General features: G+C 38.7%; 2 protein-coding genes and 2 pseudogenes across 3 annotated transcripts in view; 1 reads left to right on the forward strand and 3 right to left on the reverse strand.

Annotated features, from left to right (window-relative positions):
* Positions 1 to 1548: 1548 nt before the first annotated feature.
* Positions 1549 to 66730, reverse strand: TBC1D15 (TBC1 domain family member 15). 2 transcript variants are annotated; one of them, XM_070409716.1, is made up of 18 exons: positions 66644 to 66730; positions 50997 to 51095; positions 50476 to 50550; positions 44049 to 44187; positions 38306 to 38516; positions 31609 to 31711; positions 30218 to 30268; positions 29748 to 29945; positions 27319 to 27447; positions 26693 to 26796; positions 24951 to 25045; positions 21724 to 21840; positions 13139 to 13239; positions 8619 to 8718; positions 7017 to 7114; positions 4948 to 5064; positions 4382 to 4468; positions 1549 to 2889 (listed from the first exon to the last, which is right to left on the reverse strand). In XM_070409716.1, the coding sequence occupies exons 1-18, from the start codon at positions 66671 to 66673 to the stop codon at positions 2668 to 2670; spliced, it is 2076 nt and encodes a 691-aa protein (XP_070265817.1). In that variant the 5' UTR covers positions 66674 to 66730; the 3' UTR covers positions 1549 to 2667. The 2 variants fall into 2 exon arrangements, with proteins under 2 accessions (XP_070265817.1, XP_070265818.1); XM_070409717.1 differs by lacking the exon at positions 30218 to 30268.
* LOC139006899 (small nuclear ribonucleoprotein G pseudogene) lies at positions 25831 to 26686 on the reverse strand (annotated as a pseudogene).
* LOC139005230 (ethylmalonyl-CoA decarboxylase pseudogene) lies at positions 28320 to 29281 on the forward strand (annotated as a pseudogene).
* Positions 66731 to 99596: 32866 nt separating the features above from the next.
* The window catches only part of RAB21 (RAB21, member RAS oncogene family), a 47115-nt gene continuing 19791 nt past the window's right edge, over positions 99597 to 126920 (reverse strand). Inside the window, exons 4-7 of the mRNA XM_070409719.1 lie at positions 125001 to 125064; positions 117905 to 117959; positions 116780 to 116868; positions 99597 to 113451 (exon numbers count right to left, since the gene is read on the reverse strand). Coding sequence (XP_070265820.1) covers positions 113309 to 113451; positions 116780 to 116868; positions 117905 to 117959; positions 125001 to 125064 — 351 coding nt within the window. The 3' untranslated portion in view covers positions 99597 to 113308. The remainder of the gene's footprint in view (positions 113452 to 116779; positions 116869 to 117904; positions 117960 to 125000; positions 125065 to 126920) is intronic.

Below are 126920 nucleotides of genomic sequence, written 5' to 3' on the forward strand. Positions count from 1 at the left end.
TATAACATCTGTCATATTGGCTATTATCTAAAATACAACAAATAATAAATGATGGCAAGAATGTGGAGAAAAGGGAACCCTCATGCACTGTTGGTGGGACTGCAAGTTGGTATAGCCATTATAAAAACCAGTATAGAGGTTCATCAAAAAATTAAAAATAGATCTATCATATGACTCAACAACTCCACTCCTGGGTATCTATCTGAAAATAGTAACACTAATTCAAAAAAGATATATGCACCCCTATGTTCACTTCAGCATTATTTGTAGTAACTACGATATGGAACCAAACTGTCACTGACAAACGAATCAAGATGTGGTATGTATATATATAAAATACACACATATACATATATACACACACAATGGAGTATTCGCCATAAAAAAATAATGAAATCTTTCCATTGTGACAACATGGATGAACCAAGAGGGTATTATGCTAAATGAAATGTCAGACAATGAAGAACAAATACGGTGTGATTTCACTTACATGTGGAATATAAAAAAACAAAAGAAACAAACTCATAGATATAACAAACTTATGTTTGCCAGAAGGGAAGGAGGTGGAGGGAAAGATTAAAAGGGTGAAGGGGAATAAGAGGCACAAACTTCCAGTTATAAAATAAGTCATAGGGATGTAGTGTATAGCATGGAAAATACAGTCTATAAAATCATAACTCTGTACAGTGACAGACGGTTACTAGACTTAGTGAGATCACTTTGTAAGGTATATAAATGTTGAATCACTTTGTACTCCTGAATCTAAAACAATATTGTATGTCAACTATACTTTAATAAAAACTCTATCTAGCACTATACTACATTACTCTTCCGTATAAAAAATGTGCTAGACTATTTAATCAAGTGTTTTAGCAAGTAGTTTTATTTAAAACTAGACAAAAGTTCAACTTACTAAATGTGTTAAGATTTTTATAAACTCTGAAGTAGATATCACATTACGTAGTGGGAACAAATGTCCCCAAAGCCCCCTGTCCAGGAAGGACAAGAAGGACATCAAGATGTTCTAAGCAATTTCCTGAACAGCAGGAAATGAAAGGCTGGAGATGCTGAGTTTTTGATCAGTTTACTTTTTTTTTTTTTTTCTGAATAGGCTTACTCATTATTAACTGATGAAAGATAACACATATGATATTAAAAACTAACATCTAATGGTTCTGTCATGATTGTCAGTTAATGCTCAAGTAGGAAAAAATTTCATTTGCTTCTCTAGTTTTAGGGGGGCGGGGGGAGAACCTATCTATTGGATCATTTTAGAACTGCGTCATTTTACATTAGCATCAATTGTAGAAAGCTGCTTTACTGCGTCACATAATTATATCCTCCATGGCAACACTATGCCCAATTTCATGCTGGTGAAAACTTTTTTGTTATGAAAGAAGTCTTATTTTCTTTATTTCCACAACTCATCCAATTGACTGTTTCGATCACATAAAAATATGACATTTACTGGGTCCATCTTGGATTTATTTTCTCCTAATGAAGAACCAGCAGATTTTTTTCTAGGTGTGATTTAACTGAAAACACTACTTCAACTTCAAATGTATTTTAATGATATGTACAGGCGTTAACAAATTACAATTAAAACAGAACCAGTTATGTTAATTCCACATAACTTAAAATCATGCAACACTGCATGGTAAAAACAACAGCTTTGTTCATATACAAAAGAGTACTATTTTGAGACTTATAATAGTATACTGAAATTTTTTACATAAGCTTTTTGCAAAGAGTATTTTATAAAAATTTAAAGACCAGATTAATTAGTAGTTAATACATTATTAGGAAAGATAATAAAACATTAGGAAAGTGAGGTTACGAGTAATTAATTTCAAAATTATACCAGGTATAGGGTTGAATGTAGCCTCATGAAATAAATGCTTGGTTAAGAAAATAGTTTTGAAAAAGATCTCATATTGATGCTATGTATTAATTTTGTCAAATCAGGGTATATAAATCAATAGTCAAGTTTATTCAGTTAAAGAAAATATGTTATTCCTTTCTTATACTCATAAATAAGTACTTATATAGTCTTTATATACAAGTGAACAAAAGTCCATTGTAAAAAATATACTGCCAATCCTCTTATGCTTGAAGTAGCTCTTTATCTACACATTAAATTGCATTGATGAAAATGTCCAATTTAAATCACATTCGACCAGCATAAATATTTAAGCTGAATATTATTGTAAACAACAGAGAAAAACAAATTCTTTTATTTTGTCACTGGGTAGCAATCTACTTCTCAGCTTAGAATGCTATAGAAAGGCTCAACATTTAATTTCATAAAATCCAAAGCCATTAAATTTAGAGTAAACAAAGTGAATGGTTTCAAAGTGCATAATTTCCAACTCATCCACTTGTAATATTTATTCGATTCCAGTTCATCCACATCCACAAGAAAATAAAATGTACTTAGCTATAAAAATACTAAGGAATGTTATTGAAAAAGAAAGGCTATTTGGTAGAAGTAACTACAAAAATAATTAGTGTAAATCTTTGTAAAGCTTTAATGCAAGAACATCAGTACACTTTCTTTCCATTAATCTTAAAGCATGATCATTACCAAGATTTAAAATTTCCACCTTTCAAAAACTTGAAAAGAAGTTGCAACAAAGTGTCTCTTCAAAAAGTAAGCAACAAGAAGGATCATGCAGGTGTTAATCTGCTAACATCTGGGGACACTGATATCTGTGTGGAGCTGTCATCTCTGGCTCCGCTGGCAGCAAGTACAGGCAAGGAGTTACTCTGAAACGCAGGTGCAGAACAAGCAGTCAAGCCAACATGTTCATCTTCACCCGTGTCTGAATCTGGTGTTGTGACTTCACTGTCCTGAAGCCCCAAAATCTCACAAACTGCTTGTGGCAATTCCTGAATATGAAAAACAAAACCATCATTCACCAAAGAGGAAAATTAACCACAAAGTAACACTTCTAATTAAGACTACACTGATTCCAGAATTTGAACATTTGTTCTAAGATTATAATTGTTATGTTCCCTCTCAAACCTTCCTTCTTCACTCCAAAATGAAATCCTAACCACTATTTTCATTAACTGGTTCCCTGATCTATTCTGAATTAGTCGCTCTTCACCCCACTCTATCACACCCACAAACATAGTTACTAATATTTTATTTATCTTTATTATTGAAAGTTACTAATATTTAGCATTTGTTTCATTCTCCTTGTTTTTCTACTATTTTATTCATACTTTTCCCCTCAATATACAAAGGTTCCTTTAAATGTAAGAAGGTATCACTGATATTTTTTGAACAGAATACCTACCAAATAAGTGTTTAAACTGAACCAAAATAAGCATTTGGAACCATGAACGAATGACACAAAGACCAAATAAGAATTCTCATAAAAATGCAAAAGCCAAAATACATCAATGATTTGAATTCAGATAATCAAATTTGCCTTGTTATCAAACAAATTAAGAGCATGATACACAAATGTAATGGCATGGACTAATCCTTTCTGATTAGCATCTGTCTTTATTTGGAGACACTGCATATTTAATATGAGGTCCTATTCTGTATTCACTAATTCGACTGGAGAATACATACCAATGCTTAAATTCTACAGCCTCGCCTGGCCGGCGAGGCTCAGTGGTGGAGCGTCGACCTATGAACCAGGAGGTCATGATTTGATTCCCGGTCAGGCACATGTCCAGGTTGCTAGCTCGATTCCCATGAGGGGGCATGCAGGAGGCAGCCAATGATTCTCTCTCATCATTGATGTTTCTATCTCTCTTTCCCTCTCCCTTCCTCTCTGAAATCAATCAAAATATATTTTTAAAAAATTCTACAGCCTCGATGGTTGTCACAGAAATGTTTTCATTACTTTTGCCATTTTGCCCTATTATATGATTTTCATCTAGCATGGTTAACCAACTGTTTTCAATTACATGTTGTAAATCTATAATGGTAAACAAAATGCTAGCCAATGCTTTGCGTGTGCCTTCAACTTGCTGAAACAGCCATTTATATTATTTCTAAGAAGAAAAATTTGTTCTTGAGCTCAACCCACCAAAAACATTAACAAAAAATCTTGTCATTATTTAAAATTCTGTATACCTTGAGCCCTGGCTAGATAGCTCAAATGATTAGAGCATCATCCCGTACACCAAAAGGTTGTGGGTTCAACCTCTGGTTGGTGTGTGCACTGGAGGCAACCGATCAATGTTTCCCTCTCACATCAATGTTTCCCTCTCACATCAATGTCTCTCCTCTCTCTCCTCTCTCCTCTCTCTCTTTCTCTCTCCCCTCGCCCCCGCCCCCCCCTCTTCCCTCTCAGTAAACATATCCTTGATGAGGATTAAAAAAAAACAACAACTATATATATATATATATATAGTATACCTTGCATTTTACCATCTGTAGAGAAATTGCTTCCGCCTTGCACAGTACATCTTCTACATCAATTTTCATGGACAATTCATTAATATGCTAAAATGAATCAATAAAATAAAATGACAATCAAAATTGGAAGCACTGTATGTTCTACTATATAAATAATTACCACTTACATTTTACTACAGATAAAATCCTTAAAATAAAAATATCCACACACTACAAACAAACAGAACATTTAATACATCTTTTCTTAGATCATTTCCCGTTTTAAAGCTGAAAAATAACTAATAAGCTTATGGAACATTAAATCTAACAGCTGTCTCAAATCTACTATCTTAAAGTTATAAGCAAAATAACAATATTCTTTTAGAAAACTAACTATAAAAAAAGTGTACGTTGAATTTTCCTTCTATCCTAATTACTGGCCAATATGTAATTGGTGAACTGTCATTCCCAGAGTCACTGACAGTTTAAATTACTCGAGGGATTCCATAAATCTCCAAGAAAATGTTTTGTGTATCAAAAGAGGGAAAAAAACAAAATATTAAAATCTAAATTAAAGAAATAACTACCTTAAGTATTTCATTAAAACCATAATGCTTTTCCATTATTTGCTGCTTTTCTGATTCCAGAATAGCACAACAGAGGAGAAGATGGAAATTTTTACATGGTAGTTCAGTCCACATTACCTATAAAACAAAACAACTATTTATTAAATTATAATAATTCTAAAACATTTTCCTCATATATACAATGTTGAACTCTAAATGCCTTCTATGCAAAGCAGAAGTTGCCTAGATGAGGTAGCCCACCAGTTTTCTAGTTAGGAAATGAGGGGTAGAGAAGGAAAGTCTTACCTTTACCTACAAAGTAATTAACATTTTGTGAACACAATGAATTCCAAATGTGGCTCTTTAGGTAACTACAATAAGCAAATCATCGAGTCTAACCAATATGATGAATGGTATTAATTAAGGAACCACAGCTATGAGGTTAAGTTTAAGGTATAAGGGTTAGAGGCATTTTCAATATTTTCCTGAACTTTCAATTACATGCTGTTTCTCACTTTTAAATCACCTTCTGTCTCTAGAAAACTAAATCCTGTAAATAAAAAAGATTCAGTTACACAATGCATGGAATCAAAAATACCCACAGACAACTCTACATTTTAAACATCATATTATATGTCACATATTGTGACAAAAACTGAATCAAATACCCCAAATTTATACCCAAATGCATAAAATATTTGATCAATAGCTGCACTTCTTCTTAAATATTTACTTATGCCCTCAAATTTAAGGCCTTAATTTCCCCCTGTTTAATGTACCTAATAATATCTTATCTGGAAACATAAAAAGACCCATATAACCATACTATTAAAGCATACTTAACATGTTTTCATTTTTTTTACCAGGCGTAAATCAAGGTGAATAATTTTCAGACTAACCCAATTTTTTAAAGTTTAAATGAAATTCAATTAACCTCCAAGGGTTTCCACTTAACATCCCAATATATTTGGTAAACACAGATTAGGAAGTTATTCTAACGGTGTGGTAATAATATTCTCAATCCATCCTTTTAAAAAAGTTGAGTACTAAATAACAAAATTGACTACCTTTAAAAATATGATTCCAGGTCAAGAACATGCAAGTTTTGCCTGGCCAGTGTAATCCAGTGGTTGGGCATCGACCTATGAACCAAGAGGTCACCAGTTTGTTTCCCAGTCAGGGCACATGCCCAGGTTGCGGACTCAATCCCCAGTATGGGGCCTGTAGGAGGCAGCTGATCAATGTTTCTCTCTCATTGATGTTTCCATCTCTCTATCCCTCTCCCTTCCTCTCTAAAAATTCAATAAAAACGTATATTTTTTTAAAATATATTTTATTGATTTTTTACAGAGAGGAAGGGAGAGAGATAGAGAGTTAGAAACATCGATGAGAGAGAAACATCGATCAGCTGCCTCCTGCACATCTCCTACTGGGGATGTGCCCGCAACCCAGGTACATGCCCTTGACCGGAATCGAACCTGGGACCTTCCAGTCCGCAGGCCGACGCTCTATCCACCGAGCCAAACCGGTTTCGGCTAATAAAAACGTATTTTTAAAAAAGAAAAGAATATGTGAGTTTTTCTTGAAACTCTGGTTTCCTCATCTGTTAAATACAGATAATAGGATGTGTTATGTTATTATTCATACTTTGCTCTAACTTAAGTTTCAGTTACAAAGCAAAATATAAGTCTGCTCCCTCCCAATATCTCAAACTATAAATACCGTGCCATCTCAACTGATTGGCCGGCTAAAAAGTCCTTGAACTCTACAACCTATACCAGAATATGGCAGAGCCTCACACAGTCAAGTCGCCCCAGCAGAGAACACAGACACAAATGGTCTAGAGAACTGGATCTGGGAAATCAACTAGCCCCAAATCTCATAAGGATTATAATTTATAGAAAAAGGCTCCAAAGATCAGGTATTCAGCTCAAGATCATTAATTTTAAGGAGAGACAACAAACAATCAGAATTTTGAAACATACTTGCTTTAGAAATTTCAGGTAGACTGGTATAATCCATTTATATTCTATAGAATAAATTGTTGCTTTCCATAACAAATAATGCATTTGTATAATTTAAGAACTTACCTCCCATAATCGAAGAATATCTAGAAAACTAAATTCCCTTTTGAATCTGATTAAAAGCCATCTGAAGCAAAAGTAAAGGTATCCAGAGTCCTGAGATTCTATACAGAAGGGGAAAAAAAATATATGGCTTACTCTCATGCTATTTATCTCAGAACACAGTGACCTATTTCAAACTCAAATTTCTCTATGCATGTTAGGCTATTGAAAGTCCTATAAATTTGTCTTCTACTAATTAAAGGAAACAATTCAAAGTTTGCAGGCTAACTTCTTTAACCCTTTGCACTCCGCTGTCCCCTCTCAGGGGACATCGGAATTCTAGCATATCACTCGGATGTCCCCTCTCAGGGGACATTGCAGTTTATTAGTGATTACGGGGAATTGAGTTATTTCAACGAAACTTTTTGAGACATGCATGTTTCCCTGAAGTTTTATCTTGAAATGGCACAAGAAATTCAATCAAAATATCGTAAAATTACTAAGATATATACAAGAAATGTCAGCTGGTTTTGTGTCGGATTAAACAATAAACTACATATTCCCGATGTGGGACAAAGAAAATGGGACTGCATTGTGTGTTCTAACAGGAAAACACCTGGTGGCAGGCGTCAAACCACTTATTACTGTCAAACATGCACTAATCAGCCTGCAATGCATATTGGGGAGTGTTACAAAACGTATCATACTGTACAAAATTATAAACAATAAAATATTGGTTTTTTTGCAAATATACATTCTTCGATGTCACCCAATTCATATAAGTCCAATATCATTGTAATACGTTACTTGGTTCCAAAATTATACTAAATAATACGAGGGTCTGTAAATGCACGTTTCCGCCGCAAAGTAGCGTCGAGTAGCTGGTAGCCAATGTCCAGAATGGTTCGGAGTGCAAAGGGTTAAAAGAAAACAACCAAATAACAACAAATAACTCATTTTAAAAATAAACTGTTTTAAGACACAGACCGGCCAATGTGGCTCAGTTGGTTGAGCATTGTCTCATGCACCAAGAGGTCGCCAGTTGAATTCCTGGTTAGGGCACTTGGCCCGGGTTGTGGGCTTGATCCCCCACAAGGGACATGCAGGAGGCAGCCGATCAATGTTTCTATCTCTCTCCCTCTCTTTTCCTCTCTCTGAAATCAATAAAAGCATATTAATAAAAAAAATATAAAAAAGAACAATAACTATCTTTTTTAAAAAATATTTTTAAGCCCTAATCAGTTTGGCTCAGTGGATAGAGCATCGGCCTGCAGACTCAAGGGTCCCAGGTTCGATTCCGGTCAAGGGCATGTACCTTGGTTGTGGGCTCATCCCCAGTGGGGAGTGTGCAGGAGGCAGCTGACTGATGTCTCTCACTCATCGATGTTTCTAACTCTCTATCCCTCTCCCTTCCTCTCTGTAAAAAATCAATAAAATATATTTAAAAATAAAATAAAAAATATTTTTAAGACATAAGCATGCCAAGACAGTTTGGTCCCACACTTTTATTCCTCAGAGGAATCCTGGCAACAGCAATAGAGCATATATGTCTTTAAAAGAGTCATTTTTTTCTCCCCATGAATTACCCTACAATTTGCTGGGTATAGTTCTGATTCACTATCTTACCTAAGTAACTGCAAAATCCACTGTCCAACAATCGAAGTAAGGTACTTAGTTGAATTAGCTGGGTCTTCATGCCTTGCATTTGTTCTTCAAAATTCTGGTGCTTTAGAGAAGGAAACACATGTTACCATATAAGTAATATTTAGTAAATATTTTATAGAATAATTAACTAATAACTAAATCATGAGTTTAAAAACAAATGTTAGACTCATACCATCTATACTAATAAAAGGGTAATATGCGAATTAGACAGGACGTCTTCCAGACAAAGCTGCAGTGGCTGCTGCTGCAAGAGCTGGGCCATGGCGGCAAGCAGTGGCAGCAGCAGCAGCGTGATGGGGACAGTGCCTTCCCATGATCGGCCAGTCACCTCCCACAGAGGGAGGCCAAACTGCGGCTCCCCACGGGGAGTGGGCCTAAGTAGTCAATAGGACATCCCCTGAGGGTTCCCAGACTGTGAGGGGGGCAGGTTGGATTGAGGAACCCTCCCTCCCAGTGCACAAATTTTCGTGCACCAGGCCTCTAGTACTGATTATATTTTTTTAAATCACAACAAATTAAAAGGCTAGAGCAACATTAAAAAAGAGGGAAAGAGAATCCTTGGTCTCAAACTAGGGATTATTTTCCCCTCTATTCCTTTGATTTAGATAAAAAAGAATGTGGAAACAATTAACTATAGACTGATTGACATACTAATTTCTGACATGGAATAAGAGATTTAGTGAAAGGAAACACATTTGGGAAATAAACTTTCATCAAATCACTTCCATTTTAAAATACTTCTTCAAATTATTATATGAAAAATCTATTTTAGTTTTAATGTGTTTCATTTTAAAGAATTAACTATTTCTTAGATTTGATGACATTAGGGAAATCTGCAATGTCAAAACTATCTTCATGACAATACTAGAAGATTATCTGCATCTTGCACTTTAAAATCTCTCACAAGATGGGAAACATCTGTAATAATGTCAACGATTTTTTTTTTAATCTCCCAAAGTATAAAGGTTATATAATGTGTGATAATGCAAAAGACTCAATCCAGAATCAAGTAGGACTAAACTAGACATTAAAGAAAATGGAAATGTAGAACAATCCCTCTTCTCAGCAAATCTGTTTTTATTTTGGAAAACTAACTTTCCATTTTAAAATGTTATACATGTTAAAGTGTAGTATGTTTACTGTTACTTTAAAATGAGTAAGTATAAATTTCTCAGTACTAATTTTCATTCAATAAACATCAGTAGATATAACCCACATAAACAAATGCTCTTGGGGTACTCAATAAGATTTAAGAGTGTAACGGGGTCCTAAGATCACAAAGTTTGAGAACTGCTGTGGTTTACATGCTTCCAAAAATCTTCTAAGTTAAGTAAATTCCCTATCAACACATCAAAGATGGAGAAGAGGAACCAAAATAAATAAAAGGCTTCTTAGATTATTCTGTTCCCCATAAAATGTGCGTCAACCCCTCTTTGGTGACCTACTACCCTGCCCCTTGTGAAAAGCCTAAGAAGAACAGCCCCTCCCTCACACTTGAAATCACCCATTCTTGGTAGAAGAGAAAAAAAAAGGTTACTGATTCTCAATAAACTGGTTTCTCTTTAATGATTTAAAGAACAGTTTAACAGACTAACATAAAGGTTTAAGATGATTCTCTCTCATCATTGTTTCTCTTTCCTTCCCTCTCTGAAATCAATAAAAATATATATACATCTTTCAAAAAGATACAGTTTCGCCCTAGCTGGTTTGGCTCAGTGGATAGAGCATCGGCCTGCAGACTGAAGGGTCCCGGGTTCAATTTCGGTCAAGGGCACATGCCTGGGTTGTGGGCTCGATCCCCAGTAGGGGGTGTGCAGGAGGCAGCCGATCAATGATTCTCTCTCATCATTGATATTTCTATCTCTCTTGCCCCTCTCCCTTCCTCTCTGAAATCAACAAGATATATATATATATATATAAAAAAAAAGATATAGTTTCTTCACATTTACCACCTGGTCATGTAGGGCAAAGGCAGAATTAACTCTCTGGTAAATAGCATCATTTTTGTTATAACACGGTTTGGGAGTACCAACATGGCATCCTCACTGCTACCCACTCAGCTATAAAAAGAAGCACTCCCAAAATGACAGAAGCCAACTTTGAAAAAGAAGTTATTCCTGGAGAAAAAATAACATCCATATGATTATACAAAGGGCTTCAACTGTATCTATATCTATAAATAAATGTGTGCACACATATGCATACATATATTATATATATGCATATTACATATAATGTATACATACATATACATATGCATATACATTTTATGGAGGTGTGAGGTGAGAAGGGAGGGACTAAACTTTATGGCAAAATGAATGGTGAGTATAAGAAAGTTCATTAGATCGTTTTGCAAATGTTTCCATAATATTTCCATAACAAAGTCTATGCCTAGACCTACATTAGATGTGAGTAAATATCAACAAAAGTAAATCTACAGATATTAGGTCAGCCATCACATAAGAAATAATAGGTTATATGAAATAAAGCTGTAACACAAAATGGAATCAAACAACTGCAGCACTGATTTAAGGGCACCAAAACAATAGCAATGCAGTGAAAAATAACTGTGTAGATTTTTAAATTGCAACATATTGACCTTTCATTCAAATATTATGGGATGTTAGTAGACAATATATTAAGAGATCTTTTTAGAATAAAGACTAGAAAAGTCCCCCCAGACTATCCTCAATGAAAAAGGCAAACAGAGAGCATTTACTGTGAAAAGACAGAACTTAAACCTTCATATACAAAAAATAACAGATTACAAGTGTATATTACAGGTGGTCAGAAAGTAATCTTTACATTTGAGACCTAAATACATGCACATATACAAGTGCATTTGGTATCATAAGCCATTATATTGGAACATGTCAATATTTCCTCAGTTTTATGAAAACCATTATTGTAATAAACTAAATGCAGTATGTTCATGTTAACTCTTGGAGTACCTACTATAAGTTGAGGTCTAAACTAAGCACTGGGGAAATATTCATGTGTTTATTCTACAAAAATCTGTTGAACAACAATCTCATTATCAGGCATTGGGAAAATTCTGGAAGCATACCAGAGAACTAAACTAGTTAAGCAAAGACATGAACCCTTTATCAAGGAACATACTAGCTCTAGTGAAAAGGAGATAAACAGAAACCCAAGGAAGGCAGACAAGAGTTTTTATACAATTGGTATCAGTTGTACAGACCTTTGTAACAAATGCCTCAGGTTTCTAGAGCACTTAGGAGTAATTGGAACGAAGAAGGCAGGTAAAATCAATCAATCAAAAAGGTAAGGAAGACAAACTATGATATTACTACATTACTGCAATTAATAATCTTTCCAAATAATCCAAAAACATTAGTGTATAGTAAAGAACTACATAATTTGTATATTTATCAATTTAAAAGCAAAAGATATTTTAAAATCATCAAATTTCATTATGCATGTGGAAAAGGAGGAGAAGTGAGGATGAGTTGAATCCATGGATGACACTTGAGTAAACAGACAAAAGTGAGAAAAATTGCAGGGGAAAGAATTGGTAAGCAACAGGGGAAGAATAGAATGAATAGAAGGAATCGAATCAAAGATGGTACCACTTCCAAATTCCATATTTGTATCCCAGAAACTCTAAGTTAAACCCTACATTGCTAGGAAACATTTTAAATGACTTCATATTCAAAATCTTTATCCCACTGCAAGCAAGCCATTTCAATATCCGACTTCAAGGCCCACCATGAAGTATATTAATCTTATTCTGAAATTGTAAAGTGACCTATGTATTGATCAAGTCTTTGAATTTCATATGCCTTTATCTACTCTTAGACCCTCTGTTTTTTTTCTTTCTAAAAGATAACGTGAAAAGACTGTTCTATTTTATTTCCGTAACACTCTCTCTGTACTACTGTCCTAGAACTCCACTGCCAAGATAGAACAATGATGATAAAATGTTCTTTGTAATAATATGTATATATAGACATAGTTCAGCTCTGATAACCACATGTTTCTGAGAAAAATAACAGTGAATTACTAAGAAAGTGTCAGTGTTACAAATAGTTCAAACACATCTGGAGAAAAATCAGTGACAAAATCCAAAATGTTCACAAAAGGTAAGGATATTACTTGGTATGACTAAGCTTTATCTCTGAAACAGATGATATGAAAGTTCAACTACTTCACAAGAATTGCATTCATCTATTTCATCAATATTCTGTAATGACTCATGGCTCTTCTGCAGAATATAAGCATTAACTGATATTAAAACCTGATTATTCCTGTACTACAGGCACTTTCTATTTTTTGTATTAAAAACAATGATGGCATTTCCAAGCCTCTTGAAAAGGCTATTTAAAAAACAAACAAACAAACAACATGAAGCAAGTTTCTAAAGTCCCATAACTGACTAAATATAATTCATTCTTATATAATAACATTATAGAACTAAAAATTCAAATTAGTTTGATTAAAAGGAGGAACCCCGTTCTTACCATTTGGTCCATGTAGGAGGCAAAGCACCAAAAGGCATCCACCTCATTTTCCATCACATATAAAAGAGGGGAAAGTAAGTCACTCATTCCTTGCACATATCCTAAGAGGAAGAAAAAAATCATGTCTCTGAAAACCTAAGCTTTATGTATCCTTCTGTGCATATCACCACCATTCACTTAAAACTTCATCTTTTCTTTGGTAAATATGATGTTCACCAAGAAAAGAACAGAAACAAGGAGGAAGGAAGAAGTCTAGCAATGAGGTGAGAAAGATGCATTGTTTTCAATTGAGATGTCAAGCATACACAGTGGGGCCTTGACTTACGAGTGTCCCGACTAACGAGTTTTTTTGAGATAAGAGCTGTCTCTCGGTCGATTTTTTGCTTTGAGTTGCAAGCTCAAAAGAATTCCGGTTACGAGCCAGCTTCAGATACCCCACCGCTAGTTGGCGCAGCGAACGTCACAGTGATTTGACATACGAGTAATTTGAGTTATGAGCTCCGTCACGGAACAAATTAAGCTCGTAAGTCAAGGCCCCACTGTATTTATCTTCCAGTAGGTGTCTTAGTGTAGACATCATTATCAAGAGTGGGTAATATTATTAAAAAACAGTGTGCAAGCCCTGGCCTGGTAGTTCAGTTGGTTGGATCATCGTCCCATACACTAAAAAAGTTGCGGGTTTGATCCCCAGTTGGGATACATATAAGAGCCAACCAACTGATGTCTATGTCTTGTTCTTTCTCTCGCTCTAAAAATCAATAAACATATTCTCAGGTGAGGATAAAAAATAAAAATATAAAAAATGTGCAGCCCTAGCCAGATTGGCTCAGTAGATAGAGCATCAGCCTGCGAACTGAAAGGTCCCAGGTTTGATTCCAATCAAGGGCACGTGCCCAGTTTGTGGGCTCGATCCCCAGTGGGGGACTTGCAGGAGGCAGCCAATCAGTAGTTCTCTCTCATCATGGATGTTTTTCTCTCATTGATGTTTCTAACTCTCTATCCCTCTCCCCTCCTCTCTGTAAAAAAATCAATATATTAAAAAAAAAAAAAAAAAGAGTACATACTCAAAAGAAATTGAATAGTCAAAGGAAAAAAATATCAAGGGAGAAGATTTTTGTAAGTCAAGGGGAAGAACGTTGCCAGGCCAGAATAGGAGTCAACAGTACCAAGCTGCCCTGAATAAGCCAAGTAAAATACACACTAAACAGGATCCAACTGCTTTAGCAAGCAGATCATTGGTAATCTAAATAAAAGTAGTCACAACAAAATTATCTACCTCTTTTAAATAGACAAATCTATGTCTTCTTTCTTTTCCTGTTACTCTATTCCCAAGCAATGCTAGCAATTGGGTTTAATCCAATCAATATGTTGTGCCTAAAACTGCCACTTTAAATACCTTTCTCTTTATGCTGTTAAAATTTTTCAGTTATAACACTAATTACAGCCTTTGCTTAAAAGAAAAATTGCAAAGTTAAAGAATCAGGCTCCCTATTTAAAAATGAACAAAAAGTCTTAGTTCTACTTTTCACTTAAATATGTCAAGCTTCTTATTTTTTAGTTCCAACTTATAAAACCCTCAATTTTCTTAAGTGTTTTACAATTAAATTTCAGATAAGACATAGATACTTAAACCAACAAAGGGACAAGAACGCATTCTAAGCCTTTTCCCATACATATGTATTATCATTTAACTTTGGTTAAGTTCATACAAAGAAATTTTTTCCCCAATGGCAGCTTGGGAAGTCTGTGGAAACAGATCCAAAGCTTAAATTTTTAACATTCATAAAAATCTATGTGTACTGAAGCCATCTGAAGAGTATATATTTTAAAAGGGAAGATGGTATTTCTGCTAGAAATGATATACAACTCTGCATCACTCTTATTTTTAAGAAAATGTTTTTTAAAATGACCCAGGAAGCATATAAGCCACTCTAAAAAACAAACAAAAAACCCTCAGATTAAATGTGTAACAAAGAGGCACTCAGGTCACTTCAGGATCTCCAAAAAATAAACATTTAGCTCCATCTGCTCAGAGCCTCTGTCCTATCATCTACTACTGTAGCTAGTCTTTATCAACCTATGTATACACTATGCCCTGTGGGAAAATATGACTCTACTCACTTTAGCACAAAAGAACACATGGGTTCCCATGGCAGGCATCCAATGGAGTTACCAAGACATTCACAGAAGTCCCAGAGAAAAGGCATGTGACATGATATCGAAATGTAAACATTTCTACATATTTATTGCAGATGCTTTTTTAAAGTAACAAACACTTGCAATGATTAATTTTATATCAACCTGAGTGGGCCACAGGATGCCCAGATGTCTGGTTAAACATTATTTCTGGGAATGTCTGTGAAGGTGTTTCTAGAAGAGATTAGCGTTTGAATTGGAGAAATGATTAAAGCAGATGGCCCTCCCCAATGTGGGTGGGCGTAATCAAATCCATTGAGAGAGCCTGAATAGAATCCTATATAATAAAGAGATAATATGCAGATTAACCCTCATGCCCTAACAAGATGGCTGCCTACGACCAGGCCTGCAGGGGGGTTAGTGAGGGATGACCAAACAACTGAACAGCAGGCTGCGTGGGGCAACCAGGCCGGCAGGCGGGCCGTGAGAGGCAACCAGGCCGTCGGGGGGGGGAGTTGGGGGCAACCAGACTGGCAGGGGGGCAGTTGGGGGCTACCAGGCCAGCAGAGGGGGCAGTAAGGGGTGATTAGGCTGGCAGGGGAGGCAGTGAGGGGCAACTAGGCCAGTGGGGGAGGGGGGGTAGTTGGGAGCAACCAGGCCAGTGTGTGTGGGGGGGCAGTTAGGGGCGACCAGGCCGGCAGGAAGGGGGCAGTTTGGGGCGACCTGGCCGGCAGGATGGGGTAGTTAGGGGCGACCAGGCCAGCACACAGAGGCAGTGAGGGGAGATCAGGCTGACGGGGGGGGGGGGCGCAGTTAGGGACGACCAGGCAGGCAGGCGAGCGATTAGGAGCCAGCAGTCCAGGATTGTGAGAGGGATGTCCGACTGCCGGTGTACAAGCAGGCTGCATGGGACGACCAGACCAGCAAGGGGGGGAAAGGGGGGTTAGTGAGAAACGACAGCAGTCGGACATCCCCCCAAGGGGTCCCGGATTGGAGAGGGTGCAGGCTGGGCTGAGGGGACCCCCCGGGGACCCCCCCCCCCACCCCCGTGCACAAATTTCGTGCAACAGGCCTCTAGTAAAAAGATAAAGGAAGGTTGAATTTGCTCTGCCTGGTTGCTTGAGCTGGGACATCCAATCTTATCCTGCCCTGTGTTCCTGGGTCTCATGCCTTCAGGCATCTACACCACTGCTCCACAGCTCTCAGCCCTTCAAACTTGATCTCTAGCTTGCAGACAGCAAATTGTGGGATTTCTTTTTTGCTTTTTCTGGTTTGTGTGTGTGTGTGTGTGTTGCGGGGGTGGGGGGAGCAGTGAAGGAGCGGGGCAAACACATCTAATCTTAATGGTTGTTTTTCTGACAAACTCTGACTAATACAGCACTTCTAAAAAAAAAAAAAAGAGTAAGTAGGTTGAAAGGAAGATTAAATTGTTATCACCAAAATTTTCCTACATGGCACTGACATAGTGAAAGCAATGTCAAATATAAAGGTTAAACGAATTAAAGCATGAAAGAAATTTGATCTGAATTCAACAAAGTGCAAAAGAGTACTTACTTTACTGGGTCTTACTGACTGCATGTGGTCTATAATAAAATATTTCAAAGTGTACTATCCAAAAGATTTATAAAGCACCCTTACACTGGAGGGGGGGAGGTAATGCTTTATTATAAAGGTATAATAAAAATTTTTTAAAAGCCAATTTAATCCTTTAAATCTTCAGCTTTCGTAAGGCATCACTACCATATTTCTTCTGTAAGTCTTAGCTGAAGCAAGTTAATCTTTGTGTTCTAGTTGCTTGTAATCTATTTCATTTTATACATGATGTTAGTTGGGATATGCCATGAGTTGCGGGGGTGGAATTAATTTACAAATTCCTTTTAATTAAAGAAAGACTAAGGCTGTTTAAATTAGCATTCAGAAACACTCAGAGCCTTCACTAGTGCTGACTGATGCACATCTTAATCAGCACTACTACAATTTCTAAAGTAGTTCCCTGAAATTATTTACATAGCAACTGTTTCAGTGAAGAGGTGTGAGAAATGATATCCTTACTACCCTAGCGTATACTCTCACACTGATAACATTTCATCTACATCTACCTTAATTTTCCAGGTCAACTGAACTTTAACCCTTATAGCAGCGGTTCTCAACCTGTGGGTCGCGACCCCTTTGGGGGTCGAACGACCCTTTCACAGGGATCACCTAAGACCATCAGAAAACACATATATAATTACATATTGTTTTTGTGATTAATCACTATGCTTTAATTATGTTCAATTTGTAACAATGAAAATACATCCTGCATATCAGATATTTACATTACGATTCATAACAGTAGGAAAATTACAGTTATGAAGTAGCAACGAAAATAATTTTATGGTTGGGGGTCACCACAACATGAGGAACTGTATTAAAGGGTCGCCGCATTAGGAAGGTTGAGAACCGCTGCCTTTGAGTATCGAATTTTAAATAATCTTAGGAGTTGGAAATCATTTTTTTAAATTAGACACTCCCTGATTTCTTATATACAGCATAATTTCACTTATTGGTTATTCAGGATCATAATTATGAACATACTCTATAAAACAGATACCTGATATGCCCTAGGTGTGGGGTCTTTGAACTAAAATTCAGTCCTCCTTGAGTTTTTCTAACTGCTTTTGTAATGTTTGTCTTCTGTCTGCTTTTGATCATTTTTGTCTCCTTCCTTACTATTAATCCTATCTAATAAAGAGGGAATATGCTAATTGACCCTCATGCCATCGCAAAGATGGTGGCACCCACAGCCTATAAGAAAGGAATATGCTAATTGACTGTCACACCCTCAAAGATGGCGGCACCCAAAGCCACAAGATGGCCAGCAGGGGAGGGCAGTTGGGGGCGATTGGGCAGGCAGGGGAGCAGTTAGGTGTCGATCAGGCTGGCAGGGGAGTGGTTAGGGGGTGATCAGGCAGGCAGGCAGGCGAGCGGCTGGCAGCCAGCAGTCCCAGATTGGAGAGGGTGCAGGCTGGGCTGAGGCAACCCCCCCCCCCCCCACCCCACCCCCAGTGCCTCTACTAAGATTATATTCAACACAAATAAACTTTATACCTACCTCGTCTATGGGCTAATAAGTTAAATTAACTAAATATGACAGAATCACCTATAAGAACATGCAGCCCAAGTTCCTTTGCTATGAGTAAAAGGCAAGAAATTTGGCCCACTGCTTTATGAAAACTACCTTGGCTTCTCACAAGGCCAGAGTTCTTCATGGAAAGCTTGCTTATGTTTCAGATAACTTAAGTATTTGACTAGAAAGAATGTGGGGTTAATACAAACAAACTAAAAGAGCAATTTATGCAGTTAGCTGGTCTGGGCCTATGCCCTGAAAACAATCTGAGCATTCAGGAATTCTTTCTGAGAATATGAATAAATTCCTACCTCAAAATTCCTACCTGAGAGTTTGAGGCAATGCCTCTTACTCCCTAGGAATATGGTCCTATTCCCTTCCCTACAGTGGTAACAGAAACCAAGCTGGCAAAGGGCCAGGGTGCTGAATGTATACTGGCAAGAAATCCAGCCTGAAAGATCTGAGTTTCCACCCCCACCAGTCCAATATTTACTACTTGTGCAAACTTGAATCACTCTCCAAACCACTATAACCTTATGCCTAAAGTAGGCATTACTTTCCCACTTCTTCAAAAGGCTGCTATTAGAATCCAAATCTATATCTAAATCAAGTATGACAGCACTCTATAACCTGAAAAGCACTCTACTGATATTTCTTCAATGATCCAAGCTGAGACACATTATAAGTGTGACAGACTGGTGAAAATTTAAAGAGAAATCTGTGATTTTCAACTTATTGTCACCAAATGGGCCAATGCCTCAAAGATCCATAAAGTGTTTATATCTTTCCCTAATCCTATATAATAAAGAGGTAATATGCAAATTAACCCTCATGCCCTAACAAGATGGCTGCCTACGACCAGGCCTGCAGGGGGGTTAGTGAGGGACGACCAAACGACTGAACAAGCAGGCGGCGTGGGACGACCAGACCAGCAGGGGGTGGTTAGTGAGGGACTGAACAGCAGGCTGTGTGGGGCAACCAGGCCGGCAGGCGGGCCGTGAGGAGCAACCAGGCCGTCGGGGGGTGGAGGGGAGTTGGGGGCAACCAGACTGGCAGGGGGGCAGTTAGGGGCGACCAGGCCAGCAGAGGGGGGCAGTTGGGGGCTACCAGGCCAGTAGAGGGGGCAGTAAGGGGTGATTAGGCTGGCAGGGGAGGCAGTGAGGGGCAACTAGGCCAGTGGGGGGGGGGGGGTTAGTTGGGAGCAACCAGGCCAGTGTGTGGGGGGGGGCAGTTAGGGGCGACCAGGCCGGCAGGAAGGGGGCAGTTTGGGGTGACTTGGCCGGCAGGATTGGGTAGTTAGGGGCAACCAGGCCGGCACACAGAGGCAGTGAGGGGAGATCAGGCCAGCGGGGGGTGGGGGCAGTTAGGAGCGACCAGGCAGGCAGGCAGGTGAGCAATTAGGAGCCAGTGGTCCAGGATTGGGAGAGGGATGTCCGAATGGCAGTTTAGGCCCGATCCCTAGGATCGGGCCTAAACCATCAGCTGGACATCACCCAAGAGGTCCCAGATTAGAGAGGGTGCAGGCTGGGCTGAGGGGACCCCCCACCCATGCACAAATTTCGTGCACCGGGCCTCTAGTATACATATAAGAAGCCAGGAGGAATTCACATAGATACAAATGGTGAATAAAATGTACCCATAATTCAAGGTTCATTTGGGTTTAACATGCCAAATATCCAATTACCTTCTCCAAAAGATGTTTCTAGCTATATTAAAGTAATCTGGAAAATATCTATTTCTACTATTCTCTACTTGGAATCCCTCTCTTGGTAGGTATACTCAGAAATTTCCCATTGCTTAAACTTATTTAAAGGTTGATGCTTAGGGAATTTGTTGGTCTTTTAAGAAATAGCTCAAGTTCACTTGCCCCTTAATATATTCGTTTCTTAGGTTATCTATTCCTTAGCATCTCTTCCCCATGCAATCCCCAACTCTGACCTACAGTACCAGTGTTTTCAACCCATTTTTGAAACTGTATTAGACAAGCAGTGCTGATAACTCTATAGGGCATGCAGTCCCTTACCAAGAAAAGAAAGTAAAGTTCTACATGCCCCTACAGAGTTATCAGCACTGCCTGTCTATCAAATTAATACATTCCTTAATAAGGGAGAAAGCATATCAAACAAAGGTTCCAAAACTTTCTCACTTCACAGAACCCTTAATATCTCAGTAAATTTTTCCAAGGTACCCCATGGCTCAAAGAAACAACTAACATTTCCATTTATTAAGTAGTTAGATCCAAACAACCTAAGTATTTATGCCCTATGACCTTAGCATCTGTTGGGCATTACACCACTTCTCAAACCTTGAAATCCAATTGGATACCGCCAACCTCATTCCTGTTCCTAATCTATTTTCACCAGTACTGCTTATCACAGCCAAGGCCAAAAACACGGCTTAACAAAGATATAACTTCAGCCCTGGCTGGTGTGGCTCAGTTGGGCATCGTCATATGCACGGAAAGGCTGCTGGTTCAATTCCCAGTCAAGAGTACATGCCTGGGTTACAGGCTCCATCCCCTGTAGGGGACATGCAGGAGGCAGCTGATTGATGTTTCCCTCTCACAGTGATGTTTCTCTCCCTCTCCCTTCTTCTCTCTAAAAATCAATTTTAAAAAATCTTTATATATATATATATATATATATATATACATACACACACACACACACACACACACACACACACACACATATATGTAACTCATCAGAAGTAATGTGGTGATCTAATTTGAAACCCTGTTTCAGCTAGTAGTTAAGCTGTGGCCTATAGATGTCACTATATTTCCCTGAAAAGTTTAAAATATCCCACGTTGTCCCCATGAATTTGCTAAGACAACACAGTGCTCCTCAGTGCACAATTTGGGAGCCATAGCCTTGTAAGTTTCCAGTGCCTGTAGAACAATCCCTATAAAAATTAGGCCACAGAACTATTAGATACATATATCTAACAGGTTAGTAAATTGAAATTCTATTTTCTTTAAATATTTTCTTATTGATTTCAGAAAGGGAGGAGATAGATAGAAACAACAATGAGAGAGTGTCATTGATCAACCACCCCCCGCATGCCCCATACTAGAGATCGAGCCCACAACCCAGGCACATGCCCTGACCAGGAATGAAACCCTCATCTCCTGGTTCATAGGTTGATGCTAAACCACTGAGCAATGCCAGTATTAAAAATGCTCAAATCAATACTTGTGAAGAAATGGGAAAGTTATTATACAATAGGGTAGAATCTAACAATAGAAGATGACCAGTTTAGGTTCTGTAAGAACATTTTTTAAATGTATTAGATCAATATTCTAAATCTTTTTAAATTAGAATATTAGAGTAGAACTTACCTAAATCAAAATCATACATACAGTAGGTCATCAAAATGTCATGAAGCAAAATCAACCCTGGATTATCTTGGCCTTCATAAAATTTGTTTGTTCGATCTGTTCTGTTAACATCTTTTTCTGAGGAGGAAAATCACATATATGAAAACATTTCGAAAAACAGATTTTTATAAAGCTCACATCTTATAAGTACAGGATTATTTTTATTGCTATTAACTTTACTCTCTTGCCAAGACTTTACTTAATGAAAATAAGTAATCAAATTCCATTTCAGATATGCAATAAAGTAGCATTTTGGAATCATTTTCAAAAATCAGTTTACCTATCCATGAGTATGTTTTTAAATATTTTTATCTAAACACAGAAATCTTTTAATTGAATAATAGACAATATTTCCCATTAATTAAAAGCAACACTAGGTAGTAATTCACATTAGTTAGCAATAAAAATGCCAGTCATGATGCTTGTAATTAGGCAGTATTATTTGAAAATAGTAATGAAAAAAGCTACTATGCAATCAAGTGTAATCAAAGAGATTTGTTTCATTCATATCTGCTTCATTAATTATGAGAAGTAGTATCAATTTCTTCACCATGTTCCATAATCATCTTCAGGACAAATTACTTCCTTATTCTCATATGTACATTATTCAGTCTATATGTTAGTATAAGCAATTTATTTTAATTTTGAAAAAATGAAAATCCACATTTTACTGGAAATGATTTCATAACATTCAAAACAGATTTGGAAACATCACCACAAGAGTATCCCAAGTTATACTGACAATTCAATTCACGAACCTATTAAACGCATCTTGGGAAAGACTTTACAACTAAAAAGAGCATTTCTCGCCGAAACCGGTTTGGCTCAGTGGATAGAGCGTCGGCCTGCGAACTGAAAGGTCCCAGGTTCGATTCCGGTCAAGGGCATGTACGTTGGTTGCGGGCACACCCCCGGTAGGGGATGTGCAGGAGGCAGCTGGTCGATGTTTCTCTCTCATCGATGTTTCTAACTCTCTATCCCTCTCTCTTCCTCTCTGTAAAAAATCAATAAAATATATTTTTAAAAAAATAAAAAAATAAAAAAAAATAAAAAGAGCATTTCTCTAACCTAAATCCCTCAGTAAATTGGAAATTTTTAAAACTCAAAATGATAAATGTACTTTATAACCAATTCTGTTTAAAAGTTGTGGAGAAATGGGAGCATATTATATAACAGAGTAGAATCTAACAATAGAAGATGACCAGTTTAGGTTCTGAAAGAACATTTTTAGAAAGTATTAGATCAATATTCTAACTTTCTGTTATACTACATGAGATTTAATAAGGAAGTATATATCTATAGAATTGTGAAATAAGAAATAGCAATACAAAAAATGCTATAAATGTAAAATTTCATTTAAAATGTCAAAATATTTCAGTCTCATATTACAGTTGATAAAGTGGTACATAATGAGTTTTTTATTAACTTAAGCACAATTTACATAGTCATAATGCCAATACAGATTATCTGACTTAACAGGTGTTTCAAACACAGTAAAGTTATTTGTACTTTTTCCTCTTGTATATTTCTGCCAAGCAGAATACTAAAAAAAATAAATTAAAAAAATTCTATTTCATAAGGAAAGTATTTCTAGAAACTATTTCTAGAAAGACAATGAGTACTTAAGTTAAAAATAAATCCAACTCTCCGTCCAACTTGATGTAGCTAAAAATTTAAGACTGAAGAACACAACCATGCCGACTAATCCCATTTTACATTCACCATCACTAACCTTTCTTACCATTCATCCTCTTCGTATTCATGTAACTACTGTACAACTTCTCCTCTCTTCTCAAGCATCCAACACGTTATCTTCTACCACATCCATCATTTCTTCTCTGACCTCATCAGTTTCTATACTCTACCCAACTCACTCCAGCCACCCTCACCTCTCCACTGTACTTCAAACATCAAGACCCTGGGATGGAAACAAGTCTAACACATGCTTCTTCCTGCTTGGACTGCCCTTCACCTAGGTACCTACATAGTTCACCAATCCCCTTTTTCAAGTTTCCACTCAAATATCACCTTTTCAAGAAGAGCCGCCTCTGATCACCCAAGTTAAAATAACACAACACATAAAATTCCTAACCATCTTTCCTGCCTTTTTTTCTATTTTAGCACTTATCACTAACATACCACATATGTTACTTCTTATCTTACTTACTGTCTGTTCTTCCCCACAGGAACAAAAGCTACTTAAAGAATTTTATTTTGTTCCCTGATTTATCCCCAATGCCTAGGAGAACCTACTACATAATAGGCACTAAGTAAATATTGAATGAATATGGGAATGTTTAAAATATCATGATTATCAAAAAAATTCTTGTACAGCTATAGCTATGCATTCCTTCAATAACGTTTCCAACCTGGCCTTTATCATAAGAGTCACACAACCCAGTATTCACTATTTAAAAATAAATCTAATTCTCTTAATATAAAATTCTATCATTCATCTCCTTTTTAGGTTAATAGTTATTCAATTTGCAAAAATTGACCAAAATTTTCTATCTATCTGGAGTCATTTAATGAAAAATTAAATATATTCATATTTAGAGGAGATCTGGAGGGATATAAACCAAAGCCTATTTAAACAGTTATCTCTGGATGACAGGAACAAACTAATTTTAATTTTTTCTTTGTTCATCTACAGTTCCTAATTTTTCATAATAAACAAACTTTTTAAAATAAGACAATAATTTTAACTCAACAAGCAAGTAAAGTTAAATACTGTTTTTACTAATTCACATTTTGAAATTAAAATATAAAATACATCAGTATTTATAAATATACTAACTTCATATAGCTATTTGAAAAGGAAAAACCAATAGTAAACACTGCCGGGCTGGCGTGGCTCAGTAGTTGAGTGTTGATCTATGAACCAGGAGGTCGCGGTTTGATTCCTGGTCTGCCAACTCAATCCCAGTGGGGGGTGTGCATGAGGCAACCAATCAATGATTCTCTCTCATCACTGATGTTTCTATAGCTCTCTCCCTCTCCCTTCCTTTATTGAAATCAATAAAATATATATATTTTTAAAAAGAATAGTAAACACATTCTAATGTATTCTTGAATTCTGATTTCTCTTTTGAGTCCCAATTCTATAACATAAATATTCATTTCTTAAATCTTATCAAGATTTTAATGTAAACCTTTCTCGTGCACTTCCAAAATTAAGAAAAAATTACCAATAAGACTTCTATAATCTCTTAACCTCGAATTTCTCTTCTCTTGTTCCTCGCTGACAGATTTCCACTGTAGTTTCATCCTGAAGTATTCATCACTATAGAAAACAATTTTACACCAAAAACAGCTTACTTTGAACATTTTATTTAAAAATTTTAATTGAGCTTTTCTACAAACATTTTATCAAAGCATTTATAATGCTAGTGAGATGCAAGTTTATAAATGGTACTGAAATGTTTAAAGTTATGAAAACAAAGGAAAAATAAAACAACCTTATACATGTCATAAATTTTGCTTAAACTACTAGAATAATTTAGGTATGATTGTAAGGAAACATTTATCTTAATCCCTAATATCATACCTAAAATTATTCCAGTCATTAAGTATTTAACCATGAAAGTTTCTGAGTAATTACAAATACAAATCTACAGACTTTTTAAAATGTGACAAGTTTACTACATAAGCTTGTTAATGTAAAAATGTCTTACGAAAACTGGCAAAAAAGTTGAAAAGAATTGTTTGAGAGTTTGAATATGCACATAATGATTAGGAGTGAGCTTTAAATTAAAGGCTAGACTGATGAACTAATAATAAGAGTGTACCTAGAAAGTTGTTCTGTGTTTCTTTTCAAATCTGGGAGATTATTTAAAAATAGAAACACTCTTCCAAAAAAAAATGAAAGACCAGTTTATGTTACATTACAAGAGCACAGAAAAATTAATTAAAAGTAATTAACCTAAATAGCAAATACACTTTTTATGAGCTATTTTATAATCTCATAATAAATAACAAAAATAAATCTAGATAAACGAGGAATTTTAAAATCCAAATCTAATTAGTTATTTTTCAAGTATTCAAAATATTTGTACATAACAAGGTCTAATAAATGTTTCTGGTTTGAAATAACTATGGCATTCATAATATATTTTTTTACTACCACAAAGTTTATAATAAAAGTTCACTATGAAAATGCATACAACCCAATTTTTATATTATAGTAAAACAGGTGCTGTGGAGAGGGGACATGTAGAAGCAACTGATTTCTCTGCTGAACACAGCCATTCTTTATACTCTCCAAGGCTTTTAACATGATGATACTATTTCCTCGTATTACCATGTTCCAATATTGTTCTGTTGCCCACTAGTTGCCATCTCCACACATTCATCTATCACAAGATTCATAAAGGGATCAAATCCCTGCAATATTCCTTGGATATATCTGCCTTCATTTAATTTCAATGATAATTTCTTGTCCATAGTTTGTTTGTTTTTTACTCAAGAGAGTAAATTTTGCTCATGGTGTCTACTCAGTGAGCTCAAAGATACCTCCAAACACAATCTGTGGACTCCCTCATACTCCTGCACTGGTGGGCATAATTTTTAAATTAAAAAGATAAAAATAAAATGACTTTCCCATATCCTAGTCTACATATCCTAAATAGTCATCTAAAAACCCTTTACTGCCCAGCCAGAGTGGCTCAGTGGTTGAGCATCAATCTATGAACCAGGTCACGGATCAGTCAGGCACATGCCCAAGTCACAGGCTGGATCCCCAGTAGGGGGCATGCAGGAGGCAGCTGATCAATGATTCTCATAATTGATGTTTCTATCTCTCTCTCCCTCTTCCTCTCTGAAATCAATAAAAATATTTTAAAATAATAATAATAAATAAAAACCCTTTATTAATTTCTATGGGTGAGTTACCTGAATTTCTTTGATGAACATACAAAAGACAATTACTTACGTTTTTTGTTTTTGTAATTGAGTTCTTTCCTCCTTGGTACTGTCCCAAGGAAAGTAACCCAGAAGAAATTTCCATACTTGCTTTCTCAGTGCATGACTGAGTCCCTGAAGAAAACATGCATATTAAACACATTTGTAAAAAAAGAATGCAGTACTTTAAGTTCACAAAGCTTGCATTTAAATAAACAGAAAGACTAATATTTGAGTTTTATACATAAAAATAGCTCAATTCAGTAAATACAATCTTGTTTTTGACTTCTGGATTCTCAAGATATAAACAGCTGCCAGAAAGCTTAAATAATGCAGAGTATATACAACAGACTGCATAGCAGACAGTGGGGCTGTTTAGTCTTTCAAAACTAAATCATTACTGGATAACACAACTACCACTGGGGCATATACATGTCTTCTTCACATAACCCATCACATCTGAAGTAAGGAAAAATATCTTTCCCTAGGCATACTGGTATACCACCTGACATCAGGAACATCACAAGCATCTAACTCTGTCCTACAACACTTTTAAAGCATCATTCATCAAAAAGGAATTCATTCCCTTCCCCTCCCCGAAAAAAGAAAATCTTGAACACCAGCAGTTTAAAATACAATCCATATTAAAGTATTTACCCCTCGAAATATCATCTGCTTCATATTATCTACATTTAAAATTCTTCCTTCGGAATCAATGTTCTTAGTCCATTCTTCCAGTGATACTGGCTCTCTCCTTTGAACAACAGGTCGTTCTCCCAAATCAATCTAAAATAAGATAACCAATAAAAAGTATACCTTTAACCAGTGAAATGAAATCATGGTAATAGAAACTTAATCTAAAATATGATTACTCAGAAATGTCCTAACATTTTTAATATCTTCCCTTGTTTTCCAATATTTAGTTTATGAACTAAATAGTTAACATTCCATACATTTTTCCTCCTACTAAACATACAAATAATTGGGTTATAAATTCAGGATGGAAAAACATTTGCTATTTTGGGTTTCAATTATGTAAGTGCAGAACAGTTAACATGTAAATTCCTATAACAGACCCTTCACACTAAATGGTATGCTATATTATTAAAAAACAGTATTATTCCATTAATCATATTCTAAAATTAGTTTTTCTTCCAAACTAAAATTTGTAGCTCTCAGAACTGATTCATTAGCTCCACTTGGTATTTTCTACAGTTTTTAATTCAATTAACGGATGTTGGTAATTTAAAAATGCCATTTACAATATAAGCCCTTTAATTAAGTACCACAATTTAGATATTTATAATGTTCTAACTATGTGCAGCCTAGCACTGTAGCAAATTCAAAAGTGTTGTTGCGCAGATATGTAAAGATTGGCCATAATTCAGGTCCAAAGTCCATATTATTTTAAAAAGAAAAGATTCCCATGAGAATAAAAACCTTATAGTAGTAGTGTCTTGACTGGTGCCTCTGGAACAGAACTAGAAGCAATACCCTAGGGCCGTGGTCGGCAAACTGCAGCTCGCAAGCCGCAGTTTGCCTACCACTGCCTAGGGTCACTATTCACTGCTGTCCACTCAATGAAACAAGCAATCTGTTCATTATTATTAAAAGGTAATCAGATCATTCCAGTAAGAGAAAGCAGCTTGCAAAGAGGAATGGAGTCCAAACAGGAAATGGCAAGAATTCTTTTGTAAACATCATCTATTCTCTAAGGACAAAATTGCTACATCAAATGGGTTTGTCACTTTATAGTACATCTTGTGGCTTCCATGTGGAAGAAATAAAAAGAAAACTTCCACTGTTTCCTGGGGGAATCTAGTGACCTTCAGAAGGAAGACAATGGCATTGGCTTTTCTCCCTATGAACAATCCAAGTACAAAGAATGACTTCTTGGGTGTTAACTTTCTCCTCAGGATCTGATCTGAAAGCAATAAAAGTACTAGGAACCCCAGAGGATGGAGTGGCCTTATGTATGTTCATGGAAAACACCTTAGTAAGATTTAAGAAACTTTCTTTAAAAAGTATCCCACTGTATGAAGATTGGGCTTTGGTTGGAGGAGCAGAATTTATTACAGCATGTGATTTCAGATTAATGACTAGAAAGAGTTAGATCAAATTTGTTCACAAGGAGATGGGTATAATAAATACTAAGCTGAGGCAGAGCTGCCCGGCTGGCTGAAATTACCCACAGTAGATAAGCTCTCAAAGTGTTAAGTGGGGCCCTCAAACTGGATTCAAAACAAGCTTTCAACTTAGGAATGGTCAAAGGGTCTTGCAGTGTTCAGATGAAACTGAATATACAAAAGGGGCACAAGTGGCTAAAGCAGTTTATGAAAAGGTCACCAGAAGTAACTAGAGCTTTGAAAAAAATCTGCTTCTTCAGGCAAAGAAGTTTTATTTCCAGGAGGCATTATAGACCGAAAGAGATCTTTTAGGAACACTCTGGGGTGGACCCATAAATTTAGAGGCTATTGCTAGGAAAGGAAAATTTTGTAGTTACAACTCTAATGACTCATATGTAGAAAAGTTAAATGATATTAAACATGAATTGTCAGAATTACTTTGCAGGGTACTACTAGTATTTGGGTTTGTTTTTAAAAATATTTTGAATACCTAAACTCACTGGCATAGTTTTCAGTATATAATATTCCCTCCCTTTTCTGTAGGGGATAGTTTCCATGTGGTGGATGCCTGAAATCGTGGATAGTACTGAACCCTATATATACTGTTTTTCCCTTTACTTACATACCAATGATAAAGTTCAATTTCTAAATTAGGTGCAGTTAAGAGATTAACAACAATAACTAATAACACAATTATAACAGTAAAGAAAGGTAACCAAAAAAAAAAAAGAGATCCAACATTAATGAACAGAAAGAATATGTAGTAATCGATGAAGAACAATTTGGTGGCAAGACAAGTGTCAGTTCTTAAATATGTTAGCAGAAAGTTACAAGAAAGGATTATGAGAAAGAGGCAGATAAAACTAAAATTGAGTTTCTATTTATATAGCATTCATACATGTTTAAAAACATTCCTCTGGTCAAAATATAAGAGCTATATTAATATAAATCTCCACTCACTCTTGTGATGACTTCAAATCCCGGTTCTTCTTGTTGATTTATTTTTAAACCTGGAATAGCATCACTAAGAAAATCTGCCATTTCTGAAGGTGGTCGCTGATGTGTAGAGGGATCGCTGCCTCTCAAACTATCAAAAATGTAGTTTGTGACTTTGGAAAATCCTACCATAGTTGCTGTATAAGGATCCTTTTTAATTTTCTATGTAGTAGAAAGAAAAATATTAGCATTAATTCAAATGAAAAATATAAATACCTCATGATGGGAAATCAGCACTAAAACAGAGTAGTCTAAGATTATCTTAAAATACTATTTTTTTCCGAGGAGAAAAAATTTAATTTTCTAAGCCAATCTTTTCATTTGGTTAATATAGTATATTAAATGGGAAATTAATGCTACTGATTGAATTACAGGCAAAAAATGATTTGCAGGCTTCATTCAATCTGCACATCAGAAACATATGCAGTGCTTACTTTCCATTGGTGAGTGGCCCACAACAGCTTTCTTCTGTCTAGCAGTCCTGCCTTCACAAAAGAACATTATGTATTTCTGAAGCGTGCAGTACCACACTAGCCTAACACAAAATATTTGGTAGCTAAGTTTAAAAGCTCACAATACTTACATATTAGCTGATATTTTAATCTAATTATATGACTAGTAAATCATGCCAAGAAAAATAATTCGTTCTGGGCAGTGCTGTGCCTAAAAAAACAGCAAAAGGTTTTTCTACTGCTAGGGTTACTTCTAAATCCCAAAATGCCTGATTACTCATAGTTAGCAAAAATTGTTACTTCTTTAAAGTCAATCTTTATTGATTATTTAATCACAGTAAGAAAATCTGTTCCCTCACTTTTCTTTAATCCTCACATGAGGATACGTTTTAGTTGATTTTTAGAGAGGGTAGGGGAGAGAAAAAGAGAAACATTGATGTGAGAAACATTGGTTGGTTGACTCCCTGTACCCACCCCAACCAGACATCAAACCCACAGCCTAGGTATATGCCCTGAAAATCGAACCTGCAACCTTTTGGTGTATGGGACAATGCTCCAATCAACTAAGCCACCCAGCCAGGGCCCTCACTTTTTATTTTAATCAGTGGTTAGCTCTCTTGTCTTCCTTACTTATCTTGTTTAACTTCAAACCAAGAAGAGCCCTGACCCGATAGCTTAGTTGGTTAGAGCATCTTCCCTACACGCCAAGGTTGTAGATTTGATCCCCGGCCAGGGAACATACAAAAATCAACCGATAAATGCATAATAAGTGTAACAACTAATTGATGTTGCATGTTCTCTCTCCTTTCCTCTCTCTCTAAAATCAATAAAAATTTAAATTAAAAAAAAAAAAAGAACCAAGAGAATATCCAGGACAGAGTAAGCACTCAAACATTTGTTGAGTGAATAAGTGAGTAAATGAATGGACAAACAACCATTTCATTAGATTACATACAAATCTGAGTGAAAAATAAACTAACTTTATTGTGTCAAGTGCACATTTTTAGCCAAATGCAAGAATATACTCAAATATTTTAAGAGGAATTAGAACCTACTAATTCAAACCAGATCTTTGCCTAATTTTCTCATTAATGAATTCAAAATAGCTTACACAATGATATTTCACCTAATCAATGAAAGCTATTTCAGTATTATAAAGGGAAAAAAATGCTTTGAGAGTAACTAAGAACCAAGGAAGCTTCTAACAATATAAAACATACTATTATTTCTATAAAATTACAGCGAACAGTTTTATAAAGTTTACAAAGAGACATTTGCCTCATTCTGTGTAACTAAGAAAGTTGAGAGGTACAGGGTATATAAAATAATGAAGATAGATTAACAGATTAATAATACAGATTTAAGAAACATACTTGTATTAAACCATATGCTGGTTCATCAAGAAGATTTTCAAAAGACTGTGAAAGACTCTTATTCGGACAATTCACAAGAAGTATTCTTTTATCCTGTGGAGCTCTGTAATAAAAAGAAGGGATGTACTGAAAATGCTAGCATAATGCATCAATTACTAGCTGAATAACTCTAGTGCAGTTACTTTTCCTTAACAACAACGAAAAACTTAAATGTCTAGTTTTTGAATTGTTTCCCATTAATATAATATTAACAAGTACTTAGAACTACCTTGAGTTCCAAAACTACATGAAATATTAAATTTACTAATATAAAAGGGTTGAAGTATATTTTTCTTCTAAGTAAAACCAAGAGGACTACATTGTAATGAACCCAAATTCCTGTCTAGAATTGTAGCAAAAAACCTTAAGAATATATCTTTCTTTATATCATCAAAACTAAAGTAAGACAAAACACACTCTAGGATTCATCAGTATATATACTATATATACTCTAGGAAAATGTCCCATTTTGAAATGGTTTCCAATTTCATTCCACAGCTTGGTAGTATTGCATATAAGATGTTAAAAACTTAAGATACAGCCCGGCTGGTGTGGCTAAGTAGTTGAGCATCGACCAATGAACCAGGTTCAATTCCCAGTCAGGGCACATGCCTGACTTGCAGGCTCGATCCCCAGTAGGGGCCGATCAATGATTCCCATCACTCTCTCTCCCTCTCCTTTCCTCTCTCTGAAATCAGTAAAACCTATTAAAAAATATAAATGATAGATGAATTATCAGTTAAAGATCATTAATTATGCTAACCATAATTATTAGCACACACAAACATATTTTTTTTTAAATATGTTTTATTGATTTTTTACAGAGAGGAAGGGAGAGAGACAGAGAGCCAGAAACATCGATGAGAGAGAGACATCGATCAGCCGCCTCCTGCACATCCCCCACCGGGGACGTGCCTGCAACCCAGGTACATGCCCTTGACCAGAATCGAACCCGGGACCTTTCAGTCCGCAGGCGGACGCTCCATCCACTGAGCCAAACCGGTTTCGGCCACACACAAACATATTTAACAAGGTTATATAATGTACAGTTCAGGTAATAATATTTTTTAGTTCTTGCTTATTAAGCTCTGGACACAAGTTTTTCTTTATATTTCTTCAGAGCTACAGAACAAATAAAATACATTCCAAGTAGACATCTGTCTAATTTCAGGTAATCAGATGAATTACCCACTTTTTTTATTCAAATAAGTTTGATAACTCAGTAAGTCAACTGTAATGAATCCACAACTTTTGTGTTTAAAAATTGAATGTGTTATTTTGCTACTATCTATTTCTAGTTTATCATAAATGTTTGAGATAAGAACTTTAATAACAGTTATCTCTTCTCCATTCTAACATAACAGAATGCAACAGCAATGCTAAGGGGACTATGAAATCCAAAACAGGATCTTATTCTTACATATTCAGAAACAGTACTCAATCTTCAGAGACAATAGGAGCTTAATAAGCCCATTGGCTTTTTAAAGTAGCTGAGGTTGAATCATTTGCAGTAGAAAAAAAAATTTTTTTTTAATGTTCAATTTTCATTAAATACCATCTTTCTGAGCACCTTTTGGGGTCATGTTTAATATGAAGACCTAGAGTACAGGTTCTCGCATAGTATTTTTAAATAACAGATCAACTTTTAAATGTAGCACCAGAACAAGAAACTAATATAAAAACATACTTTTTTCTACCACAGTGCTGCTGTTGCATAGGTTATTATTTTGTTTCTAACAATAACTAAGTCAAATTATTTCTTTAAAATCCAAATAAAAATTGGTCATTAAAGTCAAAACTCTGGCTATGCATATAGAAGGGGAACAAAAATACAACCTTCAACTATCTGGACTCAGATCATTACGGCTACAGATCTAAAACTGTAGTCAGTAAACTGTAGATGGGAAGAAGAAATGATTGCCCAATGAATAAGCAACCACAGATACTTTGTAAAAAGGAAGGATTTCATTTTTTATAGCCAATATTCTGTGATGAGGGGCTGGGGAGAGCTCTAGGAGGAAAGACATAAGAAATTTAGGACTTAGTTGCCCCTAAAAAAAATCAACACAACATTTTTAAAGTATATCAGCCAAAAGACAAGTAGTATATTGTTAGGCAATTACAGAGTATTGGCATTCCAGAATATTGCTACATTTCCACAATAGTACAAACTCCATGAAGGCAGGGGTCATATCTTTTTTGATTATTGCTCTTTTCAGCTCTTGATCCAGTTCCTCAAAAAAAAAAATTTAAAAAATTAGTTGTTAAATAAAAAAATAGAGGGAGAAAGAACAACACCATTCCCCCGGTTTCATGTTTCCAAATTGAAATATGCACTTGTTCTAAAGAAATTCTCCTTCACAGGGACACATTTGATTGCTAAAATCAGGAAAAAACAAGGTGCATGTCTGGCATAATCCCATCCCGGCTCTCTCCTGTTCCTGGATCTGCCTGCAAACAGAGAAAGCAGTTTCTAGTCTGCTCTCATTCACATCGTAAGTGATCTGTCCTCTTGAGGGAGACCTGCAGTTGTCTGAAAATGACAAACACTTCAAAACTAATTTGGGGTGAATTATTATGATGCTGCATATCTAAGCTTCACCGATAATGGTGATATTTTTATCAGCAACTGTCTGATTCTTATATTTACTACTCAGTAATTTACAAATACAGGAAAGAAAACAACAGTTCACTTAAAGCCCTCATTAAAATATGACCAGCACACGTTCAAGCTACACATGCCCTTATAATGTGACTAGAGGCCCCGTGCACAAAATTTATGCACAAGGGGAACGGGGGCGCACGGCGGCGGTCCCTTAGCCCAGGACCACCGGCACCTAACTGCCCGCCTGCCTGCCTGCCTGATCGCCCCAAACCGCTCGCCTGCCTGCCTGATCGCCCCTAACCCCTCTGCCTGACTGCCTGCCTGCCTGATCGCCCCTAATTACTCGCCTGCCTGCCTGATCGCCCCTAACCACTCGCCTGCCTGCCTGATCGCCCCTAACCACTCGCCTGCCTGCCTGATCACCTCTAACTGCCTCTGCTTCGGCCATCGTCACCGTGGCTTTGTCCGGAATGACATCCAGAAGTTCGTTCAGCTGTTTGGTCTAATTAGCATATTACGTTATTATTATTATAGATTGCTGAGTATATCGGTTTCCCATCCAGGATAGAAAACTCTACATCTTAAGCTAAAATCTGTTTCATTTTCTCTTTGGAGTCATACAAAACAAATGTACAATTTATTTCTTTTAACATCCCTTTCAATATTACTTACAGAATTAAAAGTACCATACCATTTATTCATTCAATTAAGATTGATTGTACATATATGTGCTATGCACTGTGGCTAGGAACTCAGGAGACAATGCAAACAAGATAAAAGCAATCCCTGCTTGTATGGGCTTACATTCTAGAGCAGAACATTTAAAAAATAGACAAAATGATTTTATTCTGTTAAGGGCCATGAAGGAAGCAAATAAGAGACTGAGACAGTGAAAAGGAATGGACGTGGGAACCTACATTATATGGGAGACAGTGGCATCCACAGAAGCTCTTCTGAGGAAGTGCCATTAAACTATTATCTTGAGGATCAAAAAGTAAAAAATATATCCCACGCAAAAGAAATAGCATACATAAGGAGACCCTAAGACAAGAAAGCACTTAGGGTGTTTTAGGAACTGAAAGAAAATCATGTGGCTAGACTACAGAAAAGAATAGTGTGAGATAAGGTTAAAGAGATAAAAAGAGCTAAGATAGGACAGGTCCTCGTTGACCATAAGAAGAAGTCTGGATTTTATTTAATGTTACACCAAAATTCTTCTTCTTCAAGTTAAAGTTTTTCATGATACCATTCTTATCCCTTTTATTACACATCATCTTTTTCATGTAGACTAGTTAGTCTAACATAGTGGTCGGGAAACTGCGGCTCGCAAGCCACATGAGGCTCTTTGGCCCCTTGAGTGTGGCTCTTCCTAAGCCTTAGGAGTACCCTAATTAAGTTAATAACAATTTACCTACCTATATAGTTTAAGCTTAAAAAATTTGGCTCTCAAAAGAAATTTCAATCGTTGTACTGTTGATATTTGGCTCTGTTGACTAATGAGTTTGCCGACCACTAGTCTAACACATTTAAAATTAAGCCCAGTTCTCCAAAGTATGAACTCACCAGTAGAGTAGAGAGGTTCTACCACTTCATCCTTAGTACTATGCTTTAATCAAGTCCCAGATTGAATGAGCTATTTTGTGAGTGTTACATCAAAACACTGATGAATGAGCCAACACTGGTTAATGAGCTTGCTTGCTCAAAAGTAAAACCCAAGTCTTTAACACCTGCTATTCAGAGGGCCAAATCTTCTGTCCCAATCATGACAATGCCTCACCTGAAATCTACTTACTAGTAATCTCCTGTATGGTAGCCTAGTCACAGCTTTTCACTTGAAGATCCAGACCCAAATACTACCAACCAGGCCTGACTTTCTTATGGTTACTGGTACTGATCAGCATATCTAATGTCAGCCAGGAATGGTCAACATGGTAGGGGAGAAAATGTCATTCCAGAAAATACATAGTATCTTCCAACAATTGGATCACTCTTAGCTTTATATAATCTAAATTTAGACATGATAAAATAAGGACATTTTTCTATTTCCTATTATAAAGTGAGGACATTATTCATGAAGTTAACAATCATCCCTACAGTTCCTCAAGCTGAAAATCTCAACTTCTACCTCTCACCTCCATATATCCAATCAATCACCAACTCTAATACAGTGGGGCCTTGACTTACGAGTGTCCAGACTAACGAGTTTTTTGAGATACCAGGTGTCTCTCAGCTGATTTTTTGCATTGAGTTGATAGAGTACTTTGAGTTAACGAGCTCCTTAACGAGCTTGGTCTCAGAACGAATTAAACTCATAAATCAAGGCCCCACTGTACTTGTATCTTCCCTGTCACTCTCCCATTTCATGCCACTATAATTTCATCTAGATGACTAGAACAACCTGCTAACATGATTTACAAGATCCTTCATGCTTTGGCCTTTACCCAGCTCTTTGGCCTCATCTTTATATTTAGTAACCTCCCTTCTCTCACTATGCAGACCTGTGATATTGAATTACTGTTTTGTGATTACATCATGTTTTACATCCTTTCTCTATCTAAAACATCTCTTTTTAAATATCTCCTTCCCCTTCATGCTAATGTTCACTTATTTGTCAGGTTTCAACTTAGATGTCGCTTCCTCAGAAAGTATTCCTGAGTCCTACCCAACCTGCAGTCTGAATGAGGTACCCTTTCCTCTCTTCCTGGGAGCTCCCAAAGCACCTTGTACATCCTTCATCTTAGTTCTTGATTTTATCGCCACTTATTGGTCAGCATCCTTCACAAGACCATAAACTCTCAGATATCAAGAAATGTGCCTGTTTTATTCACTACTAAATATCAAGCAACTAGCACAGTGTTCAGAACATAATTGATATCCAAAATATATTTGATGAGAGTAACAGCAAGAAAGAATATGTGTATACAAAGGTACATAGGTGAATAAATGTAAGATACAAGATTTTTAAAAATCCTATATAATAAAAGCCTACTATGCTGAGTCTGGTCTTCCAGTCAACCAATCAAAGCGCAATACGCTAATGATATCCTAAGGCCACTCAACTACTCGCTATGACATGCACTGACCACCAGGGGGCAGACAGTCGAATGGTCGACCCATCGCTATGACGTGCACTGACCACCAGGGGGCAGACGTTTGGACTGGTAGGTTAGCTTGCTGCGGGGGTCCAGCCGATCAGGGTGGGCCGAACACACCTTGGAGCCCTTTCACAGTCCCTCCCCAGCTGGCCAACCTTTCACATCCCTCCCCAACCCCGATCGTACACTAGTGGTGTCCCTCGGCCTGGCCTACGCCCTCTAGCAATCCAGGAACCCTCGAGGGATGTCAGAGAGGTGGTTTTGGCCTGATCCTGCTCAACGCAGGAGATTCCCCCTGGTGGTCAGTGCGCTCCCACTGGAAGAGCGCCGCTCAGCCAGACGCCGGGCTCATGGCTGGCAAGCACAGAGGCGGTGGCGGGAGCCTCTCCCACCTCCATGGCAGCGCTAAGGACCCCTCGGGGGGATGTCCGCCTGCCAGTGGGGAGCGAGCCTAAGCCCGCAGGCAGACATCCTCCGAGGGGTCCTGGACTGTGAGAGGGCGCAGGCTGGGCTGAGGGAGAACACCACCACACCCTCCCCCCCAGTGCACGAATTTCATGAATGGGGCCTTTAGTAATTTTATAATTAACTTAAATTTGCCTAACTTAAATTTGCAATATTACAAATAAAAGTCTGTATACCTAATAAAAACTACATAATAAAAGGTTAATTTGGTAAATATAATAATCCGTAAGTTACTGATGCATCTTCATTTAAATGTGTATAAAAATATCAGACCACTTTTCTTTAAAACAGTGCTATGATAACAGGTTGCAGATCCAAAATATTACAATGGCAAGATGTTATTCAAAATAGTTGATATCCCAGAAAAATAAAAAGTTGCTTGTGCCCTGGTATGCACATAGGTCGCTGATACCCATTGACAAGTAAAAAGAGTTTGCCTGGAGTCCAATACAACAATCCAATTTCAATAAGTAGAAAATAATTTGATACTTACTCACACAATACCACATATTTTTCAAGAGAGTCAATCAGTAGTTTGCTATCGCCTTGATGAAAGTGCAGAGCAGGGAGAACGACATCATCCTTTAGACAGAATACCAAATACGACCAGCCCATACCCTCTTTGTTTTGCTTGATTGATTTCAGGTCTGTCAAACTGAACAGGAATGACCATTTGCTTTTCCCATTTCTTTGACTTGGAGTATCTTAAAAACAAGAAAGTGGGGCAAAATATTTTTGTTCACCTTTTTAAAAGGTACTGACAGTGCTCTTCATGATGGCCTAACAGAAATTTGTTGACCCTAGGGAATGACTATGCCATTCATATCACTATGGCTCCCACCTGTATTAAAAATGGCAACATATATTTTCTTTATTTTTTTACATTATTTTTTTATTGTTTAAATAAAGTGTTACAAATAGTAGTACATGTCTCCTTTTTTTTTTTTTCCAATTGACCTTCCCCCAGCCTTTCCTACTCCCCGACATATTCCCTCACCTCCCTCCCAGTGTCTTGTGTCCATTGGTTATGCTTATTTTCTTTAAAAAATAATTTTTAAAATAATTATCCTGTTGCACACAAACTAAAAAGATTATCCCCATTTAAATATAAGCTTTGCCCAAAATGAACATGACTCTGGAAGCAGGCTGGCTGGATTCAAATTACAATACCACAATCTTACTAAGCGAATGATTTGGAGCAAATAACTGAATCTTTCTGAGTCTCAGTTTCATCATCTGTAAAATGGAGAGAATTATACTTACCTCACAATGTTATTCTAAGAATTAAAAGATATAATACTTGTCAACTAACTAGGTACAGTGCAAAGTATGCAGCGAATACTCAATAAATGTTAATACTTTCCACTCCCCCAAATATGGATGATGATGCTCTTAGACAATCATTTAAAACAAAAACAAACTTTTATTTCCATCACTTCCATTGCAATTATTTTTACTAGACTACATTGAGTGAAGATAAGTATACCAGTATAAAAATATATATATATTGGGGTGAATAGCCAGACTTTTTTTTTTTTTTTTTGGCAAAAACCCAAAGAACAGTGGGGAATTAAGGGTGAAATATAACTAAGTTATAAATGCTTCAAAGAGAATGAACACATTTAACCTTCCTGCTAAATCAATCTTATACTAAATTAAGACCTCATTTCAAATCAAACTATAGTTACGTAAAATAAAGCATTTTCTGAGTTTGTGGGCTGTTTATAGAAGCTTTAAATCCTAGGTTTGTGAACAATATCATAATTGATAACAAGGAACTTAAAGATTATCCATTTAAATAAAAATTTAAAAAACAAAGAAAAATGTTTCTTCTCATTAATGTACAAAATTAGTTTCTAATCTAGTTATGATTTCAAATCATTTTATTTTAACATTTTAACTCAGACATAAGCATGTCATGTTCCTAAAATTTTAAAAAACATTGTACCTAATGTTGTTTCCTAAGAAGTGTCATACTGTTATTCAAGCTCTTCTTTGGTGTTGACCTGCATGTATATCAATCACCCTTCTTATACAGTCAGGAACACTATAACTCCATCAACTCCAAAAAGACCTCCTACACTGACAAAAAGAAATCTACAGCTTACAGAAATTGCTACCTTCAAGGAATGCAGGCACCATTCCTAGTTCATGGACACTTTAGCAAGTATCATTTCAAAGGAAGCACAAAAAGGCTTAAGTAACACACCAGCTGGAATGGTGAACTCATATCTAAGGCTGGCACTAGATTAAGTGACATGTGCCCACTTGGCTGCTATATAACATGTTTTACTGGAATTTATATTATAGAGCTTATAACATTACTACAAGCTAATATCAAAGTGAGAACAATACTACTACTACAATTCCAATATCTTCATGAATCATTTAAGTGTGAATATACACTTAGACTACCTATTACTATATTATCTGCAAAGAACAAAAATATTTTCACAGCAAAAGAGCAATGGAAAACTAGACATAAACAATTATTTAAATGAAATTCTTAAGTTACACAAAAAAGTACTGAACCGAAATTAATGTAAGAAAATCATGTGGAGAACATTAAATAATATATGCAGATTATATGAATCATCAGGAGTTTGTGCATATCCAAAACTAAAAATTTTACAGATTTTTTCATTAAAGGAAGAGACACACATTACATATTAAGTAAAACAGAATATGCCTCACACATTTCCTCAGTTAAAATGCGGACAGCCGAACCGGTTTGGTTCAGTGGATAGAGCGTCGGCCTGCGGACTGAGGGGTCCCGGGTTCGATTCCGGTCAAGGGCATGTACCTTGGTTGCGGGCACATCCCCAGTAGGGGGCGTGCAGGAGGCAGCTGATCAATCTCTCTCATCAATGTTTCTAACTTTCTATCCCTCTCCCTTCTCTGTAAAAAATCAATAAAATATATTAGAAAAAAATATCAATGAAAAAATGACAAGAAAAATATTTTTTTAAAAATGCTGACAAATGATGTGATAAACATTACAAGTCAATTCTAGAAGTCCCTTTTACTAGAACATAGCTTCATGACAATAGGAATTTTATTTTGTCACAGCTATATCCCCAGCTCCTAGAAGAGTGACTACCACGTAATAGGTACTCAAAGATGTGTTGATAAATGAATAACTAAGACAAGTCAACAATTTAATCTATCATCAATAACTAACCAGAAACAGATGGTTACAAAGAAACAGAACCCAAGAGTTAGCTCAAAATTTCCTTCGTTTTCCTTACAGAAAGGTAATAAAACTAATTGGTACTGATGAACTTACTATGTTACCAAATATATATAAAAACATCCCCAAAACACTGACATGAGAAAACTGGCCATAACGCAGAAGAGTAAAACAAAGAGCTCAGTAAGTATCCATGTCTTAAATAAAATTAACAGCAAGGACATGACATTTTAGATGGGTTTGTAGAACATCATGTCAGTCTGTTGTTCTGGGAATATATATTTTCAAAATATTTATCTAGTACATAAAAGCAAATATTTAGCAGTAGAAACTCTTAAGAAATATAAAGTTAAGTAAATCTTCAATAGTCAATTTTTTAAAGGTTTGTCCCAAGTTTCCTTTGTGAATCACCAACAAGGGTAAAAATATTTGAAAAAAATGCTTTTTAAAAATATAAAAATAACCCTAGCCAGTTGTTCAGTGGTTAGAGCACCGGCCCTCAGATGGAAGGGTCTCGGATTCAATTCCTAGTCAAGGCATGTACCTCCGTTGCAGGTTCAAAACCCGGCCCCAGTCAGGGCACGTGCAGGAGGCAACCAATTGATGTGTCTCTCTTATATCAATGTTTCTCTCTCTCTTCTTCTCTCTCTGTCTCTGTCTCTCTGTCTCTCTCTCTCTCTCTCTCTCTCTTTCCCCCCCTCCTTCCTCTCTTTCACTCTCTCTAAAAGATCAATGTAAAAAATATCCTTGGTTGAGGATTAAAAATGTAAATATATATGTAGTTTCATAATGGCACAATTTTGAATTGTGGGTCTGGGGGACTCTGAAGGCGCCAAAATACCGACTTCTGCGCATGGGCCACGAAATTTCAATCGCACTGTATGTGTGCGCCCACACGTGGTATTTTGTGGAAGAGCCACACTCAAGGGGCCAAAGAGCCGCATGTGGCTCACAAGCCGCAGTTTGCCGACCACTGCACTAGGAGATTTTGAAAAGTATAGATGTCCAGTCTCTATCTCCAGAGTATGATTTAATTTGCTGAATGAAAGCCAGGCATTAGTATTTTTTTAAAAGCCTAATCTTCCCAAATAATTTCAATGCGCAAAGTTGAAAACCATTATTCTAAAAAAGATCTTTAGCCCTGGCCAGTGGCTCAATTGGTTGAATCGTCGTCCTGTTTTACACCAAAAGGTTGTGGATTCAATTCCCAGTCCTGGCACATACCTAGGTTGTGGGTTAGATCCCAGGTCGGGGCAAGCAGGGGAGGCAACTGATCGATGTTTCTGTTTCACATCATGTTTCTCTCTCCCCCTTTCCTCTCTCTCTAAAAAAACAAATAAATAAAATAAAAATATCTTTATTGTCAGATTATACTTTTCTCATCCACATAATGCTTCTTTCTTCTATGGAATTCTGAAAACTAATTTTGCTCATTCCTGCAGTCTGACTTTTTCATTTTCAAGGATTTAACAGTATTAGGCAACAACGAACAAAAAAATAGCAATTCACATAACCAATCCTAAAGATCTAGTCTAGAGAAGTTGAAATCCCTCACCTGCCAAATATACTAAAATCCTGTGGTTTTACTTTTCCTTAACACTTTGCATTGCTCTGGTTCTCTTTTGATAGAAAGAGAATTCCAATAAGTTAGTTAGTTAGTAAGTAAATAAGTAAGTAAGTAAATAAATAAATAAATAGGAGAGGAACACACATGCATAAACTGATTGTCAATATCTTGTGAATTAATATTTATCTTAATTGCCAGTTTCCAAGAAATGATACAGTTCAAAATCTAACTACTATTTATAATAATAAAAGCGTAATATGCTAATTAGACCAGATGTCCTTCAATAAAGCCAGGGCTGCCAGGGAAGCCTGGGTCCTGGGTGCCAGAGGGAAGCCAGTGCCAGCAGCTGGGAGAAGGCAGGCCTACTCTTGCATGAATTTCATGCATCAGGCCTCTAGTATATGAGAATAATTCCCCAGGCCATATATGAAAATCAATTTTACTTAGTAACAATGCTATATAAATGTAGCAAGAGATATTCTAATAAATTTTGATACACATGGATAAATTCCTACATTCAAACCAAAATCATTAAGAGATAAAATATACTTTTAGTTATAAAACATAGAGGAATCAATAGGAAAAAACCATATACAAGTGTTTAATATTTTTAAAAGCGATCAATCACAAATAACCTGGCCATATCACAGATACACTATACCATATTTGGAATAATATATGTGTTCTATCAGGCTGTTAGCTTGGCTCTTTTTTGTTATCTACATTTAGATAATTACATATGGCAAACACAGATTTAAATATATATATAAAACAGAATAATCACTGAACATGTATAAAGGGGAGACTGCAATGAGCTGTTAAATTCCCAGTAAACACTGAAATTAGAATAGGATATTTAGCAGTATACTCCATCTCCCCCTGGTGCTTTGGGATGAAATAACTTTCTTTTTTAAAAATTCTACTAGATTAAGAAAAATATGCATGAGAGACAACCAAAGCAATTTTCTAACATGTTTCTATTTTTTGCCATTAATAACTACAAAACAGAAAAAGGATTTTTTTAAAGCCTTTTTTATGAAGTCACAACCAACAACACCAAACAAAGCAAAAAAGTGATGAAAAGGGAATATAACTAAAATGTAAGAGTTACTGTATCAAAGCACCAAAGCATCCTTCTTCTCTGAGGAACATAAAGAACTTTCTTTGCACTTTTGTTTAAATAATATTGCAGCAGCCCTGACCGGTTTGGCTCTGTGGATAGAGCATCGACCTGCGGACTAAAGGGTCCCAGGTTCGATTCCAGTCAAGGGCATGTACCTTGGTTGCGGGCACATCCCCAGCGGGGTTGGGGGGGAGGGGGGGGGGTGTGTGTGTGTGCAGGAGGCAGCTGATCAGTGTTTCTCTCTCATCAATGATTCTCTCCCTTCCTCTCTGTAAAAAATCAATAAAATATATATATTTTTTAAAATAATAATATTGCAGCAAATCAGTTTAAGATTTCAACGATTTAATTCATACCTCCATTGGTATGTGGCTTCTTTTTAAATGAAACTGTATTAACCATGTCCCACTCTGCTTCGTAACTGTTCACATGTTCTGGTCCTCGATGAGCTCTTTCTTTTGGGGCCTGAGTCCATTCTACAACTGAACTGGAATCCTAAAATGATTATAACATATAAAATATTTAGAGACTAGAAGCAGAATTTCATTTCAATCAATAATGTCATCTCAGCATCTACATAAATTAAATTTATACATTATGGCAGGCATCACTGGTGAGAAAACAGGGACACTATTTCCTGTCATTTTCTCCCTTGCCCAATCTTTACCATCGGGAGTACACCTGCACCTTTCCCATCCCCCTTCCCTTCCCCCCCAGTCATGTTACACCTTTGCCTTTCCCTCTCCTAAGCTCCAAGGGCCCTTCTTTTGCTTCTATTGCTTGTTTCCTGAGCCTACACAGCCCAACTAGCTCACTTCTTCTATCTTTGTAACTTTCTAAATAAATGTTCTCTTACAATTAGGAAAAAAAAAGAAAAAGAAACGGAAGGAAAGGGGAGGGGAAGATAAGCTTACCCAGATGCCTTGCAGTTAGGGTTGCCAATCCTATCTAATAAAGAGGAAATATGCTAATTGACCCTCACGCTGCCGCAAAGATGGCGGTGCCCACAGCCAATAAGGAGGGAATATGCAAATCAAGTGCCACGCCCTCAAAGATGGCGGCACCCAGTCCCCTCAGCCCCACCGGGGCGGCAGGCACATGGCACCTCCAGAGTCCCCCAGACCCCTCAACCCCTCAGACACCCAGAGCCGGCCCACAGGGCAGGCAAGGCTCAGATGGTGGCTGCCCAGCCGCCCAGGGCCAGCCCGAGGCACAGGCAAGCCTTGGATGGCAGCTACCCAGTCGACGCCCGAGGCGCAGGCAAGCCTTGGATGGCGGCTGCCCAGGCCCCCAGGGCCGCCCAAGGCTCAGGTAACCAGGGCCAGCCGAGGCTTGCACTGCCGGCAGTGGCAGGAGCAGAGGTGTGATGCGGCGTCGCCTTCCCCTGATCGCCAGGTCGCCTCCCGCCTCTGAGGGCTCCCAGACTGTGAGAGGGGGCAGGCCGGGCTGAGGGACTCCCCCTCCAGTGCATGAATTTTCATGCACCAGGCCTCTAGTTAAGTAATAAGAATAGATACAGACTGAAAATTGGGGGGTGACTGAATGAATGAAATTATAAAGTGGAGTGTTTCTTCTTTCAGGTCCTTCCTAGGGAACCCCCACCCATGGTTGCCCAATTTAAAAAATGCAGCCCTACCCTAGCCAGTTTGGCTCAGTGGATAGAGCATAGGCACTCGGACTGAAGTGTCTCAGTTTGATTCCAGGCAATGGCACACACCTTGGTTTCAGGCTCCATTCATGGCCCTGGTCTGGGCACATGAGGGAGGCAACCAATGGATGTGTCTCTCTCACTTCAATGTTTCTCTCTCACTGTCTCTCCCCATCCCTTCCACTATTTCTAAATATCTAAATATTAACGGAAAAATATCCTTGGGATAGCATTAACAACAAAAACGAGAAATAAATAAAATAATAAAAGTAGTGTGTGTGGGTGGGGGGAGACGGGGGGGGGGGGGGGGAATGCAGTCCTTACCACCATCATTACCAACTCTACTATCTCTAGTGGGGAAAGCTAAGAAGCATCTACAGAACCCCACCTCACACAAAGGCTTGGAACAGGTACATCAAGTACTTTTGGAAATCAGTATAAAGGTCAAACTAAAAAAAGGACTACTAACAAAAGTCCAGAGGCTAGAGGTTTACTCATTAAAAAAGCTAACAGTTTATCTCTAGATTAGGAGAAACCAAGCACAGTCAGCAAAGGGATAATACACTAAAAACAGGAGAATTACCTAAAAGTCCATCTCTACAATGAGTTGGCAAGGTTCCTAGCTCTCTTTCTCGCAGTTCCCATAACACTGGAATCCAGGCTTACCCTTTCCAGCCGGGAATCTGCAGACTGTTCTCTGAAGAATGAGTAACCCAAGAGAAAGACCTAAATTTCAACACCAAGGATTCTCACATAAGCGGAGTAGCCAGATCATCCTGAGCCCCAACTATTACCAAACCTACTCAAACCTAGAGAGAGTATAGTCACTTTTCTGTGTGTGCTATTAAATATGAGCACTACAAAGATCACCAAACTTCAGGCAAATGTCTACACAGAAGACAAAGTCCAAATGAAACAAGAAAAAAAGTCAATTAGAGGAAGTAGACTATATACAGAAATGAAAGCATCTAAAAAAAACTATCCTTAGAAATAAGGAAGGATATTACATCCACTAAGAACAGGATGCTGGGGAGGGGTCGACCAAGATGGCGGCGTAGGTAAACACCGGAGACCGCTGCCGCAAACAACCATTTCAAAAATACAACTAAAAGACTGAACGGACATCACCCAGAACCACAGGAAGGCTGGCTGAAGAGAGACTCTACAACTAGAAGGAAAGAGAACAGCAAATCGAGGCTCAGAGGCGGCGCAGTGTGGAAAATACAAAGGTACCGAGGTGCGCGCGAAAGCGGGCTGGTGGCTGAGGGCGCGGTTGTCGTTTTCTGTCGGGAGTGAGTCTCAGACTCTGGGCTCCAGATCCGGGCGAATCTCTAGGGACCCAGACTCAAACGGGAGAAGCGGGATTACCCGGCATCAGTTGGAACCTGAGGGCAGCTTTCTCTCCGAGGTTTGCAGCGGCTGCCGGGGTTCTGAGAAGCAGAGCCTCTGGGAACGGGACTGAGCGCGGCCATAACTGCTCCCTCCGCCCGCCCTGTTGAGCCCGCCCCGCCCAAAGCCTGCGCACAGCCATTTGCCGATCGCCTCAGGCAAAGGCTGGATTAGCGCCTCCCCAGAAGACAGACGTTTTCCGCACAGCTGATTCCTATAGCCAGTCGGCCTGAGGGTCAAATCCCTCTAGTGTTAACTACAACAATTAAGGCTTGGCTAGAACAAGACTGCGCACAGAGACCACAAGGGGGTGCACCAAGAAAGCATAAAAGATGCGGAGACAAAAAAACATGACAGAAATGGAGGATATGGAGCTAAGAATCGCAATTTTGAGGGCTTGCCATAAATTTGTGCAGAACCTCACGAAAACTAATGAGACCCTCGATGCTACGATAAAGAAATTAGAAAGTAAGCATACACGGACTGAAATAAAGAATATTATACCCAATAGCAGACCAGAGGAGTACAATAATCAAACCAAAGATTCGACAAAAAACACCCAATTGGAAAAGCAAAATGAAAAAAGAATCCGAAAGTGTGAAGATAGTGTAAGGAGCCTCTGGGACAGCTTTAAGCGGTCTAATATCAGAGTCATTGGAGTGCCAGAAGATGAGAGACAGCAAGATATTGAAAACCTATTTCAAGAAATAATGGCAGAAAACTTCCCCCACCTGGTGAAAGAAATGGACTTACAGGTCCAAGAAGCACAGAGAACCCCAAACAAAAGGAATCCAAAGAGGACCACACCAAGACACATCATCATTAAAATGCCAAGGGCAAAAGACAAAGAGAAAATCTTAAAAGCAGCAAGAGAAAGAGGCTCAATTACCTACAAGGGAATACCCATAAGACTGTCAGCTGATTTCTCAACAGAAACTTTGCAGGCCAGAAGGGAATGGCAAGAAATATTCAAAGTGCTGAATACCAAGAACCTACAACCAAGATTACTTTATCCAGCAAAGCTATCATTCAGAATTGAAGGTCAGATAAAGAGCTTCACAGATAAGGAAAAGCTAAAGGAGTTCATCACCGCCAAACCAGTATTATATGAAATGCTGAAAGGTATCCTTTAAGAAGAGGAAGAAGAAGAAAAAGGTAAAGATACAAATTATGAACAACAAACATGCATCTATCAACAAATGAATCTAAGAATCAAGTGAATAAATAACCTGATGTACAGAATGAACTGGTGATTATAATAGAATCAGGGGCATAGAAAGGGAATGGACTGACTATTCTTGGGGGAAAAAGGGGTGTGGGAGATGCGGGAAGTGACTGGACAAAAATCATGCACCTATGGATGAACACAGTGGGTGGGGAGTGAGGGTGGAGGGTGGGGTGGGAGCTGGAAGGAGGGGAGTTATGGGGGGAAAAAAGAGGAACAAATGTAATAATCTGAACAATAAAGATTTAATTTAAAAAAAAAAAAAAAAAAGAACAGGATGCTGGGTTTAAAAACAGGGTAAGGCAAGCCAGTGAGCCAGGATAACTGGAACAGGGAAACTGAGACAGATAGCTGAACAACCTGGAAGAGCAATTTTTAGCAGATACAGAAGGTCACCTCCCTAGAAATAACATCTAAGCCCCAGTCGTATTTCAGCTCCAGTCCCAGAAAAGTAGCAAAACCAAGTGGGCAACACCAGGACTAGTTGCAATGTCTAATGACCCCTGCCCTGACACTGACCAATCAGTGAAGACTATGACCCTGAAGGAGCACATCTAGAAAACTGATGAATATTCTGCTAAAAACAAGATCCCCCCAAGATCTCCCCTAAGATTCCTGGCAGCAAGAAAAGGATTCAGCTTTTCCTCTGGGGAGGAGCCCCCACCATTTCCTTGCCCCTCTTCCTCCACCACAGGAAGGCATCTCCTAAACTCCAAGGGACGCCACAAGATTTACAACCAGAGGAGCAATGGGCAGTGGAAACTTGTCCTAAGCTAACCCCTGAACCTGTATCCAAGGCCCCCTTTAGCTTACTTCCCAGAGGGGGAAATTAAAACTATAATAGCATGGCCTGTGTGGCTCAGTAGCTGAGCATCAACCTATGAACCAGGATGTCACAGTTCAATTTCTGTTGAGGGCATATGCTTGGGTTGTGGGCTTGATCCCAGTAGAGGACGTGCAGAAGGTGCCATTCAATGATTCTCTCTCATCACTGATGTTTCTATCTCTCTTCCCCTCCCTTCCTCTCTGAAATCAATAAAAACATATTTTTAAAAATATTTTTTAAAAATATAACAAAAATGAAAATGGCAATAACTAAAAGATAAAATTGAAGAAATTTGCCAGAATATAGTATACATATATACACAAAGAATTAGAAAATAGGAAAGAAAGTATTAAAAATAATTACAGGACCAGTCCAGAGGGTCTAAAGAGTTTTTCCTAAGGAAAGAAAAGGAAAAATGGAGAGGAAATAACTCAAAAATATTTCCTAAGAAATAAAAGACACAAGTTTCCATATTAAATAGGCCCAACAAGTACTCATCACAAAGAATAAAAACGACTACAAAGGCTCATTACCAGGACATCCTAAAAAAGATTCTAAAGAGGAAAAATACATACAAAGGATAGGGGATTAGAATGCATTCAACCAAACATCAATTAAGAAAATTAGACAAACCTGGGATAACTTTCAAAAACATGTGGGAAAAGTTCTATGCCAGCCAAGCTATCCAATCCAGAATAAGAATAAAAAAAAAATTTTTTTTTTGTTCCCATGCACCTTTTTTTCCCCTCAGGAAGCACTGGAACTTAGGAGTAAACCCAAAACAAGGCAGTAAACCAAAATAGGTAGATAACAGCATAGGATTTTTTTAAAAGGGGGGAGGGAATAAAATATGGGAAAGAGGCTAAAAGAATCCCCAGGATAACTGCTGCACAGAAAACCCAGAGGGCAACCAGTACAAAATGAAGCATGTGAGACTCTGGAAGAAATGTCTTTATGAAGATGAAATTAGAAGATCATGTATATGATTAAATACTTTGAGAAGAAATGTGGACAGCTGGGCCAGAGTTTCAAGGTGAAGGTGAAATAGAGGTAAGACAGAGCTAAATCTCTACCTACCATAGTGAGAAGTCAACACATGATACAAATGTTAAAGACAAATTATCATATAAACCCAATGATTCTACACTTAGGTTTTCAAGAGAAAATATATGCTCACACAAAAACTTGTACATAAATGTTCATAGCAGCATTATTTATATTAGTCTAAAAGTTAAAAAAAAATGTCCATCAAATAATGAAAAAACAAAATGTGGTATATCCATAAATGCAGTATTATTCGGGGGGGGGGGGAGAAAATATCAGTAGATACTATATTATACATAAACCTTGAAACATTATGCTAAGCCAAAGAAGCCAGTCACAAAAGACCACACATTATATGGAAATGTCCACAACAGGCAAATTCAGAGACAAAGTAGATTAGTGGTTGCCGGGGACTGGAAGAAGAGGGAATTAAGGAGTGACCAATAAAAGGTTGTTTCTTTTTCGGGAGTGATGAAATGTTCTAAAATTAAATATTGGCAATGATTGCACAAAACTGTAAATTTACTAAAACCACTGAATTTTACACTTTAAAAGAGTGAGTTTTATGGTATATGAATTATATCTCAATAAAGCTGTGTTTTTTTTTAAATGGCCTAACTTTCCTGAGCCATTTATTTTTTTCTTAAATACCTTTCCAGCATAGAGAATACTCGAAGAATCTAAAGCATCATCCAATGGTCTCCAATCCACTATAACTTCAGCATCCTAGAGAAGAAAATTATGAACTACATTTACTATTCAGCAATATCTTACATTCTTAGTCATTATTACATTCTTACATTATTTTTAATTCCATGAACCCAAAATAAAATTTTAACCTCTTAAATATTAGCACTTTAAATATGCAATATCATATATAAACTACTATCGGACAACCAATATAATGTAGATTTTAAAACTCTGCTCATATTTTATTATAAGAAATGTATTACTGCAACTTCTACATAATAAGTTTTTAAGTATTCCATGCCATTTTACTGACTTTCTAAAGTATTTTATTTCTAATATCATTTAATGTTAAATTTACAACTATTGTTTGAGTACATAACTTTATCTTACACATGGAATCCAAACTTGCTGATAATGCCCCAAAGATTAGCCACTACCATGAACAATTAATTATTAAATAAAATCATTTACTGGAAACATACCTTCTCCAAAACACGTAATATTCCTGAAATCAAGCTGTCTTGGTCATTGCTCTTTCCACTAGATGAGTGAATATAGACACCTTCCTGTTCATATATAACCTAGAATAGCAAAAGTAAGATTAATCACACTATTTTTATTCAATACTATTTCAACATCAGTTTAAAAAAACTAAAGAGATGTTTTCCTATAATGTCTGAACCAAGTTTCTGGTTATTTCATACATAAATGTATTATCAGGAACAGACTGTGATGAGAGAACCAAGATGGAGGTGTAGGTAAACACCAGTGCTTGTTGCTTCCTACAACCACATCAAAATTACAACAAAATACAGAACCCACCATCATTCAGAACTGACTGAAAGCTGGCTGAAAGGAAGTTCTACCACCACAGAAATAAAGAAGAAAGCACACTGAGTCTAGTAGGAAGGGCAGAGGCATAAAATGGGCTGGTCCGACACCCATGTGTGACATTTTTTTAATCGGGAGGGATATCTCCAATACCTCCCCTGAGAAGCAGGGGGTCGCAGCCCCACACGAGACTCCCAGCCCAGGGTTCCAGAGCTTGGAAAAGAAGTCCCTGTAACTTCACGCTGTAAAAACCAGCAAGGATTGTGGCTGAGTGACATGGAAGCTGCTGAAGTCCCAGGTGTTCCACAAACTTATAAGGTCCTGCTTCCTCTGAGCTCCAGCGCCAGGCAGCAGGTTTAGGGGAATCCAGGGACATACAAGGAGAAACTGGACTGTCTGGCATTGGGCAGAAACTCATGGGCAGCTTTCTCCCAGACAGGGATGCTGGCTGGGGTCATTGTTCCTGTGCTGGGACCTCCCCCATCACAGAGCTGACTGGCAGCCATATGTGAGTTTCTATAAGCATGGCCCATATTGTTTGTTCCCTGGTGATTCCCTGAGAACCCACCCCTGGCTTTTTCATATGAATGGCCTGTCCTGGCCCAGGCTTCAGATTTCCTAAAATCTCTCAAACAAGCAGCAGCTGGCATCAAACCTATCAATAAAAGGCCCAAGACCCTACACTAGCACCTGTCTGCCTTGCTTCTACAGGGTGGCCTCACCTGGGCACTTCCTAGCCCAATACAAGTAGCAGTCATCTGTATATCTCACTGTAATTCATGCCAGGTGGCCCCAGGCAGTGGCTGAGTTTGCACCTCCTCAGAGGCCCCAGAGCCAGTGCACCCAGTGGAGAGCTTCAGACCATAGCATATTACACCTCTACACATCCACAGCAACACACTCAAGGGGCAGTCTCAGTGAGCACCACTTAAGCAAGTCCTGCTGCATAGGGGTGTCACCTACATAGCAACTCTTCCATTGTAGACACAGCTGGTCCTCACAGCCAACTGGCCTGGAAGTCAATTCCTCCCAGTGATGCCAGCAGCAATCAAGGCTCAAGTACAAGACTGTGCACACAGGCCACAAAGGGGCACACCTAGAGCGCCCAGATCAGGTGACCGGGGAGGTTGAGCCACTGGGCCCTACAGGACACCTACTACACAAGACGACTCTACCAATTCTAGGAGACATAACATCGACCCATGAACCAGGAGGTCTCGGTTCGATTCCCAGTCAAGGCACATGGCCGGGTTGCGGGCTCAATCCCCAGTGTGGGATGTGCAGGGAGCAACTGATCAATGATTCTCTCTTATCATTGATGTTTCTGTCCTTCCCTCTCTCTTCCTCTGTGAAATCAATAAAAATATTTTTTAAAAAGACACTAAAAAAATAAACAATTTAGACTAATAAATTTGACAACTTAGACAAAACAGTTAAGAGCCACAGCTACCCAAGCCTGCTCAAGATAAAAAAAGAAAACCTTAGTGGCCCATTATCAATTAAGGAAATTGAATTTGTCATTAAAACCTTTCCACAAAGAAAATTCCCAGCAGATAGTTCTACTGATGAGTTTTGTCACATATTTAAGAAAGAAGTAATAACAATCCAACATAAACTCTCCCAGAAAACTGAAGAGAAAGAATATTTCCCAATTTATTCTATGAAGTCAACATTATCCTAAGACCAAACTCAGACAAAAATATTGTAAGAAAATAAAACTATAGACCAATATCTCATGAACTTAGACACTAAAAATTTAAACAAAAATTTAATAAGATGAATCCAATATGTAAACAGAAAAATACTTCATGACCAAAGGGGGCTTACCCTACTTGGGGTTGGTTTAATATTCAAAAATCAATCACTGTAATTCATCATTGTGAAAAGAAACTTAAAAACAAAAAAATGTGATCATCTTAAAGGACACAGAAAAAGCATTCGACAAAATCTAACATCCATTTCTGACAAAAACTCTCAGTAAATTAAGAATCGGAGAAAATGTCTTCAGCCATATAAAAAAGCATCTATGAAACACTACAGCTGACATCATATACTTAAAAGACTGAATGCTTTCTCCTAAGATGAGGAACAAGATAAGTATGTTCACTCTTACCACTTCTATTCAATACTATACTACTTGGTTTTCGATACTGCAATAAAGAAAAATAAGTAAGTAAAAGGCATCTAGATTGGAGAGGAGGAAGTAAAACAACTTATTAGCAGATGACATGATTGCCTATGTAGAAAAATTCAATGAAATCAACATAAAACTACTATAACTGACTTTAGCTAGCATCCAAGACTCAGGATCAACATACAACAATCAATTACTATATTTTTATAAATACCAATGAACAATCAAAGTGGGATTTTCAAATATAGCATTTAAATAACATCAAAAATATGAAATACTCAGGTATAATAAATCTGACAGATGTTCAAGACTTCTAAACTGAAAATTTTAAAACACCTGAGAAAAATGAAAGACAAACCTAAATTAAATAAGAAATTTAAATAAGAGAAAACCAGCCCTAACTGATTTGGCTCAGTGAAGAGAGTATCATTGGCCTCCCAACTGAAGGGTCCCAGTTTCCATTCCGGTCAAGGGCAAATGCCTGGGTTGCCGGCTCAATCGCCAGTGGGGGGCATGCAGGAGGCAGTTGATCAATGATTCTCATAATTGATATTTCTATCTTTCTCTCCCTCTTCCTTCCTTTCTGAAATCAATAAAAATTAAAAATAAAAAACCGTGAATTTAGTTTTAAAAAAAGAAATATACCATGTTCATGGCTCAGACAAATTGATATGGTTAAGATGTCCATTCTATCCAAATTAATCTCTAGATTAACTGCAATGTCAATCAAAATCCCAGAGAGCTCTTTTGAAGACAATAACGAAAGCTGATTCTAAAACTGGTATGAATATTCAAATGACCTAGAATAACCAAATCAGCCTTGAAAAAGAGTAACAGTGGAGCACTAACATACCTGACTATAAGACTCAGTACAAGTCTATATAGAATTCAAGAAAGTGTGCCGTTGAAGAGAAACAAATGGATTGATAGTACAGAACAGATTTCAGAAACAAATTTTATAGACATATAAAGTTTCTTTTAGACAAAGGTACAAAAGCAATTCTGCAAACAGAGGATAGTCTTTTTGACAAATAGTGCTTAAACTTTAAAATGGGTATTTCTGGCCTTGGATTCAGAAAACTTTTAGAAATGACACCAAAAGCATAAAAGATTGATAAATCACCAAAATTGAATACGTTTGATCTTCAAAAGACACTTAAGCAAATGAAAAGCCCCGGCTCAGGCAGGGAAAATATATTTGCAAATCACATCCTATCTAATAATAGACAAACATGGTAATTGACCATACCTTCGCTACACTTCCCATTGGCTAATCACAGCGATATGCAAATTAACTGCCAACAAAGATGGGGGTTCACCACCAACTAAGATGGCGGTTAATTTGCATATGCAGGCGCAATGCTGGGAGTCGAAAGGGGAAGGACGGAAGAAGCCACCTGCCGCTGACGGTGATCGGAAACCCAGGTGGCAGGCAAGAGCCGGGTGGCAGGGCAAAGGCGGCCCCCCAGCCGTGATCAGAGAGCCGGGGCCGCCTTGGCCCCACCCCCCAGCTGTGATCAGAGAACCCAGCCGCCATTGCCCCGCCCCCCCAGCCGTGATCAGAGAAGCCATGCGGGGCAGGGAAGAGGCAGTGCCAGTGGCCACCTCTTCCCTGCCCCTGCCACCAATGATCAGAGAAGCCAGGAGGGGCAGGGAAGAGGCAGCCCTGACCCCTACATAGATCGGGAGCACCTTTCAAACTGCTCGGGTAAAACCCCATGAGACCAGGTCTTGACTGCTAGGTAGATCGGGAGCACCTTTCAAACTGCACGGTTAAAACCCCCTGAGACCGGGTCCTGGCCGCCACGTAGATCGCGAGCACCTTTCAAACTGCAAACCCCATGAGACTGGGTCCTGGCCGCCACATAGATCGAGAGCACCTTTCAAACTGCAAACCCCATGAGACTGGGTCCTGGCCACCACATAGATCGAGAGCACCTTTCAAACTGCATGGGTAAAACCCGTGAGACCGGGTCCTGGCCTCTACGTGCTGCCACGTAGATCTCGGGCGGCCAGCAGCCACCTCTTCCCTGCCCCACCCCAACCCCCACCAGCAGGTGATCAGAGAAGTACCTGTATTTTTTTTTTCCAAAGTACCTGTATTTTTAATAATTTCTTGACATGGTAAAAGAATTTTACATTACAATCCAAGGGTGGTGGGGTGAGGAGAAGGAGCAGCAGAACAATCCAACAAACAAAAAGGGAAACAGAAATGCATGGTGGAAGGGATTTGAAGGGTGGGTAGGGGCATTGCCCAACTAAAATGCAATTGGTTTGTTACTGAGTACTATTCATGGGAAGACAGCATCCTGACTCCTTCTCTGTACAGCATATTGGGAGTAAGTATGATGCATCCAGGTGGAAATATAATTAGGGGTTGGAAGACAGACAGGGAAAGAAGAAGTCAGAAAGACACTGAGAGAGTTACTGGCTGGCTGGCTGCAAATACTGACTCTCCAATAGTGATAGAATAAAAAAGTGGGGGATATCTCTGGAAGATTCAAGAGATAGGGGGCAACTCTTCTATGGTTTTGACTTGCCCAGCAGATTTCCACATACACACGTGTACACGCCTATGTTTGCATGCACACACATATACACATAACTGACTGCCCTCCCTGGAAGCACAGAAGAAGAAGCCGCCGCCCACCTTTGGTCTAGACGCCAGCGCCTGTGGCTGGCTGCAGCCCAGGAGACGGACAAGCCACCTGCCTGAGGTCCCAGGCTGCAGCCACCCGGAGAAGCTGCTAGCCCTGTGGTCCAGGGTGCCAGCGCCTATGGCCAGGGAAATAGGTTCCCTCTTCTCCTACTGCAGTCATTACTTCAATATTCCCCTTCTGAATTTCTCTCCTGTGCTGCAACCCAACTCCACTTTTCATCGGAAGGATACGGAACAGAGAGAGCAGTGTTAAAAGCTTACATTTTTAAGCCGGTAAGGTTGGTACTTAAACATATAAATGGAAAACTAGAGTCCTTAAGGTAACAAACGCTACAAAAGACAGGGACAGCGCATGACCTATTATATCCAGCAATCCATATGGAGACTGAAAACTTTGCAATGACGACAATTAGTGAAGACATGAATCAACTAAAATAGTTGACAGGGACAATTCTTCCATCTTTGAAAATATCTACATCAAATCTGTTTAAATAGATTTTCATCTGCATAATATAACACATTCTGACAAGACCACCACCACCACCAATGTGGTCAGTGTTGTGCCGATAAATGTTTAATAACTGAGGGACCTCCCCCCACCCCCGAGTGCACAAATTTTTGCGCACCAGGCTACTACTCTATATTCTATATATATAAAAGGCTAAGTGTCCGTCCAACTGGTAGCTATGATGCACACTGACCACCAGGGGGCAGACAGTCAACGCAGGATCTGCCATGATGCACACTGGCCATTTACAGACCTGGCACTGACAAACCAACACTCAGCTTCCCCCAAGTGGGACACAGGCCCTGCCACCACCCCAGATTCACCCCACCAAATCGCAGCCAAGACCCCATGGCACAAAATGCAGCCCACAGCCCAGCCCAAAACAGCTGCTGTGGCGCCAGATGACATCACATAGCAACGCCCAGCTTCCTCTCCCTAGCGACTAGCCTCCTTGGAGTTTCTTCAGCCCAGGAATACAACTTGCTTTATAACAGTGGTTCTCAACCTTCCTAATGCCTCAACCCTTTAATACAGTTCCTCATGTTGTGGTGACTCCCAACCATAAAATTATTTTCATTGCTACTTCGTAACTGTAATTTTGCTACTGTTATGAATCGTAATGTAAATATCTGATATGCAGGATGTATTTTCATTGTTACAAATTGAACATAATTAAAGCATAGTGATTAATTACAAAAACAATATGTAATTATATATGTGTTTTCCGATGGTCTTAGGCGACCCCTGTGAAAGGGTCGTTCGACCACCAAAGGGGTCGTGACCCACAGGTTGAGAACCACTGCTTTATAGCCAGGTGGAAATATTTTACACTTTAACCAAATGTTTGTGAAATGTTTTCAAGTGCCTCATCTCATTTGATTCTCACAGAAGTCCTGGAGTACGTAGACAGGAAACTCGGTAGAATCCTATTTTCTTTTCATTAGGCAGAAAACAGAGATTCAGAAAGTTTAGAAACTGACCTGACTGAAAAGAAGTAAGAAATGGTGGACCTTGAAAATGACTTCAGGTTTTCTCACTGCGCAGAATATAGTCAAACACTGCTGCAGTTAAACATTTTACCCTTTGTTCTCCCTGTGTGATCTACAATAATAATCTGCTTCATGTTGATATTTACTGGTGTGTTGCTAACAATTACCTGAAAGAGAAGTTGGGGTGCTTCACTGGGCTGGAAAAAGTTTATCTAAATCAGAAAGCAGGTCTAATTAAGCGAGTTTATTCTATATATATAAAAGGCTAAGTTGACTCGCACATGCGCAATATATATATAAAGCTCTTGCTGGTGCCAATCGAACACATCAATCTGTCATTGTCGATTATGAATTTGGTTGACACTTCTATTATAGAGAACTGGTGAATAGTGATATTAAAATATTTCTTCTAATTAATTTCCTTTCAATGTGCATGAATGCATGCACCGGGCCACTAGTATCTAATAAAGGGCTTGTATCCAAAACATAAATAAGAACTCTCAAAAATCATTAACAAGCAAATGAACAACAGTTTAAAATAAAATGGGCAATAGAACAGACACTCTACCCAAGATAGAGGAACGGCATATAGTAATCACATGAAAAGAGGCTAAACATTATTAGTTATTAGGGAAATGCAAATTGAAACCCTATGCGTCTTACCTGACATTCCCCACCCAATATATACAAACTTCCTGCCTTGGCCCACTCTGAACTCACCTCTTCCCTCAAAGCCTTGTGCCTTTTCGGTGTGCACTGTGTTCGGTGTACCTAGAACACCCTTTTACAATTTGTTTCTTAAAATAACTTTTACTAAATCCTGCAAAAGAGCACAAACAATCGCCTCTCCAAATTCTTCCAGCAACCCCCATTCCACCTAATCTGATTTAGAAGTTTCTTCATTCATACACTCAAGTTTACTGAGATCCAACTAGTTGCTAGGAAATAAAAGGTGTTGGTGGAAAACACACACACACTGAAAAAAGTGTCTGACTAAACTGGTAATGTCATATAAACCAGTAACTCTATGGTCATAGCAGAATGTCAATTTCAGTTATTTCTTTGATAAATATTTAGCGTATACCTACAATATGCCCGGCATAAAGTAAGCTTAGAAAGTATAAATAAGATTCAGTCATTGCCTTCATAGCACTTACAATCTAATTAGAGATTAGGACAAGAAAACAAGTAATCACAGCATATAAGAGAAGTATAAATAGGCTACCACAAATAAATGATAAATAACCTAGACTTAGGAGGCTCAGGCAGGATAAGAAATAAGGAAGACTTAACCAGAGTGACATATAAGCTGAGACCTGAAGAATGGCAACTTTAACTAGAAGAGGATATATGTTCTATACAAATAGCAGAAATTCAGAGCATGGCTATAACCCAGATCAGATAGTAGAAGCTAGTGTTGAGAGACAAGAGTAGAGATCAGATCATAAAGGGTTTTATAAGCCATTCTCAAGAATTAGGGAGTTTGTAATTTATCCAGAAGATAATCTTTGCCACTAAAGAGTCATTAGACTCTTGGGAATGCCATAGTCAGACTTGCCTTTTTCTAACACTCTGGCTGCAAAACCAAGAATAAACAGCTGCAGTAATCCAGGGAGGGAGAGACTCATGGTGGCTTGAACTAAGGCAGCAGCAGTGGGGATGAGGAAAGGCAGATGACCTAGAAAGTTATTTAAAAAGGTAAAATGTTAGGACTACATGACTGATCAGATGTGGGAGGTGAAGGGGAAAAGAGTCAAGAACAAAACTGAGTAGATGAGGTTACTCATTGAGATAAGTAGGGTATACAGAAGTAAATGATGAGTGTTCTTTAGGACATGTTAATCAGTAATGACTTTGGAACTGAAGAAATGTAGAACATAAGATGATTCTAAAGGTAACAAACCACAGAAATTCTGAGTGAGATATTGAGGACGGTACAATTTTCAATGAAGGGCAGGGTGCAGAACTAGTATTGCTTTTTAAGGACATTAGCGTGCCAAACAATATCAAACAGGAGGGCAGATAATTTAGCAGTCTGGAGAGCTATAACAAGCACTAAGTGAATAACTTATCTTATACCAACAACTCTACATACATTACTAGGGGCCCAGTGCATGAATTCATACACCTTGAAAGGAACTGTGGGCCACAAGACTGTGGTGAGCACAGGGGTGGGTCTCAGCCCATCCTCCGCACCCCCACCTGGCCCTTCCCACCGCGGCCCCTGGTCCCATCTGCCAGCAGCCCCGCTCCCATCACTGCCACTGCTCCAGGTACTGATGGCACCGGCCTCGTTCACACCGGCTGATGGCGCCAAGCAATCAGGACCAGCAGTGGGTGCAAGTGGCAGCTCTGGAGCCAGTAGTAGGTGCGAGTGGGGCCAGCAGCAGGTGCGAGCACCTGGCAGGACTGCGGCACACGGGAGCAAAGAATTTTCAGTAACCACCAGAGGCTTGCCCCAATGACAGCAACTGGCGCCTGCCTTGGTCTGGCACCCTGCTCATCTGCTCCACCATCCTGCTGCAGCCGACGCCCACCATGTTCTGTGCTCTGCCACCTGCTGCCAACACATGCCATGTTCCACGTGCTCCCCCTGGTGGTCAGTGCACGTCATAGCGACCAGTTGTTCAGTTGTTCCGCTGTTCGGTCTATTTGCATATTAGGATTTTATATATATAGACTAGAGGCCCGGTGCACAAAAATTTGTGCACTCGGGGGTAGGGGGTCCCTCACCCCGGCCTGTGCCCTTTCACAGTCTGGGACCCCTCGGGGGTGACCACTTGCTGGCTTAGGCCTGCTCCCCAGGGGATTGGGCCAGGATGGCAATCAGACATCCCTCTGGCAGTCCGGCAGCCCTCAGGGGATGTCCACTTGCCAGCGGGAAGCAGACCTAAGCTGCAGTCAGACATCCTTAGTGCTGCTGAGGCATGAGAGGCTCCCACCACCACTGCTGTACTGGCAGCCATCAGCCTGGCTTGTGGCAGAGCAGAGTTCCCCATGTAAGAGCGCCCTGACCACCAGTGGGCAGCTTCTGCATTGAGCATCTGCCCCCTGGTGGTCAGTGTGTGTCACAGTGGCCAGTCATTCCCAGTCCTTCTGCTGTTAGGGTCAGTGTGCATATTACCCTTTTACTATATAGGATAGAGGCCTGGTGCACGGGTGGGGGCCGGCTGGTTTGCCCTGAAGGGTGTCCCAGATCAGGGTGGGGGTCCCGCTTGGGTGCCTGGCCAGGCTGGATGAGGGGATGATGGATGGCTGTTTGCAGCTGGTCACACCCCCTTCAGGGTGGGGGTCCCCACTGGGGTGCCTGGCCAGTCTGGGTGAGGGGCTGAGGGCCCTTTTCAGGCTGGCGGGTGACTGAAGCTCCCAACCTCTCCTTTTTTTCTTTTTCCTTTTTTTATTCTGGGATTTATTTACCTTCTATGGCTGTCACTGGAACTGACAGCTGGCTTTAGCTCTGAGGCCCGGCTCCAGCTCTGAGGCTGCGGCTGGCTGAAAGCAGGTATCTGGGTTTGTTTAGATTCTATAATTGAAACATTGTTTCCATCACTGCCGCACTAAGCTCTGAGGCCGAAGCTGGCTGAAAGCAGGTATCTGGAGCTTGTTTAGCTTCTATAATTGCAACTTTGTTGCTTAGAGTGTAGCTTAGAGCAGGGCGAGGCAGGCGGGGAACGTTGGTTTCCTCCGTCACTGGAGCAAGCAAGCCTCCTGTTCACTTCAGCTGCCTGGCTGCCGGCCACCATCTTGGTTGGCAGTTAATTTGCATATCGCCCTGATTAGCCAATGGGAAGGGTATCGAGGTTACGGTTAATTACCATGTTTCTCTATTATTAGATAGGATAGTATTGCACAATACGAGATTTGTTAATAGATTTCATAAGAATTTCCTTCCACAAAAAAGTGAAAATGAAAAGGTTGCATTATAATTTTGCATTTAGTCCCAGCAGCTATGTCCATTCAAAGGAAAGCCTTGACATTTGAACTCTTTGTCAAAAAGCCATGTTTTTTATTAATTCATATATTGAAGTAACTTGTTAAAATTGCAAACCACTGTACTGTCAAGAATGAGAATCTGTGTTTAGCCATTCTTGTATCCAAAGAACTCAACACACAAAGGTACTCAAATGTTTGTTAAACTAAAGAATGCCCCCGCCCCCCCCCCAAAAAAGTCATACTCATATTGTATCCTATACCAGCAAGGTACTACCATGTTACAAGATCTATTCTATGAAAAGAAATAATCTCTGGGAAAACCTACTAAGTACCAAGAATATCCTTTATCTTTCTTAAACACAAGGGTTTCACACACTATAAGCATATCTAAAAGAAATTGGAAGGGGCCAAATTTAAGCTACAAAATAAATTCTTACTCAGTATGCCACCAAAACAAATTCTAAGAAAAAATAACTATTGATTTCCCATTTGTTTCAAGTTATTTTCAATAGAAACAAATTCTAACACAAACCACAGTAAAAAAACACAGACTAGAGTGAAATGTAAGGGTATAAAAATATAGGACTTTTTAACTTCAAGACGAGTGCTATCATTAGTGAACCCATCTCTCACTCTAGTTCTCCCTCATTTTCTCTACCTTCTTGTAGGTTCCTCTTCACTGACTACCTATGTGCCAGAATCTATGAAATACTGCAGGCCCTGCCCTCAAGATGTCTACAGGTCGTCAGATCACAAAAATTCACAATACAAATATTCAGTCTACAGGCCTTCAGAATACAAATATTCACTAAAAACACAGCAACTTCAAGGACTTTAAAATCAAATTACATTTCTTATTTAGACATGGTAAAGGGTGGTTTTTAGCTAATGTGTTACTTCTGAAGAACTGAAGTGTATAAGCTCCAAGGTAAAGGGCTATTTGATGTATCCCCAATGCCTAATATAGTGACTGGAACAAATTGGTGCTTAATAAATATTTGTTTAAAAATGAAAGTAAACTGTAACCATCAAAGGCATTGGGCTTAAGGACAAAATCTGTTTTAAGCTATCTCCTTTCTCCTACCTTCTCTGTAAATTCAACTCATTCCACTAATTCAACTCTGTTCACCTGTAAGAACAGAAGCAGAATGGCCTTTACAGACCTGTCCCCATATCTTCCCTCATTATTAACAGGATGTCACTCCTTCCATTTGGTTAACAGAAAATATATGGCTCTGCACATACATAGCAACAAATAGCTGAACTCCAAAAATCAGGGTTTATTATCAAACTCAAACCCACTTTCAAAAGCTCAGCTAAGAAAAACAATATATAAAACAATCCATACACTCATGATGCCAAAAAAAAAAAAACCTACCCTTGAATATAGTCAAATCATCCGAGAATTGAAAACATCAAACTAGTACCCTGTATTCACTGAGCTACTGAACTACCCATCAGCAAAAAACCAACAGCATACTAAGGGACAATACAGGGACTGAAGTGTCCGGGTTCAATTCTGATCAAGGGCATATGCCTGGGTTACGGGCTCAGTCCCCAGTGGAGGGCATGCAGGAAGCAGCCAGTCAATGATTCTCTCTCATCATTGATGTTTCTCTCTCTCTCTCTCTCTCTCTCTCTCTCTCTCTCTATCTCTCCCTCCCTCCCTCTCCCTCTCCCTCTCCCTTTTCCTTCCTCTCTAAAATCAATAAAAATATATTAGAAAAAGAATGAAATTCAGACATACTAAAACCATATTCTTAATCTTTAAAATTCCACCATATCTAACCAATGACTTGCAGGGAAATTAAGATGATAAATAACACCTACACAGCATTTACTATGTGCCAGGCTGTCTAGTATATCTTCTTATTAATGCTAACAATCCCATAAAGTAGGTACTATTGTCATCCCCATATTACAGGTGAGGAGACTGAAGCACAGATGTTAAGTAATTTGACTGAAGTCACTAGTAAGTGTGAAAACAGTTTTTGAAACTAGCTTGGCTCTAAAGTCAAGCTCTTACCTGTTATCTTACACTGCTTCTCCATATGACACAGATTAACTTCCTGCATCCATCACTTCCTACATTCAAAGTTCAAAGCAAGCAAAGTACTATACTCATTAGAAAAGTTACTCTACATCCCAGAGCTCAACACTGAGAGATTCTTTTTCAGTAGAGTGGGGTTGTGGCCCAGTATCTGTACTTTTTTTTAAATATGTTTTTATTGATTTTAGGAAGAGAGAAACATCAATAGGCTGCCTCCTGCATGCCCCCTACTGGAGATCAAACCTACAATCTGGGGGCTTGTGCCCTGAACAGGAATCAAACCAGTGACCTCTTGGTTCACAGGTTGATTGATACTCAACCACTGAGCCACACCAGCTGGGCAGCATCTGTATTTTTTAAAGGTACCACATGTGATTCTTGTGAACATTGGTTAACATCCCCTGCCCTAGGTTTCTAAAATAGACAGGGCTTAGCTGAACATTTTTATAGGGAGGGATGGTTGGAGGAGGTAAATAGAGACACACACACTCTCTGTCATGTATATGTATATACTAGACGCCCGGTGCATAAATTCCTGCATGGGTGGGGTCTGGCTGACCTGTCCCAATCGGGGCAGCTGGGGGAGGGGCCGGTTGGGGGGAGGGGCCGCAGGCGGTTGGCCGGCCAGCCCCTCCTCCTGGTTGAATTCTTGGTTGAACTCCTGGTGGAAGGGACAATTTGCATATTAGACTTTTATTATATAGGATATTTTTCCCCCAAGTCCCCTTTCCAGAAAGGTAATGTGGGTTTTTATGCCTTGAGTACTATTTTAATGGTGACAGTAACAAAACAAAAAAAAGATATTTTGTTTGTTTCTTAAAGCAAGATTGGATCACATTTGTGCATTAGAAAAATAACTCGTGGTGGTGTGGAGAGGTGACTGTGGGCAAAGAGACTGCAGACAAGGAGAAAAAAAAATTAGCTAAGAACTCATTCAGGCAAACGAAAGGCCTGAATGAACTAAACACTGAAAATGAAGAGGATGCAACAAATTTAAGGAACATCATTACGGTTAAGTGGCTAGGACGTGGTTATTGATTAAACACTGTTATAGAAATGGACATCTCCAAGTTTGTTTTACATGCACCCAGGTGAGTGATGCTGCCATAAAACTAAATCTAAACTGAGAGAATAAGTTAATGTTGTGGATCATGATAGTATTATTTGGAAGAGGGGCAGCTTTTGGCATGAAAATATAGTTTATAGAAGTGATGGGAATGGGTGTGAATATGCAATGAGAACAAATGAGGTGATAGAGTTATGAAATAAAAGACTAATTTTAAGAAGTCAGATTAGGAAAGATGAGTGGCTAGGGAGGCAGTTCGATTAATAGTCGTACTTCAGTTTCATCTACCTTCCCTACCTTCATTTACTTTCCTTTTGCCATTTTCCCTCTAGTTTATTTTACATAACTATATTAATTTTATATTTGTGAATAGCCTGGGAGGCAGGGTGAAAAAGGTCTTACATTTCACAGCTGTTTCATCATCTCAAGGGTTCTTTCAAAATCAATCCACACCTGAAAGAGGAAATTCTCCCTCTTGAAAAGTCTTAGACTGAATCAGTCCAGATGGAAAATCAAATGGGATAACCTTCATATACAGGGCTTTACAGTTGTGAAGAATAAGTGAAACAGCTTATTCTTGTATTTTTACTTATTAATTATATTATTTTCCAAATGAACAACTATAAAACTACTTTTGCCCCATTCTGTATGTAGTGAGTCAAGTAGATCAGCACTCACCCTGAAGACAAAAACTGACAATGACAAGACAACCAAAGAGCGTGAATAATCCCAAATTGATGACCAACCTATCGTTTAAAAAGCCAGTATGCAGAATATGTCATTTTTAATGCTTTTGTTATTTCATGTAATCCTAACGACTCCAACACAAAAAAACAATGATTGACATCACCTCCACTTTAGAGATAAACAATATGAAGGACAGAGAAGTCATGCTTGCCCAATTCCGCAAGGTCACATTTCAGATTATCAGTAAAACCACGACCACAGATTATTATTCCGCCACGTAGTCTAGTAATCCGTACACCAAACCACACATTCTGCCAAATCATTCAAAATGGGGTGGGGAGGGCACAGCATAGGGGAAATGAGTGAAACTCGAAGAACAGAGGAAGCTGTCTACAGGTAAACAGTCCTTAGGGTGGGATGAGTCATCACCAGACCCAACTGCTTACAAAATACTCGCGCCACGCGAAACGCCGCCAGGGCTCGGTCGTGACAGCCCTAAACAACAAGCTCACTTGAAGAAGCCGGGCGTGCTTTCCCAGCGTCAACGGGCACTACAGAATGAATCTCGGCACCCAATCCTCCTTCCTAACGAACTAGGCGGCGATCACTGACCGCCCCCTTAGGAAAGCACCAAAGATACTTCCAGAGTGTCAGCAGCAAGGAGACGTCTAGGGAACAAAAACCTTACCGCACAACTTCGCAGGCGAGCGTGGGACGGAAGCACGCCCTTTCGCTCCCAAGCACCGACCAGCTAAGCAGTCGGGTAAAACGGATCTAATACACTCTCTTCTTCTGTGCGCGACGGCGGCGCGGCACCTGTTTCTGGCTCCTCTCTAAGGGCCTTCGCCGAGAGGGAAGCTGAGGAAGGCAGGGGCAAACGCGATGAAGGCCTCCAAGAGAGGAAGCCGCAGGAGTCAAAAGAGCAAACATGGAGAGCTAAAAAAGGGAGCCAGAAAAAATAAAGGAACTGGGCAACCAACTGTCCCTAAGCGAAAGTAATACAAAGATCAGGCCCCCCGCCCCGGGGCGGAACAGACCGCCGCAGTGCCGAGGCCTAGCTGGCCTCGGAGCGGGAACCAGGCGTTTCATTCCCCGACTGAGCCGGCATTCTCGAGAAAATAGCTGACACCGCCAAGTCCTCTCCTCCCACACCCGCCACGGGCTGTTCCTGGTCCAGACAAGCCCCCGCTTCCCTCCCCGGCCGGCCTCCAAGCACCAAAGGCGTCCCCCGTTACAGAAAAGGGCGAGGCGTTTCCCGTGGCCGTTACTTACCTTCCCGCTCACTACGCCCGCCACCGCCATGTTTCCTGCGCGGGCCTGTGATGACGTAGCAGCGCCCCACGTGTCTCTCGGCCTCACAACAACATCCGGCAAAACTAGGCTGATTTCCGGGAGGGGAAGGGGCGGGAAGTAGAAGGAACGGCGCGGCGTGAAGGGGCGGGGCGGGAGGACCGTCTGACGCATGCGCGGTGAGTGGGGCGCGGAGGCAGCTAGGGTGGAGTCTCTGGTGCACACTGCGCATGTGCCTGTGTCTTTTTCGAAGAGGGAACTGAGTAGACGTGGTTTTGCCTCGGGGTTTGCGGAGGAGTGAGACTCCGCCAATCGCCTGCCAATTCAGTTCGGTGAGAACACCACTTTGGGAGCCAGCAAACTAGTCCTGGCTTTGTGGCTAGACTCGCAGGGGTGGGCAAACTTTTTGACTCGAGGGCCACAATGGGTTCTTAAACTGGACTGGAGGGCCGGAACAAAAGCATGGATGGAGTGTTTGTGTGAACTAATATAAGTTCAAAGTAGACATCATTGCCCTAACCGGTTTGGCTCAGTGGACAGAGCGTCAGCCTGCGGACTGAAAGGTCCCAGGTTCGATTCCAGTCAAGGGCATGTACGTTGGTTGCAGGCAACATCCCCAGTAGGGGGTGTGCAGGAGGCAGCTGATCAATGTTTCTCTCTCTCTCATCAATGTTTCTAACTCTCTATCCTTCTCCCTTCCCCTCTGTAGAAAAATCAATAAAACATATTTTTTTAAAAAAAAGTAGACATCATTACATAAAAGGGTACAGTTTTTTTTTTTAGTTTTATTCATTTCAAACGGGCCGGATTCAGCCCGCGGGCCGTAGTGTGCCCACGGCCTAGAGGCAAGTCACTTCCTTCTTCCACTTCAGCCTCAGTTTTTCATCTGTAACACTGAGATGCTAGAGCTGTGTGAAGATTAAAGGAATCCTAGCCCTCTATCTGAGGCGCACACACAGTGTCTTTCCCCTCTGTAAGTGAAGTGTCTGAATTTCAGTTTGGTCACTGCCGCTCACACTTGACATTGAGCAGGTGTTTTGCTAAGAACTACAGTAACAGCCCTGACCGGTTTGGCTCACTGAATAGAGTTCGGCCTGAGGACTGAAGGGTCCCAGGTTCGATATGTACCTTGGTTGCGGGCACATCCCCAGTAGGGGGTGTGCAGGAGGCTACTGATTGATGTTTCTCTCTCATCGATGTTTCTAACTCTCTATCCCTCTGCCTTCCTCTCTGTAAAAAATCAATAAAATGTGTGTTTTTTTAAAAAGAACTTCAGCCGAAACCGGTTTGGCTCAGTGGATAGAGCGTCGGCCTGCGGACTGAAAGGTCCCAGGTTTGATTCCGGTCAAGGGCATGTACCTGGGTTGCGGGCACATCCCCAGTAGGAGATGTGCAGGAGGCAGCTGGTCGATGTTTCTCTCTCATCGATGTTTCTAACTCTCTATCTCTCTCCCTTCCTCTCTGTAAAAAATCAATAAAATATATTAAAAAAATAATAATAAAAAAATAAAAAAAAATAAAAAATAAAAAAAAATAAAAAGAACTTCAGTAACATACCACACCCTCACTGTTCTAGAGTCCAACGTTCATAGCTCATAGATTCTACATGGTTACTTAATAACTGTGACTTGAAACCAGTTTCTGAATTCAACCAAGCTTCAGTATGTAAAATGAGAATGACCCATGGAGTGGTTGTAGGAATCTCCTGGGACAATGCATGTGTGGTAAGATGGTTTTTCAAGATAGTAAGATTTTAGTTTTCTTCTCCGTGCTATAAAAGAATGCTAGGGAATGATTGGACGCTCCCCTGATGGCTCTGGCACAAGATGTGGGACTTCCCTTGCCCCAGAGCATAGTAAAAGGGCCTTTTGTACCAAAACACCTGTGTTCATTGAGATACTTCTCTCTTCACACAATGGAGAAAGGTTAGAGGCTTTTTGAGGTTGGTTGGGTAAGTGGCAACCAATGGGAATAACAGAAAAGGTGGGTTTCAGGTTCTGTGCCTATGGGGAACCTAATGGGTGAGGGAGTGGCAAGACCTTACATGAGAATGGATGTGTAGCACCATTAGGGAGGCTGCACAGTGGGCCTCAGAGATTCTATTCATGGCCAACACCCAGGCCCAAGCTTGGCACTGACTGAATCAGCAAAGCAGCTCATCTGTAAGGGATAAGTGAGCTGGAAAATGAGCATATTAATAGTAACCAACATCGAGTGAAGACTTGAGGACCTTCCCCAAATGTACTCGATTAAGACCCCTTGACCTTCATACAATCCTGGGTGTGGTTTTAGACCTCTTATAGTGATCCAGATAAAATTTTCCACCAGCTCAGAGTAATGGGGTATGATTAGAGGAAAAAACAATTTTTTAAAATATATTTTTATCGACTTCAAAGAGAAAGGGAGAGGGATACAGAGATAGAAACATCAGTGATGAGAGAGACTCATTGATTGGCTGCCTTCTGCACGCCCCACACTGGGGATTGAGCCTGCAACCCAGGTATGTGCAACCAGAATCAAACCGTGACCACCTTAGGGGCAAAAATAGAATATTGGGAACTAGCTATGGTTATGGGAAATATTAATCATGCTCTGTTAACCATGATTTCCTTGTGTTGGTTAAAGAAAGAACATTCTGACCTAGGAGTCAACCACAGAATGTGGTCCATTCTCATTTAAGAACTGCACATTATCATGGAAAGATTAACAACCTTGTTGTCTAAACAGTGGAGTCTACCTGAGCCTGCATTGCCCACTTTCCCATGCCTGTAATCCCTACTTCCCTATGTAATCTTTGTCCTACCCTATATAAGCAGCTGGCTTATGGAGGGCTGCAGAGCAGATTTTTGTGGATGACCTGTTGCTCTCCCATACTGCTCGCATTATTGGAATAAATGCTCATATATTTTTCAACCCTGTCTCTGTTTAATTGGCTCAAGTAGTAACAGGCAGCACAGATCCATTGATTGCCCGGTTACCATCTCCTAGTTCAACCATGATCCACACCAGTTGGGCAAGAAAAATTTTAATACAACATTTCTTATATCTTTGTTTTGGATAAAAGTTGAGTGCCAGGAATAGAATACTTACCATGGTACCTATTATTTACATAACTAAGGGCCTGGTGCATGAAATCCATGCGGGGGGGGGGGGGGGGGCGGGGGACGCGGGGCGGGGGGGGGCGTCCCCTCAGTCCAGCCTGCACCCTCTCCAATCTAGGACCCCTCGGAGGATGTCCGATTTCTGGTTTAGGCCCGATCTCCAGGCAGTCGGACATCCCTCTCACAATCCAGGACTACTGGCTCCTAACTGCTCACCTGCCTGCCTGATCACCCCCAACTGCCCCCCGCCAGCCTGGTCACCCCACACAGCCCACTGCTCAGTCGTTTGGTCAGCCCTCACTAACCCCCTGCTGGCCTGGTCGCCCCACGCAGCCTGTTCGGTCGTCCATTCGGTTGTGACTGTTGCTTAGGCTTTTATATATATAGATAAGTTTGGGAATTAAAGGCTTCTTATTGAAAATTTGGCACCCTAGATTTATCTGCTACTTCTTCATATTCTTAACCCTCATCCAACAACTTTCCTTTAAATGCTGGTGCAACCCATGAGCTATCCTTGCATTTCTTTTACTTTTTTCCCAAACACTATCCTTGGGCCATTATCTTCACATTCCAGTATCACCACCACCTATGTGCTGATGACTCCCAAATACCTGGAGCCCAAGGCACTTTCCTAAAGTCTAGAACCTACACTGACTGCCTTGTGGACGAAAGGGGCCACATGCAAACCTGACAATCTCAGGGAAGGCCTGCATGGCAGTCTTGCAAACTCAGACTTAAAGTAACCACAAAGGGTGGTCTGAAATTAAACTTTAACTAAAAGCAGTTATGGGTAACAGTCAGTGCAGGTTCTAGACTTTAGGAAAGTGCCTTGGGCTCCAGGTATTTGGGAGTCATCAGCACATAGGTGGTGGTGATACTGGAATGTGAAGATAATGGCCCAAGGTAGTCACCTCCTAGGCTGGTATCTTCACCTTTACCTTAACTGAGCCTATCTGTCTTTTTGCACCTATGATAATATATCCTTGAAATGTCTGGGTAACTTGTAACTTCCCTTTTTCCGGACTCCTTGGGGCACAACCTAATGTTCCTGGGCGCCAGGACAGATACCACAAATTCCTTCATTATCATCATGTTCATTGTTCCTGCACCCACCTAAGGTATGTGTCTATCATTTTGCTTTTTATCCAATCCCAGGGGTTTCCCTGCTTTGCTTTCTCCCACCTCTCTAGTCTATCACCAATGGATTTCATGTAACTGACTTCATGAAAACAAGAAATTCTCATTTTGTCAGATTTTCTATATACTTAAACAGTTCCCGTTACAATTGTTTGAAATGTAGCGAGTAAAAATAGTCTATTATTGCTTGCAGGTGTTAGAAATAAGGCGAGCCCCCAAGTTAGGGGTCCTGGTGGAATATAAAACATACTCGGGAGCCAGGCAGCAAGGCAAACATCTTTACCTCCTTTTAGAAGGGTGTGCACACATGGTCTGGAAGCAGCAGGCACACATCGAGCAGGTGGGCTGCTCGGGATTTACACCCCCCCTCACGTGACCTGTGCCTTGCTCCTGATTGGGGCTCAGGCGCACAGTCTTTTGTGATTGGCTAATTCAAAGGCAGGGGTTGGCCTTTGCTGTTTCAAGATGGCGACTCTGAGTCACGCAGCCCAAAATGGCGGCTGTCTACACTGTTCTTTGACAGAAAAGATGACTTGTTTATTCTCACAATTCCCCCCTTTTCTTTATTTAAACTCTTTTCTTCAAACTCAGCTGACATCCATTGACTCTCCTGCTCTGCAGTGTCTAGGAGAAGACTAATTTGCTGTTTGGTCAATGCGGTTTCGATTGACCCTTGGCTAAGACATGGGATGATGTGACATCCCATCACTGTAGCTCCTAATCAAAGGGGTGGGCAAACCTTTTGACTCGAGGGCCACAATGGGTTCTTAAACTGGACCGGAGGGCCGGAACAAAAGCATGGATGGAGTGTTTGTGTGAACTAATATAAATTCAAAGTAAACATCATTACATAAAAGGGTACGGTCTTTTTTTTTTTTTTAGTTTTATTCATTTCAAACGGGCCGGATCCGGCCCACGGCTATCCTAATCAAAGGGGTAAAGTGGACACCATTGCTCTAGTGCAGTGGTTCTCAACCTTCCTAATGCCGCGACCTTTTAACACAGTTCCTCATGTTGTGGTGACCCCCAACCATAAAATTATTTTCGTTGCTACTTCATAACTGTAATTTTGCTACTGTTATGAATCATAATGTAAATATCTAATTATGTTACAAATTGAACATAATTAAAGTATAGTGATTAATCACAAAAACAATATGTAATTATATATGTGTTTTCCGATGGTCTTAGGTGACCCCTGTGAAAGGGTCGTTTGACCCCAAAGGGTCGCGACCCACAGGTTGAGAACCGCTGCTCTAGTGCATCAGAGAAAGGACCCTCGGTCCAGGCTCCAGCTCACTTGTCACTAAAGCTGCCGATGCCTTAGGCTCAGTGACAGTCCGTGCACTGTGTTGTCAAGGACGGATGTGCAGTACTGACCCCAACATTACACATCTTCCTCCTTTTTTGTCAGAATTGTATCCAAGGCCAACCTCTCCCAGGTCATCCTGCTGCTGGCATCTAGTTGTTCACTATCCCTTTAGCTACGTCTCGAGCGTAGTTAACAAGCCTTTGATGGTTCTAGAAAATATAATTAATCCACCACATTCTTGTTCACAATGGGCCACCAGCACAGGACAGGCTCAAACCCTGCGGCAATCTGATTTCTAGCCTTAAACTCCTTGGCACTCCTCCTGGAACCCCAATGGGATCTGTGTGTATATGGGGATCAAAGGAGCCCCCCAGACTCTCTCTCCTCTTCCTAGTCTGTCCATTGAAAAAGGTTTACGACATGCAGCGTGAAAGGGATAGCCAATTGTATCAGAGCGCAAGGTCCACTCCATTTGCTGGGCAAAGCCATAGTCAGGGTCCCCATGACACCACCAGACATCAGCACGGGGTAGCAACAGTGCAGCATGATGGGCTTCTGAGAATACTCAGCCATTTATGCATCTGGATACATTTATCATAAACTCCAAGCACTGTTGCCCTCCTTGAGAGGCAGGAGGTGAGAAGGCTAATGTAACCCTGATATTTGCGAGGGCTAACAATCTGAATCTGTGCCAGCATTCTAATGTACATTCTTGATAACCTATAATTAAGTCATTGCCCCTTTCTCCACAAACTGGTCTTGCAAGACCTGTTACCTAAATGCTCACATTTCACAGAGGCCATAAACCATGACACAGCCACCGGAGGAGGGTTATCAGCGCTGGCGCCAGGCCAGGCCCTTAGATATGATCTCAAGACCCCCATCCCAACCCATGGGGCTTTTTACAAGGCCCACAAAAGGTCCGGAAGTATAATCCATATTTGGGGGACAAAGATACCAAAAGGGGATAAAAGAGGGGCTTCCACCATATTGGTTTGCTCAGATTTTGTAGGTGACTCGGCTAAGACTGCCAGCATAATAAAGCTGTGTAACACCATCTCTCTAAGCGTCACTTAGGTTTCTGGAGTCTTCTACAACAAAGGTATAGTGTACATTGAAGAATGGGCTGGATCGTTTTTTGTTGTTGTTGTGTTTGTTTGTTTGTGTGGGTTTTTTTTTGGGGGGGGGGGGGTGTCTTAGCTCTTTACCTCTGTTGGATGGGAACAACAGGGCAAGAGTCTTACAGGAAACGTTTCCCCAGACGGTTTCCTCCTGGTATAAGGCAAGCACACATTCCATCCCGTTACTGTCTGAGGTCCATCCAAATGGGAATGGGACCACTTGAGCCTTCCTGCCACACAAGCGTAACAGTTGCTTTTATTCAGGGCGTGTACAGAATATTTAATCCATTCCACCCAGACATTCGTTCCCTTATATCCTACTTCTATTTGCATGGTGGTGACAGTGGCCTAGGGGATCTTGTCCTGCGACATCTACTTCTAAATCTAGTCCTAGCCAATCTTTTGACCTAACGGCTGAAATATCCAAGTCATTCAAGTTATCTATAACCAATAACTTAACTGGGTAAGCATGATCCAGATTGTACACATTTCTCCAGCCCACATTGTAAGCCCCTGCAATTTGCCAGATTCCTAAAGCAAATAGAACCCAGTACATGATGGTTTTTAAGACAGCTCACAGTTTTTAGCATCAGTTTCAAGGGGATATGTCTGGTATGGCTGTTCAAGTTGAGACATGTCTGCCCTTAACCCGTGTGTGATGGGTCCAACCTCGCTCTGCAGTCTGAACAGCAGTCTCTGTGGTAAGCAAGACAGATAAGGTCCTTCTCAGGAGGGTTCCAACTTGCTTCCCTTCCAAATCTTGATTAGAACAAACATAGTCTTCTGGTCGATGGTGATAAACTGGAAACTCAAGAGGGCCTTGGGTCAGGAGGCCTTCTAACCTGAGAGAGATTAAAGTAGAAGAGATACTCAGTACACAGTTCTTAAGAAATTGGTCCCTCATTTCCATTGTAGGAAGATCATGAGGCATTCCAGGGCCTTTTGGAATCACCTACAGCCAAATCTAGGTAAAAAAACAAAAACTTTTCTTAAAATTCAAACCTTGATTTTACCAAAAGATTATATATTAAAGTGTATTAGACAGGAACATAGGCCAACAAACTTCAGTTCCTATGATTAAAAGATGGTGCTTTTATTAAATACCTGATTAATCTATATATATAAAAGCCTAAGCGACCGAACAACTGAATGGTCTAATGACTGGTCGATTGGTCGCTATGACACACACTGACCACCAGGTAGAAGACACTCAATGCAGGAGCTGACCTCCCCACCCCCGTTGGTCAGTACGCTCCCACAGAGGGAGTACCACTCAGCTGACCAACGGGTGCCAGATGCCAGGCTCACAGCTGGCAAGCACAGCTGCTGCTGCACAAGCCTCTCCCACCACTACCAAGCAGAGGTGGCAGCAGGTGCAGCGGGGCCAGGATGAGCGGGAGTGGCGTGGTGCCCGGCCTGGGCTCGGGCTCCTCCCCGGCTGCCTGCCGCTTCACACACTACTATACCTCTCAGGGTATGTTGGACTGCCAATTTCGGCCCAATACCCAGGGATCAGGCCAAAACCTGCAGTCCAACATCCTCTGAGGGGTCCCAGATTGCAAGAGGGCGCAGGCCAGGCTGAGGGACCCCACCAGTGCATGAATCTGTGCACTGGGCCTCTAGTATAACATAATTATTTTACTAGAAAAGAATTGACCAAAATAAAGCTTATTTTCTAACTTCATTTGTCCTTGGGTGTGGACAGCAAATCACACTAATTAGATTTCTCCCATCAGTCTTCCTGAGAACTTTGGTATAAGCTATTTACCCTCTGTTTAAGGAGGCAAAATACAAATCATTGACTTTTAAGTATCCTTGGTTTAGGGAAGACAGAGTTTTCTAGATGGTTGAAAAATGCTGTTTAAATATCTCAGTTTCCCTGCTCTGCTTGTCCTGGCTTACTGGCCTGTATCATTTAATTAATTTCCTTTTAACATTTCTCTTCATAAACTTCACAGACAGTTTTACAACGTTCAAAAACATTTTTACAATTTCCAGAAATAACCACCTTTAGAAACCACCTTCCTTTTCCTTCAAAATGCATAACCATGCCTTAGCCCTTCCATTAAGTATTTCTACTCTAATATTCTTTCTTTCTGTCATACCATCAGCAACTTGTAAACCTTAATTTTTCAATGATAACTGTTATGCCCAGATTTCAAGATTCCCAAGAAACCACATCAGGGAGCCATCCAATCCGATGCAAAAGCATAAGAATCTGTATTTCAAGCTAGCTTGAGCTCTCCATCCACCAGACTCACCAACACATCGGCTAGCCAAGTGGCCAAGAGACCGAACCCCGCCCAGAGACGGGTTTTAAAGGGGGGGTTGGAGTAAGGGGAGGAGAAAGGACTGTGCTCTGCCGATAGGCCAGGCGCAAGTCGATGTCTTGTTCCTGGGTGTGGCTAGCAGAGTCTTAGACTTCCGGGAAGAACCTTCTTGCCAAGCACGTGGCCAAGGTCATAGCCCTTACCCTGGGGCAAGGTGGAGGGTGTAGCCCTCGCCCTTTCAATAACCAAAAAGTAAACAGCCAGCATTTCTTAGATTGACATTTATGAACACACTTTAAATGCACTTTTACTTTCAAGAAAGTATACCTTCAACAAAGTACAAGAGATCTTCTGTAATAAAAACTAAGAGTAGACAAATCAAAACATGTACCATTATGTTAGTTTTCTGTTTTTGCCTTTCTTATTTTTATGTACATAGACATTCTGAGCCTCTTTTAACAGCTTTTCTATACTTCTCTCCTTCCAGTTCTCTACCTTTGCAGTTTTCTTGAGATGGCAGGCCAACTATTGGTGACAAAATGTAATTTTTAATATTTCTTGGCCCAACAGGTCCTCAGGGTCTGGCCCAGAGTACTTTCTCATTTGATCTTTTAGTCTTTGGTAAAATCTGGAAGGCCCTTCTTCTTTGCCCTGCTGAATATTGAAGACTTTATTTAGGTTTGAGACCGGGCAACTGCTCCCCTAATCCCTTTAATTATTAGTTCCCTGAGAGATCTCTCGTGTATCTTCTATAGGCCTTGTTGTTAAGGTCCCACTGGGGCTCCCGGGTTTGGAAATCTTACATCTGCTGGAAGCACAGCCAGGTGCTCCCTTTCCCAGATAGCCATAGCCGACTTTCAAATCACCCCCGCTTCTTTTAGTCTAGCTCTAGCTAGTCAGCTACGTCTTCCAGCAGAAGTTTTAACTCTTTATTTTTTTTTTTTTTTACTGCTCCAACTTCTTTCGCAGCCTAGAAAAGCTGGTTTCTGATGGCTCAGTGACCTCACGGCGGTTGGATCCTTATCAAGATAGCTCTCCTCCCGAGGGGGAAGGCTGGGATTGTAAATCTCCATGTTGGCTGTCCCCTCAGATTGTCCCTGGGTCGCATAGGGAGGGGAAGGCAGGACAAGGGTCTCCTTCCTGTCTTTGCCCTTGTTCTCTTTTAGATTTTTACTGAAAAGGTTTATCTAAATTCTTCATTTTAGTTACATCTATTTATTATATCTTAACTTTGAGATTTTTAAAGCCAATTATTACCTAAAGCATTTTCTTGACTACTTTTGTAATGGATAACTCAATGTGAAAGTACCATTGTATTTTAATTATGCTATTAACCGTGATTGCCCTTTCTGTTCAAAGGAAGGACACGCTAATCTGGCTGGGAGTGCCTCCAGGACCACTCTTGGAATGCGGTAGATCCTCATTTAAGAACTGCCCATTCTCTTGCTGCCATGCCCCCAAGGTCAGCCTTAGTTCTGCCTTGGCTGGCCTGCGCAGGTTTGTGACGTCACAAGCAGGCAAGGGCCACCCGCTTCCTGTCCCAGTCCAAGTCCATTCCGGTCCCATCCTGGTTAATACCAATGCTGACAGCTGGATGTTTAATGGACGTGATGCTGGGCGGAGTTTTGCAAATTTCTATGCCCTGCCAGAGTTCTGCAAGCACTCAAATACCACCTCCCATTCTGCTGCTTTGGAAACCTCAGGCTTCTTTTTTTTTTTTTTCCTTTCCCCTCCTGCTTTGCCTCAGGTGGGGAAGATAATGGTTCGTTAACCACAAGCAGTCTTGGAACTGGCTGGCCTTTGTTTTAAACTCCCCTGGATTGCAACCTTTACAAATTTTACACTTTTAAATTAATCTTAGAATCTTAAAATTTTTAACCCAGCACAAAAAATCATAAATCAGGGAAGAGCAAATTAAAATCCCTACTTTATAGACATAAAGACAGAAATCTTACTAGCTAAGAGTTTCTGGTGGGCCAACACCTTGCCAGGTAGAGCAGGATGAATCCCCAAGAATAAGGATTCTTGGAAGCTGCTGGGATGTTCCTACAATCTCTGTCATGGATTCAGGCCCACCACACACAACTGGGCTTCCCCCAAGGTGGGACTTGCCCCATCTTTAAACAAAGTAAACCAAAAATATCAAAAAACAAAAAACAGACATAAAACATCAACACACACTCTCATACAGGCGCGCGCAACAGCAACACTAAAAGTTTATACCAAGAGCAATATCTCTGTCCCTGGTTTGGGAACTTGCTTCCCCAGAATCTCAGCATTCTCCCAATGGACTATTTCAGGGGGAATGTATTCCCTAGGCCTAGAATTTGTGTTTCCCATCCTTGGCAGGTCCCTTGTGACTGTGTACTCATACTGGAGGTTTCTCATACTCCCCGAGATCTGCTTCGTCCCTCTCTGGCCACTTCCCTCGCAGGAGAACGGAACCACAGATCAGAACTCTGCACTTGCTTTATGTCCAAGACACATCCCAGTCATTTATGCCTGACCTCCGAGGATACCCAATCAACAAAGTAGTACTCAGTCCAATTTCCCACCGGGGCTCATGCATGAGGTTACCTGATTGGGTCTTGCTTGGGCCCTTCCTGCGTTGCTGGCTGACTCTCGGTCCCAAGCTTGTAGCCCAAGGGGTAATGGCTGTCCCTCCTCACCGAGGCCGCGGAAACCTGGCAGTGGGGTGCACCTCCTCAGGAGAGGGGTCCAATTTCCCTGTGGCAACAGATGGTATCCCAGGCGAGCCCCCAAATTGTTAGAAATAAGGCGAGCCCCCCAAGTCAGGGGTCCTGGTAGAACACAAAACATACTCGGCAGCCAGGCAGCAAGGCAAACATCTTTACTTCTACGTAGAAGGGTGCGCACACATGGTCTGGAAGCCCATGAACACCAGCAGGTGATCTGCTCAGAATTTATAACCCCTGATGCATGTGACCCATCCCTTGCTCTTGATTGGAGCCCAGGCACACAGTTTTTCGTGATTGGCTAATTCAAAGGGAGGGGTTGGCCTTTGCTGTTTCAAGATGGGGGCCCCCAAGTCACGCAGCCCAAAATAGCAGCTGTCTACACTGTTCTTTGACAGAAACGATGACTTGTTTATTCTCACACAGGTAATCCTGGAAATTCACTTATATGGAAATCCACTTATAATTCTCCAACTACTCAAATAACAATAGGCTCCAGTTTTCAGAACAAAATGTCAAACTTCCAGTCAAATACTTGGATCTAATGTGGATGAACTTTCCACAATTGCTGTTTCTAACTAGAAATCATCAACATATATAAATAAAAATCTGATTTTAAAATACCTTACTTATCATATTGAAAGCTAGTTTAAGGTATAGATTCCACAAAGACTTTCTATGTTTTATCTCTTATCATATGTGGTATGTATTATTATGACTCCCTACACGTCCCTTCCTTTGATTGCAATGTATAAATATAGATGTAACCCACCATTCTCCGGAGCATTACCTCAGTCTGTTGAGATTCTGCTTCCCGGCAATTGTCAACAATTTGGCTCAAATAAACTCACAAAAATTCTTTACAGGTTTGAATGTTTTTATGTTAACAGTCTGCTGGACCTTTTTATTTGAATGAACCACTGACGCCTCAAAAAAGTCCTAAGTTTTTGCTGTTCGAAGTATAGTCTGCAATCAGCAAGCACCAGTATCACTTGGCAGCTTGTTAGAAATGCAGGATCTCAGGTCCCACCCTGAATCAAAATCTACATCTTAACAAGATCCTACAGGAATTTGTGTTCACTTTAAGCTTTGAGAAACACAGTGTTAAACTAACTTATATTTTGCTTTTGTTTTCTGAAAATTACTACCATTTGCTGAACTAGAAATGCAGTCGGAACACAATTTCTCCAGGAGAGTCTTGCAATCATGTTTCCCTTTTCTGATGTTTTTCTCTGGAGAGGTCCTGGGAAACACCCCCACAATGTCTCTCTTTCCTGCCCCCACTCCCACATTCAGGTCTCTCATTACTCCTGGATTGGATGATTACTGTGGCATCTTAATTCTCCCCTTGCTTTCTACTTCATCTTCTTCCTAACCCATAATTAATATCCCCATCAGATTAATTCTTCTAAAACATAAATGTGATCATGTGAACTCCATGCTTAAAATCCCTTAATAGCTGCCGAAACCGGTTGGGCTCAGTGGATAGAGCGTCGGCCTGCGGACTGAAGGGGTCCCGGGTTCGATTCAGGTCAGGGGCATGTACTTGGGTTGCGGGCACGTCCCCAGTGGGAGATGTGCAGGAAGCAGCTGATCGATGTTTCTCTCTCATCGATGTTTCTAACTCTCTATCTCTCTCCCTTCCTCTCTGTAAAAAAATCAATAAAATATATATTTTTTAAAAAAATCCCTTAATAGCTGTGCCATCTCTTCAGGAAAGAGTTCAAATTCTCCAGCATAGCATACAAGGTCCTTCATAATTGTTCCTGCCCACCATTTTAGCTTTATCTCCCATCTTTCCCCACTCAGATCCAATTCTCCAACCATAACCTAATATCTGAATGTTCCCTGAATGCACCATGCTGCGTCCCTAGATTGCTTCTGACTGTAGCAGATTGGCTTGGCTTGGCTTGGCTCGTGGGATCATCCCTGAGGCAATCTCTGTGGCCCAAAGTCTATGATGTTCTGGTCAGCCTGATTTGCCCATAGCTTCAGTCAAAGTACATGAAATGGGAGGGAGGGTAATTCCCAAAGAAAAATTTAGGAACCATTCCAGAAGAAAGGGGGTGGCTGCTGGGTAAGCCAAAGCAGACATCAGTTACCGAGGTTCCATTTCTACATTCCCATGGTCTCAGCCTACAAAATACTTGGTTACTTACTGAATTGCTTTCCTTTTCCTTAATAGGCTATGAACCATTGGAAGGCAGGGAGTATGTATACTTTTCACATCGTGACCACCACATCTGACATAAATGCCTAACCCATAGTAGACGCTAACTAAGGGTTCATTTAACAAATAATTTAAATCAATTTCCATTTAGAAATGGCATAGTTAGACTTTACTTTCAAGAAGAAAGAGACCATTTTCCTTCTTCAATGATACCCTCTGTATGCAAAAATCAAGGTTGGGATTTCAATATAGTGTGTTTCATGTTTTAGTTTTTTTACTATATTAGAAGGAAAATAATCATAGTACACTTAACAATAATCATAGTACATGTGACAAGTGGACAGCTGTTTTAAAGCAGCATGCACATGAGTTTAAAGTTTAAAAAAAGTCATTGAGTTCCTTATAACTTAAAATAATTACTGTTTTCATGGGAGTGAGTAATTTTATAGTTCTTAAGTTCACTCCCATGAACTATAGAGTCATTTACTAATTACAACATCACTCAAAAAGTCATATGATATAAAAGAATCTTAATAAGTACCTTAAAGAAACTTTAGATCTAGGCAGGACTTCAGAGATAGTCTCCCCAGATTTTTCAGTTGAAAAAATTGAGTCTCTTAGAGATCAATGATTTACCAAAGTCACGAGCTGCTTTTATGACTGAATAGAGACTCATTATAGATACATGTCTTAGTTAGCTGTGCTACACTGAAGTGATCACTCCTCTCTGTAAACTGCAGCATCTAATTACCTATTCAATTTGATGCTCTTTCAACTCAGTTGCTGACTAACCTATTTGACTTTGAGAGCTTATCCCATCACCTAATGAGATTTTCCCCAAATTTGTCACTTCTCATTGATCTTTATCTTTCCTGAACTCTTACACCAGTCAGACTAAAATTTTTAGTGCTCAACCATACAAGATAGTACTATGAAAGAGCACAGACTTTGCTCATAGCCAAGAGATTACAGGATTTCTCTCTAGGTAAATTAACCAGCTGAGGAAATCAGACTTATGGATACTGCAGCTGGGGGTCTTCATTGAAATGACCCAACCACCTTTTTCTACAGTGTAGAACAAGAACCAACAACCCCTACATATATACCTAAAAATTCCACTCAGTTTTGTTTCTGGACCCTAAGCTATAAACAGATAATTGTGGATCATTCCACATTTGAAGAAAACATTTAAGCTGGAAGGCAGAGACCAAAATGAACAAACCAGCAAAAAGTAATTCGAGACAACAGAGAACAGAAAAAAAAAATTTTAATTATAATAAGTACCTTTTGAGAGATAAGAGAAGATTTTGCATTCATGAAACAAAAATAAAGGGCCTTGTAAAGAAATATTCAGGAAAGCAAAATGAACGTTAGAAGTTAAAAAAATGATAAGATAAATTTTTAAAAACCTATAACTGGATTGGAAAATATGCTGAGGAAATATCCCAGAAATTAAAACAAAAAGGCAAAGCCCTGGAAGAGAGAAAAGCTAAGAAAGTAGTGGATTACAACAAGTTATACAATATCCAAATGAGAGAGAGAGAGCAGAGAATATGGAGAAAAGAAAATGATCAAACAAATATTTTTTAAAATTTCCCATAAATGGGGGAGTACCAGTCAAGATAGTGGCATACGTAAACATGGTATGCAGAACCTCCCACAACCACATTAAAATTACAACTCAGTTAAAGAACAACATTCATTCAGAATGCCCAAAACTAGTTGAACAGAAGTCTTGTAACCAAGAAGATAAGGAAAACGCCGCATGAGACCTGTAGAAGGGGCAGAGGCCTGAAAAGGGCTGACACCACACCCATGTGTGGTGGAAATCTGGGCTGCAGAGGTACCTAAGGAGAGAGGAGTTCCAGCCCACATCTGGCTCCCCAGCCCGGGTTTCCAGTGCCAGGAAGACAAGTCTCCATGACTTTTGGCTATAAAAACCAGCGGGTACAGATTCTGGAGACACAGGCATTCCTCTTAAAGGACCCATGCACTAACTTGTACTCACTTGCTCTGAGCTCCAGCATTGGGGCAGCATCTCAAAAAGTTACATCAGGGACATATGGGGAGGAACTGAATTATCTGGCTTCAGGATGAGGGCAGGTGAGGCAGCTTTGGGAAGGCGGGGGGGGGGGGGGGTGGTGGTGAGAGATCAACCAAAGGACTTGTACGCATGCATATAAGCATAACCCATGGACACAGACAGTAGGGGGGTGAGGGCATGTGCTGGGGGTGGGGGGTGGGAATGACCAGTGAGAGGTCAGTGGGTGTTGGGGGAGAAGGAGACATATGTAATACTTTAAACAATAAAGAATTTTTTTAAAAAAAGTGCTGGCAGAGGCCATTGTTCCACAGAGCCAGCAGGTGGCACCATATCTGAGTCTCCATCAACCTAGTGAACACTGTTCACCCAGCCCTGGTGATTCCCAGAGATCCCACCACACCCAACTTGTAGGCCTAACCAGTTTCCAGTGTTTCCATACAAATGGCCTGTGTTGGCTCATACTGCAGACTTTCCTAAAATCTCTCAAACAAGCAACATTTGGACTATGCATATCCTGTACCTCTTGCATTTAACCCCAGTCTCGGTTTGCAGCTTGGCTTCTTCTGGGCATATCCAAGCCCAGCATAAGTAGCAGTCATCTGCAGATGCTCTGTAGCTCATGCTGGGAGCCCCAGGCAGGGCACAAGTGGTGGATGACCTTTCATTTCCTGGGAGGTCACAGAGCCAGCACACCCAGTGGACAGCTTCATACCACAATGGATTACAACCCAACCACATCCATGAGTGACAGACTCCAGGGGTGGACTCATCGGGCACCAAAGATATAATGAAGCAAGTCCTGCTCCTTGGGGTCTGCCCCTGCACAGCAGCTCATTTGCTGTAGTCACAGCCAGTCCTCAAAGACATCATAAATTAAATGCAAAAGGTTAAAGACAAAGAGAGAGTCTTAAACCAGCAAAAAAGAAAGTGATTATCTACCTACAAAGGAGCTCCCATAAGACTGTCAGATGATTTCTCAACAGAAACTTTCTAGACCAAAGTAATTGGCATGAACTACCCAAAGTGATAAAACACAAGGACCTACAACAAAGATTATCCAGCAAAGCTATCATTTAGAATTGCAGGGCAGATAAAGAACTTCTCAGTATTAACGAAATGTTAAAGGGTCCTCTTTAAGAAGAAGAAGGAAGCCCTAGCTGGTTTGCTTAGTGGTTAGAACATTGGCCCATGGACTGATTGGTCTCGGGTTCAGTTCTGGTCAGAAGTGCATACCTCCCTTTCAAGCTCAAAACCAGCACGGTCAGGCCGTGCAGGAAGCAACCAGTCGATGTGTCTCTCTCACATCAATGTTTCTCTCTTTCTGTCTCTCCTCCTCCCTTCCATTCTCTGTTTTTTTTAAAAAAATCAATGGGAAAATATCCTTGAGAGAGGATTAACAACAACAACAAAAGAAAAAGGAGGAAGAGGAGAAAAAGATAAAAAATATAAATAATAAAATGGCAATACATATATATATATATCAATAATTACTTTAAATTCAAATGGATTAAATGTTCCAATCAAAAGATATATGGTGACTGAATGGATAACAAAACAAGACTCTCACATATGCTGTCTACAAGAGACTCACTTCAGATCAAAAGACACGCACAGACTGAAAGTAAAAAGGTGGAAAAATGTATTTCATGAAAATGAAAACAAAACATAACAAAAAAGCTGGAGTATCAGTTCTTATACCAGACAAAATAGACTTTAAAATAAAGGCTACAATAAGAAACAAAGAAGGATCCAGCAACTCCACTTCTGGGTATTAATCCAAAGAATCCCAAAACACTAAATCAAAAAGACATATACATCCATATGTTCATTGCAGCATTATTTTCAACAGCCAAGATATGGGAGAAACCTAAGTGTCCATCAGTAGATTAATGGATAAAGAAAAGTTGTGCATATATGCATATATACAAAGGAATATGACTCATAAAAAAGAAAGAAATCTTGCTGTCTACAATAGCATGGTGGACCTAGAAGATATTGTGCTGAGTGAAATAAGTAAGTCACAGAAAGACAAATGCCAGATAATTTCACTTATATGTAAAATTCTAAAAAACAAAATAAACAAACAGAAGAGAAACAGACATAGGTACAGATAACATTTTGACAGTTGCCAGATGGGAGAGAGATTGGGGAAATGGGTTAAAAAAGTGAAGGGGCCCAACCAGTGGGGCTCAGTGGTTGAGCATTAACCTAAGAACCAGAAGGTCATGGTTTGATTCTGGATTAGGGCACATGCTTGGGTTTTGGGCTCCATACACCAGTGTGGGCAGGAGGCAGCCGGTCAATGATTCTCAGCATTGATGTTTCTATCTCTCTCTTTCTCTCTGAAATAAATAAAAATATAAATTTAAAATAAGAATTTAAAGGTGGAAGGTCTTAGAAGTACAAATTGGTAGTTACAGAATAGTCATGGGAATGTAAAAGTACAACATAAAACATATAGTCAATAATATTGTAATAACTATATATGGTGTCAGATGGGTACTAGATTTATTAAGGTGATCACTTCATAAGTTATATAAATGTCTAATCACATGTTTGTACACCTGAAACTATAATATTGTACACCAACTGTAATTTTAAATAAATTATGAAAACATTTTTTAAAAGAAAAAAATTCCCCAGAAATGTCAGGCATGAATTTTCAAATTCAATCAGCCCACCAAGTGCCCAGCAGAATGGATTTAAAAGACCAACAACAAAGGACATAATTGTGAAATTTCAGAAGAATCAGAATCAAAAAAAGATAATAAAAACTTTGATGAAGGGCAAAAAGAAAATAGGTTACATGAAAAGGATGAGAATAAAGATTTCTTTGACTTTGCTAGTAGGAATCCTGGAAGCTGTAACTCAATGAAGGAAAGCCTTTGAAAATATATTTTACCTAGAATGAAATACCCAACCACATAATCAAGTGTGAGAGTAAAACAATGCATTTTCAGACATGCAAGTAAAAACAAAAATTGTATCTCTTATGCACCCTTTCTCAGGAAGCAACCGATAGCTGTGTGACACCAAAACAAGGCAGTTAATTATGAGAGAGCAACATACAGAATCTAGAAAATGGGAAACAGACACAAGGGGTATGATACAAAAGAGAATGTTCAGAATATTCCTGATGTGAAATGGTGCAGCCACTGTGGAAAACAGTATGGCAGTTCCTAAAAATAAAGCAGAATTTTCATATGATCCAGCAGTTTTACTTCTAGATCTGTATCCAAAATAATTGAAAGTAGAGATAGGTATTTGCACACCAATATTCTTAGGAGCATTATTCACAAGAGAGGAAAGGTTGAAACCCCAAAATCCATCAACAAGTGAATTGATAAGCAAAAGGTGATATACACATACAATGAAATATTATTCAGCCTTAAAAAGGAATACAATTCTAATACATGCTACAACATGAATGAAATTTGAAAGCATTATGGTAAGGGAAATAAACCAGACACAAAATGGCAAATATTATATGATTCTTTTTATATGAGGTACCTAGAACAACTGTATTCCTAGCGACAGTAGAATAGTGATCCAGAGGCAGGAGGGAGGACAGGGAGAATCAGAGTCAATGTTTAATGAGTACAGAGTTTCAGTCTGAGATGATGAAAAATTCTGAAGATGGAGAGCAGTGATGATTGCACAAAAATGTGAAAGTACTTAATGCCACTGATGTATACACTTAAAAATGGCTAAAATCGTAAATTTTGTTACATTTTTGCCACAATTTTAAACATAATTAGAAAAAAATAGGAGAAAATTAGAACTTGACATCAAAATCATGATCCGTAAAGAAAGTTGATAAATTGGACTTTATGAAAGTTAAAAACCTTTGCTTTTCAAAAGTCTTCATGAACAGGATGAAAAAGCAAACTACAGACTAGGGTAAAACATGTGCAAACTACATATCCAGCAAAGAACTAATAACTAGAATATGTAGAGAAATCTCAAAGCTCAACATTAAAGAAACACTTAATCCAATTAAAAATGGGTAAATAGTACTGCATTACTAGTAATTTTATCGTTCTGCCACCACAAACTTAGTTGTGGGGAAACACACACATTTTTCTTTTCTTACCATCATATGTCAAAAACAGGTCTCACTGGCCTAGTTAAGGATCAAACTGTCAGCAGGGCTGTTTTCTTTTCTGGAGGCATTTAGAAGAGAGTTTATTTCTTGCTTTTCCAGTGGTCATCTGCATTCATTCATTGGCTCATGGCCCCTATCTTCATCTTCAATCTAGCAATATTCCACCTCTCTGAAGTATCTGCATCTTTTTTAAAAAATATATTTTATTGATTCCTTACAGAGAGGAAGGGAGAGGGATAGAGAGTTAGAAACATCGATGAGAGAGAAACATCGATCAGCCGCCTCCTGCACATCTCCTACTGGGGATGTGCCCACAACCCAGGTACATGCCCTTGACTGGAATCGAACCTGGGACCCCTCAGTCCGCAGGCTGATGCTCTATCCACTGAGCCAAACCGGTTAGGGCAATATCTGCATCTTTGATCCTTCTTTGTCAGTCACATCTTTTCCTGAGAGGTTCCCCACTTAAGGACTCATACAATTAGATTGGGTTTACCTGGATAATTCACAACAATCTCCTCATCTCAAGGTCCATACCCTTAATTCCTTCAGCAAAGTACTTTTGCTGTGTAAGGTAACATATTCTAAGGTTCTGGATTTTGATGTTATACTACCCTATCTAATAAAAGGATAATATGCAAATTAACTATCACTCCGTCACAAACGATGGCAGTGCCCATAGCCACAAGATGGCAGCACCCAGTCCTCTCAGTCCCACCAGAGTCCCCCAGTCCTGGGGGGCAGGGAGGAGGCCGCTGAGAGTGGGCAGCATGAGCAGCTTGGCGGAATGCCTGCTTTGTCACCCTGGTGACGAGGCAAGCATTCCACGCCCAGCCGCGGATGGGCCTCTGGGCCTCGGAGAGCCTCTTGGCAGCAGGCAAGGAGCGGCCAGGCCCCACAGAGAGCTACTGGCGCACGGATTCATGCGCAGGGCTACTAGTTATTATATAAGATGTTACCACAGGGAAAAAAGGTGTGAAAATGTATGGGTCCTCCCTGTACATTTTGGGGGGCAACTTTCCACAGTTCATATGTGTATAGGATATTTTTCAATTCAGTTACATATTTTCACATAAGTACCAGTTAAGATGCCTTTGGCTGTAAGTAGCAGACAATCCAAATAAAAATGTATTAAATAAGTAGATTTTGATTTGCCTCAACAAAAATTCAAGAAATAGGGCAGTTTTGGGGTTAATTAATTCACCACCTCAACATGGTCATTGAATACGCCACTTCTTGAAATAATTCTGTTCTTTCATTTCCAGGATGTTTTTGTCCTAAAATAGTCCCCATGCTCTCAAAATGACTGCAGCAGTCCCATCAATCCCATCCTCCTACAAAAATGTGCAAAGGCTGGAAGAGAAGAAGTTCCTTACATGGGTTCCTTTTTTTTTCCAATTACAGTTGACATTCAATATTATTTTATATTAGTTTCAGGTGTACAGCGTAGACATTCTTAAAATTTACAAAGTGATCCCACCAATAAGTCCAGTACCCACCTGACACCATACATAGTTACTACGATATTATTGACTATGTCCCTATGCTGTGCTGTACATCCCCGTGACTATTTTGTAACTGCCAATTTCTATTTCTAAATCCTTTCACCTTTTTCACCTCCCCACTCCTCCCCCGCTCCAATTCCCCTTCCATCTGGCAATCATCAATTTATTCTCTGTATCTATGAGTCTGTTTCTGTTTTATTTATTTTGTTTAGGTTCCACACATAAGTGAAATCACATGGTATTTCTCTGTCTGACTTACTTCACTTAGCATAATACCTGCTAGGTTCATTCATGTTGTCCCAAATGGTACGATTTTATTCTTTTTTATGGCTGAGTAATATTCCACTGTGTGTGTGTGTGTATGTGCGCGCACAAGCATATGTACCACATCTTTATCCAATCATCTATCAATGAACACTCAGATTATTTCCATATCTTGTCTATTGTAAATAATGCTGCAATGAATATAAGGTGCATATCACTTTTCATATTCGTGTTTTGGATTTATTTGGATAAATACCTAGAAGTGGAACTGCTGGGTCATAAGGTAGTTCTATTTTTTTAAATGTTTTCAAGAGCCTCCATATTGTTTTTCATAGTGGCTGCACCAATATGCAATCCCAACAACAGTACACAAGGGTTCTTTTTTCTCCATATCATCACCAATACTTGTTGTTTGTTGATTTATTGATAATAGTCATTCTAACAGGTGTGAAAAGATATCTCATTGTGGTTGTAATTTACATTTCTCTCATGAATAGTGATGTTTTCTAACTTTTCATATGTCTTGGCCATCTGTATGTCCTCTTTAGAGAAGTGTCTATTCAGGTCATTTGCCCATTTTTTTCATTGGATTGTTTGCTTTTTTGGTGGTAAGTTGTATGGGTTCTTTATAAATTGTGGATATTGCCCCTTTATCAGGTGTATCATTGATGAATATCTTCTCCATGTGTTTCTCTTTCACGACTAATGAAAAGCCATCAGGAGTCTTTCAAATCTTCTTGGCCAGAATTCATCTCATTCTTATTCCTAAATTAGTATGGCTCAGAATGTAGTAGAACCCTCAAGTTTATGGCTCTCAGTACCAAAGACCAAAGAGCAGTAACTACTAAAGAAGAAAGAGAAAATGGCTATTGGGTTGACAGCCTATATGTTTGCAATACCATATGTGCAACCGGGATTGAAAAATTTGTTTAACCCTTAATGCAATTAAAGAGCTCTCAAGTTATCCATTATCTCCCTATGCAAGACGACAGCAACTTCCTGTACTCCCTGCCTAAAATATTGTTGCTTTCTAAACCTTTCTCAACAATGAAGCAGTGACCTTTTTTTTCTGTTTTCAGTAATAATAACATTAACCTCCTAAAATTATTCACTAATTTTTAATCAATACTGACAGTATGACATTCAGGCTCCTTTCTTGACTTAATCCTTCAGCTTCTTTTCTGCCATTCTCTGCAAACTGTTTGTGGTTCTCTGAACTCCATGCGATTTCTTCCTTCACTTATTAGGTCCCTTCAGCCTGGCATCCCCTTGCTTTCCGTTCCCAAACCTACCTGTTTCAACTAGGAGATGGCTTCTCAGCCGGGACATCAACTCTTTCTCCTGGAAAGCTTCTCCACAGTTCTTCATCCTGGTAGTGATAGGCAAAAGAGTCTCAACTACTAGAATTGTAGGAGCTGGAAAGACAATGAAGAGCTATTGAAAAACAAATAAAAACTTCACACCCGAGGCATGGTTATATGCAGGGAGTTTTTGAATGTCAATTGTTTATATCTCAGTGACAGCCTTTACATGTTTTTTTTTCCCTCTATTGCTACGATGTTTTGGAAATGAAAGACCTGTTGGGCAAATAATAAAAAATAGCTTCCCAAACTACTGATTATTCATGAAATGTTTCCATTTATCTCTGAATCATAACATAGCTAACTATTGAGAAATGGAGTTATTGGTGAGCCTGAGGAGGTATTCTTGTTTTCTTCTATTAAGGCACATATTACCTCATATCAAATGTTTCCTTCTCAGCTTCATTGCTTATCCACTCACATTTTTCTCTCCTTTAATATGTCATGAAGCTTTATGTTAAATGCTTTTTCCCCACTGTTTATAAAATGAAGAAAGAAAACGGGAAATTTATAAGCTATTAGGTAAGAAAAAGGAATATCAATGTAATAATCATTTAAAATTATATTGGCACAAATCTACAGCATTATTTCTCTCTCGTACTCTGATGAAACTAATGGAAAACAAAACTAGCAAATTCAAATAGTTGCATAAATTGAACACTTGAAAATACCAGTTGTTGCAGTCTAAACATTCCATCTAAAGTTTGAGGGGGACACCCTAGCTGGTTTGGATAGAGCGTTGGCCTGTGGACTGAAGGGTCCTGGGTTCGATTCCAGTCAAGAGCCCAGGTTTCAGGCTTGATCCCCAGTGGGGGCATCTCATCATTGATGTCTCTTTCTCTCTCCCTCTCCCTTCCTCTCTGAAATCAATTAAAATATATTTTAAAAAAATAAAGTTTGAGGGCGTATGTTTCTCTACAACAGTTATTTAAGGATTTTATGTGAACACTCCCTGCATAACAGCATGTACACCCATAATCAGTATACTTTCCCTTACTTCATACCCACAGCTTCGAATCAATATTAGGCCATAAGAAAAGATATACTAGTATAGTATACATGGAACCTGTTATTGGGATTTAAGAATGTGTTGGAGCCAACTATTTAAGTGAACTATTTGATTTCCTCACCTGTTATGGGCATAAAGGATAAAATGGCGGGGGGGTGGGGGGGGGGGATGGGAAGCCTTAAGGATCTACAGTGTAGATTCTACACCAAACACCAAACTCTTAGGACTGTAAGCGGATTTAACATTCTGAAATTTGTTCCCACAGCTTCTCAGTAGTTTAATCTTCAAGTATGATGGTACATGAGCTCCTAAACTTGTTTTTCTTTGAATTAGAAGTCTGGTAGCTTAATTGAGATGGGACCACCACAGATGCCCCACAAACTAGTTGGAAGACCAAACTAGAAATATAGATGAATTACTGGAGTCCGTACATGGGACAACTCCAGAGTGAAGCTCCTGGAAGCTGTAGCGATGGGGGTGGGGACGGTATTCCTACCTTCCTACTGACTTTTCCTCTGGGAATCCCTCTAGGCTCCCATATGATCAGAGGATGCAGAGAACCCAGATAAAGATCCCCCTCACCATGACACTGACTCTGCATTACTTTCAGAATCGTCAAATAAGCACAACATTTTAAAGACTTTACGCCTGGTGATTCTGTTTGTATATTCATTTATGAGGAGAATTGAGGGATTCAAGCCCCAAATCCTCACTCCATTTATTCTATTCAAATAAATGTACTATTTTACTTGAAGACTGGGATAGCAGAGTAAGAATTTCTAAGTAATTGATTTAGTTCTCCCCCTTTAAAATGTAGATATTCACTACTCCTGTATTTTCTTAGTACCTACTATGTGCTAGGAACTATTGGAATCAAGAATCCCTGAGAGCCCTAGCCAGTTTGGCTCAGTGGAAAAAATGTCAGCCTGCGGACTGAAGGGTCTCAGGTTTGATTCTGGTCAAGGGCACATGCTCGGGTTGTGGCCTTAATCCCCAGTAGGGAGCATGCAGAAGGCAGCCAATCAATGATTCTCTCTCACCATTGATGTTTCTCTCTCTCTCTCTCTCTCCCTCTCTCTCTCTTCCCTCTCCTTTCCTCTCTGCAATCAATAAAAGTATATTTTTAAAAAAGAGAAAAACTTACAGCTAACATCATACTCAATGGAAAAACAACTGAAAAATTAAAAATAAAACTATCACATGATCCAGAAATTCCACTCTTGGTACTTATCTAAAGAATTTCAGTCAGGATCTTGAATAGATATTAGCATTCCTATGTTCATTGCAGCACTATTTACAATAGCCAAGACATAAAAACAACTTAAATATCCATTGATAGTCATACATACAATACTATTCAGCCTTCAAAAAGAAGAAAATTTGAAATATGTGACAAGTGGATGGACCTTGAGAACAGTATGATAAGTGAAACAAGCCAGTCACAGAAAAATAAATACTGCATGATTCTGCTTACATGAGGTATCTAAACTAATCAAATTTATAGAATCAAAGAGTGAAACTGGTTGCCGCGAGTTGGGGTGGGGCAGCAATTGGGAAGTTACTAATAAGTTTCAGTTAGATAAGGTGAATAAGCTCTAGAGCAGTGGTTCTCAACCTTCCTAATGCTGCGACCCTTTAATACAGTTCCTCATGTTGTGGTGACCCCCAATTTCATTGTTACAAATTGAACATAATTAAAGCATAGTGATTAATCACAAAAACAATATGTAATTGTATATGTGTTTTCCGATAGTCTTAGGCGACCCCTGTGAAAGGGTCATTCGACCTCCAAAGGGGTTGCGACCCACAGCTTGAGAACCGCTGCTCTAGAGATTTGCTTGCACAACACTGTAGTTATAGTCAACAATGTATACTTAAAAATTTGTCCTGAGGGCAAATCTCATGTTAAGTGTTCTTACATAGATTTAATTTTTAAAAGCTAAGATACAGGCTATGCATATTCTGCAAGTTAGAAATCCCACTTCTAAGCATATTCCCTAGTGCTGTGGTCGGCAAAATGCGTCTCGCAAGCCACATGCGGCTCTTTGGTCCCTTGAGTGTGGCTCTTCTTAAGCCTTAGAAGTACCCTAATTAAGTTAATAACAATTTACCTACCTATATAGTTTAAGTTTAAAAAATTTGGCTCTCAAAAGAAATTTCAATTGTTGTACTGTTGATATTTGGCTCTGTTGACTAATGAGTTTGCCGACCACTGCCCTAGTGAATCTTCCACATGTATGAAGTGTCATGTACAAAATATTTACTACAGCATTATTTGTAACTAGAGGCCCGGTACACAAAAATTTGTGCACTCGGAGGGGGGCGGGTCCCTCAGCCTGACCTGTGCCCTCTCGTAGGCTGGGACCCCTCAGGGGATGTCCATCTGCTGGCTTAGGCCTGCTCCTCGGGGGATCAGGCCTAAGCTGGCAGTCAGACATCCCTCTGGCAGCCCAGGAGCCCTCAGGGGATGTCCACTTGCCAGTGGGGAGCCGGCCTAAGCTGCAGTTGGACATCCATAGCGCTACTGAGGAGCCTCCTGCCACCACTGCTGTGCTGGCAGCCATCAGCCTGGCTTGTGGCTGAGCAGAACTCCCCATGTAAGAGCGCCCTGACCACCAGCGGGCAGCTCCTGCATTGAGCGTCTGCCCCCTGGTGGTCAGTGTGTGTCACAGTGACCAGTCATTCCCAGTTGTTCTGCTGTTAGGGTCAATTTGCATATTACCCTTTTATTATATAGGATAGAGGCCTGGTCCACGGGCAGGGGCCGGCTGGTTTGCCCTGAAGGGTGTCCCGGATCAGGGTGGGGGTCCCGCTGGGGTGCCTGGCCAGCCTGGGTGAGGGGCTGATGGTTGTTTGCAGGCTGGCCAAGCCCCCAGCGGGGACCCTCACCCCATGGGGGTGTGCCAGCCTGGGTGAGGGGCTGATGGCCGTTTTCAGGCTGGCCACACCTCCCGGCGACCCAAGCTCCCAGCCTCTCCTTTTTTCTTTTTCTTTCTTATTTTTCTGGGATTTATTTATCTTCTATAATTGAAACTTTGTAGCCTTGAGCGGAGCAGAGGGCCGGCCAGGGCAGGTGGGAAGCTTGGCCTCCTCCATTGCCGGGGGCAACCCAAGCCTCCTGCTCGCTCCAGCTCTGTGGCCGCCGCCATCTTAGTTGGGTTAATTTTCATACACGCTCCTGATTGGCTGATGGGTTTGGCTGGTGGGTGTGGCTTTAGCATAGCGGAGGGATGGTTAATTTGCATGTTTCTCTTTTATTATATAGGCTAGTAAAAACTTATTAAAAACCTGAATGATCACCACAGAATTTCCAATAAACTGTGGAATACTACATGCAATCTGAACAAATAAAGTAAAGCAATCTATATTAGTATGCCTAGATTTCAAAAACAATGTTAACTTAAAAATATTTCTGTAATGTTTTGTTTAAAAATGTTTTTTAAAATTCTATGCCTAATTTATCTTTATGCACTGCTAGAAAATTGAAGTCTTTTTCATCCTTACGTGAATTCTCTTTACTGTCTTACTATCGCCTTCTCTTTTCATTTGTTAAGAAATAATTTTCTTGCTGTTATAATAGGAAGAACAATACTTGTTTCCTGGCTTGTTACAAGATTGTATTTCCATTCACAAATTCGTCATGGTATATTAAAACACAAATGAGTTAGCTATAATCAATGGCAGTGGATCTCTAAAATACAATTACAGTGCTTCACAATTTGACTGGAAATGACAGATTGTAATTTGGATTACAGCGTATTACAATTAATTCTAAATTGCCAATAGCAAATACATTTAACCCCCCTTCACACTTGTAATCAGTCAAGCATGAGATAAAGCATATCAGGGAACACAAATCATTACAAAATAAAAAGTACAGGCACTTGTGGAAGAAATAATGCAATATCCATTTCTGTTAAAGTCAACTTTCATTTTAATGCTTTTGTTTTGGAATTTAAAAGGCAATTCTTGTGGTGAACCATTTCATTAAATTTACTCACAAAAAAACAGTTAATTTGAAGGGAAAAACTTTCAATATATCTTATGAAAATAGCTTACTCTTTAGAAATAACTGAATTAAAACATGCCCTTCTTTACATGGAGAGTTTTTCTGTTATTGAAATGTATTTTCATAAAGGGAATAATAACCAAACATAGAGAGCTCTGACCAAAATGATGTAACCTTTGACCATACTTATCTGCTAATGAGTCTAACGTGGTTAAGTTGTTAGCATGCCTCATGTAGTGCCAGTAGCATATATTGAATTCAAGAATATTGGAAATTTCCCTTAGGAATACTAATAATACACCAGGAAACTCATATACTCTCTTTCCAAGATACTAAATTTCACTTTATGAATTTGAAATTGCATTCCAAAACAATTTTTTTTCCTTATTGGATTGTGCCTGTTATAAAGGTTATCATTCTACATGCATTTATCAAGAATTGCTCAATATGCAAGCTTGAAACAAGGATTAAGTTAACCTCTTTGTGGTGAAAAATGAACAACAGGGTACCATTTAATAAGAAGAATTAATCTACACTAGTACTACAATCTCCTAATAGAATTCATGCTCCTCTTTCTAATTCACTCTCAGAAAGTAATTTAAGGGTTGAAAGAACTGGTTGATAATTAACCTTTAGAAGCTTCAAGGAAGAAGGATTTTTTTTTTAGTTGTTATTAGTGTCCCATAAAGTAACAATTAAGAACTTGGTCTGCTCTCTTGTCCCCTCAAGTGTTTGGATCCAATTACTAGTCATGACTACAAACAACAACAAAACCATAACAGGGACTGTCTATGACCCAGTATTATTAAAGAGGACCGTAAGCAGCCATTGGAGACATTTGCCTCTCTCAGCAGTCTAACTTTCATCTTCCCTAGTAGCCTGCCCCATTTGCCAAGGCTTATTTATTCCAGTGGTTCAGAATAATCCAAAAAATTTTTTAAAATATGTTTATGCTCAGTCCTTGACCTTACCAATACTTCTGGGGTTGAGGTCCAGGTATCAGTACAGAAACTCCCCTAGTGATTCAAATGTGCACTCAAAGTTGAGAACTTTATCTTCTGTTCTTTTCTCTGAACTTCTTTCCTTCCTGCCTTTGGTTTAAATTTACTTGAGCAGCAGAAGTATTTTCAAAAAAATCCTAATAAATAACAAATTATAGGGATAAACAATGTGATGGTTAATTTTTTTAAATTTTGTTTTATTGCTAAGAGTATTACATATGTCTCCTTTTTTTTCCCTTGACATTCCCCCAGCCTCCCCTACCCCCCAGTGTCTTGTGTCCATTGGTTATGCTTATATGCATGCATACAAGTCCTTCGGTTGATCTCTTACCCTCCCTCCCCCACCCCCCAACCCTCCCCGGCCTTCCAGCTGTAGTTTGACAGTCTGTTCGATGCTGCTCTGCCTCTGTATCTATTTTTGTTCTTCAGTTTATAATGGTCTTTATTATCCATAAATGAGTGAGATCATGTGGTATTTTTCTTTCATTGACTGGCTTATTTCACTTAGCATAATGCTCTCCAGTTCCATCCATACCATTGCAAATGGTAAGAATTCCTTCTTTTTTACAGCAGCATAGTATTCCATTGTGTAGATGTACCACAGTTTTCTAATCCATTCATCTGCTGATGGGCACTTAGGCTGTTTCCAAATCTTAGTTATGGTGAATTGTGCTGCTATGAACATAGGGATGCATATATCCTTTCTGATTGGTGTTTCTGGTTTCTTGGGATATATTCCTAGAAGTGGGATCACAGGGTCAAATGGGAGTTCCATTTCCAATTTTTTGAGGAAACTCCATACTGTCCTCCATAGTGGCTGCACCAGTCTGCATTCCCACCAGCAGTGCACGAGTGTTTCCTTTTCTCTGCATCCTCTCCAGCACTTGTCATTTGTTGATTTGTTGATGATAGCCATTCTGACAGGTGTGAGATGATACCTCATTGTTGTTTTGATTTGCATTTCTCGGATGATTAGTGACTGAGCATGTTTTCATATGTCTCTTAGCTTTCTGAATATCCTCTTGAAAAGTGTCTATTTAGGTCCTTTGCCAGTGATGGTTAATTTTATGTATCAACTTGAGTGGCCACAAGGTACCCAAATAAAACATCATTTCTGAGTGTGGGGGGGGGGGGGAGGGGGGGGGCGGGGAGGCGGGTGAGGGTGTTTCTAGAGGAGATCAGTATTTGAATTAATGGACTCAGTAAGTTGCCCTCCCCAATGTGTTTGGGCATCATCCAATCTATTAGTGGCCTAAATAGAACAAAAGTTGAGAAAGGAAGAATTTATCCCTTTATTCTTGTCTCATTGCTTGAACTGGGACTTCTCATCCCCTCTTCTTTGCCCTGAGACTGGGAATTACTTCTTCAGCTCCCCTGTTCTCAGGGCTTCAGACGTGGATTGAATTATATCACTAGTTTCTCTGGGTCTCCAACTTGCAGACAGCGGGTTGTGGGTCTTCTCAGCCTCCATAATTGAATGAGCCAATTCCTCATAATAAGTCTCCAGATAAACAGGTGATAGATGACAGATGATAGATAGATAGATAGGTAGATAGATAGATAGGTAGATAATGATAGGTAGACAGATAATCTCTGGTTAGTTCTGTGTCTCTGGAGAACACTGATAGTGTCTTTAGGCAACTTAAATCTCCATTGTTTGCAAAATTCTAGTATCAATTCATTGGAGATCTAGGGTTCCAGTGTAGAATTTAAAAACTACTTTCTCAGGCCTTGGAATACCCAGAAGCATTTACCCAAATTGGGTAAATGGTACCATAGTGACTCCCCATGCACTCCTCATGCATTCACTCATGGATCAGTCTCTGAGCTAACGTGGCAAATAAAGAGATAAGAACAATACTTCCAGTCTTCAAAGTGGCTCTTGGTCTAATGTAGAAGACATGAAAATAATCACAATTCAGTGTTCATTCATTCAACACAAATTGAGTTCTTACGATGTTCCAGCTCGACTCTATGTTCTAGGAATGCAGAGAAAATCCTTATACTCCCTGATTTTACCATCTAACCAGGGAAAAAAAGACATAAAAAAAGTAAAAATTATACTATATTATAAGGGATAGGAAGTGTTGAAGAAGTTATAATTTTAATGTGGATGGGAAGTCATGGGACACAAGGGAAAATACAGAAGAGACGCCTTGAAAATAGTTATACTTGACCTTGGTAAAAACAATTTTGTGGAGTGATGGGGTCAGGTGGAAAATTGCAGTAGTTTGAAGAATGAAGGGAAAATAGAAAAACACAGATAGAGGTACCAATGTGGACTTTCAATAAATTTTATTATAAATTAGCAAAGAAGAGGAGATGCTCATAATTAAGGATGGACTTTGTTTAAAATGGGAGGTTCTTTTTAAATATGTTTTTATTGATTTTTAGAGAGGGAGAGGGATAGAGAGATAGAAACATGATGAGAGAAACACATCATCAAGTGGCTGCCTCCCGCACATCCCCTGCTGGGGATCGAGCCTGCAACCCAGGCATGTGCCCTGACCGAGAATCAAACCAGTGACCTCTTGATTCGTGGGTTGATGCTCAATCACTAAGCCACACCCACCGGGCATAAAATGTGAGGTTCTTGACCATGTTTCTAATTCTAGGAAAAGGGCCAGTAGAGAGAATGCTGTTCAATATGCTGTGGGAAAAAATGAGATCATCTATAAAAATACCGCTAGATGGGAGATGTATTATAAAATTGTTCAACTGAACCCTATATAATAATTTTATTAACTAATGTCACCCTAATAAATTCAACTTTAAAATTTCAAGCAAAGATGAATGCATGGGAGAAAAATCTTTATGACCATGAGCTAAGCAAAGAGTTTTTAGAAACAGCACCAAAGCACACTCGATAAAGGAAAAGATTGCTAGACTTCATTAGAATTTAAAACTTCTGCTCTTTGAAAGACATGAAGAGAATGAAAAGATAAACTGAACAAAATGTTTGTAAATCATGTATCTGTTAAAGGACTTATATTCAAAATATATAAAGAGCCCTCGCCGGTTTGGCTCAGTGAATAGAGTGTGTGTCCGCGGACTGAAGGGTCCCAGGTTTGATTCTAGCCAAGGGCCCACACCTCGGTTGCAGGTTCCCCAGCCCTGGTCGGGGTGTGTATAGGAGGCAACCAATCGATGTGTCTCTCTCACATCGATGTTTCTCTGTCTCTCTCTTCCTTCCACTCTAAAAATCAATAGAAAAATACCCTCGGGTGAGGATAAACAAAACACACAAACAAAAACTAAAAAACCCTCCCCAAATATATAAATAACTCTCAAACTAAATAATTTTTAAAAAAACACAATAAAATATGGGCAAAAGATTTGAACAGACATGTCACCAAGAAGATACACAGAGCCCTGGCTGGTGTAGCTCATTTGGTTGCTGGCTTGATTCTGGGTCAGGGCTCAATCACTGGGGTGGGATAGGGATCATGCAGGAGGCAGCCAATGTTTCTCTCTCTCTCCTTCACCCTTCCGCCCTCTCCCAAACTTAATAAAAATATTTTTTTAAAAAAAGAAGATATACAGAAGTCAACTAAGCAAATGAAAAAACGTTCAACGTTATTTGTCAGTAGGGAAATGCAAATTGAAACCACAATAATATACATACCTATTAGAATGGTTCTAATTTAAAAGCCTGGCCATATCCAGTGTTGGCAAGGATGTGGGGGAACTGAAACTTTCATACTGCTGCTGGTGGGAACGTAAAGTGGTACAACTACTTTGGAAAATACTTTGGCAGTTTCTTAAAAAGTTAAACATTCACCTACCAAATAAACCAGCCATTTTACTCCTAGGTAGTTATTCTGCACACAAATGTTTACAGAAGCTTTATTTGTATAACCACAAATGGAAAACCACCCAAATGTCCATCAACAGGTGAATGAATAAACAAAAAAGCAGTATATCCATACAAAGGCATATTACTGAGCAATAAAAGGGAATGAACTATCAGTAAACACTATAACATGGATGAATCTTAACTTAATTATGCAGTGAAAGAAGCCAGACTCATAAGTGTACATACTGTATGATCCATTTATATAAAATTCTAGAAAATTCAGGCTAATCTATTGTAAAGGAAAGCAGGGGTGGGGGAGAAGGATAAAGCATAAGGAAACTTTTGGGCTTGATGGTTATGTTCATTATCTTCATTGTGATGATAGTTTCACAGGTCAAACTTGTCAAATTGCACACTTTATATGTACTTTATTTTATATCTATTATTCTTCAACAAAGCTAATTAAAAAAAATTTAAAGCAGCATACACAGTTCTGCCTCCTGTTGTGTTTTTTTTAAAGAAACTTAACATATCTTGTTGATTATATCTTTTAAGTACACAAAACACCCCCATTCTTTTTTATAGCTACTTAGGATTATACTATACACATGCATTATAATTTGATTTTACAATTTTCCTACTGATGTCAATTTACAAACAATGCACTGAAAAACTTGTACAAACTTGTTTCTGTCATATACAGGCATATTTACAGGATATACTTCTAGAAGCAAAAGTGTTAGGTCAAAAAGAAATACATTTACAATTCTGATTGCTATTGCCAAATTGAACAGTTTTCAATACAGGAAACAGAACCATTCTAGGCATTTTAAACAGGAAGGCACTTGTAGGGAATTTGATGCTTCCAAAGTCATTGGGAGGGTTGAAGGAATAGGATGTAGGGATCTAGGTTGAGCCTCCCGGAATGAATCCTGCCATGATACAGAACTGATTCACTAGGGGAGCTCTTACTTCTGGGGTCATCACTGAGCCATGCTGGAAGCCAGAGGCCACCACCACAACCTCTCACACCTGGGAAACTGGGAAAGAGCTCATAACCACAATTCAGGAATATGTCAGATTATGAAGCTATTGCCACCACCACCACTACTCCATATCCTGGAAGTCGGAGGATGGACACTTGACCGCTGCTGCATGGAAACAGGTTTCTCACAACATTGCAACATTCAAGAACCTCAAGAAGATGGCCTGTGCCTCACTTCGCAATGCATGTGGAAAACATATAATTGAGAAAATCTAATTAGTTTCCAGAACCCTAGCTACACAAAAAGGTCTGGTAAATGTATTTATTTCTGACCTCTCTAGGAAGGTAAATTGACGATTGACAAAATACAGAATACGTAGTTCACCATCCTTAGTGGTTGTTCCACTATATGCCTCTACAAGTAAAAACACTTGCTTCCTAATTCTTACCAATAATATCTAGAACATAACACGATGGTTTATGAAATTAAAAAAATCTTCCTCAGGTGCGGCTCAGTTGGTTGGAGCATTGTCCCATGCACTGGGAAGTCATGGGTCAGATTCCTGGTCAGGGCACATACCTAAGTTTCGGTTCGGTCCCGGTTGGGGCGCCAAAGGGAGGCAGCCAATCAATGTATTTCTCTCATATTGATGTTTCTCTTTCTCCTCCCAACCCCGGCCTTCCTCCTTCTTTAAAATCAATTTTTAAAAAATCTTTCTTGATCAAATAGGTTTAAAAACTAGTGTCTCAGTGTAGTTTTATTTTGTACTTCTCTTAACAGTGAAGTGAATTTTTCCCCAGCTTGAGTCATTAGTATTCATTTCTGTAAAAACTCTCTAGCTTTGGATCTTTTTCCTTCTGTACTATTGATCTTTCTCTTATTGAATTATAGTTTTTTATATATTAAGCAATGCGTAATATAATTTGCAAATTATTTTTTCCAAATTTGTCATTTTTCTTTATTTTGTTTATGGTGGTTTTTGCCATGAAGAACTTAACACAGTGATATAATTTCTCATTATAATTTTATAGTGAAAATCTTTTTTTGTTTCTGGATTTTATATTGAATTTAGAAAAGCCTTCACACCACACTAAAATCTTTTACGATTCTCCCATGATTTCTTCAAATACTTTAAACATTTCAGTTTTCACACTTAAAACTGGATTTTATTTTGGTATAAGATATGCATCCAACTTTATTTTTTTCCTGGAAAAAGCTACCTAGGTATCCTAACACCTTTCAATGAGTAAGCCATATTTCCCCCCACTGAACTGAAATGTCATCTTTATCTTGTACTAAATTCCCATATCTGGGTCTATTTTTGACCTTTTAATTTAGTTATAATGATCTGTTTAGCCATATTCTAGGACAAAACTGTTTTAATTACTAGAGTTCTCTATTTTAATATTTCTTAAGACTAGTCTACCCTCATTGCTTTTTCAGAGCTTTCCTGGTCAGTCTTGCTTCTCAAGGAACTTTGGAATCAGCTTTCTAGTTTTAAAAAAGCCTGATATTTTTATTGGGGTCACATTACATTTATAGATTATTTTACATTAATTTCCTCCATTTCTAATGTCTCTAAATACTCTAATTCTCCCCCTTGGTCTTAAAGGTCCTTGAGGACATGAACTTGTACTAGTATATTTTGTGTACCTTTCAGAGCACCAGTAAAATGCTCTGCATTGAATGGCTCGTGATTAAGCCCTACCATGAAAATAGAAACACAGTGCCTGCTAAGTTCTGAATCTGCCCAGTTCATTTATTCACCACTTTGTCAGGTCCCACTAATCTTCTTCTAAAGAGACTATTCAATTCTGCCCATTCATAGCATCTAATTCTTTTCTCCTCTCACAGTGAAATCTTTTAAAGTGTCACTCATATATTTTACAAAGTAGGCATTTTAGTTTATAAATTTTTTTGTTAGTTTTATATATGAGATTGCAGGGAAAATTAAAATGTTTTAGTCTCAGGTTTGCTTAAACATTCTTGGTGATACTCATACATTGTTCATAGCAGTTTTCCTAAATCTAAGTATGATTTTATTTAAAAAATACACACATTAAGTATAATGTGAGGAGAAATCAAACTAAACATGTTTACATGTGTGAAACATTACATTCTATAAACTATATAAGAAAATTAGTCTTCTTACATTAGGATATTATGTTAAAATATTTCCCAACCACACCAGTTAAATCAGAAGTTTCATATGATAAAACATATTTCTTCCTCAGACCTTTTACAAGCATGGTAAAAATTCTAACTTCTAAGTTAAACTTTCTAAAGTGAAGTTAAGTTAGTAACAATTGTGTGCTAGAAGTGAAGTAAGATGAAAATTCAGGAAAGTACAAACAAAAAGCAGCTCTTCAACCTACCCAGCAAAATGGTCAAATATTTATAGAATTTCCTCACAGGACCAGGAGACACTATCCCCCAGCCTAACTCCAGCACTAGTCTCAAATCTCATAAGGCTCTTTCACTGCTTCAGTAACTAATTCTTCCTTGTGCCTTATAATAATGCACCTTATACCCCCTGGGTCTTACATTGACTGTGTACATACCACACTCCCAACTCTCAAAAAATGAGGCATAAACTTTCAAATGTGCTAATATTTTAAAATTACTATCAAAGACCAACAAAGGCAGATAACTGAGATTTAAAGGTCTAACCAATGAGTTCATAACAATAGGATGTGAATCCTGACCACAATACTCAAATTAAAAGTGCAATTACTTTTTATTATTAATTTGGATTAACAGATTCATCAGTGTTAAGTGACAACTGGAGATTATGAGTTAAGATTATGTTTTGCCTCTTTTCCTGTCCATTTGCTGTTTCCCATTTGAGGTGCCCCATCAGGCACCTGCAGAAGTTCCTTTTAGCATTTCTTGGTATATATGTTAAAATGGCATAAAAATTCATTTGAGTTAATCTAAATGTAATGATTTGCTTTTAATATCCCATTAAGTATATTGCAAAGCAACCAAAAATCAAAAACAAAATAGCGAAATTATCTTGAAAAACTGAAGGAACTAAAAACATATACATTTTTTTAAAAATTTTTGTCCAAGATTAAGAATTTTAAGACACTAACTTCTACCCAGTTTTCAATACTGGACAAAAATGGCGAACTTTCAGCTCAAGTTTTCTACCTCAAGTGTTTCCAAAAGATAACAGGCAGTGCTTAATCATCTTAAAAAAAAACAACAACAACAAAAAAAAGAGAGAGAGAGAGCGAGCGCGAGAGCGAGCAAAGATGGTAAGGGAATTCAGGACAGCATTAGCAAAAATTGTACATATGGAAAATTTGGGATTTATTATACAAATGCCAGGTAGCTGGAAGCGTCTGCATAATTTATTGATGAAAGAGAAAGGCAAATGAAGGAGAGGGGAGGGCTGAGTCTGAAAAAGATATTAGTTACCCTTGGTAAGTAAAGGTCATAGAACCTATCTCAACCTTCCCTAATGATGTTAAAACTGACTTTAAAATAATGTCAACATAAGACATTATTAGGCTAAGGATATCCCCAAACTTCCTTATTATTAAATACAAGCTTTTTTAAAAAAGCAGTGCTTGGCTTAGAGCTGTGTTTTGTTTTGTTTTTTTTTCATTTAGTACCACTACATTTAGTACCACTACTATGATCCTTTGACATATTTTCTAATGGCTATTTCTGGATTCTTGGCTTTTAATATTCTGAATCACAAATCAATTTTTCTTTAACTATACCCATCCATATTCCCAGGATTCACTATCAATAAAAAAGGACAAATAGAAGTTACTTATCAGATTGAACAAAGTTCTCCATCAACACTGTACCCTTAAGCTTTAACTCTTAGTTCTGCATTTAAGGACCACCCTCCCACTTTTATGAATCATATCCCTGGCAAACAGTCCACAGATTGTTTGCTTTTATGAGAACTGCTTTTATGGCACATAGTGATAACTTTACAAATAATTCATGTTAGTAACTCTTTAAATTTTTTTATCAGAAAAGGCATCAGCACTCCTACTATAGTCTGGCAAAGCAGTGAACCAAATGCTGAGAAATCAGGACTATTAAATGTCAACCTCAAGGCAACATATCAAATAGAAGTACTCAGTAAATTAAATGCCATATCTGACCATCTTCATTCAAGTTCAACCAAAATTATGTCCTTCATAAATGATTTTCTTGTGCCACTACTGTTGGCCATTTTTAAAAATCTTTGAAGGGAGGAACTACTCATGCCAGCCACTTCTTCAGTTAAAGAACATTTTCAGGTTTAAAAACATCAATACAGGATTCATGGGGGAGGGGAGCTTATATTGCATATAGTTTTGGTACAAAAGTAGTAATTCTGTCACCCTGGAGACAGCCAAAAAATTTCAAAGTGTCTTGCTTTTGCTGTTTAGTATTTCCCTTACAGGCTTTTACCTTTTGAAGAACTGTCACTAGATCATTGACATTATTCACCTTTTATGAATTTGTGCAGATGAATTAATTCAGATAAATAGAAGTTATTTCTTTTCTTTTTTTAAAAAAATATATGTTATTGATTTTTTACAGAGAGGAAGGAAGAGGGATAGAGAGTTTGAGAGAAACATCGATCAGCTGCCTCCTGCACTCCCCACTGGGGATGTGCCTGCAACCACGGCACATGCCCTTGACCGGAATCGAACCCGGGACCCTTGAGTCCGCAGGCCGACGCTCTATCCACTGAGCCAAACCGATTAGGGCTAGAAGTTATTTCTTGATAACTGACTCATGGAATCATTTTTAAAAACTGATGATGTCATTCATTTTCTCCCCAAAATGGTCAAGAAGGGATCTGGATGTTACCTTTGATAATATACTATAGCCCTGGCTGGTTTGGCTCAGTGGATGGAGCATCGGCCTGCGGACTGAAGGGTCCCAGGTTCGATTCCGGCCAAGGGCACATGCCTGGGTTGTGGCCTTGATCCCCGGTAGGGGATGTGCAGGAGGCAGCCAACCGATGATTCTCTCTCATCATTGATGTTTCTATCTCTCGCTCCCTCTCCCTTCCTCTCTGAAATCAATAAAGATAAAAATAAAAATAAAAATAAAAAAATAATATTCTTAAAACTTATTGAAAAGATTAGCAGAAAATTCAGGTAATCATTAAGCTATCTTTCTGGCCTATCTTCAATATCAGGTAGGAAAAAGAGGACCCATACTCCCAATTTGGAAAGTGTATTTAGAAATTCACAAATTACACTGGGTTACACTCTCCAAACAGGCCTACTTGTTTCCTAGGTTACTGTCTGGTGACAAGGCAAAGAAAATATCTGTCAAAGGCAAAAATAAAAAATTGCTTTTTAAAATGCATTTTTTTCTAGGTTAAAAAAAAAGCAACTGTCTAAATAAGCACAAGGCATCTGTTTCTGCACTGTTACCACAAAATTTGGAAAAGCAATTTGGCTTGAGGATCATTTACTAGTAATTGCTCCCTTGAAGCTAAAAAACAAGTTATTCTATTTGAATCTGGCTTGAAAATTATTTGCAAGACTCAAAATCATTCTGTTTAGCTTTACCTCAACTTTCACTATCAGCTTCAACTACTGTCATTCTAATTACCTCTGAAGTTTCACTGGTACATATCTGATCAAATACAGAATGTAAACATGCCTGATTTGTTGACCTCATATCCACAGATAAAGTACTTACATGCTGGAGTATGGGCAATGGCTCCCTAATTTTAAGCTCTAACTATAAAGGACACTGGGCACACAGCAGACACTCAATAAGTGAAATTGACAGAAGTCATGATAAGCACAATGTGTTTTACATTTTTTAAATGACCATCAGAAAATTAACAAAATCATGGAAAGTTGTGCTTCAATTGCTCTCTGAGTTATCATTAAAAATCAAATAAGAATAAATTTGAGTAATTATTGTTCTGGGGCCCACACACTTAACTTTATGTCATGGCACTAATGTGCTAAACTATTGCTTTGACAACTATTGCAGAGAAGTATCTGAAGTAATTGTTGGGGACATTGCAATGCTCCGCAAGTAGGAAAGTATGCCAAGAGAATGAATGAGCCCAACCCAAAATTACCTGGGTATTAAGGAGCTTGGACTTGCACACTTCTCTTTCTCAGCCATATTTCCACAGGGAATAGAAACCAATAATCAATTTGACTTTCCCAGAGTGCTATGGTTACTCTTTAAGCTTAATTTATCATAAATATAAAACATCTTAAGAGTCAGTTAATTTCTAGTTTAAGAACTGTCAACAGAGATTTAACTTTCGTTACGGTGGGATTCTCTGGTTTGTTCTTGATAAATTGGTCAGTTGATTGAGGATGGAATCTGACATAGGGTAAAAGTTGCTTTCAGGGAACTGAAACATATAAAGGTCAAATATAATAAAAACATTTATATATAATAGGGATACAAACACACCCTAAGTTGTTAACAATGGATACCTCTAAAGAGTTATGTAGATGGTGGGGAAAGGGAGATCTGAAAAAGAACTTAAATTTTTTTACTCTAAAGGCACAGAACAAATCAAAGTTTAAATTTTTTGTAGAATGAAGTCTTATGTGACATAATTACTAGGAGTTGTATGAAGACTTTAGTTTATCCTGTACTTTCCCCTAACAATTATACTTCCCTCTTTTTCCTCTTCCCTCAAATAAAAACCTAAAGAACCTGCTGAAGTTAACTCCTGAATTTTTTATATCAGTCAACAGTAGTCCAAAAATAATGTACTTCAAATTAATTGTAAGCAGATGCCTAATTTCCTGATTTACACATTTAAGGGAGACTGATTCTAAGTAAGCACTGGTTTGCATTAAAATTTTATGATTCTAATGAAGCCCACCAAATTAACCAGATATTTTTTTGGAGGTAATTCAAAAAGGCATAATATGCCCAAAGACATATGGGAGAAAATAAAATGAACATGTTATACTGACACTAGAGGCCTGGTGCACAACATTCATGCACTTGGGGGTGGGGATCACCTCAGCCCAGCCTGTGCACTTTACCAGTCTGGTAGCGCTCAAGGGATGTCTGATGGGGAGTGGGCTTAAGCCACAGCCGGACATCCTTAGCACTGCCACAGAGGTGGGAGGCTCCCACTGCCACTGCCACTGCACTCACCAGCCTGGCTTGTGGCTTAGTGGCGCTCCCCGTGGGAGCACACTGACCAGCAGGGGGCAGCTCCTGCATCGGTGCGCATCATAGGGACCAGTCATTCCGATGTTCCATCAATTTGCATACTAGCGTTTTATTATATAGGGTAAGAGCTCCTAGGCGTGTTGGTAAGAAAAAAAAGCAAGTTGCAAAACATATGCATACTAAGAACAATTCATGTAAAAATTGTAAGCCCAACTAAACTATGTATGGCAAAAAGGTAATTGAATAGTATATATTAGAGAGCAAGGGTGACCATTTGGGAGGCGAGTTCCTAAGGGGCACTTTCACAGTACCTATGTTTTTATTCTTTTTTCTAGAATATATTTAGATAAATACAAAATGAAGAACTTCACATTTCTAGGAAGTACTACATATAATGGCTTCCTTAAAATAGCTTGCTACCAAATACCACTGTTGTCTATTTTTCAACATCATACTTTATCCCTATCCCTCATTTCTCTCATTGCTCTACACAAGTTCAAATATAAGAAAATCATATTAGCTTTTTCTTGAGCACCTAATAATAAAGAGATGATACAGCTGCCAGAAATATCAAAATCAAGATAAGAACTGATACAGTGGGAATAAAGGTCATTTAAGTAGGTAAGCCCATCTTCTGGTTTTAATTATGATGCATTTGGAAATATGTGCAGGCTTCTGAAGAGGGCAAGATGCTTTCTTGCTAGGTGTACCATGTAATATTAACTTGCAATGCTCATTTGTCTACTGCAGAGAAAATGTTGCAGTAGAAAAGTTAATACTCAAAAGTACACTCAGCTTCTCAGAAAGAGATAATATAGGGTGTCCTCCAAAATGTATACACACTTTAACAGCTGGTAACTCACTTAATTTTCACTCCTTTTCAGGTTTAACTGATTTGAAATAATGGGTGAAGGCAGACTAAGCTTTGAAGAAAATGTATCCTAATGTGCCACTATACTTTTTTAAATAGGGATACATAAAAGAAAGTTTATGGTACAAAACCGACAACAGTTGACGAATTGAAGGCACACAAGTACCAAACAAAATAATTCTTAATGTTTGCAATTCCATTGCTTTGCATTAGCAGCAATGAACAGTCATCAGTTTGAAATCATGCATTGACAAAAAAAAAATTTTATTCATTTCTGTAGATCCTTTTAAATTCTGAAAATGAACTGTATGTTAAACACTGACTTCATAATCATTCATCGTATGTATACATATTTGAGGAACCCTGTATACATACCCCAGATAGTGCAAGTAGTGCTAAAGTAGTATTTGTTTAGAAGTGAAGCATTTTTGCTTGATATTGGAAACTCAAGAGTATTTATAATTTTTTTCATGACATATGATTAATACTAAACTATTTACATTTATGAAAATTTGCTCTGGTTGTGATTAATGTGTTTTCTTGAAAAGAGAAAACCCAATGAAATAAGACAGATATAGCATGAATTTTGGCCCACAACACCAAATACATTACTGTGTTAGTTGATTAAAAATTATAGAACATACCAGAATGCCTATTATAAAATCAAGTAAATTTATATGTTCAATGAATCTCAGCTTTTAATTACTAAAACCTAGGTCATGCATTTTGTTATTTAGAAAAGAATACTTAAGAATCTATTGAAAGGATAACCAATGGACACAGACACTTGGGGGGGAGGGTAGTGAGGGCATGTGCCAGGGGTAGGGGAGGCCAGGGGAAGGTCAATGGAGGGGAAAAAAAGGAGACATATGTACTACTATTTGTAATAAACAATAAAAAAATACCAAATAAAATAAAATAAAGCAAATCAATGTGAAAATGTTGATGAAATATAAGGGGGGAAAATAATCTATTCAGTCTCTTTTATCTTTAGACATTATTGTTAGACTGCTGCTGGTCACTACTATCTACACTCTTGTAGAAGATCCCAACATCTTACAGCTTCCAATTAAGTATTCCCTCTTTGTCACACTGTGTCTATAAAGAACCTATGAAAATTATAATGGCAAACAGAAGTTAAATTTGAAAAGTAAAAGGCACAGATCAAACCACTTCTAGAGATAACTGGTAATTATAAGGGGAAATTATGTTATCTGGAGATAATAAATGATCTGGATTCTTGGTAGCATTTATAATACAGAAAATTGCAAATTGTGTATTAAAAGAAATAGGATCACAATTCCTTTTTTAAAATGTTCTAAATATTTGGCACAATGGACAGCTTGCCTTATTTACAAACTATGTGATAGAAGTAACATATTTTTCAAAATACTTTAAAAAATTGTCAGGTTATAGAGTTTCACATCTACTCCTCACTACCCCCTTCTCTAGTTCCCAAATTTTCTATTTTCTTATTGAAAATCTAAAAGTGATTATCATTCCTTTCTTACCTGAAGGTCAAATTAAAAGTAATCACTAATAATATATGGCCAATATATAAAAAAGATCTTAATTAGCTGTAACAGTCATAGATTTAGGGTATTTTCAGGAGACATCCCTAGAACAAAACAAATTCACTCATATTTATCCAATAATATGATGCTTTTTTCTTTTCAAATTACTATTTACCCCCAGATTGTTGCAATCTACTTTTTTTTTTTTTTTACATATTTTTATTGATTTCAGAGAGGAAGGGAGAGGGATAGAAACATCAATGATGGAAGAGAATCATTGATCGGCTGTGTTCTGCATGCCCCACACTGGGGATCGAGCCCACAACCCAGGCATGTGCCTTTACTAGAATCGAACCCGGGACCCTTCAGTCCGCAGGTTGACACTTTACTTACTTGAGTCAAACTGGCTAGGGCTGCAATCTACATTTTTTTAAAAAAGGATAATCTTCCTCTATAGTCAAAGCAAAACAAGGAGCAGCATAGCCATCATCATTACAGAAATTATTATATACTTTTAACATAATATTAGGTATTTTTAATGACAATACTAAACCAATTTTTAATTATATATACTAAATGTATACACTTACTATTTGAAAAATATATTGATTCTACCTATTTTTACTACACATGGTAACTTGTGTCTTCTTCCTAATAGCACAATTACAACAATAGGAACACAAAATATATATTAAATGTGAAGAAAGATTGGAAAAACTTCCTCAGCCTTGGTCTATTATCTCTTTGCCTTTCCTTTGTATACTCATTACAACTGACTGGTCTTCTTCATTTCCCTTTCACGCTATTCCTATCTAAAGACCTTTGGGGCTTCTGAGCAAGGACAGGAATACTATACTGTTGCTATTGGGTTAACTTAAATTACAGGTTTAAAAAAGAATAAAATGCTTGATGTTAAGAAAGCTACACACAGAAGCCAAGGGAGAGTAGAGGAGGAGGGGAGGAAACAAAACAAAACAGGGAGAGCGGTTGTGGCCCACCAATAATTATCTGGCAACTCCAGAGCAGAGGTTCCTATCTAGACTTTAAAAGGTCAAAATTGAGAGCACAGTTCTCCAGTTATCAGGTTTCATAACATTATTTTTTTGGGAATAATGCTCAATTTCATCTCTACTTTAAAAAACCTATTTCACTCCAATGGAAAAGAGCTTGCTTCCCATCTACATCTACAACAGTAGAAATGGCAAGGCTTTATTACTTCTGAAAGAAAGCCAAAACAATTTTCCTCTATTATACTCATGATTCCCCCAACCTTCCCCAATTCCCTGCATAAACATCAAACTCCCAGAAAACCGAGGAACTGCACAGAGTACAGCCACCAAAGACAATTTTAACTTAGCTCCCTGACTTTTTTCCACCCCACCCCTCCAAACACACACGACAGAGGTCAATGTGTTTGTTGAGTTTGGCAAGGACAATCATTAAAAAAGGTAAAGTGCAATAAGGTGGTGAAGGAGGCAGGAGACGGGGGAGGGCTAGAAGAGGTCAATGGGGGGAAAAGGGGGACATAAGTAATACTTTCAATAATAAAGATTTAAAAAGAAAAAATTGGTAAAGCAAAGGCTCACAGAATCCTTAATACTAAGTAAAAATTGTAACATCATAAAATCAATTCATTCAACTTTTAACCCATTTGGGAAAGTTTAAGCTTTTAACTTAAAAATATGGTAGTACTTCTTTATATCCTCTTAATTGCGCATGCTAACAACTTTATTGGATACTGCTGCTTCTTATTAGAAGTAAATCCAGGGACCATTCCATTTTATCTTAGACATAACATTTACTAGTTTTCCAAGCATGACAGAAATGGAAAAATATATATATTAGAGCAAAAACAATTTATGTTAATGTCTACCATTTGTGTTCCTTCTGTGAGCAGTGCCTGATTATATTAAAATTAACAAATTAAAATTCAGTCCTATGCTTAATGAAAAAAAAAAATCTAATGAGAGACTAATTTACAAAGTATACAAGAATATAATTTTATAATAAATCTTTCCAGTGTTCTCTGTAACTGCATTTCATGAAATGTTTCCCTTCACAGAAACTCAAAACAGCTCTTATAAAATTAAACAAAACTTTCTGTGTTCATCTCTGGCAAGCATTAAGCAAATACAACTTGCTCACAAAAGATCTAAAAGTGCTGTCTCAGGAGCATAAACTACCACTAACATGCTGCATGAATTAGTCTTGGTGAGTGGCTACTGTCTGGGACCCCTTTTTCTCTTCTTACATCAATGAACCCTTCTCATATGAAGCTTAAGAGAAAACCAAAGCCGTTGAAAAAGTGAAACTCAGCATGCTCCACTCAAATATTTCTAAGATAACCATTCTAAAGCAAAATTGGCAGAAGTCATCTGTTTTATAAAAACAAACAAACAAACAAACAAATAAAACCCAAACCAAAAGGCAAATGCCGCTGCTCGATCATCGGTTGAACTTACAGAGGCTAAAACATGTGACAACAGCAATAATTCAAGTAAAGTATTTGTGAAAATTTAAACACGCCACTTTCAAGTTAAGACAAAAGTGAAGGGAGCTATGATCTTTATATATCAGAGTCAGAAAGCTTAGGCATTATCATCAAATGTTAATCACTTTACAGTCATCAATGAGACTATTGTATATATTTTTGCACCTTGCGCTTGTAAAAGCAGATAAAATATTTAATATGTAATTTACAATGTATTTTACCAGCTCAGCATACAGGATGTATATAGATTATATCAAAGTAGTAGACAGTTATAGGGGCCTGTGCAAACCCTGCAAAAATAGTACTTCGGGTATTTGCTAATTAAAAAACAAAAAAAAAAACAGTTTACTGTTTGGAAGTGATACAGTTCAAACTACCACAAAATACAAAGGGCTGCAAAATGTATACCATTCCAACAACATATATAAGTTATTAAATAAAGATTTGATTTAAAAGAATATAAATGAAGCCTTTAAGTAGGTCTTTTCTACATGCATATTATTCCTTATTAAAGAAAAAAATATGTAAAAAGGCCATTGGTAATTGCTTTGTTAACATTTGTAGAAAATGCCAATTCTCTGGTCACAAACTCCACTAAGTTTAGCACTTAAGGTCTCTGCAATGTTATAAACGTAATTTAAAATACTGTTAATTCTATAATTCCATTGGTAAAATAATGTGACTTGGAATATGGCAGTCTTCATGTTGAGGGCAATGATCCACAGTTTGTTTTAATTGCTGAGGTGTGAACAGTTATCCAGAAGAACAGCACCCTCCACCACTGCTCTGGACTTGAGGTTCATCATCAATAATCTGTACACCTCGCCGGGCAGCTCCTGGTTGACTGGAGCCATTGCCTTTTGCCCTCTCATCCACTTGTGCTGTTTCTATCATCCCTAAGAGAGGAAGAAAGCAGAGATTACTTAAGACTACAATCTTAGAATTTTCTCTTTTTATAATTTCGTATACCAGCATGATAGCCATTTCTGACTTTAAACCAAAAAAGGAACTAAATATAATACACATTCTGTCAGCTCACTATACAGCTTTTCCTGCAAGTTTAAAAATTAATAGCAAGTTTATTTGTCTAGATATATAATGGCCAGAATGACAGAGAAAAAAAATTTTTTGGCTTGAACAAATGAACAAAAGGATAAGTATAATCCTTAAGATTTTTCAAATGTACTTAGAAATATGTCAAAGACATCCAAATTGTTCCCAAGAACAAGTGATATTTAGGGTGCAAGATTTATTCTTCAACTAGTAATGCAGCCGAGACCGGTTTGGCTCAGTGGATAGAGCGTCGGCCTGGGGACTGAAGGGTCCCAGGTTCGATTCCGGTCAAGGGCGTGTGCCTGGGTTGCGGGCACATCCCCAGTGGGAAGTGTGCTGGAGGCAGCTGATCGATGTTTCTCTCTCATCGATGTTTCTAACTCTCTATCTCTCTCCCTTCCTCTCTGTAAACAATCAATAAAATATATTTTAAAAAAAACAAAAAAAAAACTAGTAATGCATATTTGAAAGAATAAAAGAGTTTAACATGAAGAACAACAAATCTGGAGAACTCACACTATCTAATTTAAAGATACAGTAGAAAGCTATTCTTATAAAGACAGATATTGATGAAAGGAGAAATACAGAGATCAGTGGAACAGAGTCCAGATACGGAGCCATGGTCACTTGATTTTTGACATATGTGCCAAGATTATTCAATGAAGGATAATCTTTTCAAGAAAACAGTATTGGAACTGGATAGTAATATGTAAAAAATAAACCTCAACTTATACCTCTCACCATATGCTAAATTAACAAAAAATGAATTATAGACCTAAATGTAAAACATAAAACAAAGTTTCTAAAAGAAAACATAGGAGGAAATCTCTATAGGAGAAAATCTTTGTGACTTTGAATTTGGCAAAGATTTCTCATATAAGACCCAAAAACCAGAAATCATAGGAGTAACTAATAAATCAGACCTCATTAAAATTTAGAACTTCTGCTCTTTAAGAGACACAATTAAGAAAAATGAGCCCTGACTGGTTTGGCTCAGTGGATAGAGCGTCGGCCTGCGGACTCAAGGGTCCCGGGTTCGATTCCAGTCAAGGGCATGTACCTTGGTTGCAGGCACATCCCCAGTGGGGGGTATGCAGGAGGCAGCTGATCGATGTTTCTAACTCTCTATCCCTCTCCCTTCCTCTCTGTAAAAAATCAATAAAATATATTTAAAAAAAAAAGAAAAGAAAAATGAAAATACAAGACATAGACAGGAGTAAATAACTGCAAAATACATATCCAAAAAGATAAGAAAAGAACGATGGAATCCTCAAAACAGAACAAGAGTTCTTAAATTTGAGTCAAGACACTGCTCTTGAACAATGGTTTCCAAATTGAAGTGAGAACAATCCACTGAGATGAAATTAGAAAACATTACAAATACTAACTTCTACTTAGCTTTCCTCAACCTTTAAAATGATCTATTTATGTGTTTTATAATGTACAAAATATATTCATACTTGTGTATGTTCTGTATTTTTAAATAAACATATGGGGAATGTTCAAAATTTTCTATGAAGACATGTGATTGAAACATTTATAAGCCAGATCTAGAGCGTGGTACTCAAAGTACAGTCTAAGGGAGGACCAGCATGACCAATTGGGTTAGAAATGAGAAGCTCAGACCCCACCAGATCCATTTTAACAAGATCCCCAAGGGATTGGTATATACGGCAGTGCTTCTCAAATTTTAGAGTGCATCAGAATCATACGGAGGGATTGTTAAAACACAGATTCTGGGCACCACCTCCTTAGATTTTGATTCAGTAGATTTGGGGTAGGGCCCAAGAATTTGCAGCATTTCTAACACAGTCTCAAGTGATGCTGCTGCTGCTGCTGCTAAGGGCACTTCACTTAGAAAATTATTACTCTAGAACAGTTATGAATGACTTTCAGGTATTCATAGAATTGAAATTTACTCCAAAGTTTGTGTACATGTACATTTTTCTGCAGAGAAAAACCAGTTTCATCAAATTCTCAAAAGAGTTTGATGTTCATAAGTTCAAGGAATATAAATTAGCAAAATCATTTCAATCCATTATTCCATAGACTTGAGTTTTCCAAAATATGTATTTTATTAGGGATAGATATGAGAAATGACTTTCAGGGTATATATAAATAAACATTTTCCTTTCTCTCTTTAAGCAACTTTTTAATAATAGAAAATTTCAAACGTATACATAAAATTGGAAAGAACAGCATAATGAAAATCCATATGTCCATCACACAATTTCATTCATACCTGGCAAGCATCCTTACCATTATTTTGAATCAAATCCCATATACATAATTTTTAAAATATATTTTATTGATTTTTTACAGAGAGGAAGGGAGAGGGATAGAGAGTTAGAAACATCGATGAGAGAGAAACATCCATCAGCTGCCTCTTACACACCCCCTACTGGAGATGTGCCTGCAACCAACGTACATGCCCTTGACTGGAATCGAACCTGGACCCTTCAGTCCGCAGGCTGACACTCTATCCACTGAGCCAAACCAGTCAGGGCCCATATACATAATTTTATTTATAAATTATTCTAATATGATCTATAAAAGATAAGAACTCTTGTTAAAAAAAATAACTCTTGCCCTAGCTGGTTTGGCTCACTGGAGAGCGTTGGCTTGCAGACTGAAGGTTCCTGGGTTCGATTCCCATCAAGGGCAAACACCCGGGTTGCGGGCTCGTTGCCCAGTACGGGGTGTGCTGGAGGCAGCAGATCAATGATTCTCTCTCATCATTGATGTTTCTATCTCTCTTTCCCTTTCCCTTCTTCTCTGAAAAAAAAAAAAAAAAAAAAAATTAAACAAATAAAATCTCTTGCCCAACTGGTGTGGCTCAGTGGTTGAGCATCGACCTATGAACACGGAGGTCAGGGTTCAATTCTTGGTCAGGGCACATGCCCAGGTTGTGGGCTCGATCCCCAGTAGGAGGCAGCTGATCAGTGATTCTCACTCATTATTGATGTTTCTCTCTCTCTCTCTCCCTTTCTGAAATCAATAAAAATATATATAAAAAAGGAGTTAAAGAAAAATATTAAGTAAATAGTAGTAATGGAAGATGTGACAAATCATCAATGTGGTCATAAATGGAGATTGTAAAACATCACTTTAGAAATATTATGAATATTTTAAAAAGCCATTTCTAAATATACTAAATCTAAATATACCTACTTTTACAGAGGTCAAGAAAGAGTTCCTCAATTCCTTTGTTCTGTTTGGCTGATGTATGATAATGTTTTGCTCCCACAGATTCTGCATACCTTAAAAAAAATAATAATATCAATGACCAATGTAAAAAATATTTCTCATATTTTTGTCATGACGGCTATGTGAATTTTTTCATAGTACCAAGTTTAGTGACCTTTAATTAGCCCAGATTTAATAAAATTAAGACTATAGCCCTGGCCGGTGTGGCTCAGTTGGTTGGGCAGTTGGCCCATGTACTAAGAGGTTGCCAGTTCAATTCTAGTCAGGGCACACGGCTGGGTTTTGGGCTCGATCTCCTGTGGGGGGCATGCAGGAAGCAACCCAGGCAGCCGACTGATGTTCCACTCTCACATCTATGTTTCTCTTTCTCTCTCCCTCTCCCTTTCTCTCTCTCTAAAGATCAACTAAAATATATTTTAAAAATAATAAAATAAAAAAGATTATATATAGCTGGTTCATATCTCTGTACATTGAACCAAATTTTAAATGAGCACAAGTTAACAAGATTTAAAATTTTTATAAGTTAACTTGGAACCCAAATATCTTAAAAGTTTTTGTGACACACTGACTATTTGATCATGATAGTTTTCTTATGCATTACTTTATATTTTTTACTGAAATCATAAAGAGATGTGAGAGTGGATTATCTTTATATACAGTTGAAAGTCTAGAAATTACCAATGTTAACATACTTCACTGAATCCAACAGCTCAATCTATATTAAGACATTTGAGCATGCCTGGTGTAGCCCAGTGGTTGAGCATCAACTCATGAATCAGGAGGTCATGGTTCGATTCCTGGTCAGAGCACATGCTGGGGTTGCAGGCTTGATCCCCGGTGGGGAGCATACAGGAGGCAGCCAATCGATAATTCTCTCTCATCACTGATGTTTCTATCTCTCTCTCCCTTTCCCTCCTCTCTCTGAAATCAATATATACATATATAAAAGAAACATTAAAAAACCACAAACCAGACATTAGAGTAATACCTAAATGGTAAAGCACACTCCTAAAACGAAGACTTCTACTGGGGAGTGATTGTTGGGGGAGGAGGGGGTGTCATTGGGAGGATGGCAGGGATAACACTTACGATTCTGCTTCTTGAATGGACACATGTCTCTCCTTTTCCAAGTCTATTTTATTACCTAATTTGAAAAAGTAAATGCCAAACTTTAATATTAATTCATTATTATAACAAAATTAAGCCAATTCTAAATACACAATTACAACTTTAACCACCTGGAAAAGTAATACAAATCCCCATCAGACTTCTAAATATCTTAAAATTATAACCATAACCCTTATGACATGAGGGTTGATCATATATCTATCAAGATGAATGCCTCAACCTCCCTCAAATGGCTCAATGCATAGCATTCCTGAAGCTGTAATCTGTCAGAGAAAATATGGTCACTATTCCTTGTTTTACAGTATTACAGAGACTAAGATCACTAGGGAACCTAGGCATAAACCTATGTTTCTTAGCCAAGTGTAAATGGTCCCCAATCAACTTTAGAGTCCGTTAATAATTAAGCAAGGCTACCTTATTGTTCACAAAAATATATTAGGCTAGCCTCTTGGAATCTAAGAGTATTTTGGTTTCCTTGATGATATAAGCTGGATAAAGAAAAAATTGTATGGCTTTTTAAGCACTTCACCACCACAGAGGAGGAAACTACTCTTTTGTTTTAAAAACATGAGAGAACTTAATAAAGTATATGCACATTATAACCTAGAGAGTATTAGGCTAATTAAATAAGTCAGAAAGAGAAAGACAAATACCATATGATTTCACTTACTAGTATATGTGGAATCTAAACCACAAAATAATTGAACAAAAAAGAAACAAACTCACAGATACAGAGGAAAAAACCTCACAGACACAGAGAAAAAAACTGATGATTGCCAGATAGGTGGGGAGTTAGGGGGATGGGTGAAAAAGTGGAAGGGATTAAGATGTACAAATTGCCAATTATAAAATTAGTCACAGGGACATAAAGTACAGGATATGGAATATAGTCAATAATACTGTAATAACTATGTATAGTGTCAGATGGGTACTAGACCTATTGAAGTGATCACTTCTTAAATTATATAAATGTCTAATCACTATGTTGTACACCTGAAACTAATATATTTTATGTCAATGGTAACTGAAAAAAAATATATATATGTGCATATCACACACATTTAAAATTACTGAGCCCTCCTTAAACAAGGGAACCAAACTGAGATTATGATAAAAAGCCACCAGAACAAAAGTGAAGACACTGCAAAATGCAGATTCCTTATTAAATGCAGGATAGAAGTAGAAGTGAGTTGGCTGGATACACCAAGTGCTAAAGGTAATGGAAATAACAGATAGGAATGGGGAAAATACCCTAAGGAAGGACACTTCAAACAATATTTTCTTTTTTTCTATTATGACTTGGGGAGGGGGGTAGGAAACCTTGTAAATAAAGTTCTTTTTCTTAGGACCTTAGAAAACCTAGAGGAGCACTGAAGTAAAAGCATCTATTGAAAGATTCAATGCTTAGAACTGAGAAGCATAAGCGCAGAGGTTCAACATGTAAAGGACCTCAAATAATCTGAGCACCTAACTGTAAGCAACTGCAATCAACTACCTGACTCCATAGTCTAAGAATGAGAGGAAGGGAAGTAGTCTAAAGCTCAGTAGGTACCAACAAATTTAGTAATGAATTCTTCCCTCTTTGAACAGTTATTTGTCTACCTCAGCAGGAAGATACATATTAGTTCTGATTTCCTACATTAAACTTTTTCAATAAAAATTTTAATTTGCTGAATATTATAGCCAATATATTCATCAGTCACCAAAGAAAAGTTTTATTTATGTTATAAGAATGCAAAAAGCACCACCTAGTGGCCAGTGGTTCCAATAAACAAAGGCACAATATTCTGCCACTCTTAAAAAGGTAAAACAAGATTGCCTCCTAGAGGAAGCAAGACCTTTGTTCCAATTAACTAAAACCCTAGATGGGTTTTTTCCTAGATCTTTTTGCCCTCCCCCCTTATTTTTCCCCAAATTCCATCTGAATTATCAACATATATTTTTTAAAAATGAGAATAGAGTACTGCCTCAAGTGATTACTTGGGGGAAATTACTCAGTTTTATTATTTAGTAACGTTTTAAACTTAACTAACTTTAATAAACCCAGTTATTAAAATAGCTATGTTAATTACTTACTATTTTAAACAAAAGTTTTTAAATCCTTCTATGAAATAACTACTATTTCTTTGAACAATCAGTGTTCATAATGGATTGGGTAAGCACAGACTAAGTCACAGAAAACTGCCTGTTAGCAATGCATACCTTTCCAAAGCTGAAAACCTTTTTAGTTCCTATATTCTTTTAAAAGCAAGACAGTTAAAGGATTAGGCTTTAAGGCTCATGTCTGCTTTAATACGATGGCACAGCTAACAGGAAACTGTCTAATAGGCTTAAAACACCTGAAAACAAGGATAGAAACACCTACTTGAAAGTATAGTACTAGAAAGATTTTAAAAAATTGGCTAAAGCTACTGGAGGGAAAGGAAAAAAGCCACCTTGTTAAGAATAGTAAAAACTTTTTCTTTAAAAACACCTATTTGACTGAAGAGCAGAGGGCCTAAAAAGAGCTAGAACTATATTTTACTTAAATTGGATGGTATCTGGTCTAGTAATAAGAAGCTTTCAAAAGCCTTTTAAATCCGAAGAAAATTTGTTAAATCCAGGCTCATTTTATGGCTATAAGATTTCAGGCAAATTACTTAACGTCTCTTAGTCTCACTTTGTACAAATATAGTTAACAAACTTTGCAGGGCTGATGTGAAAATATGATATATGTACTAAGCTTAGCATACAGTACATGTTCAATAAAGAGTAGTTATTAACATTAGCCATATTCATTAAGGTGAATGATCATATGGAAAATCAATCTTGTTATGAGAGTTAAAGCCCATGATAGATACTTTCTACAACCACCCTGCTGGTTCCATCTAGCTAACTTAGTTAATCCAATGCTCTAGGAAATCTTCCCCTAACCCTTGACTCCCTAAATTTAGTTAGGTTTGCTTCTGAGCTATCACAGCACTCTGTAGTACTCCACCCTTCATAGCATTATCATAATATATAATTGCTTGTTTTTTCTCTCTCTCCTTACACAATAAACTATGAGAAAACAAAGGCATTATCTATTTTGTTTACTTATTCACTACACAATTCCCAAAGCCTGATACATAGTAAGCAATATATAATGTTGATTAAGAATATGGGCTTGCAAGAAACCAGAAACACCTATCAGAAAGGATATATGTAACCAGATGTTCATAGCAGCACAATTCACCATAGCTAAGATCTGGAAACAGCCTAAGTGCCCATCAGTAGATGAATGGATTAGAAAACTGTGGTACATCTACACGATGGAATACTATGCTGCTGTTAAAAAGAAGGAACTCCTACCATTTGCAACATCATGGATGGAACTGGAGAGCATAATGCTAAGTGAAACAAGCCAGTCAATGAAGGAAAAATACCACATGATCTCACTCATTCATGGATAATAAAGACCATTACAAACTTTTGAACAATAATAGATACAGAGGCAGAGCTGCCTCAAACTGATTGTCAAACTGCAGTGGGAAGGCCAGAGAGAGTTGGGGGGCAGGAGGGAGGGGAGTAAGAGATCAACCGAAGGACTTGTATGCATGCATATAAGCATAACTAATGGACATAAGACACTGGGGGGTAAGGGAAGGTAGGGGTTTGTCAAGGGCGGGGGGCGGGGGGGGAAAAAAGGACACTTATGTAATACCCTTTGTAATACTTTAAGCGAAAAATAAAAAAAAAATAAAAAAAAAAAAAAAAAAAAAAAAAAAGAATATGGGCTTGAAGTAACAGACAGATCCTACTTAAAATCTCAGGTCTACCTCCAACTAGCTATGTATTTTAGAAAGTATCAAGCTCTCCAAGTCCATTTCCTCAGGTGTAAAGTAGAAATGGCAACACTACCTCCCTTGCAGTATTGTCAGGAGGCATAAATGAAATAATAAATATGTAGTTCTTAGAAAAGTACCTGGCACTCAATAAATAACTTATCCTATATAATAAAGAGCGAATACGCAAATAGTCGTCACGCCCTCACGCCATAACGGCTCAGACACTCAACACTGGGGAAAGAGGAATGGGGACCAGCCAGGCACAAATGAGCTTGCGAGAGAGGAATGGGACCAGCCAGGCTGCAGCCCGGGAGAGGGACAAGCTACCGCCCCACAGTCCTGGGCACCTGTGGCTGCGGCCTGGGCGAAGCCGCCCACCCATAGTCCCCTGTGGCTACCGCTGGCCCAGGCGAAGCCAGCCCGGGTCCTGGGTGCCTGTGGCCAGCCAGAGGGAAAGAAGCCCGGGTCCCAGGTGCCTGTGACTGGCCGGAGGAGGGAATCCTGGGTCCTGGATGCGGGGCAAGGCAGAGGTGGTTAGGGGCGATCAGGCCAGCAGTGGAGCAGTTATGGGCGATCAGGCTGATAGGGGAGAAGTTAGAGGTGATCAGGCAGGCAGACAGGCAGAGGTGGTTAGGGGCGATCAGGCAGGCTAGCGGTTAGGAGCCAGCGGTCCCGGATTGCGAGAGGCAGTTGGACATCCCCTGAGGGGTCCCAGATTGGAGAGGGTGCAGTCTGGGTTGAGGGACTCCCCGCCCATGCACGAATTTCATGCACCAGGCCTCTAGTCATAATAAATATTTGGCACTGGCAGGTGTGGCTCAGTTGGTTGGGTGCTGTCCATGCATGGAAAGGTTGCTGGCTCAATTCGCGGTAAGGGCACATTCCTGAGTTTTAGGCTAGACCCCTGGTTGGGAGCATGCAAGAGACAGCCTATTGATGTTTTGCTCTCACATCTATGTTTCTCTCTCTCCCTCTCCCTTCATCTCTCTCTTTAAAAAAACATTTTAAAAGTAGTAAAATTAAAAATAATAAATATTTAACAAACATACAAATGTTAAGGGCAGACTAAAACCAAAATACTATCAAATAGAGCAAATAGGATGGTAATAATGGATTAATTAAAACCTAGCGGGGGGGAAAAAGTCTCTGCCAGTGAAGTATGAGGTTCTCTATTATTGGTTAACACATCAGAGGCTTAGATAAAGACCTAGAAGGCTCAGTATCTAATTTAATCTATTTAGAAACATAAGATAAGTTGAAATTCCTATTCTTAGGCTTAAATAACAATTATAGAAGAACAAGATGGGAAAAGACTGACAAAAGAGCAATATTTATAAAAAGGAATTCAGAGTTTTGTTATCTATAATCTATATAAAAGAGAACTGACCTGACATGGCTAAAAAGTGTATACATTCTTGGGCAATGTTGGTAGAAGGACAGTGAGGATTTAAAAAAATAGAGAGAGCCATATAAGTATACACTGGCTCAATAATGTTAGATTCTAGGGTTCATTTTAAGCGTAGGGGACACACTGATACATTGAAATAAACCCATAAAAAATAATTAGGATGATGAAAATGTTTGGAAGTTAGACCAATAAAAAGAAGTTGAAGACCCAGAATATAAGACTGTAAGTGAACTATCCAAACAGGCTTCAAAGGTTTGAAAGGTTGTCTTATGTTCAGGAAAAGGAACAAATATTTGTCCAATGCCTTCACTATCCTAATTGTTCTCCAAATCATATCTAATCTTCACAACAATCTTGTAAGGTATTATTATTTTGAATTTAGTAATAAAACAAAAGAACTACTTACTATTAATAAAACTACTGAGCTACTGGAATAAATAATAAATATGTAATTCTTAGAAAAGAACTACTACCGAGAATAGAATGAACATCACTAGGTGAAAAAAAAATAATGCAAATGTTCAATAGCAAAAGGATAAACTGTAGAATGTTCAACAGGATAAAGTATTAGATAGCAAAGAGAATAAAATGAACTACATCCATATACAAGAATGCAGAGAAATCTTGCAAACATAATATAAAGCCAAAGAAATCAGACACAAAAGAGTTCATTCTCTATGATTACACTTATATAAAATTAAAAAAACAAAAACAAAAAAACTAGTCCATGAAGTAAAAAGTTAAGATAGTGTTTGGCAGTAGGAGATGGTGAGGAGAAGGCAGCTGGGTAGTGAGGGGATGAGAAAGAAGCACAGGTGGGGCTTCTAAGGTACTGGTGATATGACTTCATTAACTGTGAAATTTTCCTTTTGTGATAAATAGGCTCTCCAAATTCTTCCAACTTTGAATTACAATTAAAATCCCATGTCACATTTGCCAATAGGAAAGAAAAGAGAGTGAGCTTTTTATACCAATCATTAATAAACAGTATATAACATTAAATATGAATATTTTACCCTATTGGAGTAGTAAGCTACCAGACACAATATTCCTAAACCTCCTTATAATATGAACATGAAGAATATACAGTTTACATTAATTGAGCTTAATATGCATAAGCTTATTTACCCAGTTTTTAAAAAATGTTACTTTATAACTTCATCAAGTAACAAGCTCTTGAGACTTCTTTGAGTATATATTAGCCATTTCTTTCTCTCTTCCAAGAGATAATCCCAATTCTAAATACTCAAATATTCATTTGTTAATAATCATAGCCACTTCTACCCCCACCAAGTCCCATATGCCACACAAAGCCAGGCCAAACACACTAATGACTAGCTGCAACTTTGGCCCCAAACTCCTATAAAGCCTACTATCTCAGTGTTCAGTTCTGAAACATTCCTGCCATCTAGCCTAACATGCAGCACCTATCCCTCCCACCCTCTCTCTAAGCATGCTCTCAGATGAGGATTTTAAAAAATGTATATAGTTAAATGTAGAGAATACGAAAACTAACTTAAGTAATTGGTTTTAATTTTAGTTCCTGAACTTATTTCTAAATAAAATCTTATGGTGAAAAGGTAAAAGTCAAATTGAAACAAGGCTGGGGACTTAAAAGCCTTACATGTTTAGCTTCCCATTTGTTCCCCAAGGCATTCCGTGAGGTACAGAGTTTGAATCTCCTAAAAGAGTAATTCCAAATACTAAATTATTCTAAAACATTATGCATTAAAAATGCCATTCTTCTTTTCTCATATAATTTTAAAATGAGAATTACTGGTTTACTATTCTTTATAAAGCATTAAGAAAACAAAGGAGATTTTTAAAAAGTAATGATGCTTACCAACTATACATAAACAGATTTCATTTCCCAACATTTTCCGCAATTCTTTGACCCAGTTTTTTACCTGTGTATATAAAAGAATTAATATTAAAACAAATTCTGTTACAAGACTATCATTACAACACTCCAAAATTCAACAATGTCAAAATACCTCAGAATTTGGCTAACAAGCCATATATTTAGTTGTTACCTGGAATGATTCACTGCAAGATCATTTATTGCCAGGTTATATTACAAACAACACACATACAAACATCCAATAGATATATTTCTCTCTGTCTCTACCTATAGGTACAGAGAGAAGTACCTCTTATTACAAATGTTCATAAACCTTCCATAGATTCAAGCAAAGCTATTCACCAGAGCAAAAGCATGTCAACTCCAGCCTCTGATAACAGGTACTTGCATAGAGCCACTTTGGACTTAAGAACACAAGAACTTAACCCAACTGGTTCTGAAATAGAGAGCATAGGACCTTCTGTGTCACACACTTAAAGGAAAAAGTATATATGGGCACCAAAAAGACTGGCAAAAGAAACTTTCATCCTTTAATATATGACAGGTTTTTTTCAACCTTGGCAACTATTGACATTTTGACTCAGATGATTCTCTGTTATGAGGGACTGTCCTGTGCAATATATGATGTTTAGCAGCAAACCTGGCCGCCTAAGCACTCTATGCCAGTATCACCCTCCAGTTGTAACAACCATAGATGTCTGCAGATATTTCCACCTGCTCCTGGAGAACCACTGGTACACAATGACTCTAGAAACAAACTGATACTTCATTATGGACATAGCAGTAAGCCCAGTTTGGAATAAACTAGAATTAAGAAAATTAAATCTTTTGAAGCCATGATTTTAATGATGTTGACTACAATAAAATAAGATTAAAAAACAAACAAACACCTGGATACCTCCTTTCATTTTTTGTAATGGAATTTATTCTGTATGCAATCAAATTACACAGAACTTATATACCTCCCCCAAAAATTGCACACATATCTATTTATAAGTTACAAATATTACATTAAATATATGGTAAGCATTTACTGTGCATCTGGTCCGATGGTAAAAATGTAACAGCACTATACTCCTATTCCCTGCAAGAATGTAGAGGAACCATGATCTCACTCATTTGTGGAATATAATGAACAACATAAACTGATGAACAAAAACAGATCCAGAGACAGAGGAGCATCAGTCAGACCATCAAACCTCAGAGGGAAGGTAGGGGAGGGTGGGGGTAAGGGGGAGAGATCAACCAAAGGACTTATATGCAAGCATATAGGCCTAACCAATGGACAGAGACAACAGGGGGGTGAGGGCATGAGTGGGGGGGGGGGGGCGATGGAGGGTAATGTGGGGATAAGGACACATATGTAATAACTTTACCAATAAAAAAAAATAAAAAATAGCTATACCAGCACTAGGTTATAGGAATTTTTAAGCTCCACTATAATCTTTTTTTTAAAAATATATATAATGTGTGTGCTCCCAGACCATGTGTGTGCACACCCTTCTGCAGAAGTAAAGATATTTGCCTGACAAAAAAAAAAAAAAAAAGAATGTGCAGGAACTAACTCTTTAGTAAACCCAAAATCTTTAAAAAAGCAAAGGTAATCAATATCAACACCTTGTCTCTGTAACAGCACTGAACCAGTTTTCTCAGAACAGCCCCATCTTTTTGCTTCATTCATGCGTATATAAAGTTTTCAGAAAAGCATTTAACTTCTGCCCCCTAGTGAAGAAAAATTTGATAGTACTGGTATAAAATGTCCATCCTCATCACTTCAAAGGAAACATGTCAGAATCCAATTATGTATTACTCTACATATATACTATATGTATACTATATGTATACTATACTTATAGTATCACAAATCTAACCAGTTAAAAAAAATTGTTATTCACCTCTAAT

Source organism: Myotis yumanensis, unplaced genomic scaffold (genome assembly GCF_028538775.1).
Source record: "Myotis yumanensis isolate MYYU_CA2020_CCGP unplaced genomic scaffold, mMyoYum1.0.hap1 SCAF_3, whole genome shotgun sequence".
NCBI classification, from domain to species: domain Eukaryota; kingdom Metazoa; phylum Chordata; class Mammalia; order Chiroptera; family Vespertilionidae; genus Myotis; species Myotis yumanensis.

Coding starts and splice junctions, on each gene's coding strand:
- TBC1D15 (XM_070409716.1), bottom strand. CDS start 66,673: ATGGCGGTGGCGGGCGTAGTGAGCGGGAAG. Junction 29,946..30,217: donor GGGCCACTCACCAATGGAAA/GTAAGCACTGCA, acceptor TCTACTACATAG/AAAATTAAAAAGGATCCTTA. Junction 25,046..26,692: donor CAATTACAAAAACAAAAAAC/GTAAGTAATTGT, acceptor TGTTTTCTATAG/TGATGAATACTTCAGGATGA.